A 137,556-nucleotide genomic window follows, 5' to 3' on the forward strand; every position below is an offset into this window, starting at 1 on the left:
TGACAGTGGCCCAAGTACTGTCATGGCTGGGGTGGGGAAACCGAGGCAGGAGGAGGGGAAGCAAGGGGACAGCTAGGACTTTCCTGAGGCTGCAGCGAGCCAGGCCCTGGAGACACTGCACTGAATTTGATCATGACCGTGGCCTGCAGCTCTGGTCACCCCGTTTTCCTGCTGGGAAGACTGAGGTCCAGCACAGTGAAGATGAGCTCCTGAGCCACATGAGGGAGTAGCTGGGATTCAGCCAGGTGTGTGTGACTGACTCCCTCCCGTGAAGGTCGAAGGAGAGATCAAAGGAGAGGCAGCAGAGACAGAGCTGAGGTTGTTGTGACAGTGGCGTCCCTGGACAGTGATGAGGGGAGCCCACCCCCCTGCCACAAGCACACACAAGCACACCTCACCTGGGCCTGAAACCCATCAATCAAGGATGCTGTGGGTACCACTGCCTGGTTCCCATAGCAACGCCTGGGTGGTGGGGGAGGGGAGAAGAATGGAAATGCAGAGACACCCCATAAAAAAACAACGGCAAAACCAAGCAGCGGGAGGGACTGCCCTGGACGGCCAGCCAGGCCCAGTGGGGAGAGGGGAGCCGCCACCTCTGCCCCATCACCACGCACGTGCACATGCAGGGCCCAGGCACAGGGCCTGGGGCAGCCCCACAGCCACCGGTGTGTAGGGAGCCACGCACCCGTGCTGGCCATTCCTCTGGGCGGTGGTGCTGAGGCCAGCCGGGCTGTCCCCACAGACCCCGTCTGACCTGTGCAGCAGTCCCACGCCCGCCCCAGAAGCAGACAGTTTCATTTCCCCTTGTTACTGATGAGAAAACCAAGGCACACGGTCAGGAGGAGGAGGAAGGGCCACAGCCCAGGCGGGCCGTGAGGTCTGATGACACGGGGGACGGGGAAGATTAGTCCAGGCTCAGAGAAGGCCCAAGGGGCCACCTCACATCCCTACCGCGGCCCTAGCCGTGGCCACACTTGCAGCCGGAGCAGTGCACACCCCCATCTCACAGCTCAGTGGGTCAGAACTACGGCTGGGGCCTCCCTGGGCTGGTGTAGAGGGGCAGCCAGGCTGTGTCCCTGTGGGAGGCCTGGGGACAGCCTCCTGCTGCTGTGGGCCCCCCCTCCATTCTCACAGCCGGCGCAGCCGTGGGTCCCTCTCGTGGGGACCGTGCTGGCCTTGCACCTTCACCATGTCTCTCTGCCCCTGACTCTCCCTGGCATTTTTTGGACTCTTGTGCCAGCACTGGGCCCGCCTGGGTAATCTGAGATGACCTCCTCATCTCAAGGCCGGCCGAGGAGGAGCTGTAACTGCCCCTGCCAGGTAACCTCACATCACGACGTCACCTCACATGAGGGCGATAGGTGGGATGAGGGGGCTTCACCAGGAGGAGGACAGGCACAGCAGGTGACCGACACCCTCCTGGGGGACTGGGGGGACTGGGGGTGGGTATGTGCAGTGCCCAGAGGGGTAGGAGGTGCCCTCAGTGGGGAGACTTGCAGAGATCAGAGCCTGGCTACAAGCAGGTAATGGGTCCAGGGCTGACTTATTTGCTAGGACTCACCTGGATGGGAGCAGGCATCATGGGGGCTTCCTGGAGGAGGCAGCTCATGTTCCAGCTGCAGATGGTGGAGGATTGGAGATGGGAGCGGAGAGGTTGGCCAGAGGAAGGTGTGGCTGGGGAGCATGTTGGGGTCCTGAGTGAGGGCCTTGCCTACTGGAGGAAGAGTGGCCCTAGGCTGTCCATGGGGGTGGTGATGGGCTAGGCAGAGGGAAGGCAAGGGAGACTTGCGGACAGGGGAGTCAGCAGATACCAGACAACCTCATGAGTCAGATTTGAGGGAGACATGGAAGGCTGGGGGCCAAGAACTGGTGTCCTGGGTGGGTTTCAGCCCCAGTTGTGACAGCTGCCACTGCTAGGTGACCTCAGGCAGGTCACCTCCCCTCTCTGGCTGAGAAGCCTGCCTCACCCCAGGTGCCCCCTTCCCACAGGTGCCTACCTCCAGCACAAGGAAGGACTTGGAACCCAGCCCATGCACATGGCAGCGGGTTTCCCTGCAGATGCTGAAAGGAGCAAATACTGGTCAAGAGGTCAAGGTCTTTTCACGGGCTGTGGGGAGCAGCAGGAACGCACAGGTTTCCTTCTTACCATGGACAGGGCTCCAGGACAGGCCGGGGACTGAGGGGACCACAAGTCTCTTGCTTGATCCCAGGACCAGAGACGAGCACAAGTGCTTCTGCTCCCTGAGGCCGGGAGCTGTTCTGAGGGCTGTGGGGGCACAAGGAGGCCCACAGTCTGAACCCCCAGCCACGCTCCTTCCCCAGTCCCCTTGGCTGGGAGGCGTCAGAACTGCCTGTGAGGCCCTCCTGGCCTCGGTTGAGTGGGGCCGTCTCCTGAAGTGGACAGAACAGAGCCCCCAGCCCTGGGGAGGGGGCGTGGGAATGGACGAGGCTCCCTGATCTCTGTCACCCCCCAGACCCCACTGTCAGGGCACGGACTCCCTCGTCACCAGTTACCCTGAGTGTAGAGACAGACTGACATTTTCCAGCAGGGCTGTACCAAGCACCAGGGCAAAACAGAGACAGGATAATTACAGGGGATAACAGAGGCTAAAAGCAGACCCCTTCACAGCCCAGACTCCTGGTGGGGAAGACGCCAGACGAGCCAACAGCAGGGGCAAGGAGCCCAGAGCGCTCCGAAGGCAAAGTCAGCTTGGTGAGCGCACTGGCCAGGGACGGGGAGAAGGGCTGACATGGGTTTGGGGGACTCTGTCCTCAGGGGCACCAGGAAAGTGTCAAGTCAGAGAGGCATAGGAGTGACACCAGGGGTGGGAGCAGGGTCTCCTCTGAGGAAGGGCAAGAGCAGGGCTTTGGAGGGTGAACAGGAGTTTCATGGGCAGCAGCCATTCCCTGCGGAAGGGGTGGACACGGGGATGTCGTGGACAGCTTCGTAGCTCCCAGGGGGACATCCAGGGATGCAGGCACAGCCTCAGGAGCCCCTGGCCTGACCTTTCAAGCTGAAGAAATGACTGAGAGCCAACCTGGCACTTGGCTGACCTCCTGGGTGCCCCAACAGTGCCTCAGAGCTGCCCCTGCGCAAGGCTTAGGGTGCTGTGGTCGGGGCTGCGGCTCAGAGGCAGGACAGTGGCTGCGGCCACCCCTGCGGAGCCCCAGCAGCCTCCGGGGCCCCTCCCGGCCTATCCCCTTCCGCTCAGGGTCAGAGCCAAGATGACATGGGAAAGGACTCAGGACCAGATGCTTGGGAGGGGGACACCCACCAGTCCTGGCCCTTTCAGGGCTGAGCTGAGGTTGGGGGTCAGAGAATGATCTTCACTTTTAAGGGATTCTGGAAGGATGGAGTGTCTGGAAGGATGGGGAGGGGCCCGCGGGGGCTGGAGAGAGGGAAAGGGAGAGGCAGGGAAGAGGGGACAACGGAAATCTGGAGGCTGACTGAGTGAGTGAAGGGCGACTGGCCCACCACCTGGGAGGAGGGGGTCTGCAGGAAGCAGAGACACGCAAAGTAGACGCTGTGGATGTGGGCCAGGGGCAGGGAGGTCAGCCACCGGGGAAGGCGATCAGCTGGGAGAGAGCGGCGAGGGGGTCCGGGTGGAGCAGAGCATCGTACAGGAGGCAAAGACTCTGCATGGATATTCCCAGTCACGGTCATTACATGCTGGATATTAATGTGGCAAAAATGGAGATCTGGCCTGTTGGGGAGAGGCAGGGAGGGACGGGCTGGTGTGGACGAGCCCAAAGCCTGCAGAATGGGTGGCTGCAGCATCCAGCTTGTCGCCACGGGGATCACAGAGGTAGGGGCGCTCGCTGTCCAGCTGGCATGGGTGGGGACAGGGCAGGACCCAGCGGCCCCGGGAGATGGGAAGGGAGGGTCAGGACCAGGGCCAGAGGGATGCTCTGGACAGCCAAGGTGGAGGTGCCTGGACGTCAGTGTGGCATCCAGGGGATGGTGGGCTTGTGGGTGCAGAGGAGAGCAGGGCCAGCGTGTGGAAAGGCCACTCTGCAGTGCCATGGCCTGACTTTCGTCCCCACTCACAGGCCGGGCTGCTGCCACCGAGTCCCCATGAGGAGGCCAGGGTCAGCACTGGGGTTTTCTGTGGCCATCTGGGTAGAGGGCGGGCTGGGGGCGGGTGAAAGAGAGCCTGCTAGTTTGGGTGGGTAGAGTGATGCCCACTCAGGGCTCCACAGGGCAGAGTGACAGAAGGGTTGTGAGGACAGAGGCTGAGGACGGGGCCTTGCTGCCCACTGCCCCTCTGTGGCCCAGCCCAGGGTGCACAGATGCGTGAGGGAGGCCGTCTGGTTCACCCCAGTAACTTATGCCTGTCTTGGGCATATGAGGAGTTGCCATTCCAGCTCTGAGGTTCCATCCCAGAGAGAAATGGTGGCCAAAGGCCAGAGAGCCTTCCTGCGGCTGCTCTCTACATCCGGACCCCCCAAAGCCAAGGCCGGGTGGGGACTGCCAGGTCCCCCTCCGGGCTGCCTATGAAAGTAGGACGCAAACTGGGTGTACCCCTCAGGCGATGTGGGTGCATCTGCAGGGGTCCTGGGGGGACAGGGGACCAGAAGAGAGAAATAAGCACAGGAGGGGCCCACAATCCTTACCCATCCGGATTTAGGGGTCAGCAGTGGGCCGGGCCAGACTGCCTCCGGGGGAGCCGTGCCTCGGCCCCGTTCAGAGCCTCAGCAGGGCCGTTGCTGCTCTGTGCTGCCAGACAGCAAGAGCCGTGCTTAGAAGGAGGCAGCCCAGATGGTGGGATAAATGTGGACTTGGTTTAGTGATGTCCATTCTGTGAAGTCATCACATCGAGCATCTTCTGGGCACCAGGAGGCAAGGGGGAGCCTAGCAGCTTCCACTACAATTGGGGGCTGCTCCCTGCCTCCCAAGCCTCAGTTTCCATATCCAAAAAATGGGGCAGCAGAAGGGAGGCCCACCGTAGAGGGAGCCTGGAGCCCATCATGGGGGAGCCCCAGCAAGTTCACACGTGTGTCTTGTCTCCTGGTAGGAGAGGTGGGCACCCCATCACAGTCTGGGCAGTGGCAGGAAATTGCATTGTCATTGAGGAAGGTGACTTCCTGGGGTCAGAGGGACAGTGGGTGCCCTGGGCCAGGACCAACCACATCGTGGAAGAGCCCAACCATGCCACGCACGCGTGCGCTGGGTGCCCAGCCAAGACCTCCCCACCTCCTACCTGCCAATCTTAGGTCAGCTTCCCAGGAAGCAGAGCCCAGGACAGGGCCTTATGTGGCATGCAGAGCAGCCTAGCAGGGGAACAGCGAGGGGTGGGGTCCAGACAAGGCGTGGGTCAGGTGGCCTGGGCCCCACAGGGGAGTCTCCCGATATGAACCCCACCTTGGAGTTGCCCTCACCTGGGAGCAGCGGGCCTTTTGAAACCCAAGGTAGTGAGCCCTGGGCCATGAACACCTCCCAAGCACCCGCAGTGTGTGTCAACCACCACCCGGGGTGGCGGGCAGCATGCAGGTCTGATTTCAGCAGGACCTTCGCTGATGGGCCACGGAAGCTGTCGGGTGTGTGGGCCTGCTCGGGGGCAGTGACCCCTCCTGACACCCCCACCCAATTCCTGGGTCAGGAGGACGGGGGCTGTATTCATCTGCGCAGTGACACGCTGAAGAGTCAGGCCTTGGCACCCACGTGCCGGGAGGAGGAGAGACAGGCAGAGAAGCAGGAAAGCCACGGGTTGGCTGGCACAGCCCATTGGTTTTTCGTGTTTTTTTCTTAATTGAGACATAATTGATTGTACCTATCAGTGGGGTACAGAGTTGAACATCAGTACCTGTGTACAGTGTGTGGTGATCAAATCAGGATAATTAGTATATTCATCAGTGCACAGTAAAGATAAGCAGGGGTTTTTTTGGCGGCTGGCTGTACGGGGATCCGGGTTTTGTCTGTGAGATCTGGGCTGTCCTTCCAGGCCCAGAGCAGGACGGAACCTGCCCATCCCGGAAGGCAGGCGTGGGGGAGGCGAGGATGCCTCTTCCAGGAGGGGATGGGGAGGGCCATGGTGCGCAGTGACCCTGGGAACACCGGTGGAGATGGAGCCAACGTCGTCCGGTGCCCAGTGACTGAGACAGAGCTCCCCGTCCTCGTGCCACCCAGGAGCAGGAGTGGGAGTGAAGCCTGGGCCGCGCTGAGCCCCTGAGGTCTGGGGGCTGCTTGTCACAGCAGCGTGGCCTCTGATCCTGACTGATATGCAGCTCCACGGCCATGCCTGCCTGTGTAGCCCAGCCCCAGGGCGAGCCTCCCCAGGAACCACCGCCGTGCCACGGCAGGAAAGGAGGCGCCCTTCCACCTCTTGGTGCCCAGCAATTCTCCCCTTCGACCTTCCCTTTCCTCTTTAAAAAATGCCCTCATCCACCTCATCTGCCCCTTCCCGCTCCCCCCAATACCACAGGAGTCTGAGCAACTCGGAGCCTGTCTCACCTCCTTCCCCCAGCTCTGCAGAGACAGAGACAGACAGAGGGACAGGGTCAGCGAGAAGCAGGGACGGGAAAGCGCGAACCCAGTTAGGAGTTTCATGCTGGTGTTATAAGAGGTTGCCGTTGCTTCTACTGGGCCAAATTCTCTTCAATGTTAAAATAATTTAAATGTGACCTATATACAATTTTTTGACAAAATAAAATATTTTGAGTTTGTCTTTTCAATTTCTGTGCTGATTTCAAATCTGGGGGTTAAAAGACCCTCACTAAGTAGAAAAAGAGTTGCCCCACCTATGAAGCTAGGAACAGTCCGCATGACCGCGCTCACTCCTGACACCGGCTGTAGAGTCTGGGGGTCCCCAAGATTTGATCATTCTCTGGAAGGACTCCCAGAACTCACTCGCTGTTATGCTCGTGGTTGTGGTTTATTACGGGAAAAGATGCAGATCAAAATCAGCCCAGGGAAGGGGCACTTGGGACAGAGTCCAGGAGGGTCCAAACACGGCTTCCAACCGTCGTCTCCCCAAGGGGTTGTGGGGTCATGGGTGGCGTCAATGCTCCTGGCAGCATTGTGTGTCAACACACATGGGGCAAGGCCAACCCAGAAGTGCCCTGAGCCTTGGTGTCCAGAATCTCTCCTCGGTGCTGTCACGTGGACCTGGCTGCCACCCTCGTGGCTGACTCAGTCTCCAGCCTCTCTGGAAGTACAGCTGACGTGACATGGCCCAAAGCCCCACCTGAGTCACGTTGCTAGACCATCTGGTGTGGCCCGAGTCCCCCAGGTAAACAAGGCTTAGAGATGACCTCCCAGGAGCCGGGGGCAGGACCAGACCCCTCTTAGGGCAGGTTAAATTCTTTGTCGTACATCGCCCTAAACAATTTTCAGTGTGGCCTTCTGTCTACTGGTGGCCCACCACGATTCTTCATTCCTCCTTCCTACCTGTACCGAGGCCCCATGCACTGGGCATGAGCTCAGACTATGCTCCCTGCATGGATGTCATGGCGGAGATGGGCCAACCCTGTGGGCTTGGCCTTGGGACATGGGTGGTGTGGCTGTCCCTCCCGGTCTCTTGCAGCTTCTAGTTGGCAGCTGCAGAGCTCAGCTTCCACCTGCAGACAAGACAGTGCCCTGGGGTGGCAGAGGGACTTGGAAGGTCCTAAATAAACAGTCAGAGCTTAGGCACCTGCTGCATGCTTTCCTGAGAGAAAAGAAACCACTTCGCTGTTGGGTCTCTTGGTTACAGCAGCCTGGACTCCCCTGACTAATCTGCTTTCCCAAGCACACTGCTTTTTTGGTTTTCTGCAGCTTCTTAGCTCTCAGAGGTAGTGGCCAGCACCCAACAGTGACCCTGACAGGATGTGGGAGACCTAATCTCGATGAGCCTTGGGGACAACAACAGTAACATCTCGAGCACCCCCAGGGCCCAGGCGCCAGCCCTCTCGCCCTTTCGCCCTCTCACAAAGGCTACCGCCAGCAGATGGCAGCCCTGGGAGGTGAGACCATGCCCACCTGATTCAGAAGCTCCCACCAATCTGGGTCTGCAGAGTGAGCTCCTCTGGGCACGCCTCTGCCCCCAGGGCCAAATCTGCTCCCCAACCTAAGGCAAGCAGGTCCCCTCTCTGTGCCTCAGTTTACCCACTCTACAGTGAAAAGATGAGACTGAGTGGCCTGTGATACCTGAAGAGGCAGGAACGGTGAGGAGTGGAGGGGCCCAGAGCGGGGAACATCCAGTCCTGGGACTCGGGCTCCGGGATTTGGGGTGTCCGGGCCGCCCACCCCTCACCACCCACCCCGTTCAGCCCTCCAGCCTCTTTTCTTGAGGACTCAAAGACACAGAGCTGCATGTCAAATGACTTGAGGTGTTCAGATGACCTAATTCACCATCTCCCAGTTACGAGGAGTAACTTTTTATTAAAAGGAAAAGCACGTCTGCGGCTCTCAGCTTTTCACGTGAGTGGTGGTATTTCTCCCTAGGAAATTACTGCCGCTCAGGCAGCGCCGCGGTGTCCCAGCCTCCTGTTCCTGCCAATTTCCTCTCCCCGTTCTCGTCGGCAGCTGCATTATTTAAAAGAAACAACAGGGAAGAACAGGTGGGGGCGGCTCTTTCATCCTGGAGGGCCGAGCTCAGGGCCGCCGCTACTCCACGCACGGGTGACGACATTTCCTGGCGGCAGGTGCTTCTCTCTGCTCCTTGCGTTTCCTGCCTTCCCAGTCCGCCTCTCCATGCCCGGCAGCTCCATCCTCTGCCGTGGCAGGAGCGGTGACAGGCGCCCCCGGGTGCGGCTCTGCCAGGCTGGGCTGGGCTGGCGCTGCCACGGCTGCCCTCACACCTTGGCCAGGACCCCGCCGTGCAGAACGAGCCCATCTGCCGGCGAGACCCTACCCTTGGTGGGCAGCTGGCTGGCCTGCAGATGACCACGTGGTTGCGACGGTCAGTCTGGCTACTCCCTCACTCAGACCCCACCTAGGTGTTGCTCTGAAGGCACCTGGACTTGAGACCAAAGCCACAGTCTATGGACTTTAAGGCAATACATCCTGACCACCTGGCTGGGCCTGATTCTGTCAGTGAAAGGCCGTAAGAGCGTAAGAGTGGGGCTGAGAGTCCCCATTGGCACCCCCACACCTGTGCATGCCACCTGCAGCCCCTGCCCCAGAGCTCCGGCCTGCCCTGTGGATTTTGGACTGGCCTGGTGAGCTCCTAGTCGAGTAAGATGGTTACTTGCGCTGAATCTCCCAGTGTCTGTCTCCTCTCGGTCTCCTCAACACTGACTGATACAGTGGCCCAAGCCCCTCCCAGCCACCTCTCCCTGCCCCTGCCCCTTGGGAATCTGGTGTCGTCCAGGAAGACAGGTGGGTCTACGTCCCACAGGACATCGAATTACCCTCAGCATTTATTTTTTTGGAAACATAATTGATTCTATATATTTGCAGGGTACAGATTTGAATATCAATACACATTTACAAACTGTGGTGATCAAATCAGGATAATCAGTATACTCATGTTTACAAAACGTAATACAAACCCACTGCCAGTATCACCCTGAACGGGGAAAAGTTGAAAGCCTTTCCCTTAAGAACAGGAAAAGGACAAGGATGCCACCATCACCACTCCTACTGAACAGAAACATAGTGTTGGAAGCCAGAGCAATCAGGCAAGAGAATGAAAGAAACGGCATCCAGACCGGAAACGATGAAGTCAAACTGTCCCTGTTTGCAGATGACACAGTCCTATATATAGATAAACCTAAAGGCTACCAAAAAACTCTTAGAGTTGATAAACAATTTCAGTAAAGTTGCAGGACACAAAATTAACTCGTAACAATCACTAGTGGTTTTATATTCCAATAATGAACTAGCAGAAAAAGAAATCAAGAAAGCAAGCCCGTTTGCAATAGTCACCCTCATTTCTGAGCTCCTGAGCCCACGCACGGACAGTACTGGGTTCACCTTGTTTTGCAGATGAATAGACTCTAAGGCTCAGAGAGACCGAGTTCATGATCCTGCAGCCAGGACTGGCCAGGGTCCCCTCCCAGCTGGCCCCAGGGCCTGAGAAGGCTGTGTGGCCAAACCCTGGTAGTAGAGTCTCCTGCACACCCCACCCCAGCGGGAAGACCTACAAGGCTCCCCAGGCAGCTCTCCCGTCACTGGCTACCTCAGGCCTGGGGGACGCAGGGGCTGGCCTCTGTGGGGGAGAAGCTCCTAATGCCCAGGACCCCGACTGAGGCTGCCTTACAGGCTGATGGGGCAGTGCTCCCCAGGCTGCAAGAGGCATCTCGCTGCATCCATGGGGGCTCCCTCTGCAGCATCCACGTTGGCTCCCTCTGCAGCTCCTCTCCAGCCCAGCCTAAGCCCATGGAGAAACAGCAACACAAACACTCCAAAATGTTTTATGTTATGTTTTATTAACAAAATCTTACAAAAGGAGTCTGTCTTCAGCGTAAGAAGGCAGGGGTATGCAGGGCCTGGCCGGACATTCAAGGCCTGATCTGGGGTAGGGGGGAGTGGCCACACCCTCTCGAGGTCCCTGGGGTCTCCTCAGGCCCAGGTCCTCTCTGCAGCCTGTGCCAGCCTATGAGTATGGGTTATGGCTTATGTGCAAAAATAAAATCTGTGGGGCTGGCAGGGGTGTGGAGTGGAGGATCTGTCAGAGCTGTCTGCAGAGCTGGCCTCCCAGAGTCTGGAAACTCCAGTGACCAAGGCAGAAGGAGGAATCTCCAACCGGGGCCTGCTCGGGCTGCAGACGCGAGAGGCCGCCAGCACCAGGGTGTTGGTGCTGGGGGATGGAGTGGGGCCAAGGCCTGGGCAATGGCAGGGTGAGACACAGTGCCTGGAACAGCCCCGGAGCAGGGGCTTGGGGATCTCCTGGGCTGGGCATGGGGCCACTACGCAGGGCAGGGGCTGTGGCCCCAGCTTCAGGGCTCATGAAAGGCTCTGGCAGGAGACCATGGCCACGCAGCAAGCGGGTCTCCTGTGTGGGGAGGGAGCACAGCTCAGAGTAGTCGACCCCTGACTGCAGCTGCAGTGGCTCTGGGGGCAGCTAGTGGGCGGCCAGCGGGGCGGGCATAGAGGCAGGCCCTGGCCCTCGGCTGGCCCGTCTTCACCACCAGCTCTCTGCTGTTGCCGCCTCCTCTCTGCAGCCCCCCTGGGCTGTCCCAGGACTTCTCCTGCGCAGGCAGCTTGGGAGTGGAGGGCGTGCCGGGCACAGCAGTGAAGACTTCGTGGGAGCCTTGAGACCTGGAAGAAAGAGGAGGGAACATGCCAGTCAGGGACAGTGCTGGGACAGCAGCCAGGGCTCCACAGGCAGGATCTGGGGATGGATAGACGACGGGCTGCTCTCCCAGGGCTGAAGCGCCCAGGATCCTGTTGGAGCCTCTCAGCTGGCCCAGAAGACTGGACCATTGCCGAGGGCCTAGGGGCCAGGGGAGGAGCTCACTCCCTGTCAGGTGGGCTGAGGGACGGGGCTTGGGTGGGAGGGATGAATCTCCTTACCTATTGTCACTCTCCTGGCTCTGAGGGTACCGGCTGCTGCCTCAGCCGGATTTAAGGACTCAGCCCCTCTGGGACCCTCCGCCTGCCACGGTGAGTCATCGAGCTGAGCTCTGATCCTTCTCCAGGCTGGCGTGAATCACTGGTGCTGGGGAGAGAGTGCGGGGTCCATGTGAGAGCTTGTTCAGCAAACTCCCCCAGCCCTGCCTCCCACTCCCCACAATGCCACCCCCACCACTTGCCTGCAGCTAACTTGCCAGGGACACCTCTGAGCCTTGGGAGCTCACCCGGAAAATGGAATCTGGGCCTTGGCCTTCCCTACTCTAGGATGCCCCCTCATGGGTGGTGCCACAGGGGCAGGGCTCACCTGAGGGGCCAGGAGGCACCAGGACGTCAGGTCTGCTGCTGCTGCTGCATTTAAGGCTTCGGTTCTCTCCTGGGAGGAGGGAATCCTGCTGCCCGAGGCTGGCCAGCAGCCCTAGGAGGCGGTGGGGTGCCAGCTGGCTCTGTGGTGACTGCCAGGAGAGGGCAGCATCCCCAGAAGTTGAGGTTCCCTTGGCACTGGTGCTGCCTTTGCTTCAGCTCTGGATGCCCCACCCCATGAGGCTGGTGCCAGTGGTCCATGCCATCTGGACATTTGGTTTTCTAAGTGCCCAGAGGGCCTGGACGTTGGAACAGAATGAGGAAGTTGGGGACTTTCTGTCACGGCCTGAAAGTGTGGAGGGTGGGGGTCCAGGGCCAGGGAAGACAGACAGAGGAGAGGGTGACAGGTAGGAGCCCTGCAGGAGAGAGGGGCTCCGGTGCTGTCCATGGTGTTGCCTACATCTGGATGGCACGTGTCTGTGTGAGTCAGGCCAGGAGGCCGAGTGGGATGCCCAGATGGACACGGGCTTCCCCCTGCAGGAGTTAGCCCCAGCTCAAAGTCCTGGTTGGCAAGGCCACAGACTGGTGTGGCAGACAGGCTGGGGGCTCCGGGCTGCCCTTTATTCGGGCGGGGTCCGGTCACTGGCTACAGACTCATTGGTGAGGGCGGGCGTGAGGGCCTCGGCCTCGTCCTCAGTGGGCGGTTGGGGACCAGCAGGCTCAGCTGCCTGCTCTAGGCCATCCTGCACCTCCATGCCCCTCTGGATGAGCTGCTCCAGGGTCTTGGGCAGCGGGTGGCGCAGAAAGCGCTTCAGCTTGGGCTGCAGGGTGCCTACCACGTACTGGATGATCTCCTCCTCGTCGGCATCCACATAGAGCGTCTGGTACAGGTCCCGCTTGCGCCACAGGAACTGGTCCAGCGGCTCGCCCTGCTTCTGCGGCAGGTCCAGCTCGCGCTGGATAGCCTCGCGGGACAGAGTGCCCTCGCTGTACTGCAGGAACTCCTTCTTGAACTCCACCCAGTTCCTCACTGAGCCCTGCTTGAACTCCCACCACTTCTTGGCCGGCCCGTTCATGTGGTTCTGGATCTGCGACAGCCAGTACTCCTCGGAGCCGCCCACCTGCCGCAGGTATTCTTCCAGGTGGCTCAGGAACTCCCGAGGGTCCTCGAAGATCTGCGTGTCCACGCCAGGGCTCGGCTGCCCGTCCTCACCCTGTGCCCATGGCTGGTACTGCTGGGCCTCATCCGGCTCCTGCCCGGGCAGCTCACCGGCCGCAGGTGGCGGGGTGATGGCATAGGGGCTGACCGTGTAGTCATAGCCATCAGCCTCCTGGCAGTAGCTCTCGGGACCCCCCACACCCACGGAGACGGTGTGGCGGGCCGGCTCACTGCCCACCGGGTACTTGCCGCCCATGGACTCCAGGCGGTCGGCCCACCTCTCCAGCCGGTAGAAGACCTCCCGCCACACGTGCATCTCGCGCTTGACCCAGCGCTCCAGGTTGGCGATGGTCTCCTGGCAGCGGCACAGGCAGGCTTTGATGGACCTCTTCCAGCGCTGCGAGTCCCCCGTGGGCACGTAGCCGTCCAGGTTGTTCTCCAGCTTGCCCACCGACCTGTGCAGCCCCTTCAGCTCGCGCTCCACCTGCTTGGACACCTCGGTCAGCAGGTGCCGGTGGGTCCTCCGCACGTGCTCCAGCATCTCGGCCCGGCACTTACCGATCTGCAGGATCACGTTGGGCTTGGCCACCGGCCCGCCCCGCGGCCCCGGGTAGGCGTGGAGGCCGCCGCTCGTCCTGTGGTCCAGCTCCATCGGCGCGCAGGTGGCCGGGCGCTCCGGGCGGGCTGCGAACCCCTCTTGGCCGGCGGAGGGAGAGCTGCTGGCGACGGCGCCGGGGTGGCCCGGGTCCGCGTGCCGAGCTGCGGGGCTTGGCGTCCACGGCGGGTCCCGCTCGCTGCTCGCTCGGCGGCCGCTGCAGAGGCAGGACGAGCGCCCGTGCTCTGCGCCCAGCGCCGCAGCCCGCTCTTTATGCAGCCAGCGCGCCCGTGGGCGGCCCCGCGCCGAGCCCCGGCGCTCATTGGCCCAGCCGCAGGCTCCCCGCCAGCGTCCCCGCCCGCGCCCCCGCCCCCTGCAGGCCCCGCCTCCCCCGCGCCCACTCGCGCGCGCCCCGCGCCGCCGGGGACGGCCCACCCTGCGCACATGGCCGGGCCGGGGTGACTCATGCGCCGCGCGCCCCCCGCCCGGGGCCGCTCGGCTCATCCAGCCTGCGGGGACGGGGGGACCACGCTGGGGACAGCGAGCCCCCCTCCACGCCAGCGCCGGGCGGGAGGCGCAGGTGTGTGCCAGGAGGGGGCCCAGGCAGGTGGTTTCTCCCCTCGCACCCCAGGGTCGCATGGAGGGGCTTCCTGCTCCACGCACCGCTCTCTTTCATAGGGGGCGGTGGCCCTGGACACTGCCCTCCCCGGTCCCACTGGCCCGGCCCCTGCCTGTGCCAGTCCGCTTTGCGGCATGTTCAGCCACCGGAGAGTCGTGGCGAGGACCCTCCCGCTTCAGGCTGAGGGGGTCACGGGGTTCGCACACACCCACCCCCAGGTGTGAGTCCTCGGGTGGGGCTTGGGGCCGGGTCCCGGGGGCGGGGGCGTCCGCCCTGCTCTGTGCATTGGTATGGTTGTGCGACACCCGCCCGTGTGGCAACGGCTGGACGGGGCTGCCCAGCGCCCCCACGCCCAGGGCTTTGGTGAGGCCCAAGATTTCTCCACTTACTGCCTCCGGGGAAATCTGGAAGCTGCTACCTGAGGTGGGGAGGGGAGGTGGAGAAGGGGAGGGTCCTGGGCCCCGAACCGCCCCCTCCAGCGGGAGCCTGGCCAGAAGCTCCAAGACTTCTGAGGACAGAAGAGGGAAAAGGGAGGAGGGACTGAGAGGAAAGAGAGAAGAGGGAGGGGAAGGAAGGGGGCGGGGCGGGGGAGGGGCGGCAGCGCTGTGCAGTCGCAGAGGCGGAGAAGCGCGGACACCATGTAAGGAGTGGGGCTCCGGAAGCCGAGATTCCCAGGGAGGGAGGCCCCTCCCGCCTCCCTGGCAAACGTGCTGGGTTCCTCCAATGCTGGCTGGATAGGTGTGGGTCTCCTCGGGTCCTCTGCTGTTACCTGGGCACAGATAACACACAGCAGTGCCCACAGCCAGAGGCACACGGACACAGAATCAACGCCAGTCAGGGTACCTGGTGCCCTGCCAATTTCCCTCTCCTTATTAGACACATACACACTGCATGCTCACACCCCAGTCATACCCCCCAAGGCACACTCATACCCCCCACTCATACCCCCACTGGCACACTCATACCCCCCACTCATACCCCCACCGGCACACTCATACCCCCCACTCATACCCCCACCGGCACACTCATACCCCCACCAGCACACTCATACCCCCCACTCATACCCCCACTGGCACACTCATACCCCCACTGGCACACTCATACCCCCCACTCATACCCCCACTGGCACACTCTCATACCCCCCACTCATACCCCCACCAGCACACTCATACCCCCACCGGCACACTCATACCCCCCACTCATACGCCCCACTCTAGTCCCCCCCAGTCCCTCTGTCTGTTCACACACTTGAGAGCACACACCTGTGTGCCCACACACTGGGATCCCCACTCCCTGCCCACCTCTTGGAGCCCCCTCGCTGTGTCCCCCCTCTCTCCGGGAGCCTCTGCCCCCTTCAGAGCCAGTCTGTCTCCTCCTTTCCCCTCTGGGCTTCCGCCCTTAGGGGAATGTCTTTTTGGCAAAAACTCCCCCAAAATGGCTCTCCTGGTATTTCTAATTAAAGGCAAGTGGGCGGACAGAGAAGGGCGGGCGGAGGGGCACCACTGAGCGGGGAGGGGGAGCCAGGCAGAGAAGCTGCGAGAACCAGGACCAACCTGGAGTCTTCCCCCTGAGGAATCCCAGGAGCCGGGTGTCTGTGCTGTGTGAGGTGCCCATGCAGCCCGCTGTGTGTTTGGCTGTTCACCGCAGGCCTGGAGTGTCTGGAGGCCCACGGGCATGGGCCTGTGCCCACAGGTGTCAGTCTGATAAGCCAGCTGGACACATGAGTGTGCGAGCCAGCACTAAAATGACCAGGGACCAGATGCCCCCCACACACAGTTCACAGGCCTGTGTGGTCCCTGAGGGCCTGGGCACAGTTCCGGGAGCCTCTGGCCTGCGCTGGCCTACAGCTTCCCAACCCACCCCCACCCCATGCAGCAGCAAACTGACAGGCCTTCCTGGAGCAGGGGGAGCCCAAGAGAAGGAGGTGGCACTGGGGGGATGAAAGAAAAGACAAGATGGTAGCAGGTGATGGCGTGAGCCCGGCACTGCCACACTGGGTCTGGGTAGGGCTGGGCTCGGGCCAGACCCCTTCATGAGGAATCCTGGTGCCCACTCAGATGCTGCAGCCCCACCCTCCACCCTCCCAGCCCCCCTCATCCCCGCTGCAAAGCAGGACGTAGATGGTCCAGGCAAGACCACATGGCTGTGAGAGAGCACAGGGACAGTTCAGGACAACACAGTGGAGATGGGGGGTGGGTCACACTAAGCCCCACCCTCCTCACCCAGGCAGGGACTGCACAGTGGCTGTGAACGCAGGGCCTGCGCAGTGACAGGTGACAGGCAACAGCCGCTGCTCCAGGAACACTAAATCACTTCTCAATTATCGCCCCAGAAGCCCGCGCCAAACCCCCGCACTGGAGCCTCGGGCTCCATTCTTCCGCCTCCGGAAAAGAGGCCAGGCAGGCTCCCTGCCACCAGCCGGGTGGGGGACTCTTATACAGGGGCCCACCCTGCCCTTCTGCTCCAGCACCCCCAGCCTGGTCCCGACAAGTGGGGGAGAAGGCGCTGAGTGCCCATCCCCAGTCCCCAGCCTCACCCAGAGCAGGACAGCCCAGGCTGCAGGTTGGGAAGGGGGCAGATGGAGAGGCCTGGGGGCTGGGCCTGTGCAAGACAGAGGGAGGGCCTGGGGGCCATCCCTCCCTCCGCGCTCTCAGAGCCCAGCCTTCGGCTGCTGCACAGGTCTGACAGCTTCTGAGGGCTCAGCTGCCTGAGGAGGACGGGGTCCTGCAGGGGAAGGAGGGCGGCCACAGGGGGTCTGCCCAGCGCTGAGGACTGGGGAGCCCCTGGTTCAAACAGTTCTCTGGAGTTCTGACCTTCTGCCCTACGACTCCAGGCTCCCAGACCCCAGGTTCTGCCTGTGCAATGTTGAGATGCCTGTTTCAAGACCCCTCCTGTGCCCCCTGCCAAATACACACTCTCAGGGACCTCCCTGCCAACCCCACCCAGATGTTAGCTCATTTCCTCCCTTCCTCAGGCTGCTCTGTGACAAAATCCTCTCCTTGCAGGGCTCACACCTGCCTCTGGGAACCCCTTAGTGCTGGCTGGGCCCCCAGATGTGTATGTTGTGCCTATTTAGCAAGGCGGGGCCCCCTGTCCCCTGAGCCTCAATCTCTGCTCTTTAGAGGGCCCCTCCCTGGTCCCCTTCTGGGCAGCTGCGGTCCTTGTCTGGCTCAGAGGGGAGCAATCCACTCACTCCCCTGTGGGCCCACAGGCCTGGGGCCCTGCCAGGCTGACACGCCAGCCCTGCGGCTTTCCAGGCTGCTGGCCTAGGAGCTTGCCCGCTCCCTCCCGACTGGCCCACTAATCTCCCAGGGAGGTCACAATTAGCACTAGTTTAGTGCCCAGGTTATGAGCACAAGCTCCTTCAGGGGCAGAGCTCACCCCACACCCCTCACACACACGCAGGCACACACAGGCACACGCTCACGTGCACGTAGACACACACACACCCTTGTTATTTGCCACACGCTCCAGGGCCCTGCTGTCCTGGTCTGGGCTGTGTGGCCCTGTCCTTGAAGAGCGAGAGCAAGATGCTGGCTGGGCAGCAGAGGGATGAAGTGGTGGTGGTCTGCTCTCATCTGCTCTGGGTCCCACCATCTTCTGGGGGTGGAGGGTGGACGGGGGACATGGCCTTCTGCCTCTGGTCAGCCGCCCGTGATCCAGGCGTTGGACCTCTGACCTCTGCAGGTGACCATCCAATCCTGCTGCCCTGCAGGGCCTTCCGGGGTCACGTGGCCTCATTCTGTCTGCCACCCACTGCCCACGGGGCTGGGAGAGAAGGGCCAGGCTGACCATAGGTCCCCGGGGAGCCCACTGCAGGGCCAGGCTCCCCACCTGCGGGACAGCCTACCGTTTATCCCCTTATGCCAAGTGCCCTTCCTGTCCCAGCTCAGGGGTCTGCGCACGGCAGGGTCTGCTGACCTTGGCTTGCTACTAGGGTCTCTCCTGGGCTCCTCTCCAGGTGTCCTTCCTTTTGAGCACAGGCAGGGCTCTTGCAGCTGCCCAGGCTGGGTGTGATTCCCTGCACCATCATGACCTGTTCTTGTGGGCATGTGTCTGAGAGCTCATGGCTGAATTGCCCAAGCAGGGCCTGGCCTGGAGCAGGCATTAGGCAGGGATTTGAGGAACAAAGGAAGGAATGGACCCTTCTCCATCTCTGTCTGGTCAGGAGGCGTTTGGCAGTTGTTCACCTGAGCCTCAACTTCCCATCTGTGAAATGGGGTGACAGTGCGGGGCCCAGTGTCCGGCGGGGCTGAGGGCTGTAAGGCCTAGTTCTCCTGCCCTGCCTGGTCTGGCCTGAGGTTTACCCCTGTCCATCCCACTGGGAGCCCCCTCATCAGAGGGTCACTTCCAGGGGGAGGTGGGGAGGTGGGGAGGTGAGGAGGTGGGCCCACCCTTGGCTCCCCAGGAGAGGGGCTCCGGGTGTCTCTTCTTTCCGTCCTCCTCTGCCTTCCAAAGCCCCAGCAGCACAGGCCCCGATGACACGTGGGTGAGCCGCTGACAGAAGGGCCAGAATCTGAGCCCCGGCAGCTGGAGGGACACCTGGACCCTCCCACTGGCCCTGCCACCGCCCCTGAGGGTCGCCCGCATGGCTGGGGGGTAAAGGTCTCAGACCCCACCCGAGGGGACGTGCAGTGGGGTGGGGCTGAGACTGGGGGATAAAAACCAAAGAAGGAAAAAGGACTGGGGGGGGCGGGTGGAGGAAAAGAAAGAGCAAGGAGCCAGGATGTGGCTGCGCCAGGTTAATTTCTCAAGGAGACATCCTCGCCCTGGTTTGCACAGAGGTCCTGAGAGGTGGGGGACCGGCTGCCGGGTGCTGAGCGGGCAGGTGACAAGCCACACCTGCCCAGTGGTCCCCCAGCCTCAACACTGCTGCAGCCAGAACAGTCCCTCCGAGGTTCCTGGAGGCCACAGAGGAACAGGGCAGGTGGCGGGGGGAGAGACCCTGAGGTGTGGAGTGGCCTGGGCACGGGGCACAGGAGCGCAGGTGCAGAGGACTGAAGTCGATGGTCTTGGAGGCCCGTGCGTGCTGAGACGCTGGGTGGGCGGAGGGGCACTTTGAGCTCCTGCTCCATCTCCAGCCTTCCCAGCCCCCGGAGCTGCGGGAACATTCTCCTTCTGGGCCCCCTCCTTCCCTCCTTCCTTCCTTCCTCTTCTCCCCTTGGCAGGCTGTGTGCCGCTGCCTCCCTGTCCCTGGAACAGGCAGCCTGTTCGTTCCGGGCCCCCACACACCAGACCCTCCTCCCTCCTCCCTGTTCCCTCCTCCCTGTTCCCTCCTGCCTCCCCATCCAGCCTCCAAGGAAACTTGTATTTTTCCAATGACCCTGGCACAGCCATCCGCTCCATGCACCCCTCAGGTATCCCCTCTGGTGCCAGGAGGCTCATCGGAGCCCAGACTCCACCGACTCCTGGTAGACAAGGGCACGGAGTGGTATGGAAGCCCGTGCTGAGGGGCATTCATTCCTTATCACCGCCACCCCCCACCTCTACACAGAAGTGGAAACCCAGGCCAGAGAGAGCCAGGGACTTGCCCGAGCCACATGGCGAGGAAGGCCACAGCCTGGGCTGGAAGTGTACAGGCGGCTGGGAAAGACCTCCAGACTCCCGGAGACATCTCATGGACACTTTCATGTCCTGTGTGACCGTCGGTAAGTCCCCTCAGCCCCAGCCCCTCCCTGGCCTTGGTTTCCTTACACATGGGGTGAGAAGTCATTCAGTCGACAAACGGTCCCCAAGCCAGAACTGGCAGGCACTGGGTCAGGCAGAGCATGGGAGGAGGCAGGGCACAGGGAGGTGTAGAGCCCCTTAACAGGGGGCATCACTGCGACATCCCCCCCACCAGGATCCTGGAGGACACTGGGCTGCGTGTGGCCCGTGGCTGTGCTGCCAGCTAGGCCTCAGCCCTTTGCAGCCCATCAGCACCAGCAAGTCCCCCCTGTTCAGAGTCCTGGAACTGTCCAAGGGACACCCCACAGGTGTTTCCTACTGGGTCATCTGGGCATTGTGGGTGCGGATTTGGGGCACACAAGTCAGGGGACAGGTGTGAGGACGGGATCACTGGATGGGGGCTCCCCGTGGATGCCCCTCACCTGGGAATTGTCCCCGTGGCACAGCAGGTGCCCCAGCCTGGTCTGAGCATCCAGAGAGCTCAGCGGCGGTGGGGGAAGCAGGCGCCTCTCGTCCTGCATCTCCTCGAGGTGCTGTGTGACCTCATGCACATCACTCAAGCCCTCTGGTCCCGGCGTCCTGGTTGCACAGCAGGCAGAGTGGACTAGTGGCAGCTGAGTCTCTCCTCGGCTTGGACGGCGTGGCGGAGATGAGGAGCAGCCAGCTGGACCTGTGACTGTGAGGTTCCCTCCACGGGAAATGCCCACGCACTCCGCCACTCGCCGCCTCTGTTCAGTTGACAAGGACGACCAGGCCAGCGCACAAAGACTCAGCTTCTCCTCGAGTGTCGTCTAAATCGGAGCCAGCGTCTCTGCCTCCAGGAAGGCTTCCTGGGTTCCCAGTGTCCTCCCCTGTGCACGCCCCCATCAGTGCCCCTGGGCACAAATTGTGCCTTCCCGCACAGGGGTGCCACTTTGGGACCGTGTGCGAGTGTGTGAGTGTGAGTGTGTGTGGGTGTGGCGCTCTGACCTCCTGATCAGCCCAGGCTTTCTCCCGCACACCAGTGCGTGCTGGCCCTGAGCTTGCTCTGGGCACGAGGAGTCTCCACCTGGTGGAGAGGCTCGGACCCCGCCATTGTGCTGGGGCCAGCAGCCCAGCCAAGAGGTGGGGAGGGATGGCAGGGTGGACAGGATGGCAAGGCAGGTCACAGGGAGCGGGTGGCCAGCTGGGTCCTGTCCCTGGGGCAGAGCCTGGAGGGCGGGGGAGAGGGGCAGGTCTGCAGGGCCTGCCTCGCCTTGGCCAGCACACCTCCCAGGGCCACTGTGACCACCCGGAGGAGGGAGGATGGTGGGGCAGAGGAGTGGCAGGCAGATGGGAGGTGCTTTGGGGTGATGTCCCAGCTGGGTATCTGCAGCTGTGGACCAGGGTCCCTGGTGTCTGGGCTGCCAGCACTCAGCTGGCGATCCCTATCAGAGTCGCGTGTGAGAGGAGCGTGAGGACTCCCGGGGCCCGCTGGGGGCCGTCCTAGCGGTCACAGCCTCCCCCACCTCCCTGCCCCACTGGCCCTCAGCTGGGCCGTGTGCCCACTCCCACCACCTCAGATGGTAGCCCAGATCATACTGCAGGAACCCGAGGGTGGCCGGCCCCTCAATCGGGACAGAGGGTTTGCTGCCAGCTGGCCCTGGAGGGACGCCCCCAGAGCGGGGGGTTCAGGACACCCATGCCAGGGAGGGGGGTGGAGTCCAGGACAGCCCACTGCCCCCGCCTGGCGGCTGTGCTTTCCTGCTGTTCTCTGCATCTCCATTTTAATCTCTCCCCTGTGCCAACTGGGCTGCCAGCACCCGCAGCTCACTTCCGGCGCCATAAAAGGAGAGAGGCTGAGAATAGCCTGGCGTGACGTGTGAGGAGCTTCCCCACGCAGGCAGGCTCTGCGCTTCCTTGCCCGCCCCAGCCTCAGCCCCACCAGAAATGGATGGCAGAGCCGGGCCTGGGAGGCCAGAGCCCCAGGTCACACCGGCCTGACGCTAGCATGCGGTGTGACCGTGGCAGGTCACCGGGCTCCCTGGACCTAGTATCCCATCTGCCCACTCCCCTCTCTCTGGGCCCCACGAGGGTCACTACACCTGCAGGAGGGGCAGGCAGGGGAGGGTTGGAGATATCCCCCCACAGAGCAGTCCCAGCCCTGCCCAGCAGCCCCCAGGTCTCCCACAAACTGCCAGGCACCCTTCCCAGGCTGAGGAAGCAGGCTCTGCACTGGGCATGCCCTGGCTGACAGTGGGGACAGTGGCAGCCTTTCACTCTTCACTGTGACCGCCCACTCGACACCATTGTCATATGAGGGAGGACACTGAGACCCAGAGAGGCAGAAGCTTGGTGAGCGCCCTACAGAGGATGAACCTATTCTCTGGAGACCGCGGAAGCCACAGAGCTCACCCCTCCTGGCCCCCGGCCCCCAGAGGCCTTCCACCCCAGCCACCCTCGTCTGGCTGGTGGCCCCTCCCCCTTTCCCTCAGCTGGCTCCTCCCTCACCTCCTGGGGACTGGGACCTGGACCGCCACCCTTCTCAGCTGCCTACCCCCACCAGGCTCTGGACTCCTGCACTGGGTGTTCTCTGGCTGCCAGCCCAGGACGACCTGCACAGCTACAGGCACCACAAATGCCCAGTTGGCCCCTTCCCCCACCTCCTCCCGCCCCCTGACATGGACACCTCCCTGTCCACTGCTGGCCTCCTAGGTGCCAGGTGTGAGCTGCGACTCTTGGCCTCACCAAGAAGGTGTCAGCCCCAGGCCCAGGGTCTGCTGGGCCAAAGCCCCCCTCAATCCAAAGTCTCAGCTTCATGTCTTTGTCCCACAGGGGTGCCTTAATGGGCATCTGTACCTGGGGCACTGTCAGCTCACTCCAGGCCCAGGTCTGTGTGTGAGGCTCGACACTGGCTGAGTGTGATGGGCTGCACGGGCAGGTGGCCTGGTGGCCACACGGGGCCCTGAGCTCAGAAGGGCAGGTGCTGGGTTCAATGCTCTTCTATGCAGCTCCTACTGATCTTTGAACGAGGGGCCTGTGTTCTCACGTTTTGTGCCAGACCCCACCAATTTTGCACGTGGCCCCACCTACCAGAGTCCCCTTGCTGTGGCTGAGAGGGAGGTGGTTCACCATTCCATGGTCTTTCTGGAAAAGAAGGTGAAAGCAGAGGCCACATGGGAGAAAGGAAGAGGCCCTGCTGCCTGCCAGGCACCATCCAGAACCTCAGAGCAGCCGGGAGGGCGCTCGCTGGCACCCTATGTCACAGGTGGGGTCCAGGCACACAGTGGGCAAGAGGCGTGCCATGGAGCCCAGCTGTGAGCGGACGGCCGGGCTTCCATTTCAGCCCAGACTCATGGGCTCTGGGGCCGCAGGTCCTCGCCCCACGTTCGCTGTAGGCCCCTCACAAGACTCAGAAACCCTCTGAGCCTGGGCTCCTGCAGCTGGTCATGGGGCTGCCTGCTGTGGAGGCTCAGCGTGGTCAAGGGCCCAGGGCGGTCTCACAGGCAGGACCAGGGCTGGCAGGGCTCACTCCTGGCCCACGTCTCCTCTCCTGCATTCTTGATCCTTGGGTCTGTCTGGTGGCAGACCTGGGGCTCTGGGAGGGGTGTGGCAGGCTCAGAGGCAGGGAGCCTCAGAGGCGGGGAGACAGCACCCATCTCTCTGACCCTCTCCTGTCCTGGAAGGGCTGGTGGCACGCCTCTGAGGAGCCTGCATCGTGGGGGGCCAGGGTGGGTGCTCTCAGCATCCCCGTTTGGCCAGGCAGGGCCTTCTCTCCCTTCCTCCCTCTCCCAACTGAGCTCTGAGGCCCCGAGGGGTCAGGAATTGCCAGATCCAGAGGGGTGTCCAGCCAGGAGGTGACACAGGATCCACACCATTCACGCCCTCGCCGGGGTCTGCGCTTCTCAAATTCCATGAATTCTGCTAGAATGCATTGGTTCCTTCCCTTGACCACACAGGACTGATGCTCAGGGCCCCGGATACAGGGGCCCCACCACAGGGGACAGAGGCCCCCTTAAGAGAGAGTCGAGGCACCAGAGGAGGCGGGGGCGGGCCCAGGCTGAGACGGAAGCGCTGGGTCAGTGTGCGGAGTGGGGAAGGAGCTGCTCCAGTCATGGCTGGCAAGCCTGGACCCCCAACCCAGGCCCCGGTCCCTGCCCGTGCCTGTCCCACGTGCAGGTGTCTTCCCCCCTTGCACGGGCTCTCCCACATCGGTCACTCTCCCAGACCCGCCTCTGGCCTCTGCCCTCCTCTGTTCTCCCTGCGTCCTCCTCTGTCCTCTGTGAGCAGACTTCTTCGGGGCCAGGCGCCACCTGCTGGTCGCATCCCCTGCCTTGCTCGGCCTCTGACATCCCCGCCTCCTTCTTCCCTGCCCTGTCTCTGTGCTGTCTCCCTGCCTGTGCTGTCTCCCTGTCTCTGGGCCGTCTCCCTGTCTCTCTGCCGTCTCCCTGCCTCTGTGCCGTCTCCCTGCCTCTGTGCCGTCTCCCTGCCTCTGTGCCGCCTCCCTGCCTCTGTGCCGTCTCCCTGCCTCTGTGCTGTCTCCCTGCCTTTGTGCCGTCTCTCTGTCTCTCTGCCGTCTCCCTGCCTCTGTGCCGTCTCTCTGTCTCTCTGCCGTCTCCCTGCCTCTGTGCCGCCTCCCTGCCTCTGTGCCGTCTCCCTGCCTGCGTGCCACCTCCCTGCCTCTGTGCCGTCTCCCTGTCTCTCTGCCGCCTCCCTGCCTCTGTGCCGTCTCCCTGCCTCTGTGCCGTCTCCCTGCCTCTGTGCCGTCTCCCTGCCTCTCTGCCGTCTCCCTGCCTGTGTGCCACCTCCCTGCCTCTGTGCCGTCTCCCTGTCTCTCTGCCGTCTCCCTGCCTGTGTGCCACCTCCCTGCCTCTGTTCCGTCTCCCTGCCTCTGTGCCGTCTCTCTGCCTCTGTGCCATCTCTCTGTCTCCCCTGCCTCCGTGTCTCTGCCACACTCCATTCTCTGTCCTGAGGATATTTTCCTGGGTCCAGCTGTCTCCAGGTCTGAAGCCCACTGGCTCTGGCCCTGCAGCCCTCCCTGCAGATCACAGTCTTGGTGGCCACTGGCCTTGCTCCGATCCAGTGGGAGGAGGGGTGGGCAGTCGGTCAGGCCTTCCAGCGTGTGCCAGGGGCTGAGATCAGGGGCACAGATTTGTGAACCGAGAGGAGAGAAGGAGCAGGTGAAGGGGAGGGTCCTTCCAGGGCAGCAGTCTCACCACACACGCTACCCCCAAACCCAGTGGTCAGGGTGAGGACACTGGGCTCCTGGGGGCTGCCCCACCTGCCCCTCACCACAAACATGCTCCCTCTGAGCTCCAGAAATGGGGGCCTTTCCACCGCACCCCCTCAGGCCCCGGACAGACCACTCCTGGCAGGCTGACCCCCTACCCGAGACACCCTCCTCTTTCATTTCCAGAACCTCCTGGGATGGAGACAAGGGGCTTCCTTCTGCCCTGCCCTTGCCTGGGGAGCTGAGGACTCTGACTCAATGTACCTGAGCTGCCGCCACTTCCAACCAGCCTCCCCTCCCCCCAGCCACAGTCCTCTGCCCTGAGGACCCCACCATGCCCTCCCCAGGTGCACACCCCTCCCAGAATCCTCAGGCTGTCCCCGTGGCCCGTTTGCTGCCCACAGATGGGGCTCAGGGGAGCCAGCAAGGGGTCTTGGCTGCCTCATATCTGGAGTGTCCCATTACTGGGCCTTGGCAGGACCGGGGGGTCCAGGGAGCCTCAGGGCAGAGGTCAGACACCCCCAGACACAGACCTTGGCTCTGCAGGATCAGGTTTTCCACACACAGCTGAGGCAGAGACCCAGAGACTGACAGAGAGAAGGGAGGAGGTGGGAAACTGGGGGCAGAGCAGGGCAGACAAGATGGCTCTCGGCACCCAGGCAGTGCCCATCCCCCAGAGCAGAGAGTGGGGACACTGAGGCCCCAGGGCCTTCCTCCCATCAGCCCAGCCTCAAGACCCTCCTGAGCCCATCCAGGCCAGACATGGGAGGCCTGAGCGGGGCCCACCACTGGTGCACCTTCATCAGCCACCCACCGCTCCCTTCGCATGAGCAGGGGCTGCTCTACAGGTCGTTAATCTCCTGGATGTCCCCACCTGCCAGCCGGGAGGGGGAAGTGGACAATGGGCCCTCGATAAATAAAGCCGAGCTCCTCACAATGGAACCATGTTCCCTAACTGAAGGGACAATGCATTTTTTCTGAACAAAAACAAAATGTCATCTCAAGAACCCAGGTGGATCTCTGTGTCTCCACTGGACAGATGAGGCTGAAACTGAAGAAGGGAAGAAGACGTGATCACCACCATGGCCTCCCACTGTCATCACCATCACCATGACCTCCCACTGTCATCACCGTCACCATCACCATGACCTCCCACTGTCATCACTGTCACCATCACCATGACCTCCCACTGTCATCACCATCACCATGACCTCCCACTGTCATCACCGTCACCATCACCATGACCTCCCACTGTCATCACCGTCACCATCACCATGACCTCCCACTGTCATCACTGTCACCATCACCATGACCTCCCACTGTCATCACCGTCACCATCACCATGGCGTCCCCACTGTCATCACCGTCACCATCACCATGGCATCCCCACTGTCATCACCATAACCATCACCATGGCCTCCCACTGTCATCACCACCACCATCACCATGGCCTCCCCACTGTCATCACCACCACCATCAGCATCACCATCACCATGGCCTCCCACTGTCATCACCACCACCATCACCATCACCATCACCATGGCCTCCCACTGTCATCACCACCACCATCACCATGGCATCCTCACTTTCATCACCATCACCATCATCATGGCCTCCCACTGTCATCACCACCACCATCACCATGGCGTCCTCACTGTCATCACTATCACCATCACCATGGCCTCCCCACTGTCATCACCATCACCATCACCATCACCATGGCCTCCCACTGTCATCACCATCACCATCACCATCACCATGGCCTCCAACTGTCACCACCACCACCATCACCATGGCATCCTCACTGTCATCACCACCACCATCACCATGGCATCCTCACTGTCATCACCATCACCATGGCCTCCCCACTGTCACCACCATCACCATCACCATCACCATGGCCTCCCCTCTGTCATCACCATCACCATCACCATCACCATGGCCTCCCACTGTCATCACCATCACCATGGCCTCCCCACTGTCATCACCATCACCATCACCATGGCCTCCCACTGTCATCACCGTCACCATCACCATGGCCTCCCACTGTCATCACCGTCACCATCACCATGGCATCCTCACTGTCATCACCACCACCATCACCATGGCATCCCCACTGTCATCACCATCACCATCACCATGGCCTCCCCACTATCATCACCATCACCATCACCATGGCCTCCCCACAGTCATCACCACCACCATCACCATGGGGTCCTCACTGTCATCACCATCACCATCACCATGGCCTCCCCACTATCATCACCATCACCATCACCATGGCCTCCCACTGTCATCACCACCACCATCACCATGGCCTCCTCACTGTCATCACCATCACCATCACCATGGCCTCCCACTGTCATCACCACCACCATCACCATGGCCTCCTCACTGTCATCACCATCACCATGGCCTCCCCACTGTTATCACCATCACCATCACCATCACCATCACCATTGCCTCCCACTGTCATCACCACCACCATCACCATCACCATCACTATGGCCTCCCACTGTCATCACCACCACCATCACCATGGCATCCTCACTGTCATCACCATCACCATCACCATGGCCTCCCACTGTCATCACCACCACCATCACCATGATGTCCTCACTGTCATCACCATCACCATGGCCTCCCCACTGTCATCACCATCACCATCACCATCACCATGGCCTCCCACTGTCATCACCACCACAATCACCATGACGTCCTCACTGTCATCACCATCACCATGGCCTCCCCACTGTCATCACCATCACCATCACCATGGCCTCCCCACTGTCATCACCATCACCATCACCATCACCATGGCCTCCCACTGTCATCACCATCACCATTGCCTCCCACTGTCATCACCACCATCATCACCATCACCATCACTATGGCCTCCCACTGTCATCACCACCACCATCACCATGGCATCCTCACTGTCATCACCATCACCATCACCATGGCCTCCCACTGTCATCACCACCACCATCACCATGATGTCCTCACTGTCATCACCATCACCATGGCCTCCCCACTGTCATCACCATCACCATCACCATGGCCTCCCACTGTCATCACCACCACAATCACAATGACGTCCTCACTGTCATCACCATCACCATGGCCTCCCCACTGTCATCACCATCATCATCACCATCACCATGGCCTCCCCACTGTCATCACCATCAGCATCACCATCACCATGGCCTCCCACTGTCATCCCCACCACCATCACCATGGCATCCTCACTGTCATCACCGTCACCATCACCATGGCTTCCTCACTGTCATCACCACCACCATCACCATGGCCTCCCCACTGTCATCACCACCACCATCACCATCACCATGGCCTCCCCACTGTCATCACCATCACCATCACCATCACCATGGCCTCCCACTGTCATCCCCACCACCATCACCATGGCATCCTCACTGTCATCACCATCACCATCACCATGGTCTCCCACTGTCATCACCACCACCATCACCATGGCGTCCTCACTATCATCACCATCACCATGGTCTCCCCACTGTCATCACCATCACCATCACCATCACCATGGCCTCCCACTGTCATCACCATCACCATCACCATGGCCTCCCCACTGTCATCACCATCACCATCACCATGGCCTCCCACTGTCATCACCGTCACCATGACCATGGCGTCCCACTGTCATCACCGTCACCATCACCATGGCATCCTCACTGTCATCACCATCACCATCACCATGGCCTCCCACTGTCATCACCACCACAATCACCATGGCGTCCTCACTGTCATCACCATCACCATGGCCTCCCCACTGTCATCACCATCACCATCACCATCACCATGGCCTCCCCATTGTCATCACCATCACCATCACCATGGCATCCCCACTGTCATCACCATCACCATCACCATGGTCTCCCACTGTCATCACCGTCACCATGACCATGGCGTCCCACTGTCATCACCACCACCATCACCATGGCATCCTCACTGTCATCACCACCACCATCACCATGGCCTCCCCACTGTCATCACCACCACCATCACCATCACCATCACCATGGCCTCCCCACTGTCATCACCATCACCATCACCATCACCATGGCCTCCCACTGTCATCACCACCACCATCACCATGGCATCCTCACTGTCATCACCACCACCATCACCATGGCGTCCTCACTGTCATCACCATCACCATCACCATGGCCTCCCCACTGTCATCCCCACCACCATCACCATCACCATCACCATGGCCTCCCCACTGTCATCACCATCACCATCACCATCACCATGGCCTCCCACTGTCATCACCACCACCATCACCATCACCATCACTATGGCCTCCCACTGTCATCACCACCACCATCACCATGGCATCCCCACTGTCATCACCATCACCATCACCATCACCATGGCCTCCCCACTGTCATCACCATCACCATCACCATCACCATGGCCTCCCACTGTCATCACCATCACCATCACCATGGCCTCCCCACTGTCATCACCATCACCATCACCATCACCATGGCCTCCCACTGTCATCACCACCACCATCACCATGGCCTCCCCACTGTCATCACCATCACCATCACCATGGCCTCCCCACTGTCATCACCATCACCATCACCATCACCATCACCATGGCATCCTCACTGTCATCACCACGACCATCACCATGGCGTCCTCACTGTCATCACCATCACCATCACCATGGCCTCCCACTGTCATCACCACCACCATCACCATCACCATCACCATCACCATGGCCTCCTACTGTCATCACCACCACCATCACCATCACCATCACCATGGCCTCCCACTGTCATCACCACCACCATCACCATCACCATCACCATGGCCTCCCACTGTCATCACCACCACCATCACCATCACCATCACCATGGCCTCCCACTGTCATCACCACCACCATCACCATCACCATCACCATGGCCTCCCACTGTCATCACCACCACCATCACCATGGCCTCCCACTCTCATCACCACCACCATGGCATCCCACTCTCATCACCACCACCATGGCCTCCCACTCTCATCACCATCACTGTGGCCTCCCAAACTTTCCTCACCATCACCATGGTGTCCCCACTGTCATCATCATCTGCACCACCACTGTCAACACTATCACTGTTACCACCACTCACCATCAGTCCCATCATCAATGTCTTCCTTATCACTGTGAAACCACAGTCATGACCACCTTTATTATCGCCATGGTCACCTCAATTTCAGGTTGCTTTGTGGCTGGCCATGTATTTTACCAATGAAAGACAAGGGCTTTGAGGGAGATAGTTCTGGGTTGACATCTCAGACATGCTCATTACTGTCTATGTTAACCTTGGGCATGTTTTGGCATTTGCTTTTCTAATTAGTGAGGAGGAGAGGTGCTCCAGTCCATACCTCTGTTTCCTGTGACATGACAACTTTCAAAATGGCATACTGGCTGCCTGACCCTCTGGAGGTTGTGGGCTAGGCTGGCTGTCCTGTGGCTCCATCCCCTCATTTGAGCCACACAGAGGGACTCCTGGGAGCACGTGAATCACGGGATGAGAGCTTGGCTGATCCAGTGTCTAGGATGATACCCTGTCACCAAGTCTCCAAAAGATTCCACTTGTTTCAAAGATCAGATGAAACCACAGCTGGGAGCAGCTCCTGAGCAGGGCTGGCATGGGGGCACCGGCGCTCTTGGAATGGCTGTGGAAGCTCACCCTCGGGGGAGCACAGCTTCTAGCCCATGTTTCCACACACAGGCTGGGAAGACCCTTCTGCCACTAAGAGGAAAGTTTCTCTCTCCATGAGTACCAGAGCTAAGGGGGTCTGGTGAGTTTTGAGGCATTTGCTGAAATGCCCATTGTGTGCTCTGACATCTGACCAGTAAGAGCGAACCTGTCAGTGCTGCAAGCTCCTAACAGTGGTGACTGGCACCCCTGAGAGGAGGGTGGAGAGGATTAAATCAGGCCGTGCCTGGCCTGTGAAGTGTTAGCCGCCTCAGCTGTTATTACAGTGATTATCATTGGACTGCATTTGCGCTGGCTTTGGCTTGAGTCTCCTACTGAAAAAACTCCACGGCCATCAAGCCTCTCCCAGCCTGAGGCAGGCACATGGCACTGGCAGACTGGCAGGAGAGTGTAGGGGGCAATGAGGGGCATTTGAGGGAGCAATGAACCATGCCCATTCCTGAGGGCCCTCCTCCTGTCCTTCGAGGTCTGGTTCTGGGTCCCCTTGTGCAGGACACCTTCTGACTCCAAGAGATGTTCTCTGCCCTGGGCTCCCACAGACCCTGGCACCCCCTGAACATTTATCATGCTGTGAACTCATTGTCTGTCCAGCCTGGCAGCACCGTGAGGGCAGAGACTGTGACCTGCTCATGCCTAAGTGACACACCTGGCACAGCCCTCATGGTGGATAGCCACCATGGCCTCCTTCAGAGGCGGTTGTGGTGTCATCACAGCCTCCTGCCTCCATCCAGGGGTTCGGACAGCAGACACCCCTCTCAGGCTGCTTCGCTCAGCTTTGTGCACAGCAGGGGCCCCAGAACCACCTGGCCCGAGTCTGAAACTCAGACCTGGGATCTGCCCAACCTCCTGACTGGGCCCAGCTTCCAGGATGGTGAGGGATCCCGAGGTGCCAAGGCAGCAGGCGGGCAGCAGCAGCTCAGCAAGTGAAACCCACGCCTGTCAAGCCTCCCAAGGACAATGTGGTTTTGTCCTTCTTGTTTCTAATTAAAAAGAATTAGTCAGCGGAGTGACACGTTTATGGCGAGTGCCAAATGACATTACTGCCCCGCTGCATGAATAAAACGAGAGGAGAGCAGATTCCCACACGGCGGGGGACTGGCGTGGAATCTCGTTCTCAGAGAATAATGGTGTGGAAGCCCAGGCTACTTCCCAAATTAACTAATTACTCACTAGACATTTTTTCTGGCTCCCATCCCTCCCCCTCCTTCTCGCCCACCCTCCTTTTTCCATCTTTGGCTGGGCCAGACAAAAAAGAAATGGCACCATGTGTCAGCACTGTGTAGGATGCTCCTCGGTCCCCTCCCCCATCACAGGAAAGGCCACTGAGGGTGAGGTATGGGAGGGGCCCCTAGAGAGGAGAGGACAGAACTGGGCCCAGGACCCAGCAGTGTGACTCCCCAGCCAGGGGAGGGTCTGCCACACAAGGAGGCTTTGGGCTCAGCCTGGTCACTTCTCCTCTGGTGTTGGTTTTCTTCAGTGGACAGTGGGAGCGTTAAGCCAACGTGTCTTTCTTATTCGGCTGTCACCTGCCTCGGGTAAACAGGACAAGTGAGACATCCAGGAATGGGGCTGAAGCCCCCTCCAACCTGCTCTGGAGTGAAAGCAACAGCACATTCTCTCTTGCAAGCGCCTACAGGGGACCAAAGAGAAAAGACAACTGAGTGCAGCAGCAGAGGGTCATGCTGGCCCCTTGGCCTTTGTGTCTCTTTCTGGGCAGATGGAGAGGGGCCTGGGGCCACGCTACGGCCTCCATGGAGGACAGTCTTTAAGAGACTGAAGGTAATTTCTTCTTCCAGCCTATACCTGGAGCAGGGGCTTGGCAGAAAGGCAGGGCCTGAATCCACAGTCAGCTGAGCCAGTTTCATAACAAGTTCCCAGTCCACTCAGGGCCTCAGAGCCTGACGGTCATCATCACCATCGTGACACCCATCTGGCCAACATCCTCATCACTTCCACCAAAATCAAATCTTGCCATTGCCAATTCCAGCACTGACACAAATGGCCTCATCACCATCGTCAACCCCATCACCTTTGACACCACCATGATGATTATCAGTCATCACCCTCATCATCACCATTGTCATTACCATTATCATCCCATCATCACCATCACCATCATCATCATCCCATCATTATCATCATCACCATCACCATCTTCTGTGGATTGAATTGTGTCCCCCATAGTTGAATATATTAGAAACTTAATCCCCACTGTGGCAGTGTTAAAAGGGTGGGAAATCCTATTATGGTAATTGAAAGGTGGGGACTTGAGGAGGTGATTGGATTGTGAAGACTGTACCTTTGTGAATGGATTGATCCATTCTTGGCATAATGGGAGTAGTTCTGGTGGTTTTAAAAGGAAAGTGAATGAGGAGGTTAGTCTCTCTCTCTGCTCTGCCTTTCTCACCATGTGACACCCTGTGTTGCCGTAAAGCCACCAACAAAGAAGACACTCACTAGATGTGTTCTCTGGACTTTGGACTTCCCAGTCTCTGAAACTGTAAGCAATAGATATAGTTCCATTACAAATTACCCAGTTTCAGATATTTCTATTATAAGCAACAGAAACAGACTAGTACATCATCATCTTCACCACCATCACCATCATCATCATCATCGTCACTATCATCATCACCATCACCATCATCATCACCATCACCATCATCACCACCATCATCACCATCATCACTATCGTCATCACCATCACCATCATCATCATCATCACCACCATCATCATCATCCCCATCATCATCCCCATCATCATCACCACCATCACCATCACCACCACCACCATCATCACCACAATCACCACTATCACCATCACCATCATCATCATCACCATCACCACCATCACCATCATCACCATCACCACCATCACCACCACCATCATCACCACCACCACCACCATCACCATCACCACCACCATCACCACCATCACCATCACCATTATCACCACCATCACCACCATCACCACCACCACCATCACCACCATCACCACCATCACCATCACCACCACCATCACCACCATCAGCATCATCATCACCATCATCACCATTTTCAGCAACAGCATCACCGTCCTCACCACCATCATTGCCATCACTATTGTCATCATCACCATCACAGTCATCGTCATCACCATGCTCTCCATCACCTTCAAAAACACTGTCATGATTGTCACCATTATCATCACCACCATCATGCCCATTACCATCATTATAATATCACCATCACCATCATCACTATCATTGATGCCACCTCCACATCATCACACCATCATGGTCGTCATTGTCATCATCATCATCATCATCATCATCACTACTATCATGGCCACCTTTTCCACCATCATCTTCATCAAGATCATCCTCATTGCCACCACTCTTATCTTTATTGTCACCATCAACATTATTATTGTCACCATCAACATCATTATTGTCACAACTACTACCCTCATCACTTGCATCACCAATATTCTTGACACCCAACACCCCTCCCCATCATGGCTATACTCATGATCTGTGTTCCTCCTCCCATCCATCCATCTTGTCTGCCCCTAACTTTCTACTCTCCATCCAGCAATCCATCCCTCAGTCTCTGCCCCGCTTGCCCATCCACCCTTTGATGTCCAAGGGTGGATGAGATCGAACTGCAGTCCTCACAGAGCCCAACATGTGTGGACCTCTGACACACCACCCTCCAGGAGCTCTAAAAGTGTGCACGGGGTCTCGGGGGCCATCAGGAGAAACGCTGGTACTGCTGGGCTTTGGGGACAAGCCTGAGCAGCTACTGAGGCGTGGGTGGATGGTGAGTGTGGCCAGGCAGTGGGCAGCTGTGTGAGCTTGGGAGACTGTCCCACAGAGCCTTTCCCGTCTGTCAGTGGGCCCAGCAAGAAGGCAGCCCTGGGATCAGAAATGGGAAGATGTTGGAGGCCTGAGGTCCCTGGGAGTAGAAGCGCGTCTGCCGTGTCCTCAGTCACAGGGTCAGGTTCTTTGCTGCATTCCTCATTTGCTTGTCAAAGGACCCTCCCATTGATTTGTGCTTTTCAGATTCAACACCTTATGAGTGACTTCGTTTGGTGACAGCAGGTGTTGGGGAAGTCCAGAAGTGATTGATAACATCTCTGCCCTTAAGGAGCTCCCGGTTTGTTCATGGGTAGCTCTTACCCAGGGCAGGCAGTGCTGAGAGCGGCAGAGTGTGCCATGTTCCATTCATCAGAAGTCTAGCTCACACTCACACTCAGCAAGAGACAGTTCAGCTCCTCCTTGAGTTCGACGCACCTAAGAACTTACGAACATTTAAGACAACCACAAACAGCATCCACTAAAGGTGCTCTCCGAGATCTCCCCCCAGGCCAAGCCCAGCCCCCTGCTCTAACCCCTCATTGCCCACTCTTGAAAGGGAAATGGAACAGGAAATACCTAACCCCAGATGCCACACTAGGTCTGCAGACCTGGGGCGCCAGCCTGGATGCCGTCCTCAGCCCTCTGGGTGCCAGCAGCAGTGGTGATGGCTGGATTGAGGTGACAGGTGGAGAGGACAGGGGGCTGGTCCTCCTTGCAAAGCTCCCTCCCTTGCATCTGGAAGGTCAGAACCTTGAGAGCTCCTGAGAGCTGGGACAAGTTCCGCAGAGCCCAGACCTCCAAGCCAGCCCAAGGGAGGAAATGGCCAGTGGCCAGCAGCTTCGTGCTGCACCCACAGGTGGGGGTGGTCCCCCTTTCCTTCCTTCTCCTTGAATTCCCCTGCGCAGGTCTGAATGGATGTGAGCTTTGCCCCTCTGTGAGCCTCCCTGTGTCTGGGGGCCTCCTGCCTGGGGGAGAGTGTGGAGAGGAGAGGAGGCACTCAGAGGAGGACCTTGTTCCTGGAAGGCAGTGAGGGAGGCTTGTGCAGAGGCCTGGCCTCGCAGCCGCCTCTGTGTAACATGGAGCAGCCACGTCACTCCCTGGGCTTCGGCCTCCTCCTCTGCTCCTGGGAAAGGAAACTCTGAGGTCCCAGGATGGAGATGAGGGGACAGGGTCTGGGACAGAGTGGGGGTGGGGTGAGAATAAACCCACCACCTCCCATGTTCTTGTTCCAGCATGTTCCGTGTGATTGACCCTCCAGGGTCAGGGCCAGGCCCTGAGAACTGTCCAGAGAAGAGGCCAGAACTGAGACCCCTGGAGGGACGGGTGGACCCCTGTCTGAGGTCAAACAGAACACCCACGATGGGGCCAGGCCAGGGCACCCTAGGGAGAGAGGACGGGGTCCTGTCCCTGATCATGTGTACACATGTGGGCTCATGCACAACATGCAGATGTGCACACACTCCAGCCCCCCAGCTGGGCTTAGACCCACAAGTCCTCTCTGTCCCTCCCTGTCCCTTTCAGGGACATCAGTGACACAGCAGAACCACCCGAGAAGCCCTCCTGCAGCACTTTGGACAGGGCGGCTGCAGCTTGGGCTGTGCCAGAAGCGATGGACCATGTTCCCCTAACCAGGTGGCTAGCACCAAAGGAGGCACCTGCAGGGGTGCTGGAGCTCGCAGGGGGGCAAACAGTGACCTTGCTCTGTGTGGGCAAGGTCAGGGGGCAGGTCTGCAAGTGGGATCTCTCTCTCCTTGTGGCCCCAAGGCAAACGCACAAGGAGCCCTGAGTAAAAGTGCAGAGGGGGAGGAAGAGAGCTACCTGGTACTGCACTGGGAGGACCCAGGGTCATCTCTGCCCCTGGCCCCCTCAGGGTCCTCATCTGGAAAATGAGAGGGATGCTGTCTCCCCCTGAGGGGGTTGTTGGGGGTAAGGTCGGGGCATGGGCCACCCTGCGACTGTCTCCCACCCCTGTGAGGTCCACACCATACAGCCCAGATCTGCCCTCTCCCTGCCCCTGCGCTTGCAGCCAGGGGGCAGCGGCCAGTGTCTGGAGGCCAGAGCTCCCTCGCCAGAGCAGTGCCTGGGCTGAACAAGGGCGAGGGTTCTCGCTCTTCACACGTCTGACCACCCTGCCCCACACCCCCTTGAGCCATCAGAGGTTCACGATTGCTGTCAGGATAAAGCCGAAGGGCCACGGCCAGGGCCATAGCGAAGCAGAGCAAGCCCCACCCGAGGCCCATGCCCTCCAGGACGCAGCCCCACTCCTCCTGGACCATGGCCCCACCCCCTCTGGCCCTTGTTCTCCAGGGTCTCTTCTGCCCTCTCCTCCCCCAGCTCCAATGTCCCCTCTGGGAAGGCCTTTGCCTGTTCTCTGCGTCCCCCAGCCCCTGTGCTCAGCCAGCGTGTGTCTGCAGGGCCCCTTGAGGAGGGGGCTGTGTCCTGTGAGCACAGGCACAGACAGGAACTCCTGCTCCTGAGCTGAGGGCCGCCCCAGCGGGGCTCTCTGTGATCACCCCCACTCTGGGCCCTCCCCATCCTACTTCACCACATCAAGAGAACCTCCTGACCCCTGCACTAAAGAGACCACTGGTCCCAGCTGGTGACTGGGAGAAGCCAAAGCCCAGGACTCCATGGTCTCTGAGGGGGGAGCCTGGAGTGGAGGGATCTTGGCTCTGGTCCCCTGGGTGCTCTGCCCACCCTAGGAGAAAGCAGCAGCCCTGGGTTTTCTCCCAGGAGCCACCTGGACAGGCTGGGGGTTCAAACGTGGGACCCGAGGTGTGACACTCACACCCACCCCCGACAACACAGTGAGTCAGCTGCACGGTCACCGTCCACCCCCGGGACTGCTGAGTGTCACCCAGAGGGCCTGGAACTGCACTCAGTGTGGAGTTGTGGTGGGGGCGAGAGGAGGGGGATGTGCCCAGGGATAGTACTGAGTCACACGTGGGGGAGGAGACAGGAGGAGGCTTTTTGCTTCTCTAGGTTAAGAGCAAAACACACACATGGGGGCTCCCAGCTCCATGGGCATGGTCAGGACTCAGCATGTGACCAGAATCAGGGCTCAGCTTGTGACCAGGATCAGGACTCAGTGTGTGTCTGGGTTGGAGCCCAGTCAGGGGCCAGGCTAGATCTGATCCTCCTGTCCTTACCACAGGAAGAAGTGTTATTGTGCACAGCTCTGGCCTCGGTCCTCTATTGGCCATACCTGTCCATACCCACAATAGCTGTGGGACCTCGAGCGTGCCTTCCCTGAATCCCCTCCTGTGGCCGTGACCTCCGTATATTCTGCCCAGCACTATAGAGCACATTCCCACCCTGTGCTGGGCCTGCCAGGCACCCAGATGGATTAGCCTGGCCTAAGCCCAAGCTCTGAGACCTCTCCAGACACACCGTGGGGTCAGTACCCAGGTGCTGTGGTTTCCTGGGGTGGGAAGACTGGAGGATGGAGTATTCTGGGTGATGCCAAGGACCTGGACGACCATGGGAGGGACAGCATGGGTGGGAGGAGAGGCAGGAGTGGTCTGAGCTGTCCCCACCTCCAGGGACAGTGAAAGGAGCAGAGGGCAGAAGGCAGCCTCTGTGAGACCCTCGGGGGCTGAAGGGGCTTCGCTCCCCTGAGACCCTGCCGCAGTCTCCCCATCCACCCAGCCCCAGTCCTGCATGGTGCAGCCTCTGACCCCTGCCCTTCCCTGCATGCTCTGAGTCTGCTGCCCTGGGCTCCCCCAGAGAACCCACCTACCCCAAGAGCTGGACCCAGGCCCTGCAGCCCCCAGCAAGGGTTCTGCGTCAGGCCACCTGCATGCCCTCACGTGCCCAGCAGAGGGCGCTGTGTGGCCCTAGCGAGAAAACAAAGAAATCCCCTGGTCTGAGAGGGGTGGGGGCGGGCGTGACAGCCCTCAGCAGTTTCTGCACCCAGCAGCACACCCTGTCCCCAGGCTGGGTGACTGTCCTCAGAGAGGGTGACTGAGGTGAACAACCCAATGGCAGTCTGGCCTCCGCCCGGGGAGCGGCCAGAGAAACCCAGGCACCCGAGCCACCCTGTAGCTTCCCCCTGCTGTGCCTCCACCTTGGCTCGCTGGCCGCCACCAGGCTGGCCCACAGCAGGAAGGCGGGACTCCTGCCAGCGGGACTGCATTCCCCGCCCCCAGTCCCTGCTCTGCCCTGGGAGGTGTGGGCCACATCTGCTCCCTGAGGGTGGGGGCCGGGCAGGGGACCTGGCCCTGGGCCCAGGAGGCAATGGGGCAGGAGGAGACAGATGAGGCTTCAAAAGAGGAGGGAGGGAGGGCATGAGGAATGCTCGAGCCTAAAGCCCAGCTCCTGGCTGAACCTCCATAATCCCAGGCAGACAGGATGGGCTTTTGCACCTGCTGATGCTGTCAGGGAGGAGTTGGGGTCTCCAGCTTGACCTGTGGCAGGTCAGGGCAGGGCCAGGCTGGGGACACTCCTGGGCTGCAGCCTGCCGTGCCTGGTTTGTGCATCGGATGGACACCAGCCAGAGTTGAGGGCTAGGGCCCTGCCCAGCAGTCCCTCCCTGCCCAAGCTCCAGAGAGGTGGAGGCACTGGCCCAACGTAACACAGCATGAAGCCAGTGGTCCCAAGAGGGCCCCTGGGACTCCACAGCCAGAGTCCCCTTGCCCTCCCTGTGAAATGGGGCTGTGGTGGGGGCACTCCATACATCTACCTGCCTGGGCTCACCTTCCCACCTCTGCTGATATAAATGTGTACCCTCCAATGTGGTGGTATTGAGAGGTGGGGCAGCACAAAGGGATGAGGCCCTGAGGCGCCTCCCTCATTAATGGGACCAAGGCCCTCACAGGGAGGCCGCACGCCCGCGGCAATTGGCTAGCTCACCTTGTCACATGAGGACGTAGCAGGAAGGCCCTCCCCAGACCAGAGACAGCGCCTTGATCTTGGACTTCCAGCCTCCAGAACTCTGGGAAATAGATTTCTGCTCTTTATTATAAAGTATCCACTTTCACGTGAGCACAGGATCTGCACGTCTGGAACCCAGAGCTGAGAGCTTCAGCCAGTGGAGGCCCAGGCCTGCTCTGGTGCCACATGGCCTCTCCGGGCCTCAGTCTCCCTGGGTGAGTAGTGGGTAGACAGAACAACTCTGCTCCTCCATGGCAGGCAAGGAGGTCTGACTTGGTCCCCAGTGAGGCTCCAAACCCACAGGGCTGGGACCAGTGCTGTGTGACCATGGGCAAGGCCCTGTTCCTCTCTGTTTCTAGGGGAAAGTAACCACCTGCCACCCTGGATTGGGGTGTGGAGGGGGCCACTGATGGGAGGGGAGGTCTAGAGGGGCTAGTTAGCATGGGGGGAGGCAGGAGGCAGCAGGAGGACTGGGGGGACATGTGGCCAGAACCCAGCCCAGGGCAGACCCTCAAACCCATCCCTTCACCCATGTCTGGGCTCCATTTATCTGAGGCCTGTGGGGCACACCCACCCATACACACACCAAGTCACCCGCTTGCCAGGGCCCTGGCCCCCCATTCCACCCTGCAGTTGAGGAGCCTGTGACTGGGGGCTGGGTGGCACGCCCCCATCTCTCCCTGTCCCCCACTCACTGCCGGCTCCTCTCCCATGCTGGCAGGTGACACAGGCACGGTTACTCACTACCACAACTGACTCACCTCCTGGGTGCTGGGGGCTCCTCTCCAGCGGGAAGAGTCCTTTGTGTCTCAGAGTCTCGCGCGTCAGCTGCCCGGCATGGTGGCAGCGCCCCTGACGCGGCCTGTCAGTCGTAGGAGGCATCCTCGTGGAGCCCTTGCCAGGTGGGGGACAAGAGAGCCTCACCCCTTCTCACCTCCCCTCTGCAAGCCCCCACATCCCCCTTCGAGCCTCGTCCTCCGTTTCCCCTGGAGCATTTTAGAGCAAACCTACACATCCTGTCACTTCACCTGCGAATACCTTGTTAGGCGTCTCTGTGGAATACAGGCTTTGGGAAAATACAACCAAGCACCACTGTTACCCCCGTCAAATGAGCACAAAGCCTCTGGCAGGACCTAAGGCTCACCCAGGCTTAGTTTTCCCTAATGGACTACAAATTGTCCTTTTACAGTCATTTCGTTCCTGCGATGCCTTGGGTCGGTTCCGGTGGGTCCCAGGGGATTCTGCGGCCTTCTGTGCAGGCCCAGCCACCAGCGCTCCTCCCGGGGACACCCACATGCACCACAGAGCCCTGCCACGGCGGGAGGCGCCACCTGCAAGCACACTGGAGTGACGCAGCAGCCCAGCCAGGGGTGGGGTATCCAGCGAAGCCTCTGAGGAGGGGACCTCTGTGCTGAGCCTGAAGGGTGACAAGGAGCCGGCCACCTGAAGGGCACAGGGGGCCTCTCCTGGGCTGAGGGAAAGGCATGTGCAAAGGCCTGGGGCAGGGCGGCTTGCCACGTGCAAGGAGCCAGGCAAAGAGCTCTGGACACGAGCCTCTGGGTCTGGACAAGGACGCTGTCTCTCATCAGTGGGGGTGGCCACTAGGCCAGGCCATGGGGACATGGCTCAGCCACCTCCTCAGGGCCAGTGTGACCTCAGGTGACCAGATGGCCAGATGGATGATTGGCTGAATATTGACCCTCAGCACAGTGGGGCCTTCATCCTGGTCCATGGAAGGACAGTGCCCACCTCTCAGTGCCATCGAGGAGAAGCAAGGACCGGAGATGCAGGAGCTCACTCATGGCTGGCAGCTTCCCTGGCCCCCCAGAAGGATCAGGCCCTCCTTGTGGCCCCCAGCCTGGCACTGACCATGGCCATGGCTCTAACTGCAGCCTGGGCCACTCTCTGGCCACAGCACTACCTTGGTTTCTCATCGCCCCCTTAGCCAGGAGCCCCTGGAGGGGGAGGGCTTGGCTGGTGACCTCTGAGGGTCGACACAGCAGGTGCTCAGTCAACCTGTCCGCCTCTGAGGATGAGAGGGCCAGACATGCAGAGGGGGCAGCCGTGCGAAGGCCTGGGTGTGGGGAGCCCCAAAGGAGGCACAGTGGTGTGCGGGCCAGAGACAGGGGGCAGTCAGGCCGGCGGTGCAACTCCCGATGAAGGGGCAGGACTCGTTTCTATTTCCAGGCCCTCCCATGGCTGAGACCCCTGGACAAGGTTGGGGACGCTGCCGAGACCCTGCCCCTGCTCCCTCCAAGGGGGACAAGGTCGCTCTGGGTAGGGAAGTCAGGTCCTCCTGCTCCACTTGCTCACATGAGCGCCTGCAGCGTCTGGCCTGCGGACCCATGGTGCAGGCTGGGCGGCCCAGGACAAGAGGGGCTGGCAGGAACCCGGGTACTGCTTCCTCCAAGGTGGCAGCACCTGGGTGGCTCCTGGGGTGCAGGTGCTCCTGGGACTGCAGGGGTAGCAGGAGTCCTCCAGCCTGTCTGCCCTGTGCCCAGAGCTGTCGCAGGCCCTGAAGCCAACACAGTATGAGTCCCTCCTCGGCGGCCTTTCCGCTCATCACGCCCCTGCCCCCTGGTCCCTCCCCTGGGTACACTCAGCAAGTCCGTTCCTTCTCCCTGTGTGGGCTGCTCTTGAGTGGTGACCTAGGCAGGGGCGGACGCAGGGCTGGGCTGTGGGGAGGCACAGGGGAGGCAGGCCCACCTGCAAAGCCGGCCTGCATGTCCCTTCGGTTTAGAGGTCCAGCCTCCTCACTGTCTTGGTCTCAGGGTCTCCATAAACAACATGCGAGAAACTCCTCAGCCTGGACCCTAAATAATGCCAAGAAGAGTGTGACTGGTGGCCGCGTGGTCTGGCGCAGGCTGGGGCACTCCTGGCTGCCTGCGTCACTCCTCAGAGACTGTCCCCACCCTGAGCATGGTCCAGCGTGGCTGAAGAGCCCACACCCAGGCAAAGGGCCCTGAGCCTCCTGGTTCCCACTAACAGGAATCAAGCGGGTTCCAGGAGGCTCAGCCTGCCCTGCCCCAGCCCCCACCCAGGGACTGGAGCATCCCCACGTTGGCCAAACCGGAAATGGGGGTGGCAGCAGATCAGCAGGCTGGGAAGCGAGGCAGGGGGAGGCCTGATCCTTGAAGATGGCGGGCAGGGAGGTGGCGTCACCATCACTTGCTGAACACACACGACCACCCTGGAGCCGCACCCGTAGCAGTGACAGAGGGGACCAAACACCTGTCCTTGGTCAGGGGCAGACAGCAGGTAAGGGCGTGCCGGGCACTCTGGAGAGAAGACACCTGGAGCCGTGGAGGGGTGGGAGCAGGAGGCGGTGCTGTGGCCGCTGTCGAGGGAGTCACCCTGGAGGGGGACTGCAAGGCGTAATTCTACGTGTCCACTTGACTGGGCCACAGGGTGCCCAGACTGCTGGTCAACGTGGTTCTGGGTGTGTGTGAGGGTATCCTGACGAATCTGTGGGTGAGGGCAGCAGAGTCCCCCCGGGGCAGGTGGTCCTTGTCCCATCAGGTGAAGGCCTGAGCAGGGAGCACCTCCAGCCTGTTCCCACCTGCAGCCTGGAACGGAACCTGGGTCCCTCTGGGGTGGCAGGTCTGTGGCTCTCAGGCTCAGCGGGGCCTCCAGCGTGCAGCGCCCACACCCTCTGTCTCTCTACACACACACACACACACACACACACACACACACACACACACACACACACACACACACACACACACACACACACACACACACACACACACACGGGTACTTCAAAAAGTTTATGGAAAGATTCATATTATTTTTAATTCTTTTTTTTTTTTTAAAGATGATTCATAAGGGGATCTTAACCCTTGATTTGGTGTTGTCAGCACCACGCTCTTCCAAGTGAGCCAATCAGCCATCCCTATATAGGGATCCAAACCTGTGGCCTTGGTGTTATCAGCACCACACTCTCCCAAGTGAGCCATGGGCCAACCCTATATTATTTATCTTTAATTCTATTTTTCTACAAACTTTGCGTGTATGTGCACGTGAGTGTGTGTATGGTGTGTGTGTGCATGCATGTGTGTGTGCCCCTGTGTCTGCATGTGTGAGTGTGGGTGCACATGCTTGTAGGTGCATGTGTATCTCTATGTGTGTCTGTGTGTGTATGTGCTTGCCTGTGCATGCATGTGTGTATGCGTGTGTGCATGCACGTGTGCATGTGTGCGTGCGTGTGTAACTCGAGCATGCAGTGCTCCTGGGTGGGGTGGAGACTTTCTGTTCAGGTGGTGCAAAGAGGGGCAGCAGGAGGCCTGGGCGCTGTCAGAGCCCCGAGTGAGGGAAGCCCGGTGGGTTGGGGCCCTGAGCTATTTACTGCCTTGCTCAAGGTCACACTGGTTGCTGTGCTGTGGGGTAGATGCAGGGAGGGCAGCCAGGTGACTGCTGCAGGGCTGGAGCAGGAGATGGGGGGACTGTGATGCAGGGCTCACAGGATTGGCCAACAGGCTGGACATGGGGTGGGAAAGAAAGATGGGATCAAGCAGATCTCAGGTTAGGGGCACCAGGAGCTGGTGTTGGGAGCATTTCATCAGAGAGTCAGTCCCCTTAGGGATCCCTGGGGCGAGGGTCCTGAGCTCGGGGAGAGGCCGGGCTGGAGATGGACATGGGGAAGCTGTCGGCATGTGGTGGAATTAGAGCCACACGGCCTGGTGGGGTCCCTGGGGTGGGGAGGGCAGAGAGGAGAGCTGAGGGTTCAGAGTGGGGAGAGAGCAAGGAGATGCTGGAGTCGTCCCCGGTCCTGGAGCCGGGTAGAATGCCTCCCAGGGGAGCCCTCCTGGGGCCTCTCAGCCTGCCCTGCAGGACCCCCAGTGCCCCGTCCTCCTCCCACCTTCCTCTGTCATACATCACCTCTGCCCGAGCTTCCCCCACCAGGAGTGGCCGTCCCTCCCATCTGGGGCTAATGGCCCCATGCGAGTTCCCCTGCCGTGCACTGGGATTTGTTGCTTCCCCCCCATCCCCCATCACCCCCTTTAGATCATGGGCTCCTTGAGGGTTCCCAATGCCCAGGCCAGGGCCTGGCACACAGTATGTCCTCAATAAATGAAGCTGACAGAGGATGGAAGTGGAGGGAAAGAACACAGACGAGGGGCACCAGGCGCCCAGGGAGGTCTCGGCAGGGGAGGACCAGAGAGCCAGGCCACAGGGCAGCGGCCCAAGGGGCTGTGCTGACCCAGGCCCAGGCTGCTGGAGCCATGGCCACCTGCCCCCAAACTGTGGTGACTCAGGGTAGTAGAGCGACAGGAACTCCCCAGAGGCCATCGTAGTCCCAGGCACCACCTCTGCACTGTGAAATCCCAGGACTCCAGGGACGAGGATGGAGCTGGGTCTCGGGCAGCTGTGGCCAGACGGGGACTGGCCCTTTATCCCTCACCCACTGCAGTGCCCCCAAAATGTCACGTTCTCTCTGCCATGGCACCAAGCCCATCCCAGGGCTGCGGGCCACGGGCGGGTGTTTTTCATCTCCCACCTGTGCCTGGGGCCAAGCTGGCCAAATCCAGGGAGCTGACTTGACTCTCAAAAACACAAACTCAGTCACTTGAGCAGCAGTAGGCGTGGGGACACCAGGAGGAGAAGCCAGATTCCAAAACTTCTGGCCCATCTCAGGAAGTGAACTGCTCTACAGAAGTAGCTTGGCAGTGGCCATGACCCCACATGCCCACATGGCAGAGGCCCTGGGCGGTTTCATTACCAAGAGAACCCAAATCCACCCCCAGGGCCACAGCCTTCCATCCATCTCCAAGACCTCCTGGGGCTCAGTCTTCTGGTGGCCACGGTGACTTTTGAGGAGAGTAGGTAGGCCATGGGCAAGACTCAGGGGCTGAGGGCCTGCCCACATCCCCACTGGTGCGGGGAACCCGGCTCCTCCAAGCTTCAGGCCCCCCATCTGAGAAATGGGAGGAGAAAACGCTCACTCATAGAAAGCAACAGGCTGGGCGGGGGAGACCCTGGGAGCAGAGTTGCAGTTCAGACGAGTCGAAGAGAGAGGCTCGGGGCGGTCAAGAAGGAAGCCAGCATCTCAGCCATGCTGTCTCCTCAGCCAGTTGTGCAGCCCCCTGCAACTTGCCTTCCCTCTCTGGGCCTCTGTCCACCATTGCTAAGGTCGGACCACCAGGCAAGGAGACCGGGAAGTCAGGGGGTGACTCACAAGGAGCACACCATGGACTCTGACTCTAACTATGGAACAGCATGGCCCCAGCTGTCCCAGGAGTGAGGGAAACCCGATCCAGTAAGCCCCGGGAGGGAGTGAAATCACAGCAGGCTATTCAGTGAGGGTGAGAATGTCATGTCAGGTGGATGGACAGATGGACAGATGGACAGATGGATAGCAGGATGCGTGGGTGGGCGGATAGATGGATGGTGGATGAATGGATGGATGGATGAAAGGAAGGATGGGAGGATGGATGGATGGATGGATAGGTGGATGGACAGAAGGACAGATGAGCAGACAAGTGGGTGGGGTGTGGTGAGCGGCTGGGTGGGTGAGCAGATGGGCAGGTGGATGGAAGGGCGGGAGGGTTGACAGAAGAGTGAGTGAGGGAGGGAGGGAGGGGGTGGCCACGTGCCGAGCCCTGCTGAGTAACGGCTGTGTGGCAGACGTGCTTTTCCACGTAAGCTCACAGATTCCTATCTTCTTGGAGGAAGGCAGGACTCGGTCATGGGATGCCCTGTCCAAAGTCACATATGTGGCGGAGCTGAGACTGATCCAGATCTCTGACTGGAAGGCTGTGCTCTTACCTGCCTGGCAGAGGCCTCGTGAACACGCAGACAGAAGCCTGAGAAAGCAGACGGAGACCGAGGCCATCTCTATCGCCGGCCAGCTGCCAGGTGCCCCGTCCCCGTCCCCACTGCTGGCTCATGCATCTCTGTGAGCTTCCATGGAGCTCACAGACCCCGGGCTCATGGCCAGAGTGCGGTGAGTGGTTCAGGCCTCTCTCTTCATCTGTCTCCTCTGGCCTGAGAGCCCTGAGCCGCAGGGGCCTGTTCTCGTTCACATTGGTTTCCCCAGGGTCTGCACATAGTAGGTGCTCAACAAATGTCACAAAAGGGACGAAAGAGGGAGCAGTTGACCCTGGCTGGTGAGGTCATTGGTGGACGTGGCCTCTATGGCTTCCTGGAGCTTGGGGCTGCACACCAGGCTCACCCCACCCACCAAGTCACTGCTGGGCCGAGGATATGGGCCTGGGGGCTCTGCACCCCGCCCCTCACAGAGCCCCATCCTGCTCCACCTGGGATTTGACCCCTGGCTCCTCCCTGGCCTTTCCAGGCCTGAATTCACCCCACGGACTAGGCATCAGCATTTGGCAGGGCCTGGTCCACAGCGGGTAGGCAGCAAACATTTGCTGACAGGATAACTGAGCGACGGACGCCCAGTGTGCCCCCTGCCCCAGCCCCACCTGCCCCCACCGATCATTCCTGCACTGCTCGACCATGGAGCGCAGCCTCTGCCTTTCCAGACTCCTGTCCACTGGGCTCTGGCCGGCCGGGCGGCCACAGGGAGATGGGGGAGGCGGGGACGGGAGGGGTGGGCTGGGTATATCCCCTCCACCCCCACCACATGGTGTGGTTTCTCGGGCTGCGGTTCCAGCTTCCACGGGGACCCAGCCCTGGGCTCCAGTGACCCTGCCTCCTGTGCCCCTGGCAACAGTGTCTCCCCTGAGGCAGCCACCATCCTCATCCCAGAGCCACCAGGCCCCACTCACCATCCCTTGAGTTTGCTTTTTAAAGCTACTTTTATTTTACTTTATGTAAAACACACGTAACAGAAAATACACCTCTTCAGCCATGTTAGGCACACGAGTCGGCGGCTTGTCACACTCACAGCACTGTGCGGCGTCACCTCTGCCCATGTCTAGGACAGAACCGCGTCCCGGGACACAGGAGGAGTTGGACGCACCTCTCTCTGCCTTCAGCGGTTTCACCTATTCCAGGTGGCATTTCGTGGGTGTGGAACCGCACGATTTGCCCTTTGGTGCCTGGCTCCTCTCACGGAGTGCCCCTAGGCTGTCAGTTCTCAAATGGCCCATGGATTTCTTCCTATAGCTTCAGCGCTGGCCCTGCCCAGGGCTCCTGGGGGAGGAGTGGATAACTGCGGATCAGGGGCAGGATCAGGAGCAGGAGCAGGAGCAGGAGCAGGAACAAGGGCAGGAGCAGGAGCAGGAGCAGGAGCAGGAGCAAGGGCAGGAGCAGGAGCAGGAGCAGGGGCAGGAGCAGGAGCAGGGGCAGGAGCAGGAGCAGGAGCAGGGGCAGGGGCAGGAGCAGGAGCAGGGGCAGGAGCAGGAGCAGGAGCAAGGGCAGGAGCAGGAGCAAGAGCAGGAGCAGGAGCAGGAGCAAGGGCAGGAGCAGGAGCAGGGACAGGAGCAGGAGCAGGAGCAGGAGCAGAAGCAGGGGCAGGGGAAAGAGCAGGGGCAGGGGCAGGAGCAGGAGCAGAAGCAGGGGCAGGGGCAAGAGCAGGGGCAGGAGCAGGAGCAGGGGCAGGGGAAGGAGCAAGGGCAGGAGCAGGAGCAGGGACAGGAGCAGGAGCAGGAGCAGGAGCAGAAGCAGGGGCAGGGGCAAGAGCAGGGGCAGGGGCAGGAGCAGGAGCAGAAGCAGGGGCAGGGGCAAGAGCAGGGGCAGGAGCAGGAGCAGGAGCAGGAGCAGGAGCAAGGGCAGGGGCAGGAGCAGGAGCAGGGGCAGGAGCAGGAGCAGGAGCAGGGGCAGGAGAAGGAGCAGGAGCAGGAGCAGGGGCAGGAGCAGGAGCAGGAGCAGGAGCAGGAGCAGGGGCAGGAGCAGGGGCAGGAGCAGGATCAGGAGCAGGGGAAGGAGCAGGGACAGGAGCAGGAGCAGGAGCAAGAGCAGGAGCAGGAGCAGGGGCAGGGGCAGGATCAAGGGCAGGAGCAGGAGCAGGGGCAAGGGCAGGAGCAGGGACAGGAGCAGAGGCAAGGGCAGGAGCAGGAGCAAGGGCAGGGGCAGGAGCAGAAGCAGGGGCAGGAGCAGGATCAGGAGCTGGAGCAGGAGCAGGAGCAGGAGCAGGGGCAGGAGCAGCGGCAGGAGCAGGAGCAGGGGCAGGGGCAGGGGCAGGAGCAGGAGCAGGAGCAGGAGCAGGGGCAGGGGCAGGAACAGGATCAGGAGCAGGGGCAGGTGCAGGGGCAGGGGCAGGAACAGGATCAGGAGCAGGAGCAGGGGCAACGGCAGGGGCAGGATCAGGAGCAGGAGCAGGAGCAGGGGCAGGGGCAGGGGCAGGAACAGGATCAGGAGCAGGAACAGGATCAGGAGCAGGAGCAGGAGCAGGGGCAGGGGCAGGGGCAGGAGCAGGAGCAGGAGCAGGAGCAGGGGCAGGGGCAGGAACAGGAGCTGGGGCAGGGGCAGGGGCAGGAGCAGGGGCAGTAGCAGGAGCAGGGACAGGGGCAGGAGCAGGAGCATGGGCAGGGGCAGGGGCAGGGGCAGGAGCAGGAGCAGGAGCAGGAGCAGGGACAGGAGCAGGAGCAGGAGCAGGAGCAGGAGCAGGGACAGGGGCAGGAGCAGGAGCAGGGGCAGGGGCAGGGGCAGGGGCAGGAGCTGGAGCAGGAGCAGGAGCAGGGACAGGGGCAGGAGCAGGAGCATGGGCAGGGGCAGGGGCAGGGGCAGGAGCAGGAGCAGGAGCAGGAGCAGGGACAGGAGCAGGAGCAGGAGCAGGAGCAGGGGCAGGGGCAGGGGCAGGGGCAGGAGCAGGAGCAGGAGCAGGGGCAGGGGCAGGGGCAGTAGCAGGAACAGGGACAGGAGCAGGAGCAAGGGCAGGATCAAGGGCAGGAGCAGGAGCAGGATCAGGAGCAGGAGCAGGAGCAGGGGCAAGAGCAGGGGCAGGAGCAGGATCAGGAGCTGGAGCAGGAGCAGGAGCAGGTGCAGGGGCAGGAGCAGGGGCAAGAGCAGGAGCACGGGCAGGGACAGGGGCAGGAACAGGATCAGGAGCAGGAGCAGGAGCAGGAGCAGGGGCAGTAGCAGGAGCAGGAGCAAGGGCAGGAGCAGGAGCAAGAGCAGCAGCAGGAGGAGGAGCAAGGGCAGGAGCAGGAGCAGGGACAGGAGCAGGAGCAGGAGCAGGAGCAGAAGCAAGGGCAGGGGCAAGAGCAGGGGCAGGGGCAGGAGCAGGAGCAGAAGCAGGGGCAGGGGCAAGAGCAGGGGCAGGAGCAGGAGCAGGGGCAGGGGAAGGAGCAAGGGCAGGAGCAGGAGCAGGGACAGGAGCAGGAGCAGGAGCAGGAGCAGAAGCAGGGGCAGGGGCAAGAGCAGGGGCAGGGGCAGGAGCAGGAGCAGAAGCAGGGGCAGGGGCAAGAGCAGGGGCAGGAGCAGGAGAAGGAGCAGGAGCAGGAGCAGGAGCAGGAGCAAGGGCAGGGGCAGGAGCAGGAGCAGGGGCAGGGGCAGGAGCAGGAGCAGGGGCAGGAGAAGGAGCAGGAGCAGGAGCAGGGGCAGGAGCAGGAGCAGGAGCAGGAGCAGGGGCAGGAGCAGGGGCAGCAGCAGGATCAGGAGCAGGGGAAGGAGCAGGGACAGGAGCAGGAGCAGGAGCAAGAGCAGGAGCAGGAGCAGGGGCAGGGGCAGGATCAAGGGCAGGAGCAGGAGCAGGGGCAGGGGCAGGAGCAGGTACAGGAGCAGAGGCAGGGGCAGGAGCAGGAGCAAGAGCAGGGGCAGGAGCAGGAGCAGGGGAAGGGGCAGGAGCAGGAGCAGGGGCAGGAGAAGGAGCAGGAGCAGGAGCAGGGGCAGGAGCAGGAGCAGGAGCAGGGGCAGGAGCAGGGGCAGCAGCAGGATCAGGAGCAGGGGAAGGAGCAGGGACAGGAGCAGGAGCAGGAGAAAGAGCAGGAGGAGGAGCAGGGACAGGAGCAGGAGCAGGAGCAGGAGCAGGGGTAGGGGCAGGATCAAGGGCAGGAGCAGGAGCAGGAGCAGGGGCAGGGGCAGGAGCAGGAGCAGGGGCAGGAGAAGGAGCAGGAGCAGGAGCAGGGGCAGGAGCAAGGGCAGGAACAAGAGCAGGAGCAGGGGCAGGAGCAGGAGCAGGAGCAGGAGCAGGGGCATGGGCAGGAGCAGGAGCAGGAGCAGGGGCAAGGGCAGGAGCAGGATCAAGGGCAAGAGCAGGAGCAGGAGCAAGAGCAGGAGCAGGAACAGGGGCAGGGGCAGGATCAAGGGCAGGAGCAGAGGCAGGAGCAGGAGCAGGGGCAGGAGCAGGGACAGGAACAGGAGCAGGGGCAGGAGCAGGAGCAGGGGTAGGAGCAGGTGCAGGATCAAGGGCAGGCGCATGAGCAGGGGCAGGATCAAGGACAGGAGCAGGCACAGGAGCAGGGGCAGGGGCAGGAGCAGGGGCAGGAGAAGGAGCAGGAGCAGGAGCAGGGGCAGGAACAGGAGCAGGGGCAGGAGCAGGATCAGGAGCAAGAGCAAGAGCAGAAGCAGGAGCAGGAGCAAGGGCAGGAGCAAGAGCAGGAGCAGGGGCAGGAGCAGGATCAAGGGCTGGAGCAGGAACAGGAGCAGGAGCAGGGACAGGAGCAGGAGCAGGAGCAGGAGCAGGGGAAGGAGCAGGATCAGGAGCAGGAGCAGGAGCAGGAGCAGGAGCAGGGACAGGAGCAGGAGCAGGAGCAGGAGCAGGGGCAGGGGCAGGGGCAGGGGCAGGAGCAGGAGCAGGGGCAAGGGCAGTAGCAGGAAGAGGGACAGGAGCAGGAGCAAGGACAGGAGCAGGAGCAGGGGCAGGGGCAGGGGCAGAGGAAGGAGCAGGAGCAGGGGCAAGGGCAGTAGCAGGAACAGGGATAGGAGCAGGAGCAGGGGCAGGATCAAGGGCAGGAGCAGGAACACGAGCAGGAGCAGCGGGAGGAGCAGGAGCAAGAGCAGAAGCAGGGTCAGGAGCAGGGGCAGGAGCAGGATCAGGAGCTGGAGCAGGAGCAGGAGCAGGAGCAGGGGCAGGAGCAGGGGCAGGAACAGGATCAGGCGCAGGAGCAGGAGCAGGGGCAGGGGCAGGAACAGGAGCAGGGGCAGGGGCAGGGGCAGGGGCAGGAGCAGGAGCAGGGGCAGGGGCAGGGGCAGGAGCAGGAGCAGGAGCAGGAGCAGGGGCAGGGGCAGGAGCAGGAGCATGGGCAGGGGCAGGGGCAGGAGCAGGAGCAGGGGCAGGAACAGGAGCTGGGGCAGGGGCAGGGGCAGGATCAGGATCAGGAGCAGGAGCAGGAGCAGGGACAGGAGGAGGAACAGGAGCAGGAGCAGGGGCAGGGGCAGGGGCAGGAGCAGGAGCAGGGGCAAGGGCAGTGGCAGGAACAGGGACAGGAGCAGGAGCAGGGGCAGGATCAAGGGCAGGAGCAGGAGCAGGAGCAGGAGCAGGGGCAGGAGCAGGAGCAGGAGCAGGAGCAGGAGCAGGAGCAGGAGCAGGGGCAGGGGCAGGATCAGGAGCAGGGGCAGGAGCAGGATCAGGAGCTGGGGCAGGAGCAGCGGCAGGAGCAGCGGCAGGAGCAGGAGCAGGAGCAGGGGCAGGGGCAGGAACAGGATCAGGAGCAGGGGCAGGGGCAGGGGCCGGAACAGGATCAGGAGCAGAAGCAGGGGCAGGGGCAGGGGCAGGATCAGGAGCAGGAGCAGGAGCAGGGGCAAGGGCAGGGGCAGGGGCAGGAACAGGATCAGGAGCAGGAACAGGATCAGGAGCAGGAGCAGGAGCATGGGCAGGGGCCGGGGCAGGAGCAGGAGCTGTAGCAGGAGCAGGGGCAGGGGCAGGAGCAGGAGCATAGGCAGGGGCAGGGGCAGGGGCAGGGGCAGGAGCAGGAGCAGGGGCAGGGGCAGGGGCAAGAGCAGGGGCAGGGGCCGGGGCAGGAGCAGGGGCAGGGGCAGGGACAGGAGCAGGAGCAGGTGCAGGATAAAGGGCAGGAGCAGGACCAGGAGCAGGAGCAGGAGCAGGGACAGGAGCAGGAGCAGGAGCAGGAGCAGGGGCAGGGGCAGGGGCAGGGGCAAGAGCAGGAGCAGGGGCAAGGGCAGTCGCAGGAACAGGGACAGGAGCAGGAGCAGGGACAGGATCAAGGGCAGGAGCAGGAGCAGGAGCAGGAGCAGGAGCAGGAGCAGGGGCAGGAGCAGGGGCAGGAGCAGGAGCACGGGCAGGGGCCGGGGCAGGGTCAGGAGCAGGAGCAGGAGCAGGGGCAGGGGCAGGAACAGGATCAGGAGCAGGGGCAGTGACAGGGGCAGGAACAGGATCAGGAGCAGGAGCAGGGGCTACGGCAGGGGCAGGATCAGGAGCAGGAGCAGGAGCAGGGGCAGGGGCAGGGGCAGGAACAGGATCAGGAGCAGGAACAGGATCAGGAGCAGGAGCTGGAGCAGGGGCAGGGGCAGGGGCAGGAGCAGGAGCAGGAGCAGGAGCAGTGGCAGGGGCAGGAACAGGAGCATGGGCAGGGGCAGGGGCAGGGGCAGGAGCAGGAGCAGGGCCAGGGGCAGGGGCAGGAGCAGGAGCAGGAGCAGGAGCAGGGACAGGGGCAGGGGCAGGAGCAGGAGCAGGAGCAGGGGAAGGGGCAGGAACAGGAGCAGGGGCAGGGGCAGGGGCAGGGGCAGGAGCAGGAGCAGGGGCAGGGGCAGGGGCAGGAGCAGGAGCAGGAGCACGAGCAGGGGCAGGGGCAGGAGCAGGAGCATGGGCAGGGGCAGGGGCAGGAGCAGGAGCAGGGGCAGGAACAGGAGCTGGGGCAGGGGCAGGGGCAGGATCAGGAGCAGGAGCAGGAGCAGGAGCAGGGACAGGAGGAGGAACAGGAGCAGGAGCAGGGGCAGGGGCAGGGGCAGGAGCAGGAGCAGGGGCAAGGGCAGTGGCAGGAACAGGGACAGGAGCAGGAGCAGGGGCAGGATCAAGGGCAGGAGCAGGAGCAGGAGCAGGAGCAGGGGCAGGAGCAGGAGCAGGAGCAGGAGCAGGAGCAGGAGCAGGGGCAGGAGCAGGATCAGGAGCAGGGGCAGGAGCAGGATCAGGAGCTGGGGCAGGAGCAGCGGCAGGAGCAGCGGCAGGAGCAGTGGCAGGAGCAGGAGCAGGAGCAGGGGCAGGGGCAGGAACAGGATCAGGAGCAGGGGCAGGGGCAGGGGCCGGAACAGGATCAGGAGCAGAAGCAGGGGCAGGGGCAGGGGCAGGATCAGGAGCAGGAGCAGGAGCAGGGGCAAGGGCAGGGGCAGGGGCAGGAACAGGATCAGGAGCAGGAACAGGATCAGGAGCAGGAGCAGGAGCATGGGCAGGGGCCGGGGCAGGAGCAGGAGCTGTAGCAGGAGCAGGGCAGGGGCAGGAGCAGGAGCATAGGCAGGGGCAGGGGCAGGGGCTGGAGCAGGAGCAGGGGCAGGGGCAGGGGCAAGAGCAGGGGCAGGGGCCGGGGCAGGAGCAGGGGCAGGGGCAGGGACAGGAGCAGGAGCAGGTGCAGGATAAAGGGCAGGAGCAGGACCAGGAGCAGGAGCAGGAGCAGGGACAGGAGCAGGAGCAGGAGCAGGAGCAGGGGCAGGGGCAGGGGCAGGGGCAGGAGCAGGAGCAGGGGCAAGGGCAGTCGCAGGAACAGGGACAGGAGCAGGAGCAGGGACAGGATCAAGGGCAGGAGCAGGAGCAGGAGCAGGAGCAGGGGCAGGAGCAGGGGCAGGAGCAGGAGCACGGGCAGGGGCCGGGGCAGGGTCAGGAGCAGGAGCAGGAGCAGGGGCAGGGGCAGGAACAGGATCAGGAGCAGGGGCAGTGGCAGGGGCAGGAACAGGATCAGGAGCAGGAGCAGGGGCAACGGCAGGGGCAGGATCAGGAGCAGGAGCAGGAGCAGGGGCAGGGGCAGGGGCAGGAACAGGATCAGGAGCAGGAACAGGATCAGGAGCAGGAGCTGGAGCAGGGGCAGGGGCAGGGGCAGGAGCAGGAGCAGGAGCAGGAGCAGGGGCAGGGGCAGGAACAGGAGCATGGGCAGGGGCAGGGGCAGGGGCAGGAGCAGGAGCAGGGCCAGGGGCAGGGGCAGGAGCAGGAGCAGGAGCAGGAGCAGGGACAGGGGCAGGAGCAGGAGCATGGGCAGGGGCAGGGGCAGGGGCAGGAGCAGGAGCAGGAGCACGGGCAGAAGCAGGAGCAGGGGCAGGAACAGGAGCTGGGGCATGGGCAGGGTAAGGAACAGGAGCAGGAGCAGGAGCAGGAGCAGGGACTGGAGCAGGAGCAGGAGCAGGAGCAGGGGCAGGGGCAGGGGCAGGGGCAGGAGCAGGAGCAGGAGCAGGGGCAGGGGCAGGGGCAGTAGCAGGAACAGGGACAGGAGCAGGAGCAAGGGCAGGAGCAAGAGCAGGAGCAGGAGCAGGATCAGGATCAGGAGCAGGAGCAGGGGCAGGAGCAGGGGCAGGAGAAGGATCAGTAGCTGGAGCAGGAGCAGGAGCAGGTGCAGGGGCAGGAGCAGGCGCAGGAGCAGGAGCACGGGCAGGGGCAGGGGCAGGAACAGGATCAGGAGCAGGAGCAGGAGCAGGAGCAGGGGCAGGAGCAGGAGCAGGAGCAAGGGCAGGAGCAGGAGCAAGAGCAGCAGCAGGAGGAGGAGCAAGGGCAGGAGCAGGAGCAGGGACAGGAGCAGGAGCAGGAGCAGGAGTAGAAGCAGGGGCAGGGGCAAGAGCAGGGGCAGGGGCAGGAGCAGGAGCAGAAGAAGGGGCAGGGGCAAGAGCAGGGGCAGGGGCAGGAGCAGGAGCAGAAGCAGGGGCAGGGGCAAGAGCAGGGGCAGGAGCAGGAGCAGGAGCAGGAGCAGGAGCAAGGGCAGGGGCAGGAGCAGGAGCAGGGGCAGGGGCAGGAGCAGGAGCAGGGGCAGGAGAAGGAGCAGGAGCAGGAGCAGGGGCAGGAGCAGGAGCAGGCGCAGGAGCAGGAGCAGGGACAGGAGCAGGGGCAGTAGCAGGATCAGGAGCAGGGGAAGGAGCAGGGACAGGAGCTGGAGCAGGAGCAAGAGCAGGAGCAGGAGCAGGGGCAGGGGCAGGATCAAGGGCAGGAGCAGGAGCGGGGCAGGGGCAGGAGCAGGGACAGGGGCAGAGGCAGGGGCAGGAGCAGGAGCAAGGGCAGGGGAAGGGGCAGGAGCAGGATCAGAAGCTGGAGCAGGAGCAGGAGCAGGTGCAGGGGCAGGAGCAGGGGCAGGAGCAGGAGCACGGGCAGGGGCAGGGGCAGGAACAGGATCAGGAGCAGGAGCAGGAGCAGGAGCAGTGGCAGGAGCAGGAGCAGGAGCAAGGGCAGGAGCAGGAGCAGGATCAGGAGCAGGAGCAGGAGCAGGGGCAGGAGCAGGGGCAGGAGCAGGATCAGGAGCTGGAGCAGGAGCAGGAGCAGGTGCAGGGGCAGGAGCAGGGGCAGGAACAGAATCAGGAGCAGGAGCTGGAGCAGGAGCAGGGGCAGGAGCAGGAGCAGGAGCAAGGGCAGGAGCAGGAGCAAGAACAGCAGCAGGAGGAGGAGCAGGGGCAGGAGCAGGAGCAGGGACAGGAGCAGGAGCAGGAGCAGGAGCAGAAGCAGGGGCAGGGGCAAGAGCAGGGGCAGGGGCAGGAGCAGGAGCAGAAGCAAGGGCAGGGGAAAGAGCAGGGGCAGGAGCAGGAGCAGGGGCAGGAGCAGGAGCAGGGGCAGGGGAAGGAGCAAGGGCGGGAGCAGGAGCAGGGACAGGAGCAGGAGCAGGAGCAGGAGCAGAAGCAGGGGCAGGGGCAAGAGCAGGGGCAGGGGCAGGAGCAGGGACAGGAGCAGGGGCAGGGGCAGGAGCAGGAGCAGGGGCAGGAGAAGGAGCAGGATCAAGGACAGGAGCAGGGACAGGAGCAGGGGCAGGGGCAGGAGCAGGGGCAGGAGAAGGAGCAGGAGCAGGAGCAGGGGCAGGAACAGGAGCAGGGGCAGGAGCAGGATCAGGAGCAAGAGCAGGAGCAGAAGCAGGAGCAGGAGCAAAGGCAGGACCACGAGCAGGAGCAGGGACAGGAGCAGGGACAGGAGCAGGAGCAGGGGCAGGGGCAGGATCAAGGGCAGGATCAGGATCAGGAGCAGGAACAGGAGCAGGGCCAGGGGGAGGAGCAGGAGCAGGAGCAGGAGCAGGGGCAGGAGCAGGATCAAGGGCAGGAGCAGGCGCAGGACCAGGGACATGAACAGGAGCAGGAGCAGGAGCAGGAGCAGGATCAGGAGCAGGAGCAGGAGCAGGAGCACGGGCAGGGGCAGGAACAGGAGCAGGGGCAGGCGCAGGGGAAGGGGAAGGAGCAGGAGCAGGGGCAGGGGCAGGGGCAGGAGCAGGAGCAGGAGCAGGAGCACGGGCAGGGGCAGGAGCAGGAGCATGGGCAGGGGCAGGGGCAGGGGCAGGAGCAGGAGCAGGGGCAGGAACAGGAGCTGGGGCAGGGGCAGGGGCAGGATCAGGAGCAGGAGCAGGAGCAGGAGCAGGGACAGGAGCAGGAACAGGAGCAGGAGCAGGGGCAGGGGCAGGGGCAGGAGCAGGAGCAGGGGCAAGGGCAGTGGCAGGAACGGGGACAGGAGCAGGAGCAGGGGCAGGATCAAGGGCAGGAGCAGGAGCAGGAGCAGGAGCAGGGGCAGGAGCAGGAGCAGGAGCAGGAGCAGGATCTGGAGCAGGGGCAGGAGCAGGATCAGGAGCTGGAGCAGGAGCAGGAGCAGGAGCAGGGGCAGGAGCAGCGGCAAGAGCAGGAGCACGGGCAGGGGCAGGGGCAGGGGCAGGAGCAGGAGCAGGAGCAGGAGCTGGGGCAGGGGCAGGAACAGGATCAGGAGCAGGGGCAGGGGCAGGGGCAGGGGCAGGAACAGAATCAGGAGCAGGAGCAGGGGCAACGGCAGGGGCAGGATCAGGAGCAGGAGCAGGAGCAGGGGCAGGGGCAGGGGCAGGAACAGGATCAGGAGCAGGAACAGGATCAGGAGCAGGAGCAGGGGCAGGGGCAGGGGCAGGAGCAGGAGCAGGAGCAGGGGCAGGAGCAGGGGCAGCAGCAGGATCAGGAGCAGGGGAAGGAGCAGGGACAGGAGCAGGAGCAGGAGAAAGAGCAGGAGGAGGAGCAGGGACAGGAGCAGGAGCAGGAGCAGGAGCAGGGGTAGGGGCAGGATCAAGGGCAGGAGCAGGAGCAGGAGCAGGGGCAGGGGCAGGAGCAGGAGCAGGGGCAGGAGCAGGAGCAGGAGCAGGAGCAGGGGCATGGGCAGGAGCAGGAGCAGGAGCAGGGGCAGGGGCAGGGGCAGGGGCATTAGCAGGAACAGGGACAGGAGCAGGAGCAAGGGCAGGATCAAGGGCAGGAGCAGGAGCAGGATCAGGAGCAGGAGCAGGAGCAGGGGCAGGGGCAGGGTCAGGAGCAGGATCAGGAGCTGGAGCAGGAGCAGGAGCAGGTGCAGGGGCAGGACCAGGGGCAGGAGCAGGAGCACGGGCAGGGGCAGGGGCAGGAACAGGATCAGGAGCAGGAGCAGGAGCAGGAGCAGGGGCAGGAGCAGGAGCAGGAGCAGGGCCAGGAGCAGGAGCAGGAGCAAGGGCAGGAGCAGGAGCAAGAGCAGCAGCAGGAGGAGGAGCAAGGGCAGGAGCAGGAGCAGGGACAGGGGCAGGAGCAGGAGCAGAAGCAGGGGCAGGGGCAAGAGCAGGGGCAGGAGCAGGAGCAGGAGCAGGAGCAGGAGCAAGGGCAGGGGCAGGAGCAGGAACAGGGGCAGGGGCAGGAGCAGGAGCAGGGGCAGGAGAAGGAGCAGGAGCAGGAGCAGGGGCAGGAGCAGGAGCAGGAGCAGGAGCAGGAGCAGGGGCAGGAGCAGGGGCAGCAGCAGGATCAGGAGCAGGGGAAGGAGCAGGGACAGGAGCAGGAGCAGCGGCAAGAGCAGGAGCAGGAGCAGGGGCAGGGGCAGGATCAAGGCCAGGAGCAGGAGCAGGGGCAGGGGCAGGAGCAGGGACAGGAGCAGAGGCAGGGGCAGGAGCAGGAGCAAGGGCAGGGGCAGGGGCAGGAGCAGGATCAGGAGCTGGAGCAGGAGCAGGAGCAGGTACAGGGGCAGGAGCAGGGGCAGGAGCAGGAGCACGGGCAGGGGCAGGGGCAGGAACAGGATCAGGAGCAGGAGCAGGAGCAGGAGCAGGGGCAGGAGCAGGAGCAGGAGCAAGGGCAGGATTAGGAGCAGGATCAGGAGCAGGAGCAGGAGCAGGGACAGGAGCAGGGGCAGGAGCAGGAGCAGGAGCTGGAGCAGGAGCAGGAGCAGGTGCAGGGGCAGGAGCAGGAGCACGGGCAGGGGCAGGGGAAGGAACAGAATCAGGAGCAGAAGCAGGAGCAGGATCAGGGGCAGGAGCAGGAGCAGGAGCAAGGGCAGGAGCAGGAGCAAGAGCAGTAGCAGGAGGAGGAGCAGGGGCAGGAGCAGGAGCAGGGACAGGAGCAGGAGCAGGAGCAGGAGCAGGAGCAGGGGCAGGGGCAGGAGCAGGAGCAGGGGCAGGAGCAGGAGCAGGGGCAGGGGAAGGAGCAAGGGCGGGAGCAGGAGCAGGGACAGGAGCAGGAGCAGGAGCAGGAGCAGAAGCAGGGGCAGGGGCAAGAGCAGGGGCAGGGGCAGGAGCAGGGACAGGAGCAGGGGCAGGGGCAGGAGCAGGAGCAGGGGCAGGAGCAGGAGCAGGAGCAGGGGTAGGGGCAGGATCAAGGGCAGGAGCAGGAGCAGGAGCAGGGGCAGGGGCAGGAGCAGGAGCAGGGGCAGGAGAAGGAGCAGGAGCAGGAGCAGGGGCAGGAGCAAGGGCAGGAACAGGAGTAGGAGCAGGGGCAGGAGCAGGAGCAGGAGCAGGAGCAGGGGCATGGGCAGGAGCAGGAGCAGGAGCAGGGGCAGGGGCAGGAGCAGGATCAAGGGCAGGAGCAGGAGCAGGAGCAGGGGCAGGAGCAAGGGCAGGAATAGGAGTAGGAGCAGGGGCAGGAGCAGGAGCAGGAGCAGGAGCAGGGGCATGGGCAGGAGCAGGAGCAGGAGCAGGGGCAGGGGCACGAGCAGGAGAAAGAGCAGGAGGAGGAGCAGGGACAGGAGCAGGAGCAGGAGCAGGAGCAGGGGTAGGGGCAGGATCAAGGGCAGGAGCAGGAGCAGGAGCAGGGGCAGGGGCAGGAGCAGGAGCAGGGGCAGGAGAAGGAGCAGGAGCAGGAGCAGGGGCAGGAGCAAGGGCAGGAACAGGAGTAGGAGCAGGGGCAGGAGCAGGAGCAGGAGCAGGAGCAGGGGCATGGGCAGGAGCAGGAGCAGGAGCAGGGGCAGGGGCAGGAGCAGGATCAAGGGCAGGAGCAGGAGCAGGAGCAAGAGCAGGATCAGGAGCAGGGACAGGAGCAGGAGCAGGAGCAGGAGCAGCGGCAGGGGCAGGAGCAGGGGCAGGAGCAGGAGCAGGAGCAGGAGCAGGGGCAGGAGCAGGGACAGGAACAGGAGCAGGGGCAGGAACAGGAGCAGGGGCAGGAGCAGGAGCAGGGGCAGGAGCAGGGGCAGGATCAAGGGCAGGAGCAGGAGCAGGGGCAGGATCAAGGACAGGAGCAGGGACAGGAGCAGGGGCAGGGGCAGGAGCAGGGGCAGGAGACGGAGGAGGAGCAGGAGCAGGGGCAGGAACAGGAGCAGAGGCAGGAGCAGGATCAGGAGCAAGAGCAGGAGCAAGAGCAGGAGCAGGGGCAGGAGCAGGATCAAGGGCTGGAGCAGGAGCAGAAGCAGGAGCAGGGACAGGAGCAGGAGCAGGAGCAGGAGCAGGAGCAGGGGAAGGAGCAGGATCAGGAGCAGGAGCAGGAGCAGGAGCAGGAGCAGGGACAGGAGCAGGAGCAGGAGCAGGAGCAGGGGCAGGGGCAGGGGTAGGTGCAGGAGCAGGGGCACGGGCAGGAGCAGGGGCAGGAGCAGGATCAGGAGCAAGAGCAGGTGCAGGAGCAGGGACAGGAGCAGGAGCAGGAGCAGGGGCAGGGGCAGGATCAAGGGCAGGATCACGAGCAGGAGCAGGAGCAGGAGCAGGGCCAGGGGGAGGAGCAGGAGCAGGAGCAGTAGCAGGGGCAGGAGCAGGATCAAGGGCAGGAGCAGGCGCAGGACCAGGGACAGGAACAGGAGCAGGAGCAGGAGCAGGAGCAGGGGCAGGCGCAGGATCAGGAGCAGGGGCACGGGCAGGATCAGGAGCAGGGGCAGGGGCAGGGGTAGGAGCAGGGGCAGGATCAGGAGTAGGAGCAGGAGCAGGAGCAGGGACAGGAGCAGGAGCAGGAGCAGGAGCAGGGGCAGGGGCAGGGGCAGGGGCAGGGGCAGGGGCAGGAGCAGGAGCAGGGGCAGGGGCAGGGGCAGGGGCAGTAGCAGCAACAGGGACAGGAGCAGGAGCAAGGGCAGGATCAAGGGCAGGAGCAGGAGCAGGATCAGGAGCAGGAGCAGGAGCAGGGGCAGGAGCAGGGGCAGGAGCAGGATCAGGAGCTGGAGCAGGAGCAGGGACAGGAGCAGGGACAGGAGCAGGATCAGGAGCAAGAGCAGCAGCAGGAGCAGGGACAGGAGCAGGAGCAGGAGCAGGGGCAGGGGCAGGATCAAGGGCAGGATCAGGAGCAGGAGCAGGAGCAGGAGCAGGGCCAGGGGGAGGAGCAGGAGCAGGAGCAGGAGCAGGGGCAGGAGCAGGATCAAGGGCCGGAGCAGGCGCAGGACCAAGGACAGGAACAGGAGCAGGACCAGGAGCAGGAGCAGGAGCAGGATCATGAGCAGGAGCAGGAGCAGGGGCAGGCGCAGGATCAGGATCAGGGGCACGGGCAGGATCAGGAGCAGGGGCAGGGGCAGGGGCAGGAGCAGGAGCAGGATCAGGAGCAGGAGCAGGAGCAGGAGCAGGGGCAGGAGCTGGATCAGGGGCAGGAGCAGGAGCATGGGCAGGGGCAGGGGCAGGGGCAGGGGCAGGAGCAGGAGCAGGAGCAGGGGCAGGGGCAGGAGCAGGGGCAGGGGCCGGGGCAGGCGCAGGTGCAGGGGCAGGGGCAGGAGCAGGAGCAGGGGCAAGGGCAGTAGCAGGAACAGGGACAGGAGCAGGAGCAGGGACAGGAGCATGAGCAGGAGCAGGAGCAGGGGCAGGGGTAGGGGCAGGAGCAGGAGCAGGGGCAAGGGCAGTAGCAGGAACAGGGACAGGAGCAGGAGCAGTGGCAGGATCAAGGGCAGGAGCAGGAACAGGGACAGGAGCAGGAGCAGGGACAGGAGCATGAGCAGGAGCAGGAGCAGGGGCAGGGGTAGGGGCAGGAGCAGGAGCAGGGGCAAGGGCAGTAGCAGGAACAGGGACAGGAGCAGGAGCAGTGGCAGGATCAAGGGCAGGAGCAGGAGCAGGGGCAGGAGCAGGAGCAGGAGCAGGAGCAGGGTCAGGAGCAGGGGCAGGAGCAGGATCAGGAGCTGGAGCAGGAGCAGGAGCAGGAGCAGTAGCAGGAACAGGGACAGGAGCAGGAGCAGGGACAGGAGCATGAGCAGGGACAGGAGCATGAGCAGGAGCAGGAGCAGGGGCAGGGGCAGGGGCAGGAGCAGGAGCAGGGGCAAGGGCAGTAGCAGGAACAGGGACAGGAGCAGGAGCAGTGGCAGGATCAAGGGCAGGAGCAGGAGCAGGAGCAGGAGCAGGAGCAGAGGCAGGAGCAGGAGCAGGAGCAGGAGCAGGGTCAGGAGCAGGGGCAGGAGCAGGATCAGGAGCTGGAGCAGGAGCAGGAGCAGGAGCAGGGGCAGGAGCAGGGGCAGGAGCAGGAGCACGGGCAGGGGCAGGGGCAGGGGCAGGAGCAGGAGCAAGAGCAGGAGCAGGGGCAGGGGCAGGAACAGGATCAGGAGCAGGGGCAGGGGCAGGGGCAGGGGCAGGAACAGGATCAGGAGCAGGAGCAGGGGCAGGGGCAGGGGCAGGATCAGCAGCAGGAGCAGGAGCTGGAGCAGGAGCAGGGGCAGGGGCAGGGGAAGGAACAGGATCAGGAGCAGGAACAGGATCAGGAGCAGGAGCAGGAGCAGGGGCAGGGGCCGGGGCAGGAGCAGGAGCAGTAGCACGGGCAGGGGCAGGGGCAGGAGCAGGAGCATGGGCAGGAGCAGGGGCAGCGGCAGGAGCAGGAGCAGGAGCAGGGGCAGGGGCAGGAGCAGGGGCAGGGGCACGGGCAGGGGCAGGGGCAGCAGCAGGAGCAGGGGCAAGGGCAGTAGAAGGAAGAGGGACAGGAGCAGGAGCAGGGACAGGAGCAGGAGCAGGAGCAGGGGCAGGGGCAGGAGCAGGAGCAGGGGCAGGGGCAGGGGCAGGAGCAGGGGCAGGAGCAGGGGCAGGAGCAGGAGCAGGGGCAGGAACAGGAGCTGGGGCAGGGGCAGGGGCAGGATCAGGAGCAGGAGCAGGAGCAGGAGCAGGGACAGGGGCAGGAGCAGGAGCAGGGGCAAGGGCAGTAGCAGGAACAGGGACAGGAGCAGGAGTAGGGGCAGGATCAAGGGCAGCATCAGGAGCTGGAGCAGGAGCAGGAGCAGGTACAGGGGCAGGAGCAGGGGCAGGAGCAGGAGCACGGGCAGGGGCAGGGGCAGGAACAGGATCAGGAGCAGGAGCAGGAGCAGGAGCAGGGGCAGCAGCAGGAGCAGGAGCAAGGGCAGGATTAGGAGCAGGATCAGGAGCAGGAGCAGGAGCAGGGACAGGAGCAGGGGCAGGAGCAGGAGCAGGGGCAGGAACAGGAGCAGGGGCAGGAGCAGGAGCAGGGGCAGGAGCAGGGGCAGGATCAAGTGCAGGAGCAGGAGCAGGGGCAGGATCAAGGGCAGGATCAGGAGCTGGAGCAGGAGCAGGAGCAGGTACAGGGGCAGGAGAAGGGGCAGGAGCAGGAGCACGGGCAGGGGCAGGGGCAGGAACAGGATCAGGAGCAGGAGCAGGAGCAGGAGCAGGGGCAGGAGCAGGAGCAGGAGCAAGGGCAGGATTAGGAGCAGGATCAGGAGCAGGAGCAGGAGCAGGAGCAGGTGCAGGGGCAGGAGCAGGCGCAGGAGCAGGAGCACGGGCAGGGGCAGGGGCAGGAACAGGATCAGGAGCAGGAGCAGGAGCAGGAGCAGGGGCAGGAGCAGGAGCAGGAGCAAGGGCAGGAGCAGGAGCAAGAGCAGCAGCAGGAGGAGGAGCAAGGGCAGGAGCAGGAGCAGGGACAGGAGCAGGAGCAGGAGCAGGAGTAGAAGCAGGGGCAGGGGCAAGAGCAGGGGCAGGGGCAGGAGCAGGAGCAGAAGAAGGGGCAGGGGCAAGAGCAGGGGCAGGGGCAGGAGCAGGAGCAGAAGCAGGGGCAGGGGCAAGAGCAGGGGCAGGAGCAGGAGCAGGAGCAGGAGCAGGAGCAAGGGCAGGGGCAGGAGCAGGAGCAGGGGCAGGGGCAGGAGCAGGAGCAGGGGCAGGAGAAGGAGCAGGAGCAGGAGCAGGGGCAGGAGCAGGAGCAGGCGCAGGAGCAGGAGCAGGGACAGGAGCAGGGGCAGTAGCAGGATCAGGAGCAGGGGAAGGAGCAGGGACAGGAGCTGGAGCAGGAGCAAGAGCAGGAGCAGGAGCAGGGGCAGGGGCAGGATCAAGGGCAGGAGCAGGAGCGGGGCAGGGGCAGGAGCAGGGACAGGGGCAGAGGCAGGGGCAGGAGCAGGAGCAGGAGCAGGGGCAGGGGCAGGAGCAGGATCAGGAGCTGGAGCAGGAGCAGGAGCAGGTGCAGGGGCAGGAGCAGGGGCAGGAGCAGGAGCACGGGCAGGGGCAGGGGCAGGAACAGGATCAGGAGCAGGAGCAGGAGCAGGAGCAGTGGCAGGAGCAGGAGCAGGAGCAAGGGCAGGAGCAGGAGCAGGATCAGGAGCAGGAGCAGGAGCAGGGGCAGGAGCAGGGGCAGGAGCAGGATCAGGAGCTGGAGCAGGAGCAGGAGCAGGTGCAGGGGCAGGAGCAGGGGCAGGAACAGAATCAGGAGCAGGAGCTGGAGCAGGAGCAGGGGCAGGAGCAGGAGCAGGAGCAAGGGCAGGAGCAGGAGCAAGAACAGCAGCAGGAGGAGGAGCAGGGGCAGGAGCAGGAGCAGGGACAGGAGCAGGAGCAGGAGCAGGAGCAGAAGCAGGGGCAGGGGCAAGAGCAGGGGCAGGGGCAGGAGCAGGAGCAGAAGCAAGGGCAGGGGAAAGAGCAGGGGCAGGAGCAGGAGCAGGGGCAGGAGCAGGAGCAGGGGCAGGGGAAGGAGCAAGGGCGGGAGCAGGAGCAGGGACAGGAGCAGGAGCAGGAGCAGGAGCAGAAGCAGGGGCAGGGGCAAGAGCAGGGGCAGGGGCAGGAGCAGGGACAGGAGCAGGGGCAGGGGCAGGAGCAGGAGCAGGGGCAGGAGAAGGAGCAGGATCAAGGACAGGAGCAGGGACAGGAGCAGGGGCAGGGGCAGGAGCAGGGGCAGGAGAAGGAGCAGGAGCAGGAGCAGGGGCAGGAACAGGAGCAGGGGCAGGAGCAGGATCAGGAGCAAGAGCAGGAGCAGAAGCAGGAGCAGGAGCAAAGGCAGGACCACGAGCAGGAGCAGGGACAGGAGCAGGGACAGGAGCAGGAGCAGGGGCAGGGGCAGGATCAAGGGCAGGATCAGGATCAGGAGCAGGAACAGGAGCAGGGCCAGGGGGAGGAGCAGGAGCAGGAGCAGGAGCAGGGGCAGGAGCAGGATCAAGGGCAGGAGCAGGCGCAGGACCAGGGACATGAACAGGAGCAGGAGCAGGAGCAGGAGCAGGATCAGGAGCAGGAGCAGGAGCAGGAGCACGGGCAGGGGCAGGAACAGGAGCAGGGGCAGGCGCAGGGGAAGGGGAAGGAGCAGGAGCAGGGGCAGGGGCAGGGGCAGGAGCAGGAGCAGGAGCAGGAGCACGGGCAGGGGCAGGAGCAGGAGCATGGGCAGGGGCAGGGGCAGGGGCAGGAGCAGGAGCAGGGGCAGGAACAGGAGCTGGGGCAGGGGCAGGGGCAGGATCAGGAGCAGGAGCAGGAGCAGGAGCAGGGACAGGAGCAGGAACAGGAGCAGGAGCAGGGGCAGGGTCAGGGGCAGGAGCAGGAGCAGGGGCAAGGGCAGTGGCAGGAACAGGGACAGGAGCAGGAGCAGGGGCAGGATCAAGGGCAGGAGCAGGAGCAGGAGCAGGAGCAGGGGCAGGAGCAGGAGCAGGAGCAGGAGCAGGATCTGGAGCAGGGGCAGGAGCAGGATCAGGAGCTGGAGCAGGAGCAGGAGCAGGAGCAGGGGCAGGAGCAGCGGCAAGAGCAGGAGCACGGGCAGGGGCAGGGGCAGGGGCAGGAGCAGGAGCAGGAGCAGGAGCTGGGGCAGGGGCAGGAACAGGATCAGGAGCAGGGGCAGGGGCAGGGGCAGGGGCAGGAACAGAATCAGGAGCAGGAGCAGGGGCAACGGCAGGGGCAGGATCAGGAGCAGGAGCAGGAGCAGGGGCAGGGGCAGGGGCAGGAACAGGATCAGGAGCAGGAACAGGATCAGGAGCAGGAGCAGGGGCAGGGGCAGGGGCAGGAGCAGGAGCAGGAGCAGGGGCAGGAGCAGGGGCAGCAGCAGGATCAGGAGCAGGGGAAGGAGCAGGGACAGGAGCAGGAGCAGGAGAAAGAGCAGGAGGAGGAGCAGGGACAGGAGCAGGAGCAGGAGCAGGAGCAGGGGTAGGGGCAGGATCAAGGGCAGGAGCAGGAGCAGGAGCAGGGGCAGGGGCAGGAGCAGGAGCAGGGGCAGGAGCAGGAGCAGGAGCAGGAGCAGGGGCATGGGCAGGAGCAGGAGCAGGAGCAGGGGCAGGGGCAGGGGCAGGGGCATTAGCAGGAACAGGGACAGGAGCAGGATCAAGGGCAGGAGCAGGAGCAGGATCAGGAGCAGGAGCAGGAGCAGGGGCAGGGGCAGGGTCAGGAGCAGGATCAGGAGCTGGAGCAGGAGCAGGAGCAGGTGCAGGGGCAGGACCAGGGGCAGGAGCAGGAGCACGGGCAGGGGCAGGGGCAGGAACAGGATCAGGAGCAGGAGCAGGAGCAGGAGCAGGAGCAGGGCCAGGAGCAGGAGCAGGAGCAAGGGCAGGAGCAGGAGCAAGAGCAGCAGCAGGAGGAGGAGCAAGGGCAGGAGCAGGAGCAGGGACAGGGGCAGGAGCAGGAGCAGAAGCAGGGGCAGGGGCAAGAGCAGGGGCAGGAGCAGGAGCAGGAGCAGGAGCAGGAGCAAGGGCAGGGGCAGGAGCAGGAACAGGGGCAGGGGCAGGAGCAGGAGCAGGGGCAGGAGAAGGAGCAGGAGCAGGAGCAGGGGCAGGAGCAGGAGCAGGAGCAGGAGCAGGAGCAGGGGCAGGAGCAGGGGCAGCAGCAGGATCAGGAGCAGGGGAAGGAGCAGGGACAGGAGCAGGAGCAGCAGCAAGAGCAGGAGCAGGAGCAGGGGCAGGGGCAGGATCAAGGCCAGGAGCAGGAGCAGGGGCAGGGGCAGGAGCAGGGACAGGAGCAGAGGCAGGGGCAGGAGCAGGAGCAAGGGCAGGGGCAGGGGCAGGAGCAGGATCAGGAGCTGGAGCAGGAGCAGGAGCAGGTACAGGGGCAGGAGCAGGGGCAGGAGCAGGAGCACGGGCAGGGGCAGGGGCAGGAACAGGATTAGGAGCAGGAGCAGGAGCAGGAGCAGGGGCAGGAGCAGGAGCAGGAGCAAGGGCAGGATTAGGAGCAGGATCAGGAGCAGGAGCAGGAGCAGGGACAGGAGCAGGGGCAGGAGCAGGAGCAGGAGCTGGAGCAGGAGCAGGAGCAGGTGCAGGGGCAGGAGCAGGAGCACGGGCAGGGGCAGGGGTAGGAACAGAATCAGGAGCAGAAGCAGGAGCAGGATCAGGGGCAGGAGCAGGAGCAGGAGCAAGGGCAGGAGCAGGAGCAAGAGCAGTAGCAGGAGGAGGAGCAGGGGCAGGAGCAGGAGCAGGGACAGGAGCAGGAGCAGGAGCAGGAGCAGGAGCAGGGGCAGGGGCAGGAGCAGGAGCAGGGGCAGGAGCAGGAGCAGGGGCAGGGGAAGGAGCAAGGGCGGGAGCAGGAGCAGGGACAGGAGCAGGAGCAGGAGCAGGAGCAGAAGCAGGGGCAGGGGCAAGAGCAGGGGCAGGGGCAGGAGCAGGGACAGGAGCAGGGGCAGGGGCAGGAGCAGGAGCAGGGGCAGGAGCAGGAGCAGGAGCAGGGGTAGGGGCAGGATCAAGGGCAGGAGCAGGAGCAGGAGCAGGGGCAGGGGCAGGAGCAGGAGCAGGGGCAGGAGAAGGAGCAGGAGCAGGAGCAGGGGCAGGAGCAAGGGCAGGAACAGGAGTAGGAGCAGGGGCAGGAGCAGGAGCAGGAGCAGGAGCAGGGGCATGGGCAGGAGCAGGAGCAGGAGCAGGGGCAGGGGCAGGAGCAGGATCAAGGGCAGGAGCAGGAGCAGGAGCAGGGGCAGGAGCAAGGGCAGGAATAGGAGTAGGAGCAGGGGCAGGAGCAGGAGCAGGAGCAGGAGCAGGGGCATGGGCAGGAGCAGGAGCAGGAGCAGGGGCAGGGGCACGAGCAGGAGAAAGAGCAGGAGGAGGAGCAGGGACAGGAGCAGGAGCAGGAGCAGGAGCAGGGGTAGGGGCAGGATCAAGGGCAGGAGCAGGAGCAGGAGCAGGGGCAGGGGCAGGAGCAGGAGCAGGGGCAGGAGAAGGAGCAGGAGCAGGAGCAGGGGCAGGAGCAAGGGCAGGAACAGGAGTAGGAGCAGGGGCAGGAGCAGGAGCAGGAGCAGGAGCAGGGGCATGGGCAGGAGCAGGAGCAGGAGCAGGGGCAGGGGCAGGAGCAGGATCAAGGGCAGGAGCAGCAGCAGGAGCAAGAGCAGGATCAGGAGCAGGGACAGGAGCAGGAGCAGGAGCAGGAGCAGCGGCAGGGGCAGGAGCAGGGGCAGGAGCAGGAGCAGGAGCAGGAGCAGGGGCAGGAGCAGGGACAGGAACAGGAGCAGGGGCAGGAACAGGAGCAGGGGCAGGAGCAGGAGCAGGGGCAGGAGCAGGGGCAGGATCAAGGGCAGGAGCAGGAGCAGGGGCAGGATCAAGGACAGGAGCAGGGACAGGAGCAGGGGCAGGGGCAGGAGCAGGGGCAGGAGACGGAGCAGGAGCAGGAGCAGGGGCAGGAACAGGAGCAGAGGCAGGAGCAGGATCAGGAGCAAGAGCAGGAGCAAGAGCAGGAGCAGGGGCAGGAGCAGGATCAAGGGCTGGAGCAGGAGCAGAAGCAGGAGCAGGGACAGGAGCAGGAGCAGGAGCAGGAGCAGGAGCAGGGGAAGGAGCAGGATCAGGAGCAGGAGCAGGAGCAGGAGCAGGAGCAGGGACAGGAGCAGGAGCAGGAGCAGGAGCAGGGGCAGGGGCAGGGGTAGGTGCAGGAGCAGGGGCAGGGGCAGGAGCAGGGGCAGGAGCAGGATCAGGAGCAAGAGCAGGTGCAGGAGCAGGGACAGGAGCAGGAGCAGGAGCAGGGGCAGGGGCAGGATCAAGGGCAGGATCACGAGCAGGAGCAGGAGCAGGAGCAGGGCCAGGGGGAGGAGCAGGAGCAGGAGCAGTAGCAGGGGCAGGAGCAGGATCAAGGGCAGGAGCAGGCGCAGGACCAGGGACAGGAACAGGAGCAGGAGCAGGAGCAGGAGCAGGGGCAGGCGCAGGATCAGGAGCAGGGGCACGGGCAGGATCAGGAGCAGGGGCAGGGGCAGGGGTAGGAGCAGGGGCAGGATCAGGAGTAGGAGCAGGAGCAGGAGCAGGGACAGGAGCAGGAGCAGGAGCAGGAGCAGGGGCAGGGGCAGGGGCAGAGGCAGGGGCAGGAGCAGGAGCAGGGGCAGGGGCAGGGGCAGGGGCAGTAGCAGCAACAGGGACAGGAGCAGGAGCAAGGGCAGGATCAAGGGCAGGAGCAGGAGCAGGATCAGGAGCAGGAGCAGGAGCAGGGGCAGGAGCAGGGGCAGGAGCAGGATCAGGAGCTGGAGCAGGAGCAGGGACAGGAGCAGGGACAGGAGCAGGATCAGGAGCAAGAGCAGCAGCAGGAGCAGGGACAGGAGCAGGAGCAGGAACAGGGGCAGGGGCAGGATCAAGGGCAGGATCAGGAGCAGGAGCAGGAGCAGGAGCAGGGCCAGGGGGAGGAGCAGGAGCAGGAGCAGGAGCAGGGGCAGGAGCAGGATCAAGGGCCGGAGCAGGCGCAGGACCAAGGACAGGAACAGGAGCAGGACCAGGAGCAGGAGCAGGAGCAGGATCATGAGCAGGAGCAGGAGCAGGGGCAGGCGCAGGATCAGGATCAGGGGCACGGGCAGGATCAGGAGCAGGGGCAGGGGCAGGGGCAGGAGCAGGAGCAGGATCAGGAGCAGGAGCAGGAGCAGGAGCAGGGGCAGGAGCTGGATCAGGGGCAGGAGCAGGAGCATGGGCAGGGGCAGGGGCAGGGGCAGGGGCAGGAGCAGGAGCAGGAGCAGGGGCAGGGGCAGGAGCAGGGGCAGGGGCCAGGGCAGGCGCAGGGGCAGGGGCAGGGGCAGGAGCAGGAGCAGGGGCAAGGGCAGTAGCAGGAACAGGGACAGGAGCAGGAGCAGGGACAGGAGCATGAGCAGGAGCAGGAGCAGGGGCAGGGGTAGGGGCAGGAGCAGGAGCAGGGGCAAGGGCAGTAGCAGGAACAGGGACAGGAGCAGGAGCAGTGGCAGGATCAAGGGCAGGAGCAGGAACAGGGACAGGAGCAGGAGCAGGGACAGGAGCATGAGCAGGAGCAGGAGCAGGGGCAGGGGTAGGGGCAGGAGCAGGAGCAGGGGCAAGGGCAGTAGCAGGAACAGGGACAGGAGCAGGAGCAGTGGCAGGATCAAGGGCAGGAGCAGGAGCAGGGGCAGGAGCAGGAGCAGGAGCAGGAGCAGGGTCAGGAGCAGGGGCAGGAGCAGGATCAGGAGCTGGAGCAGGAGCAGGAGCAGGAGCAGTAGCAGGAACAGGGACAGGAGCAGGAGCAGGGACAGGAGCATGAGCAGGGACAGGAGCATGAGCAGGAGCAGGAGCAGGGGCAGGGGCAGGGGCAGGAGCAGGAGCAGGGGCAAGGGCAGTAGCAGGAACAGGGACAGAAGCAGGAGCAGTGGCAGGATCAAGGGCAGGAGCAGGAGCAGGAGCAGGAGCAGGAGCAGAGGCAGGAGCAGGAGCAGGAGCAGGAGCAGGGTCAGGAGCAGGGGCAGGAGCAGGATCAGGAGCTGGAGCAGGAGCAGGAGCAGGAGCAGGGGCAGGAGCAGGGGCAGGAGCAGGAGCACGGGCAGGGGCAGGGGCAGGGGCAGGAGCAGGAGCAAGAGCAGGAGCAGGGGCAGGGGCAGGAACAGGATCAGGAGCAGGGGCAGGGGCAGGGGCAGGGGCAGGAACAGGATCAGGAGCAGGAGCAGGGGCAGGGGCAGGGGCAGGATCAGCAGCAGGAGCAGGAGCTGGAGTAGGAGCAGGGGCAGGGGCAGGGGAAGGAACAGGATCAGGAGCAGGAACAGGATCAGGAGCAGGAGCAGGAGCAGGGGCAGGGGCCGGGGAAGGAGCAGGAGCAGTAGCACGGGCAGGGGCAGGGGCAGGAGCAGGAGCATGGGCAGGAGCAGGGGCAGCGGCAGGAGCAGGAGCAGGAGCAGGGGCAGGGGCAGGAGCAGGGGCAGGGGCAGGGGCAGGGGCAGCAGCAGGAGCAGGGGCAAGGGCAGTAGAAGGAAGAGGGACAGGAGCAGGAGCAGGGACAGGAGCAGGAGCAGGAGCAGGGGCAAGGGCAGGAGCAGGAGCAGGGGCAGGGGCAGGGGCAGGAGCAGGGGCAGGAGCAGGGGCAGGAGCAGGAGCAGGGGCAGGAACAGGAGCTGGGGCAGGGGCAGGGGCAGGATCAGGAGCAGGAGCAGGAGCAGGAGCAGGGACAGGGGCAGGAGCAGGAGCAGGGGCAAGGGCAGTAGCAGGAACAGGGACAGGAGCAGGAGTAGGGGCAGGATCAAGGGCAGCATCAGGAGCTGGAGCAGGAGCAGGAGCAGGTACAGGGGCAGGAGCAGGGGCAGGAGCAGGAGCACGGGCAGGGGCAGGGGCAGGAACAGGATCAGGAGCAGGAGCAGGAGCAGGAGCAGGGGCAGGATTAGGAGCAGGATCAGGAGCAGGAGCAGGAGCAGGGACAGGAGCAGGGGCAGGAGCAGGAGCAGGGGCAGGAACAGGAGCAGGGGCAGGAGCAGGAGCAGGGGCAGGAGCAGGGGCAGGATCAAGTGCAGGAGCAGGAGCAGGGGCAGGATCAAGGGCAGGATCAGGAGCTGGAGCAGGAGCAGGAGCAGGTACAGGGGCAGGAGAAGGGGCAGGAGCAGGAGCACGGGCAGGGGCAGGGGCAGGAACAGGATCAGGAGCAGGAGCAGGAGCAGGAGCAGGGGCAGGAGCAGGAGCAGGAGCAAGGGCAGGATTAGGAGCAGGATCAGGAGCAGGAGCAGGAGCAGGGACAGGAGCAGGGGCAGGAGCAGGAGCAGGAGCTGGAGCAGGAGCAGGAGCAGGTGCAGGGGCAGGAGCAGGGGCAGGAGCAGGAGCACAGGCAGGGGCAGGGGCAGGAACAGAATCAGGAGCAGAAGCAGGAGCAGGGGCAGGGGCAGGAGCAGGAGCAGGAGCAAGGGCAGGAGCAGGAGCAAGAGCAGTAGCAGGAGGAGGAGCAGGGGCAGGAGCAGGAGCAGGGACAGGAGCAGGAGCAGGAGCAGGAGCAGGGGCAGGGGCAAGAGCAGGGGCAGGGGCAGGAGCAGGGGCAGCAGCAGGATCAGGAGCAGGGGAAGGAGCAGGGACAGGAGCAGGAGCAGGAGAAAGAGCAGGAGGAGGAGCAGGGACAGGAGCAGGAGCAGGAGCAGGAGCAGGGGTAAGGGCAGGATCAAGGGCAGGAGCAGGAGCAGGAGCAGGGGCAGGGGCAGGAGCAGGAGCAGGGGCAGGAGAAGGAGCAGGAGCAGGAGCAGGGGCAGGAGCAAGGGCAGGAACAGGAGTAGGAGCAGGGGCAGGAGCAGGAGCAGGAGCAGGAGCAGGGGCATGGGCAGGAGCAGGATCAAGGGCAGGAGCAGGAGCAGGAGCAAGAGCAGGAGCAGGAGCAGGGACAGGAGCAGGAGCAGGAGCAGGAGCAGGGGCAGGGGCAGGATCAAGGGCAGGAGCAGGACCAGGAGCAGGAGCAGGAGCAGGGGCAGGGGCAGGATCAAGGGCAGGAGCAGGACCAGGAGCAGGAGCAGGAGCAGGGGCAGGGGCAGGAGCAGGATCAAGGGCAGGAGCAGGAGCAGGAGCAAGAGCAGGAGCAGGAGCAGGGACAGGAGCAGGAGCAGGAGCAGGAGCAGGGGCAGGGGCAGGATCAAGGGCAGGAGCAGGACCAGGAGCAGGAGCAGGGGCAGGAGCAGGGACAGGAACAGGAGCAGGGACAGGAACAGGAGCAGGGGCAGGAGCAGGAGCAGGGGCAGTAGCAGGGGCAGGATCAAGGGCAGGAGCAGGAGCAGGGGCAGGATCAAGGACAGGAGCAGGGACAGGAGCAGGGGCAGGGGCAGGAGCAGGGGCAGGAGAAGGAGCAGGAGCAGGAGCAGGGGCAGGAACAGGAGCAGAGGCAGGAGCAGGATCAGGAGCAAGAGCAGGAGCAGAAGCAGGAGCAGGAGCAAGGGCAGGAGCAAGAGCAGGAGCAGGGGCAGGAGCAGGATCAAGGGCTGGAGCAGGAGCAGAAGCAGGAGCAGGGACAGGAGCAGGAGCAGGAGCAGGAGCAGGAGCAGGGGAAGGAGCAGGATCAGGAGCAGGAGCAGGAGCAGGAGCAGGAGCTGGGACAGGAGCAGGAGCAGGAGCAGGAGCAGGGGCAGGGGCAGGGGTAGGTGCAGGAGCAGGGGCAGGGGCAGGAGCAGGGGCAGGAGCAGGATCAGGAGCAAGAGCAGGTGCAAGAGCAGGGACAGGAGCAGGAGCAGGAGCAGGGGCAGGGGCAGGATCGAGGGCAGGATCAGGAGCAGGAGCAGGAGCAGGAGCAGGGCCAGGGGGAGGAGCAGGAGCAGGAGCAGTAGCAGGGGCAGGAGCAGGATCAAGGGCAGGAGCAGGCGCAGGACCAGGGACAGGAACAGGAGCAGGAGCAGGAGCAGGAGCAGGGGCAGGCGCAGGATCAGGAGCAGGGGCACGGGCAGGATCAGGAGCAGGGGCAGGGGCAGGGGCAGGAGCAGGGACAGGATCAGGAGTAGGAGCAGGAGCAGGAGCAGGGACAGGAGCAGGAGCAGGAGCAGGAGCAGGGGCAGGGGCAGGGGCAGGGGCAGGAGCAGGAGCAGGAGCAGGGGCAGGGGCAGGGGCAGGGGCAGTAGCAGCAACAGGGACAGGAGCAGGAGCAAGGGCAGGATCAAGGGCAGGAGCAGGAGCAGGATCAGGAGCAGGAGCAGGAGCAGGGGCAGGAGCAGGGGCAGGAGCAGGATCAGGAGCTGGAGCAGGAGCAGGGACAGGAGCAGGGACAGGAGCAGGATCAGGAGCAAGAGCAGGAGCAGGAGCAGGGACAGGAGCAGGAGCAGGAGCAGGGGCAGGGGCAGGATCAAGGGCAGGATCAGGAGCAGGAGCAGGAGCAGGAGCAGGGCCAGGGGGAGGAGCAGGAGCAGGAGCAGGAGCAGGGGCAGGAGCAGGATCAAGGGCAGGAGCAGGCGCAGGACCAAGGACAGGAACAGGAGCAGGAGCAGGAGCAGGAGCAGGAGCAGGATCATGAGCAGGAGCAGGAGCAGGGGCAGGCGCAGGATCAGGATCAGGGGCACGGGCAGTATCAGGAGCAGGGGCAGGGGCAGGGGCAGGAGCAGGAGCAGGATCAGGAGCAGGAGCAGGAGCAGGAGCAGGGGCAGGAGCTGGATCATGGGCAGGAGCAGGAGCATGGGCAGGCGCAGGGGCAGGGGCAGGGGCAGGAGCAGGAGCAGGAGCAGGGGCAGGGGCAGGAGCAGGGGCAGGGGCCGGGGCAGGCGCAGGGGCAGGGGCAGGGGCAGGAGCAGGAGCAGGGGCAAGGGCAGTAGCAGGAACAGGGACAGGAGCAGGAGCAGGGACAGGAGCATGAGCAGGAGCAGGAGCAGGGGCAGGGGCAGGGGCAGGAGCAGGAGCAGGGGCAAGGGCAGTAGCAGGAACAGGGACAGGAGCAGGAGCAGTGGCAGGATCAAGGGCAGGAGCAGGAGCAGGAGCAGGAGCAGGAGCAGGGGCAGGAGCAGGAGCAGGAGCAGGAGCAGGGTCAGGAGCAGGGGCAGGAGCAGGATCAGGAGCTGGAGCAGGAGCAGGAGCAGGAGCAGTAGCAGGAACAGGGACAGGAGCAGGAGCAGGGGCAGGGGCAGGGGCAGGATCAGGATCAGGAGCAGGAGCAGGGGCAGGGGCAGGGGCAGGAACAGGATCAGGAGCAGGAACAGGATCAGGAGCAGGAGCAGGATCAGGGGCAGGGGTAGGGGCAGGAGCAGGAGCAGGAGCAGGAGCAGGGACAGGGGCAGGAACAGGAGCATGGGCAGGGGCAGGGGCAGGGGCAGGAGCAGGAGCAGGGGCAGGGGCAGGGGCAGGAGCCGGAGCAGGAACAGGAGCAGGGGCAGGGGCAGGAGCAGGAGCAGGGGCAGGGGCAGGGGCAGGGGCAGGAGCAGGGGCAGGAGCAGGGGCAGGAGCAGGAGCAGGGGCAGGAACAGGAGCTGGGGCAGGGGCAGGGGCAGGATCAGGAGCAGGAGCAGGAGCAGGAGCAGGGACAGGGGCAGGAGCAGGAGCAGGGGCAAGGGCAGTAGCAGGAACAGGGACAGGACCAGGAGCAGGGGCAGGATCAAGGGCAGGATCAGGAGCTGGAGCAGGAGCAGGAGCAGGTACAGGGGCAGGAGCAGGGGCAGGAGCAGGAGCACGGGCAGGGGCAGGGGCAGGAACAGGATCAGGAGCAGGAGCAGGAGCAGGAGCAGGGGCAGGAGCAGGAGCAGGAGCAAGGGCAGGATTAGGAGCAGGATCAGGAGCAGGAGCAGGAGCAGGGACAGGAGCAGGGGCAGGAGCAGGAGCAGGAGCTGGAGCAGGAGCAGGAGCAGGTGCAGGGGCAGGGGCAGGAGCAGGAGCACGTGCAGGGGCAGGGGCAGGAACAGAATCAGGAGCAGAAGCAGGAGCAGGAGCAGGGGCAGGAGCAGGAGCAGGAGCAAGGGCAGGAGCAGGAGCAAGAGCAGTAGCAGGAGGAGGAGCAGGGGCAGGAGCAGGAGCAGGGACAGGAGCAGGAGCAGGAGCAGGAGCAGGAGCAGGGGCAGGGGCAAGAGCAGGGGCAAGAGCAGCGGCAGGAGCAGGAGCAGGGGCAGGAGCAGGAGCAGGGGCAGGGGAAGGAGCAAGGGCAGGGGCAGGAGCAGGGACAGGAGCAGGGGCAGGGGCAGGAGCAGGAGCAGGGGCAGGAGAAGGAGCAGGAGCAGGAGCAGGGGCAGGAGCAGGAGCAGGGGCAGGAGCAGGGGCAGGGGCAGGAGCAGGGACAGGAGCAGGGGCAGGGGCAGGAGCAGGAGCAGGGGCAGGAGAAGGAGCAGGAGCAGGAGCAGGGGCAGGAGCAGGAGCAGGGGCAGGAGCAGGGGCAGCAGCAGGATCAGGAGCAGGGGAAGGAGCAGGGACAGGAGCAGGAGCAGGAGAAAGAGCAGGAGGAGGAGCAGGGACAGGAGCAGGAGCAGGAGCAGGGGCAGGAGCAGGGACAGGAGCAGGAGCAGGAGCAGGGGAAGGAGCAGGATCAGGAGCAGGAGCAGGAGCAGGAGCAGGAGCAGGAGCAGGGGCATGGGCAGGAGCAGGAGCAGGAGCAGGAGCAGGGGCAGGGGCAGGATCAAGGGCAGGAGCAGGAGCAGGAGCAGGAGCAGGGGCAGGAGCAGGGGCAGGATCAAGGGCAGGAGCAGGAGCAGGAGCAGGAGCAGGGGCAGGAGCAGGGACAGGAACAGGAGCAGGGGCAGGAACAGGAGCAGGGGCAGGAGCAGGAGCAGGGGCAGGAGCAGGGGCAGGATCAAGGGCAGGAGCAGGAGCAGGGGCAGGATCAAGGACAGGAGCAGGGACAGGAGCAGGGGCAGGGGCAGGAGCAGGGGCAGGAGAAGGAGCAGGAGCAGGGGCAGGAACAGGAGCAGAGGCAGGAGCAGGATCAGGAGCAAGAGCAGGAGCAGAAGCAGGAGCAGGAGCAAGGGCAGGAGCAAGAGCAGGAGCAGGGGCAGGAGCAGGATCAAGGGCTGGAGCAGGAGCAGAAGCAGGAGCAGGGACAGGAGCAGGAGCAGGAGCAGGGGAAGGAGCAGGATCAGGAGCAGGAGCAGGAGCAGGAGCAGGAGCAGGGACAGGAGCAGGAGCAGGAGCAGGAGCAGGGGCAGGGGCAGGGGTAGGTGCAGGAGCAGGGGCAGGGGCAGGAGCAGGGGCAGGAGCAGGATCAGGAGCAAGAGCAGGTGCAGGAGCAGGGACAGGAGCAGGAGCAGGAGCAGGGGCAGGGGCAGGATCAAGGGCAGGATCAGGAGCAGGAGCAGGAGCAGGAGCAGGGCCAGGGGGAGGAGCAGGAGCAGGAGCAGTAGCAGGGGCAGGAGCAGGATCAAGGGCAGGAGCAGGCGCAGGACCAGGGACAGGAACAGGAGCAGGAGCAGGAGCAGGAGCAGGGGCAGGCGCAGGATCAGGAACAGGGGCACGGGCAGGATCAGGAGCAGGGGCAGGGGCAGGGGCAGGAGCAGGGGCAGGATCAGGAGTAGGAGCAGGAGCAGGAGCAGGGACAGGAGCAGGAGCAGGAGCAGGAGCAGGGGCAGGGGCAGGGGCAGGGGCAGGAGCAGGAGCAGGAGCAGGGGCAGGGGCAGGGGCAGTAGCAGCAACAGGGACAGGAGCAGGAGCAAGGGCAGGATCAAGGGCAGGAGCAGGAGCAGGATCAGGAGCAGGAGCAGGGGCAGGGGCAGGAGCAGGGGCAGGAGCAGGATCAGGAGCTGGAGCAGGAGCAGGGACAGGAGCAGGGACAGGAGCAGGATCAGGAGCAAGAGCAGGAGCAGGAGCAGGGACAGGAGCAGGAGCAGGAGCAGGGGCAGGGGCAGGATCAAGGGCAGGATCAGGAGCAGGAGCAGGAGCAGGAGCAGGGCCAGGGGGAGGAGCAGGAGCAGGAGCAGGAGCAGGGGCAGGAGCAGGATCAAGGGCAGGAGCAGGCGCAGGACCAAGGACAGGAACAGGAGCAGGAGCAGGAGCAGGAGCAGGATCATGAGCAGGAGCAGGAGCAGGGGCAGGCGCAGGATCAGGATCAGGGGCACGGGCAGGATCAGGAGCAGGGGCAGGGGCAGGGGCAGGAGCAGTAGCAGGATCAGGAGCAGGAGCAGGAGCAGGAGCAGGGGCAGGAGCTGGAGCAGGGGCAGGAGCAGGAGCATGGGCAGGGGCAGGGGCAGGGGCAGGGGCAGGAGCAGGAGCAGGAGCAGGGGCAGGGGCAGGAGCAGGGGCAGGGGCCGGGGCAGGCGCAGGGGCAGGGGCAGGGGCAGGGGCAGGAGCAGGGGCAAGGGCAGTAGCAGGAACAGGGACAGGAGCAGGAGCAGGGACAGGAGCATGAGCAGGAGCAGGAGCAGGGGCAGGGGCAGGGGCAGGAGCAGGAGCAGGGGCAAGGGCAGTAGCAGGAACAGGGACAGGAGCAGGAGCAGTGGCAGGATCAAGGGCAAGAGCAGGAGCAGGAGCAGGATCAGGAGCTGGAGCAGGAGCAGGAGCAGGAGCAGTAGCAGGAACAGGGACAGGAGCAGGAGCAGGGACAGGAGCAGGAGCAGGGACAGGAGCATGAGCAGGAGCAGGAGCAGTGGCAGAGGCAGGGGCAGGAGCAGGAGCAGGGGCAAGGGCAGGAGCAGGAGCAGGAGCAGGGGCAGGGGCAGGAGCAGGGGCAGGGGCCGGGGCAGGCGCAGGGGCAGGGGCAGGGGCAGGGGCAGGAGCAGGGGCAAGGGCAGTAGCAGGAACAGGGACAGGAGCAGGAGCAGGGACAGGAGCATGAGCAGGAGCAGGAGCAGGAGCAGGAGCAGGGTCAGGAGCAGGGGCAGGAGCAGGATCAGGAGCTGGAGCAGGAGCAGGAGCAGGAGCAGTAGCAGGAACAGGGACAGGAGCAGGAGCAGGGACAGGAGCAGGAGCAGGGACAGGAGCATGAGCAGGAGCAGGAGCAGGGGCAGAGGCAGGGGCAGGAGCAGGAGCAGGGGCAAGGGCAGTAGCAGGAACAGGGACAGGAGCAGGAGCAGTGGCAGGATCAAGGGCAGGAGCAGGAGCAGGAGCAGGAGCAGGAGCAGGGGCAGGAGCAGGAGCAGGAGCAGGAGCAGGGTCAGGAGCAGGGGCAGGAGCAGGAGCACGGGCAGGGGCAGGGGCAGGGGCAGGAGCAGGAGCAAGAGCAGGAGCAGGGGCAGGGGCAGGAACAGGATCAGGAGCAGGGGCAGGGGCAGGGGCAGGGGCAGGAACAGGATCAGGAGCAGGAGCAGGGGCACGGGCAGGGGCAGGATCAGGAGCAGGAGCAGGAGCTGGAGCAGGAGCAGGGGCAGGGGCAGGGGAAGGAACAGGATCAGGAGCAGGAACAGGATCAGGAGCAGGAACAGGAGCAGGGGCAGGGGCCGGTGCAGGAGCAGGAGCAGTAGCAGGGGCAGGGGCAGGGGCAGGAGCAGGAGCATGGGCAGGAGCAGGGGCAGGGTCAGGAGCAGGAGCAGGAGCAGGGGCAGGGGCAGGAGCAGGGGCAGGGGCAGGGGCAGGGGCAGGAGCAGGAGCAGGGGCAAGGGCAGTAGCAGGAAGAGGGACAGGAGCAGGAGCAGGGACAGGAGCAGGAGCAGGAGCAGGAGCAGGGGCAGGGGCAGGGGCAGGGGCAGGAGCAGGAGCAGGGGCAAGGGCAGTAGCAGGAACAGGGATAGGAGCAGGAGCAGGGGCAGGGGCAGGGGCAGGATCAGGATCAGGAGCAGGAGCAGGGGCAGGGGCAGGGGCAGGGGCAGGAACAGGATCAGGAGCAGGAACAGGATCAGGAGCAGGAGCAGGATCAGGGGCAGGGGTAGGGGCAGGAGCAGGAGCAGGAGCAGGAGCAGGGGCAGGGGCAGGAACAGGAGCATGGGCAGGGGCAGGGGCAGGGGCAGGAGCAGGAGCAGGGGCAGGGGCAGGGGCAGGAGCCGGAACAGGAGCAGGGGCAGGGGCAGGAGCAGGAGCATGGGCAGGGGCAGGGGCAGGGGCAGGAGCAGGGGCAGGAGCAGGGGCAGGAGCAGGAGCAGGGGCAGGAACAGGAGCTGGGGCAGGGGCAGGGGCAGGATCAGGAGCAGGAGCAGGAGCAGGAGCAGGGACAGGGGCAGGAGCAGGAGCAGGGGCAAGGGCAGTAGCAGGAACAGGGACAGGAGCAGGAGCAGTGGCAGGATCAAGGGCAGGAGCAGGACCAGGAGCAGGAGCAGGAGCAGGGGCAGGAGCAGGAGCAGGAGCAGGAGCAGGATCAGGAGCAGGGGCAGGAGCCGGATCAGGAGCTGGAGCAGGAGCAGGAGCAGGAGCAGGGGCAGGAGCAGGGGCAGGAGCAGGAGCACGGGCAGGGGCAGGGGCAGGGGCAGGAGCAGGAGCAGGAGCAGGAGCAGGGGCAGGGGCAGGATCAGGAGCAGGAGCAGGAGCAGGGGCAGGGGCAGGGGCAGGGGCAGGATCAAGGGCAGGAACAGGAGCAAGAGCAGGAGCAGGAGCAGGAGCAGGAGCAGGAGCTGGGGCTGGAGCAGGAGCAGGAGCAGGAGCAGGAGCAGGGGCAGGAGCAGGGGCAGGAGCAGGAGCAGGAGCAGGAGCCGGGTCAGGAGCAGGGTCAGGAGCAGGAGCAGGAGCAGGAGCAGGAGCAGGAGCAGGAGCTGGAGCAGGAGCAGGAGCAGGAGCAGGGGCAGGGGCAGGTGCAGGAGCAGGAGCACGGGCAGGAGCAGGAGCAGGAGCAGGGGCAAGGGCAGGAGCAGGAACAGGGTCAGGGGCAGGGGCAGGAGCAGGAGGAGGAGCAGGGGCAGGAGCAGGATCAGGAGCCAGAGCAGGAGCAGGAGCAGGGACAGGAGCAGGAGCAGGCGCAGGGGCAGGGTTAGGATCAAGGGCGGGAGCAGGAGCAGGGACAGGAACAGGAGCAGGAGCAGGAGCAGGAGCAGGATCAGGATCAGGAGCAGGAGCAGGGGCAGGAGCAGGATCAGGAGCAGGGGCAGGGGCAGGATCAGGAGCAGGGGCAGGGACAGGGGCAGGGGCAGGGGCAGGATCAGGAGTAGGAGCAGGAGCAGGAGCAGGGGCAGGAGCAGGATCAGGGGCAGGACCAGGAGCATGGGCAGGGGCAGGGGCAAGGGCAGTAGCAGGAACAGGGACAGGAGCAAGTGCAGGGACAGGAGCAGGAGCAGGAGCGGGAGCAGGGGCAGGGGCAGGAGCAGGAGCAGGGGCAAGGGCAGGGGCAGGAACAGGAGCAGGAGCAGGAACAGGATCAGGAGCAGGAGCAGGTGCAGGGGCAGGGGCCGGGGCAGGAGCAGGAGCAGTAGCAGGAGCAGGGGCAGGGGCAGGGGCAGGAGCAGGAGCAGGGGCAGGGGCCGGGGCAGGAGCAGGGGCAGGGGCAGGGGCAGGAGCAGGAGCAGGGGCAAGGGCAGTAGCAGGAACAGGGACAGGAGCAGGAGGAGGGGAAGGATCAAGGGCAGGAGCAGGAGCACGAGCAGGAGCAGGGGCAGGAGCAGGAGCAGGAGCAGAAGCAGGGTCAGGAGCAGGGGCAGGAGCAGGATCAGGAGCTGGAGCAGGAGCAGGAGCAGGAGCAGGGGCAGGAGCAGGGGCAGGAGCAGGAGCACGGGCAGGGGCAGCGCCAGGGGCAGGAGCAGGAGCAGGAGCAGGAGCAGGGGCAGGGGCAGGAACAGGATGAGGAGCAGGGGCAGGGGCAGGGGCAGGGGCAGGAACAGGATCAGGAGCAGGAGCAGGGGCAGGGGCAGGGGCAGGATCAGGAGCAGGAGCAGGAACAGGATCAGGAGCAGGAGCAGGAGCAGGGGCAGGGTCAGGGGCAGGAGCAGGAGCAGGAGCAGGAGCAGGGGCAGGGGCAGGAACAGGAGCATGGGCAGGGGCAGGGGCAGGGGCAGGAGCAGGAGCAGGGGCAGGGGCAGGGGCAGGAGCAGGAGCAGGAGCAGGAGCAGGGACAGGGGCAGGAGCAGGAGCATGGGCAGGGGCAGGGGCAGGGGCAGGAGCAGGAGCAGTAGCAGGGGCAGGAGCAGGAGCAGGGGCAGGAACAGGAGCTGGGGCAGGAGCAGGAGCAGGAGCAGGAGCAGGGGCAGGGGCAGGAGCAGGAGCATGGGCCGGGGCAGGGGCAGGGGCAGGGGCAGGGGCAGGAGCAGGTGCAGGGGCAGGGGCAGGGGCAGGAGCAGGGGCAGGGGCCGGGGCAGGAGCAGGGGCAGGGGCAGGGGCAGGAGCAGGAGCAGGGGCAAGGGCAGTAGCAGGAACAGGGACAGGAGCAGGAGCAGGGACAGGAGCAGGAGCAGGAGCAGGAGCAGGGGCAGGGGCAGGGGCAGGAGCAGGAGCAGGGGCAAGGGCAGTAGCAGGAACAGGGACAGGAGCAGGAGCAGGGGCAGGATCAAGGGCAGGAGCAGGAGCAGGAGCAGGAGCAGGAGCAGGGGCAGGAGCAGGAGCAGGAGCAGGAGCAGAGTCAGGAGCAGGGGCAATAGCAGGATCAGGAGCTGGAGCAGGAGCAGGAGCAGGAGCAGGGGCTTGAGCAGGGGCAGGAGCAGGAGCACGGGCAGGGGCCAGGGGAGGGGCAGGAGCAGGAGCAGGAGCAGGGGCAGGGGCAGGAACAGGATCAGGAGCCGGGGCAGGGGCAGGGGCAGGGGCAGGAACAGGATCAGGAGCAGGAGCAGGGGCAAGGGCAGGGGCAGGATCAGGAGCAGGAGCAGGAGCAGGGGCAGGGGCCGGCCCAGGAACAGGATCAGGAGCAGGAACAGGATCAGGAGCAGGAGCAGGAGCAGGGGCAGGGGCAGGGGCAGGAGCAGGATCAGGAGCAGGGGCACGGGCAGGATCAGGTGCAGGGGCAGGGACAGGGGCAGGGGCAGGGGCAGGATCAGGAGTAGGAGCAGGAGCAGGGGCAGGGGCAGGAGCAGGGGCAGGGGCAGGAGCAGGAGCATGGGCAGGGGCAGGGGCAGGGGCAGGGGCAGGAGCAGGAGCAGGAGCAGGAGCAGGGGCAGGGGCAGGAGCAGGGGCAGGGGCTGGGGCAGGAGCAGGGGCAGGGGCAGGAGCAGGTGCAGGGGCAAGGGCAGTAGCAGGAACAGGGACAGGAGCAGGAGCAGGGACAGGAGCAGGAGCAGGAGCAGGGGCAGGGGCAGGGGCAGGAGCATGGGCAAGGGCAGTAGCAGGAACAGGGACAGGAGCAGGAGCAGGGACAGGAGCAGGAGCAGGAGCAGGAGCAGGGGCAGGGGCAGGGGCAGGGGCAGGAGCAGGAGCAGGGGCAAGGGCAGTGGCAGGAACAGGGACAGGAGCAGGAGCAGGGGCAGGATCAAGGGCAGGAGCAGGAGCAGGAGCAGGAGCAGGAGCAGGGGCAGGAGCAGGAGCAGGAGCAGGGTCAGGAGCAGGGGCAGGAGCAGGATCAGGAGCTGGAGCAGGAGCAGGAGCAGGAGCAGGGGCAGGAGCAGGGGCAGGAGCAGGGGCAGGAGCAGGATCAGGAGCTGGAGCAGGAGCAGGAGCAGGTGCAGGGGCAGGGGCAGGAACAGGATCAGGAGCAGGGGCAGGGGCAGTGGCAAGGGCAGGAACAGGATCAGGAGCAGGAGCAGGGGCAGGGGCAGGGGCAGGATCAGGAGCAGGAACAGGAGCAGGGGCAGGGGCAGGATCAGGAGCAGGAGCAGGAGCAGGGGCAGGGGCAGGGGCAGGAGCAGGAGCAGGAGCAGGAGCAGGGGCAGGGGCAGGAACAGGAGCATGGGCAGGGGCAGGGGCAGGGGCAGGAGCAGGGGCAGGGGCAGGGGCAGGAGCAGGAGCAGGAGCAGGGGCAGGGGCAGGGGCAGGAGCAGGAGCATGGGCAGGGGCAGGGGCAGGGGCAGGAGCAGGAGCAGGAGCAGGGGCAGGGGCAGGAGCACGGGCAGGGGCAGGGGCAGGAGCAGGAGCAGGAGCAGCAGCAGTGGCAGGGGCAGGAGCAGGAGCATGGGCAGGTGCAGGGGCAGGGGCAGGAGCAGGAGCAGGAGCAGGGGCAGGGGCAGGAGCAGGGGAGGGGCAGGGGCAGGGGCAGGATCAGGATCAGGAGCAGGAGCAGGAGCAGGGACAGGAGCAGGAGCAGGAGCAGGAGCAGGTGCAGGGGCAGTAGCAGGAACAGGGACAGGAGCAGGAGCAGGGGCAGGATGAAGGGTAGGAGCAGGAGCAGGATCAGGAGCAGGAGCAGGAGCAGGGGCAGGAGCAGGGGCAGGAGCCGGATCAGGAGCTGGAGTAGGAGCAGGAGCAGGTGCAGGGGCAGGAGCAGGGGCAGGAGCAGGAGCAGGGGCAGGAGCAGGGGCAGGAGCAGGAGCACGGGCAGGGGCAGGGGCAGGAACAGGATCAGGAGCAGGAGCAGGAGGAGGGGCAGGGGCAGGGGCAGGATCACGGGCAGGAGCAGGAGCAAGAGCAGGAGCAGGAGCAGGTGCAGGAGCAGGAGCTGGGGCTGGAGCAGGAGCAGGAGCAGGAGCAGGAGCAGGGGTAGGAGCAGGGGCAGGAGCAGGAGCAGGAGCAGGAGCAGGGGCAGGAGCAGGGGCAGGAGCAGGGTCAGGAGCAGGAGCAGGAGCAGGAGCAGGAGCAGGAGCTGGAGCAGGAGCAGGAGCAGGAGCAGGGGCAGGGGCAGGGGCAGGAGCAGGAGCAGGGGCAGGAGCAGGAGCAGGAGCAGGGGCAAGAGCAGGAGCAGGAACAGGGTCAGGGGCAGGGGCAGGAGCAGGAGCAGGAGCAGGGGCAGGAGCAGGAGCAGGGGCAGGAGCAGGAGCAAGAGCAGGAGCAGGAGCAGGTGCAGGAGCAGGAGCTGGGGCTGGAGCAGGAGCAGGAGCAGGAGCAGGAGCAGTGGCAGGAGCAGGAGCAGGGGCAGGATCAAGGGCAGGAGCAGGAGCAGGAGCAGGGGCAGGAGCAGGAGCAGGAGCAGGGGCAGGAGCATGGAGGAGGTGATGGCGAACAGTGGCCCCAAGAGACCGCGGCAGCTGGCGCGGTTAAAAACTAGACTGGGGCCACATAATTATGCCTTTTAAAGCTTTTAAAGGAATCACAATGACATTTTTTTTTTTTTTTTTTTTTTTTTTTTAAGATGACCTGTAAGGGGATCTTAACCCTTGACTTGATGTGGTCAGCACCACGCTCACCCAGTGAGCGAACCGGCCATCCGTATATGGGATCCGAACCCGGGGCCTTGGTGTTATCAGCACCGCACTCTCCCGAGTGAGCCACGGGCCGGCCCCACAATGACATTTTGATCCCATTTATAGACTGGGAAGCCAGGCCCGCCAACCCACAGCACCATTTAATAGCAGCAAATAAAATTCTATCAATAAGAAAACCCTATAAGTCCTTTATCACAGCGCGGGTGGGGAGGGCCTGGCCTTCTCTGTCATGAGAGGAGACACTTAGCCACTGTGAACGGCGGCTCAGCGGCTGGTGGCTGAGTGGCAGTGAGGAGCCTGGCACACGGCCTGGCACACCGTGCCAGGGGACAGCAGCTAGGGTGGTGGGCGCCCAGGCATCCAGGACTATTTACTGGGTGTCCACTGCGGATGGGACCAAGGCCAAGGGTCTCCCAGGCTGGGGTGGAGCCAACTGTTCACTCTGCCACTCGGGGCCACGTGGAGGGCTTGGACTGCCCAGGCTTTGGGAGGGAGCACCTGGGCTTCTGAGGTTTGCTCCTGTCATTTCAACGAGGACAAAGAAAAGGAGCCAGCAGGGTTTAAGCTCCCCCTTCAGCAGAGCGCACGTTCATTCACTCTTGTAGCTCTGCAGGAAACAGCCCTGGGTTGTTCCTGGAGGAGATTGAGGCAGGCAGCTGCAGATAGTCCCGGCTGGTGGTGCTGGCCAGGCAGGAGAGGCTGTCCTCCAGCCTCCTGGCACACACGTGTGCACATATGCACAGCCACAGTGCACATAGGTGCCCACACACACGAGCAACAGCACACATACAGGGGCCTGCGGAGGGGCCACTCACAGCAATGCATGTGCCCCCACATGCTCAGAAAGCAGAGCTCCCTCTCCCATCACTGGTAAGGGGGTCCCTGCCCACCACTCCAGGTGCCACGCGGGCCACCCAAACCTTCACTGGCTTCAGGCTCTGCACAGAGGTGGTTGTGTGTGGCTCAAGCCAGGGAGAAGCCTCCCATGGCATCCGTCCCCGCAGCTCTGCCACCGTCCCCCTCTCCATTCGAGCACCACCTGCTCCCAGGCGCCTGTGGGGCTGGTGCCCCATTAAGCATCTCCAAGCATAGTCCTGGAGAAGAACCAGCCCCAGGCCTCACTGTGCCCAGCCTCCAAAGGAGCCTTGAAATTAAGGGACGCATCTGTCCCCAAACAGCAGTACAGAGACCCCAACTCAGTACTTCTGAGCTGCCCCCCACCCCCTTTTAGTCCTGGCTCAGGGAATCACCCAAGGTTGCCTTGAAGACTTTGAAAGCAAGGGACATGAAACACAGACACCAGTGAGAGAGGGGCTGTCACGCATTTATCACCGGGCAGACGGCATGCTGGAGAAAGCAGTTCAATGAATGGCCCGTGTTCGTGAGTTCCGTAACACAAAGGCCGCTTATCCACCAATTGTTCTGGCTACAGTGAAGTGATTCCATCCTCTGTGAGCTGAGGACATGGCACTACTCTTGCCCAGGCAGCTGCCGTCGGGGGCCTTCAGGGTGGACAAGGCCTTCTGTGACAGGGACAGGGCTTCATGGTTGTGCCCATAGACCCCACTACAGACAGAAAGCCCGTGCCTCGGTGGGGGCTCTCGGGGCACAAGAGGGGCACTGGAGGTTGGGGCCCTACACCAGCGAGGAGTGGCCTCTTTCTGCTTTCAAGAATAACTGAGACGAGGCTGCCGGCCGGGGTGATGGGAGAAGCCTCTGACACCCCTGGCATGCTCCCGCCGTGCACAAGAACGGGCCATACCTCCCGGCTCGGGGGTCCTTCCTCCAAGAAGCTGCCACCACTTTGGTCTGTCTCCCCTAAACCTGAGCCCCAAGCCCTCCTCTCTGTTGTTTAAATAACGTCTGCTATTTAGTTGCTCCTCTCCACCCCAGACTCGGGAGGAGCCGGTACAGGGGGCCCATGCCTGATGCCGCCCCGCCCAGGCCCCCCACTGAGCCCTAGCTGCCCCACGGTTCTCAGCCTCAGGGATGCGACCCGCTGCAGGTGACAGTGCGGCACTGCCCTCCTCTGTGATGCTGAGGATGCCTCGCAGCCTGGGGCCTCCCCTGCAGAGAGCTGCCCTTCTGGAGAAAGGCCCACCCCTGGGAGGGGCTCTTCTCTAAGGCCTGCCCGGAGGCAGCTTTGGGAGGTCCCCATGGGCTTCCCCCACCACAGCTGAGGCCGTGGGGTTGCCCCCAGGTGCTCACCTCCAGACTCAACACCCCCCAGGCGATGGGTCTCTGCCTTTGTACATCTCCTTGAAATAGGTTACTCCCAGCAACGGCTGCTCCAGGGTCACCACCCATGCCATCCCCACTGGCACAGGGGGGCACTGAAGACCCTGGGGCTCGTCCTGAGTTGGGAGATGGCACCCTCAAATGTCCTCTGATGGGGACCTGAAGCGCTGCACCCTTCCTGCCCTCCAGGCTGTGAACGGAGCTGGCCCCACAGCAACAGTACACACAGGAGGCACTGCATGAAGGAGCTCACTGTTTAAACCCAGTCTCTCTTGAGAGTGAAGAGGGTGTCATTAGTGATTGTACCAGGACAGGTGCCACCAGGACTGCCTAGGATAAAGGGTCACCCAGGGGCATCCAGCACAGCAGTGGGCCTGGGCAGATGCAGCCGAGCCAGGTGCCTCTGGATGCTGGGCACAGAGCGGGAGTCCTGGGCCAATGGGAAGGGACAGGGCTGAGGTGAGCTTCAGCTCCAGGCCCACCTGACAGCTGTGGACAGAGCCACGCCTGGGACAGGAAAGGCCTGTCTGCCCAAACAAGTGACTTGGCCACAGCCTCATGACAGACTACAGTGGAACGGAACAGAGCAGACAGCCCCTCGCTGCTCCCCTACCCCCACCATTCCTGTCCACACTGGAAGGGGTCTGGCAGGCCCCCGACCCCCTCTTATTTCCAGCAAAGAAGCTGGAGGCCGGACGAGGCCATAGATGCCCAGGTCCGACAGCTCCCATGGTAGAGCAGGCGTTGAGCCCGCTGACCCCTGGCTGGGGCTCCTGCCCAGACCGCTGGCCCCCACAAAGGCCCTGCCAAAGGCAGGCAGGGATGAGGTCACCAAAGGCCTGGCCACAGCCCGGCAGCAGAGGGCTGTACGTCCCCTTGGGCTCGCTGAGGTCTGAGCTGTGCTGGGAACGCCATGGCTGTCCACCTGAGCTGTGCTCCAGTCCGCAGGACCAGGGCACCAGGACATCCAGAATATTCCTGAGATCCTGCCTCTTCAAGGGTTCCTGGTTTAGAACCGTCATTGTCACTACTTAAGCAGGTGGAAAAGAGATGTCACCAGCGCCTGGATGAGGAGAGAGAGCTGCAGCAGCTCAGCAGAGGGACAGTGGCAGTGAACGAGGCAGCCAGAGACCCCCCTCATGTTACCATTGTCCGCCTGCCCCTTCCCCGGCTCCAGGGTCTCTCCACACACTCTTGTGTCTGCTCACAAGGCCCCATCTGTCCTGATTCCCAGCAGGGACTCCTGTGCATCCTCCCAGGCCCAGCTCCAAGCTCAGCCCCTCCACGAAGCCCTCCAGTTCCCCAGGCTGCTCCAGACAGCTGCCCAGCAGCCCCACCCCCTGCTGGGTCACTTGAGGGTCACCTGTCTCTGGCTGCACTGAGACTTCCCTAAGAGCCAAGACCTCGTCCTGGACACCTTCATCCCACTAGCCAGGCAGCGTGCAGCACCCAAAGGCCTCATTAAATGCCTGATAGATGGATAAGTGACCCCATGTCCACAGCCACAGGCTCCAAATGGTGCTGGGGGGGGCACCATTCTGTTCGGGCACATGGGGCTGTCCTGAGCTCCTACTGGATCCAAAGTCTGTGTGGGCTCAGGCACAGTGACGCTGCACCTGCTCTGACTAGCACTAACTCCCCAGGGCCTTAACTTCCTTCTGCTCTGTCACTCTCCCTCGATGTCTGCATCCAGGGCTGGCTCCTAGGACATGAAGCCCCCCCCCCCCCGCCCCCGGCCATTCTGTGGCCTCACCCACAGAAGCAGGGCACTGGGCTTCGGTAGATGTTTTTTTGTTGTAAAAACTGCTGCTCCTACCCTTGCCTTCATGCATGCTCCTCTGTGCCTGCAGGGAGCAAGACCCAGGCGCCTGCAAAGAGGCCGTCCTGACTCCCCAGGGTGCCCAGTCTGGATGGTGGTCAGGCGTAGACACCGAGGGCCTGGGGAGGGGGTAGCAGCATAGGTTGGGGAAGGAGACAACTCTACCTTTCCTGGAGACCTGGAGCTCTGTGGAGCCCCCCCACATCCCCTGCCTTGCCCCTGGTAGAACGAGGTCCTCCCACCTCTCAAGGTCTCTTAGGGGGATCTCCTCAGGATCAGGGGCCACAACCTCTCACCCTGCTCTCACTGCCCAACCACAGCTGGTCTGGAGACTCGGGAACCTACTGGTGTGGTGCCGTGCTCTGGGGGCGGTTAGGGGACCAGTCCCTCCTACACAGCGTAATACAGGGTCCTAGGAGCCCCAATGCCTTTCTGGGTGCCCCCCGGTAGAGAGGGCTGCCCTTTGTGGACGCCCATGGGAGTAGCCTGTTTCATTCCAACACAGGAAATGTGTTTAGTACCAAAAATATACTAGTTTTCCTAAGGCAAGATCACTGAGAAATAAGAAATCTAAATAAAAGTGCCCAACAGTCCTGAACAGTCTAAAACCACAGCTGCAAACAGGGACATCCACAGAAGGGTGACAGCGGGTGGCCTCCGAGACCCGCAGTGCCCGCTGCCCTCCCCGGCTCCCCTGGTCAACTTCAGGCACTTGCCGGCAGCCAGAAGGTAGCAGACGCTATGAGGTTAAGAAAACGTTAAAGGAGCAAAAACTCAGACTTGAGACGATCACTCTACCCCCGAATTTAATGGGATGGCAGGGGTGGGGGTCTTGGGTCAGCCTGACAAGGCACAGCTCCAAGGCCAGCAGGATGCAGGCATCGGGTCGGCAGAGTCCAACTGTCTGGAGGTTAGTTTCTGCAGGCGGGATCCAGGGGTTCTGTGGGATGCGAGGCATTAGACTGTGGAACAAAACATCTCAGGGACCCTGAGCTCTGTGCCCCTGAACGTTCCCTGCCCTTCCTGAGCCTGGCCTGCCTCCCTGTAACCAACTGGGATAATGTTAGATGAAATCCCGCCAAGGAGCACCTGCCGGGGCATGGACAGCACGGGCCCCACGCAGCATTTCCTGAGTGTCTCCTGCCTTCGTGGTTCCTATTCCTCCTCTGCTGCTTTTACACTAAGTATCTCCTAACGTAGCATTTTAATGTCGTCAATGATTTTTTTTTACTATATTTTAAAAATTACTTCCTTAGCGGTTGTTCTAGGGCTCACCATTTGCATTGGGTTTATACCACATAATCCCAGTGAGACAGAAGCACGCTGCTCCTCCACAGCTCTATCCCTCTGCCCCTTGGTGGAAACTGTCATACACATTACATCTCCAAATGTTACAACCCAACAGCACATTGCTATTATTTATGCAATGTTGTGTCTTTTTTAAAAGCTGGGCAATAAAAGAAGAGCAAGTGTGTATTTATAGCTCTTGCTGTATTAACTTTCTTATTTATCATTTTTGGTTCTGTTTTTGTGGATCTGAGTTACCATCTGGCTCACTTCCTTAGCCCAGTATCTCAGCTCCCACCCCGTCTCCATCATGCTATTACTGGCAAATACGTTACATTTCTATACATTATAGGCCCAACAATGCATTATATCCATATCATTTCATGCAATTACTTTTTTAAATCAGTTAAGACGAAAGAAGAAATATGCAGTTATACTGTTTCATACAATGACATAATTACCTTTGCCAATATTTTGGGTTTTTTTCATGTGGATCCAAATTACCATCTGAGGTCATTTGTCTTCAGCCTGAAAGACTCCCTTCAGCATTTCCTGCTAGCTACAAATTCTGCTTTTGTACATCTAGGATCATCTCTAATTTGCTTTTGTTTTCTAAAGCTAACTTTGCTGGGTATAGGCTTCTCAGTTGAGTTTTCCTTTGAGCACTCTGAGGATGTCACCCCACTACCTTCCAGCCTCTGTTGTTTCTGATGAGAAGCCAGCTGCTGAACTTATTGGGGTTCCTTTGTAAGGGATGGGTCATTTCCCAGTTTTCAAGATTTTCTCATTGGCTTCCAGCAATTTTACAATGATGTGTCTATTTGTGGATCGAGCCTCCTGGATTTGTAGATTAATATTTTTCAATGTTCAGGAATTTCTTGGCCATTATTTCTTTAAACACTCTGCTCCTCTCTCTCTCTCTCCCCTCTCCTCTGGGAATCCCATTAAGTGTGTTGGCGTACTGAGTGGTACCCGATGTTTCTCTGAGACTCTATTTTTCTTCAATCTTTTTACTCTCTGGTCTTTGGATTGCATAATTTCTACCTATCTATCTTCAAGTTCACTAATTCTTCCTTCTGCCAGTTCAAATCCACTGCTGAGCTCCTCTAATGAATTTTTCATTTCAGTCATTGTATGAGGGTACTTCAAAAAGCTCATGGGAAAAATAGAATCAAAAGATATTATGAATCTTTCCATGAACTTTTTGAAGTACTCTTGTACTTTTCAACTCCAGAACTTTCATTTTTTTTATAAATACTTTTTGTCTTCTCACTGATATTCTCCATTTGATGCCACATTCTCATACCTTCCTTTATTCCCCTGTATGTCTTTAATAGTGGTGTCCTTTAGTTCTTTGATGTGTTTATAATGGCCACCTTGAAGTCTGTTTCTGTTAAATCCAACATCCTGCTCTAACATGCTCTTTTCCTGTTCGTATGTCTCATAAATTTTTTTGTTGGAAAGTGGGCATTTTAGATAATATATTGTAGTAATTCTGGGTCCTGGCCATCCCAACCTGGGACTCATTATTTTTGTTGACTTTGTTTAGTGGCTGGCTGGATTACTTTAGTGGTGTCTATTTCCCCCTCCCCGTGTAGCCTCTGGCTGAGCCTCAGATGTCACTCCTCAGGGGCACAGCCTTGGGTATGGCCAGTCACCCTGGGTGACAGAGGTGGAAAGGGTGTTAGCAGGCTCTCGTTGACTGTGCTTTTCCCAGACCATGCCAACCTGTTAAGCTCCACTAATTGTCAGCTGATTTCTCTACTGCTTTAAACAATGCCTGGGGCAAAAACTGCTCCACGCATGAATCCAATCAAATCTGGGCTCCTCTGACAGTTCCTGAGTTCAGTAGTTTAACTTTTTTCTGACCCCTAGCCAGACTACAGTTCAGCTTGTATCTCCAATAACTCTATCTTCTCCACCACTTCCACTGTTTTTGAGAGCACCCCTAGGCTTGAACTTCTCCACACCTGTTGCAAATAAGCCAGTCCTGCAGAGAAAAATCTAGAGCTCACTGTTCTACAGCCTGCTTCTCTGAGCCACAGCTCTAGAGTTGGAGGTGGGAACAATGTCACATCTCTGAGTGACACTCCTACTTTGCAATCTGAGCATGAGGGGCAGCAATCCCAGGTCTCCTGGGCTTGTGTCTCATTGTGGAACCCCCACCCCACAAGCTGAGGCCACTAAATGTTATCTGCCTCCAACCCCCACACCCTGAGCTCTCCTCGTAAATGTGCCCCAAGTACCCAGCAATGGGGGGCTGGGACCCAAGAACATGGCTGCTGGAGAGGGTGTGAAGGCAGGGGACCTGCCCAGCTTTCACTGCTACCTGAGTCCTGTGTGCTCCCGCATCCTCTACAACCATGCTGCTCAGCCACCCTCACAGAGCGGTGCAGACATGACTGAGACCAGGCCCAAAGGACAGGAGCAACAGTGATGTGTGCACTCCAGGAGAACCCTCAAAGCCAGCAGTGTGCTTCCCGCTTCCTGCAGGCCAGAAGCAGACACAGTGGTGGGGGCTCGGGCAGCTGTCTTGAAGCCTGCAGCTGCTGTCACGAGACACGCATGGCAGAAGGCACTTGGCTCTGCCAACTGTCATGCTGCTTCACCAGTCTGGATCACCCTGCCTGACTTGCACGTGTGCAGGAACCAAACCATCACCATGTGTAGACAACTCTATCTAGGGTCCCTCTGCTAAAGCCACTGCAACCGAGCCCTGGTCATGAGGTGCTCTGTATTTTTCTTCTCTGCCTGGCTCATGGTGGGCTGTGTGAGTCTGCCCCCCCCCACCAAAGACCAGGTGAGCTTAAGGACATTGGCATGTCTCCCTCATCCTGAGTCCCCCAAGATACCTGGCCCATGGCTGGCACTAGGGCTTGGGGGCAACGGCAGAGCTGGCTGGGTCTGAAGCAGGCTGGAACCTCTGTTCTCCCTACTGCCTTAGTGCAGGACACCGTAACAAAATGCCACAGACTATACGACTCAGACCAAAGAAGCTGATTTCTTACAGTTCCAGAGGCTGAAAACCCAGCATTAAGGACTGGCAGATCTGGGGTCTGCTAAGGCTCTTCCTGGTTTGCTGACCGTTGTCTTCTCGTTTGTCCACACATGGCAGAGAGAGCAAGCCCTATCTCTGTCTCTCATAAGGACACTAATCTCATCACGACATTATCTAAACCTTATCACCTCCCAACGGCCCCACCTCCTACTACCATCTTGTTGGGGGTTAGGGTTTTAACGTAAGAATTTTGGGGGGACACAAACATGCAGTTCATTTCACTGTTGTCATGGGGATGGAGGCCATGGACCTAACACTGCCCCTCCCCCGACCCGTGATGGCTCTGGTGGGGACAGAGGGGCCCTACCCAGTGCTGCATGTGGCAAAAGGCCTCCAACATCACATCTCTGTAGGGCCTCTGCACAGGGCCCTGGACCCATCCTGTGGTGGGGGCATGCTACGTCCTCACAGCCCCATCTCCTGAAACAGGGCTTCGCTGCTTTGTGGGTGAGCAGACTGTGTGTGTGCGTTGTGGGTGTGGGGTGTGACTGTGTCCTTCCCTCTCTCAGGGAGAACGGAGGTGGGGGAGCGGAACTCCCAGCACATTTCTTCTCCCCAGAACTTTCAAGGCATTGAGGGCCGGTGGTACAGAAAGAGGCTGGCCTGAGTGCTCCTTCCGCTGAGCATCACGGCAGCCTGAGTTCAAGCCTTCCTTCCACCTGCCTCTGGAATAGGGAAACCAAGGCCCCAAGACAGGAAGCATGCCCAGTGACCTGCCTTGGCTTGTGGTGGGTCTGAGCCCAGGGCAGAATTCCTGCCAAAGCAGACTGTGCTCTGACGCTGGGCAAAGCACTTCCCGCAGAGTCCAGAGAGGTGACAACTGCAGATACAGGGCAGGCGTGTGGCAGTGCCTGCTGGGGAGGAGGGGAGGAGCATGGGTACACCGCGCTCAGGACAGACTGCACTGAGGGTCCTTCCACTGGGATAGGGTACAGGAGCACCCCCCAGGTCCCGAGCACTCAGGAGGTGCCACCCTGAAGGCAAGTGCAGTAGCAGACGGAGGTCCTACAAGTAGCAGTGGGGGGAGAAGCTGCTGAAGTGCTCAGTGAGACCCTCAGTACGCCACACCCCCCACCCCCTCGCCAGTGAGGAACTGGGGCTGCTGTGAGAAGATGGGGGACTCAGCCGGGTATGCACAGGCAAAGAGGGAGAGAGAAGGCATTTAAATGGAACCAAAAGTTTTCAGCTCTGCTCTGGAGAGCTCCAGGGCTTTGCAAGGGCCTCAGCAGCTGCACAGCTCTGCTTTAACACTGGTACAGAGGCATTCCACCTAAGACTGGGAAGAAAAATTCTGAGACTAAAACATTTGACCACTTGCACTTCTAAGAAACTGGTCAGCAACAGAGAACAAAGTGAGTTCAGAGACACAGCCGGTCTCTACGAGGAGCCCTGGGGGGCAGGACAGAGGCAAGAGGTGCTCACCGGGCAGTGGGCCCAGCAGCCTGGAGACGAGCAAGCTGGCAATGGGACCCCCCAGAGCCCCTGGACCCGATGCTCCACATAAGAAACCTCTCTCCGAGGGAGACCCCCAGCAGCAGGCTCAGCAGAGAGCAAGGCAGAAAAGGCAGGACTCGTCCTGCTTCTCAAAAAAGCCGTCCCCTGAGCAGTAGGAGGAATCCCAGCCAAAGGGGGCTGTGCCTGCGGTCAGGCTCAGGGAGGCCTCGCTGCAGCGGGCTCTGAAGGAGGGGCACTCTGAGGACAGGCATCACCCAGCCACAGTTGACAAGCGTTTATTGATCAGCCACAACAGTGAGAACAGGAGCAGGTTGCGAGGGGCAAGAGAAGGGTCCTGGTCCTGGGGACATACCATCCGCGGGGTGCTGAGGAGGGCCAGCCAAGAACCGCACCTGCCCCGTCTGCTCCCTCCCCTGGCTCTGCCCATGCAGCAAGTCCTGCTGCTGCGGAACCCTAGGGAGACATCCTCTCCACACGTCTGCCTTTCAATGCTGCCACCAACGAGCGACTCCCCACATCTAATCTCCTGTGACACCTCAAGCAGCTGTAACTCAGTCTGTTACGAGGCTCAGCCATGGGAGACATACACGAGCCCAGAAATGGCACAAAGTACACGGATACGCAGACGCTACCCAGACACATGAAGGAAATGGCATGACAGCAACTTGACCCGAAGCAATGGAGCCCCAAGAACCCGCAACAAATCCTTTCAACACTATCTAGTTTTATAAACTTCACATGTGCATTTAAAGCAAGACACGCACACTTGCATGATGCAGGGCTACGCCACCAGTGACAATCGCCTCAGTGTTTGCGGAGAAGTAGACATACCAGAGAGACAACGGCAAACCAAACCTCTCCCTTGAGTTCTTGCAGCTCTCAGGGTGTCGTGGGAACAAAGGCCTCTTGGTGGATAAACAGCAAACATGGAATGAAAACTATGTGCTGACTCAGCTGTTGTGATGGGAATTCAAGAAGGGAAGAGAACTCAAGGGTAAAGCAACGAAAAGAGCACAGATAAACACTATCCTGTCTGTCCTCAAAGGAGCCTGAGCACTGCGCACAGCGGTCTTGCAGAATTACGGCCACAGGCAGTGACACACAGCAGGCTAGTGAAACGGACAGCCGCACATCAGCTGCACAATCCAGGAAAACAATCATGTCCTCCTACAACCAGCCTCTGTAAAAACAGCCAGTACAGACAACCCTTCCCAAAAGGGCTACTAACGTGTTACTGGGAATAAAAGCTCAAATATTGCTAGAAGTCTAAGCAGCCTGTTTTGCTGTTTTCAGTGACTTATGTGCAAACCTAAGACTATTTTCTGAACACCTGATCAAGATTTATTCACATAAAGGCCGTCAATGTGAAATTCTGGGGAACGTGGTATACTGGACTGTGTATTGGACTCTGAGCCAAACACTAAGAACACCACGTGGTGCCCATGGTCCTCTATCCGGGTGCTGAACAGGACCTGTTTGGACAGTCCCTCTTCCTTTACAGGAAGCAACTCCCTAATGACCACTCAAGATGGGGCTCACCCACACCCTCGGGTCAGAGCACGCAAGATGAGATCAGCCGGCAACAGGGGCACGTCCATTCCAGGATCACATCTGCTCCAGAGTTACACTGCTGAGTGAGGTCATGACCAATTGGAGACATGTAAACAGGGCAGGATGCATTTCCTGTACAGCCACAAGCGAGGGCTACACTCATGCACTCACGAACCGGGTCCCAGCCCCTGCAACCTGCCCTCAGGCACCATGTTTGGAGTCTAGCCCAGCAGACCAAGCCTCCCAAGGGGCAGGAGAGCTGGCCTTGGAAAACGTGGTGTCTGATGGCAGCACAGGTACTGCCACCCCTCAGCCAGCAGAATCGCTTCTCGCCTCTAGGACAGACAATGTCTGTACCCTCTGACATAGCGAGGCTCAGCCAGCTAACATGAGACCCAGAATCAGCCCAGCCTGGACCCAGTTCCAGCTAGGGAGGAGCTCTGGTATGTATTAGGTAAAAATGGACTCATCCAGAATATTTCCTCTCATTCAGATGACAAGTGAGAACATAAGACCCCAATTAGCAGGGAGGATGGGCCAATCTGAATAACTGAGACTCCACTCTGGCAGTGCCCATGCTCCCAGGAGAGCTCGCAAGGGTCTGAGCATGCTCTCCAGCCTCAGGCCGACAGTATAGGCAGGATGACCACATGGCACTGTGGAACAAAGAGCTGATAGCCACGGGTGACAGCTATCAGTTCTCATCTGCCATGGACGAACAGGGCAAAGGAGAGTGGGCCGAGGCTGTGCAAACGCCAGGACGCTCCTGAAGGGCTTCGACTTTGACCATGGCCCTGAGAGCTGCGCGCTGCCGCCTCACCTGGTGGTGCCTCCTGAACACGGAGTGCAGCGCACGCAGCTGCCCCACCTCCTGCAGGGAGAAGCAAGGCTGCCTCTCTGCAAAGCAGATAAGCGCAGCAAAGGATGCGGCTGCCTGCTCCCAGGCCGCCTCGGTGCCCTCCCCCACGTCTCCTCCCACGCTGTCTTGGCTGGCTTCCTTCTTCGCCTTTTCTGGGTTCCAAATGGCCCCCGCTGGTGATGCGGCAGCCAAGGGACGCACCTCTTCCACCTCTCTTTCCATTGCACCCCACTCTGGGACCGCGCTTTTATGAAACCTGTTGCTTGGGCATGAGGGACCCTCTTTCACAAGCTCAAGGATGTGAGCAAAAGTCTTATCGTGAGGCTTGGCTCTGAAGCGTTCCGCCTCCTCCTCTTCCTCCTCCTCCTCCGAAGAGCCTTCGGCAAACGTGACCACAGGCCACAGCTTCCGCCAGGCCCGCCTGAAGACATGGCTGGGCACCGCGTTCCAGGCACAGGCCACGTTGAATATGGCGTCATTCACGTTGTAGCGGGTGTGGAAGCCCTGCAGGGTGATGGGCGGGTTGATGAAGTGCCTCATGAAGTCTCTCCGGATGCCCTGCTCCATGGGCTGAATTAACGAGGTAACACTGGAGGGCAGGAAGATGGTAAAAATGTTATCAGAAACTAGCTCAGACTCCCGCGGGTGGGCCCGGGAGCTGTCCAGCAGGAGAATGGCCTTGCTGTCTTCAGGCAGACCTATGGTTCTGAAGTGCTCTCTCACCGAGGGAGCAAAGATGTGATGGAACCAGTCAGAAAAAATCTCCTTGTCCACCCAAGCGTTACCTTGGGCCTTATAGGCGACGGGCAGGTGCTGGATGCCTTTAAAAGCCCTGGGGCCGCTGCATTTCCCAATCGCCAAGGGTTTGATTCTATGGGAGCCTGTGGCATTGGCGCACATAAGAACAGTCAGCCTGTCCTTGCTCTGCTTGAGACCAGGCACAGTCCCACCTTCCGGGCTGGGATTTGGCAAGCACCGCCAGAAAAGGCCAGTCTCATCGGCATTGTAGACCTGCTCAGGGGACAGACCGTGCTCAGCAGTCAAGCTCTTGAAAAACCCACAGAACTGCTCAGCTGCTTGGTGGTCTGCCACCTGCTTCTCACTGGCCGCATCTAGCTTCTTAATGCCATGTCTGGCTTTGAAGCGCCACAGCCAGCCTCCAGAGAACACACAGGGCTCGGTCAACTGCATCTGCTCGTAGAAGTCCTTGGCCTTCTCGATGAGCATGGGGCCGGACACAGGGACTCCCTCGGAGCGCTTCACCAGGAACCACTCATATAGGACCCGGTCAAGGTGCTCCAGCTTGGGCGTGTGCAGGGTGCGCCGCTGCTCCAATGCCTTGTTGGAGTCGGAGTTGGCGAAGAACCGGAGCAGCTGGGCCTTATGGGCCTTGATGTCATACAGGGTGGACATGCCCACATTGTACTCCTGCATCAGCGCCTTCCGGCTCTCACCCTTCTCCAGGCGCGTGCAGATGTCAATCTTCTCCTTCAGGGTCAGCACCACCCTCTTCCGCTTCTCCCCTCTGCTCTTCCCGGCAGCCTGAGTGGAGGCCATGGGGAGGGGTGGCTCGTCTGGGAGTTTGCAGGCCTCACACCAGGCCTGGGCTGCTGCCTCTCCTTCCCCTTTCCTCCCGCTCCCCTCTCGTGCCTCAGTCTCTCCTCCTCCACTCTGCCTACCCTGCTCTGCAGATCCTGAGCCACACCCCAGGACCTCCTGGGCTCCTCCCTCCACTTGCAGCAACCTCTTGCCACAGCTTCCTGTCGTCTTCCGGGCTCAGCACACTCAGAATTCGGCTCCTAGCAACGTGGTCAGACTGGCCGCTCTGCACAGCAGGAACCTCGGCCTTGCAGGGACGGCGGCAGCAGCTCCCCTCAAACACTGGCCAGCTTTCAGGTTAGTTGATGTTTTACTGCATGACCTGCAGAGGCCTCTCACGGGGCCCACGATGGTGTCTCACACACGCACCACTTCAGGAACTGGAAAGCAGAAGGGGAAAGACATGTTATGGAGAGCAGCAGACATCCCAGAGTACAGCATCATTCCTTTAGACTCATCAGGAAGCTTCACCTGAAACAAAATGCCATAGAGATGACCAACACATGGGCGGGCTGGCAAGAGCCGTGATGAAGCTGCCCAGCTCTGCCCAGCACACTAATGTGCTGCCACACTGGCCCTTCCCAGCTTCTACCAAACAACCTCGGAGCCACTTGGTATGGCCGGTAAGTAGACATGGTTCCCACCAGCACAACCTAGCCTTTCCTGGGGAAAGAGCTAAGGGACAGGCCATCAAATGAAGCCAGGAAGTCAGAGACACCGGGTTGCCCCAAGGGCAAACTTCCCACCTGCCCAGATCGAGTTTCTTGCTATAATTGCTCACCAGGCTGCCTGACCTAACCACTTTCTCAAATCTATTATTCCTTCTGGAACAGCAGAGGCAGGGGATGGAGATGTGCAGGGAACAGGAATTCCTCAAAACCTTCAAGGGCTGAGGTTCTCACAACCCTGTTCCGAAACAATGCCCCTTAAACCCTGTGTGGAACAGGTCTCCGAAAATCCTCTCTTCAACACAAGGCCCCAAACTGCTTCTAGAAAACTAGGCCTTGGACATTTCTCTAGAACAGTGGACCTCAAACTCCTCTAAAAGCTAGGAGGTGCCGCCAAAGTTTCTCAACAACCCTCTGAGCTCCACAACTACATGTGCTCACGTCTCTCAGGGGAGTCACAGTACCTGGATAGCATGTGACTGTTCCAGGCCATTTTATACACATGGCCTTCAAGCTCAGCTCGGGTTGCCCCTCCCCCAGGCAGCCACGCTGAGCCCGCTGGTCTTTGAAATTCCAGGGCCCTACTTGTCTATCAAGTGTGGTCCTCCCTGCCGAGCTGTCTGACCACCTGGGCTCTACAACCAAGGCAGAACCACAGACCCTGCTAGATACACACTCTCTCACTCATGTGCATGCATACAACACACACACACCCTCCCTCACTCACACATGCACACAAAGCACTCAGATGACACAGGGAAGGGCCATGCCCGAGCAGGCGCTTGCCAAGTATTTGCTAACGTAGGATGCTCTATGAATAAATTAATTCATGTCAGAAGCAAAATACCAGAATTGTCTTATGGCACCAGTGGGAGCAGGGTATTCTTCCTAAATGTATCTTTTTTAAGAGATAAATTTAAGTTTACATATACAGCTTTGATCAAAGTCAGTAAAATAAAGGAAAGTGACTTACATAAACTTCACGGCTCTAATCAAATGTATTTTTCTGTTGGAGTTTTTAATTATTTTCTCATCCTTCATCTATATAAAGAGAATCTGGCTCATTATGGTCCTTTCCAGGTGGACAATTCCATCCTTTCATAACAATTTCCCCAAACATCCCACATCCCTCTCTGTGCCACTGAGCAGACTAGCAGGGCACAGAGGGTGCATCCCTGCTAGCCCAGGGCAGCCTGTGTAAATCACGGGCCAGGACATGCTTCGCCTAGTGAGACACGAATGTCCTGCAGCCTGAGGACTGAAAAGCTGTCCCCCGAATGCATAGCCCAGTGCGTCTGCCCAGTAAGCTGTGTTTGCTATGGACTGTCCCATCTTCTCCCCTCACTTCCTTCATGGCTCAGCTTTAAGACCTCTCCACTCCACCCTCGTCCAGAGGGACTGTGGACCACCTAGGTAGCACACCAGCAAGCTTCCTGCCATCAATCACCTTCCGTCGTGACAAGGCAGGCAGTACTCACAAGTGGACTTCTACTAGTTCCTACTTGCCCCGCCTTCTGCCCAAACCTTCATCTGGGCTGCTGCTTTCAACTTCGTGCAGTTGATGAGGCCAGAAGGCTAGGCAGTCCTTTGAGACCACAACTCAAGAGAAACGAGAAGTTTATTCAAATGCAGCAAGACAAACTCTAGGCCTGTCATCAGCCAATTGTGGGCAAGTCCTTTCCCCTCTCTGGGTCAGTTTCCTGGTCTGCAAAATGCAGGTGCTGGTCCCTTAGGACCTCACATTCAATTCATTGAGTGTGACTGTGTGATATGGATATCTCTCTGTGGGGAATAGAAGCAAGTCAAGGCCATAATCCACCCTCAAGGAGATCTTTAACATGAAAGCACGTAGGAAAATGGCAGGAGATGTGAATCCCACAGTAACTTATGAGAGAAATGACTCAGGGCTGGGATGCCCAGAAAAGCTTCCTGGAGAACGGGCCGGCCCGTGGCTCACTCCGGAGAGTGTGGTGCTGATAACACCAAGGCCATGGATTCGGATCCCATATAGGGATGGCCGGTTAGCTCATTGGGTGAGCGTGGTGCTGACAACACCAAGTCAAGGATTAAGAACCCCTTACCGATCATCTTTTTAAAAGAAGCTTTCTTGGAGAAGGCTCAGCACCAGAAATGGGCTCATTCTGGTCGTTTGTTGATGCTTTCCATGCAGACGTGGCAGGGTAACACACGGTAGCTGAAAACACTGTTGTCTGGCTTGCAAGACAAAACACTTGTTTTAAAAACGAAATTTAGGTATTACTCTTGAAACAATTTCTTAAGCAAAAGAGTAACTTGGCATGGCATGAGAAATTAAGCTGGTTACTAGCCATGCAACTTTACAGGAAGTAATAATATACCCTGAGGCCACATGAAAGTGGAAATAAACACATTATTCTCCCAGCCCAAGGGCTAGGCAAAAAACTGGGAGGAGGGAGGGCTGAGGGACAGAGTTGGGGCAGAGGGCGGCACACATCCACATTTAGACCCCCTTTCTGTGTGACGGGAATCCCGTTAGAAAAGACCTTGAGAAATTTAAGGGAAGGAGATAGGAACAACCTTTTCAGGGCCACGGCGGTAATGTGTAGGGGGAGGGGGAACGTCAGGGAGAAATACTCAGAAATCAAGTGTTCGGGAGTCTGGGTTAGAGATGAACTCGAGAGTCTTCGGGAGGAGAGGGTGGTGGCGTCCTTTTCAGGGGACAGAAGCAGCGGGGCGTGCACTGTGCAGGGAGCGCGCCTGGGTGCGAGCAGGGTCGTCGGGGTCACACACAGCGGGGCGGCCGGCGGGACAGCTCGCGGCGTTACTGGAGGGTCTTGTTTAGAAAGCGTTTCTATCCCAGGGACCACGTTCGGGGGCAGAAACTCAGTTCTGAGTAAGGGCAAATGCAAAAGCCAGGAAAGAGAGACAAAAAGTAAAGTCTCAGTCTGGTTTCTTCGGGGGCCAGCGTACCGCGTGACCGACCCCTCCGAACGCGGCAGCCCGGGCCGAGGCTGGGCCGGGGCGTGGAGGCCAGGCTCGCCGGCGAGCGAGTCACCCCGACTGCGGGGAGCTGCGGGCAGGGGCTCCGGGGCCGCACGCTCGGACACGGGGCCCGCGGGCGCGGCGGGCGGGGAGCACCGGGGCGGCTCCCGGGAGGGGGCGCTGCCGCCCGCGGCCCGGCCCGGCCCCGCCGCCCGCCCCGCCCAGGCCGCGGCTCCCGCGCGCGCCCAGGAGGGACCGCGCAGCGGCCTCCCCCGCCGCCCGCGCGCCCGCCCGGTGCCGCCGCCCCGCTCCTCAGGCCCGAACCCCACTCACCCTGCAAACCCCGAGTCGCCGTCGCCGCTGCCGCCGGCCGGAAGTGCCGGCCGCTCTGCCCTCCGCCAGTGCGCGCCCCGCGCCTTCCTCCGGCCACTTCCGGGGCGCTCTAGGCAGGTTGGAGGACTCGGCCTCTCGCTGGCATCTGGGAGCCAGACCTGGGGCTTCCTGAGAAGCCGGGCGCCAGGGGACAAACCGGGGCCAGGGGACGGGCCGGGCGGTGGCTCAGCGCCTTCCCGCAGCCGCGTCCCGTTGCCAAAGGTCGGTTCACCTCCTACTTAGCGAGAACCGCCTCCTACCTAATTTAGATGACTTCGATGATAAGATTTGAGGCTTTTGAACTGTGGAGACTCAGAGGAGATTTGGACTTGACTTTCATAAGAGAAGACTTGGGGGGACCTTGAGACGGACGAATGCATTTTGCATGTGGGACGTATGTGAATCTTTGGGAACCGGAGGGTGGACCGTGGTGGGCTGAATCATGGTCCCCCAAGGATGTCCACACCCCAGTCCCCCGAACCTGTTTGTTACCTTGCTTGACAAAAGCGACTTTGCAGATGGGATCACGTCAGGTTCTCCAGAAAGGAAGATGATTCTGATTAGCCGGGTGGGTCCAGTGTAATTACAAAGGTCCTGATAAAAGAGAGGAGTGAGGAAAAGACACTGTGGTCATAAAAACAGAGGAAAGGAGACGGAACGACAGAGGCAGAGGTTGGAGCGATGTGCTTTGAGGATGGAGGAAGGGCCCCCACACCAAGGAACGCCGGTGCTTCCAGAAGCCGGGAAAGGCCAGGGGACGGATTCTCTCCTGGAGCCTCCAGAAGGAACGCAGCCCTGCCGGCCGACACCTTGATTTTAAGTCCATGCGACTCGTTTCAGACTTCCGGCCTCTATAACTGCAGGATAATAAATCTGTGTAGTTTTAGGCCACCAAGTTTGTGGAATTTGTTGCAGCAGCAATAGGAAACGAATACAGATTTTGGTAACTCCACTCCTTAATTCGCAGTCCCCCCGGCTCCCAGGACCTCCACCCCTGGCTGTGCCTCCTCACCCTCGCTTGCAGATCCCTGCTGGACAGGCTCCTCCTTGGCTCTCTTCTCTAGCCACACCCACGCCCGGGGTGAAATCCCCCAGTGTCAAGGCTTCAAATACCATCGAAGGCTGGCAAATCCCAAATTCATGTCTCCTGCCAGGACCCTCTCCCGAAATCCGGACTCCTATCTCCTACCCAGCATCCCTGCACAGCTTTCTGCCAGGCACCAACATGGTGTTCCTGACCCTGAACTCTCGCTCCTCCTGCCCAGCCCTGCTGCAGCCACTGTACTCCGCGTCGCAGTAAGTGGCAACCCCCTCTCCACTCACTCAGGCCAAGAAATGCGGGGTCCTCCTTGACTCTTCTTTCCCTAAAACCCCACGTCCAACTGACCAGGAGCTCTGGTTGGCTCCACCCTCAAAATCCAGCCGACCTCTGACCTCTCCTCCCTCCCTCCCCCTGCCCTCCCCCGTCTGAGCCTCTCTGGTCTTGGTGTTGCCTCCTCCCTTCTCTTTGTTTCTGTCCTCACCCCCATATCCACTATTGACTCCTGCACAACGAGCTGCCCCAAAGCTTAGTGGCTTGAGACAGCGACCATTTCATTGCACATGATTCTGTGGGTCAGAAATTCGGGCATGCTAGGGTTAGATGTGTTTGACAGGGAGGAAGCCGAGTCACGGATCATACCAGGCACGTGCTGGGACTGGAACCCAGGACAACTGGACTGGCGCGCCCTTAACAAGGTCTCCTGGGACAGCGACGCCCTCCAGGATGGCCAGCTCTATCCCTGTGTGGGACACTTGCTGCCACAGGATCTCATGCTCCTCCTAGGACCTGCATGGTGTGGCGGAGGTGGGGCTTGGCACGGAACTGAGGCCTGACCCCCAAGATGCATGGGGCTCCCCCAGGTGCTCCTACCATTACTCTGGGACCCTGGGGCCTTGTCTGAAGGACCAAGTCCACTGTGGCAGTGGGGAGGGGTCAGAAAGAGAGGAAGACAAGGAAGAAAATGCACCGGTGTCTCCTGGTGCTGACATTGACGGCTCCCCGCCCCCCAGTCATCCCCCCAGTTCCCAGGGTTGAGCCCCCAGACCACGTCTGTGTCGGGCTTTAAAAACTAATGCCACCTTAAGTGACATTACAAGTGGATCAAGGTGGCAGCCTAAGATGGCACCAGGAGGAAGTAGGGTGGCAGTGTCTGCGGGAACCTTGCCTTAGCCCTTAATTGGCCGCACTCGTGAACACTGCGTGATTGCAATAGACAGGCATTGAGACAGGACCCTTAAGCTGATGGGAGGATGTAAAAAACCTCCCTTCCCCATTTGCCTTTAAAAGCAAGTGCTTGTGTGATAATAAACGGAACTGCTCGACAGAACCCCTGCCGTGTCTGAGTGTCCTTTAACCGGGCTGTTTTGGGGGCCGGTGGTGTGCTCACCTCTCTTCACGGCGCTCTTCCCCGTCTCCTTCCAAAGGGGACAGGAGGGAAAGAGGAATCCCGGGCCATTTGTTCGCCCACCGAAAGCAACGAGGCTAGGGCTGTTCGGGTCGGCCGCTGCGGACCCGACAGAGTGGTGGCCCATGTGAGGCGTTTTTAAAACTCGTGGGTGAAAGGCGAGCGAGTGAGGCCCCCGGCTGCTCGGTCCTCAAAGAAGGTCGACGAAGGGTGATCAACCAGCGGAGTGGCCCCCGCAACCGCGGTAGTCGCCGTGAAGTAATCTGCCTGCGTGTCAGGGTGAGTACCATAACGGGGAAGTCCCTGCCCTTCTATGCCCTGTGCTCCCTTTGTCCCTTCCCCACGGGGCAACATGGGAGGTGTGTGTGTGGAAAGAGTGACGAGACAGCCTGCAAGGCTCTAAAGTACATGTTAAAAAGCAGAGGCCTATAAATACCTGACTCCATGGCCACCAATGCCTGGCGTCATGTGGTGCAGGTAGCCCCTTGAGCACCTTCGTCCAACTTGTTCTCGTATGAGACTTGGGACCGGGTTCAGACCCTGGCCAGAAAGAACGAGATTAGTCACGGGCTAGACCCCCCCTTAGGGTTCTACCCAACCATCTCTGCACAAAAGCTTTGCTTCCGTCCCGAGCATCAGGAAGGGGCAGAAAGGGATTGGGCACAGTTCGATGAGGAGAGAAAAAAGGAAACAAAGCTGCCAATGCAAGGCCCTGAGCCACTGAGTGATGCCTATGCCCCTACCCTGTACCCTCCTCTCCCGGCATACTCACCCCGCTAAAGTTTAGCCGAAGGAGAGAAAGCGGCACCTGAAGAAGTGGAGGAGGCTAGCCCACCTTTAAAAACACCCCCGGCACAGCCGCAGGCTTTTCCTGTCATGGCTCGCTGGGAACCCCTAGCCATCCGCAGCCCGTGGGGGAAAGCGGCCCCTCAGGCCTATCCGGTCAACGTTGTAAAAGAACTAAAAAAGGCTGTTGCCGAGGCCAGGACTTTATCCTCAGCCTTGCAGGCTCAGACACAAAACTTAACCGAAGCCTTCAAGGCGTTTACCGCCCTGATCCCCTCAGGAAACAATACTTCCCCACCCTTCAAGGGACAATGTTTTGGTTGCGGAAGACAAGGTCATTTTAAAAGCCAATGTCCCAAGGCTAAAGGCAAAAAAAAACCCTACCACCCCATGCCCCCCCCCCCATGTAAAAAAGGATTACATTGGGAAAAGGACCCTTGGGAAGCTCATGACCTTAAAGAGCTGAAAAAGGCTGTCGCAGAGGATGGGCCCAATTCCCCATGGGCAGAAACCATCCTCCAGGGCTTAGCTCACCAACCCTGCACGACCCAAGATTGGAAAATGCTCTGTAAGGCTGTCCTCCCCCCAAACTTGTTTATCAAGTTCTGTGCCTTCTTTAAAGAAGAGTGCCATGTGCAGGCAGAGATAAACCAAGCAGCCAACCCACCCATCCCTATCAGCTTCGGCATGCTGTCTGGAACAGCAGATCAATTTAGTATTGGAATCCAACAGGCTGCTATCCCAGGCCCCTACCAGGACCAGGTTAGGGCAACAGCGTTAGCCGCATGGAAAAAGTTGGCTGAAGGGCCCAGTGAGCCCACAATGGCCGGGGTCACCCAGCAACCCTCCGAGGACCTGCCCTCTTTCATGGTTCGGGTGCAACAGAGCATACAGAGAAAGTTTCCCCCAGGTCCTCTCCGGGACCAGTTTGTAAAAATGCTAGCGTGGGACGGCATGACTGCCGACCACAAGCGTGCCTGTGCCAGGCTCAAAGATCGTTCTATGGAAAAGTGGGTCATTGCCAGTAGAGACGTTGGAAGCTACCAACAACAAACCAGGGCCTTAACTTCCACTCTACAAGCTCAAGCGGAAACCCTTGCAGGTGCTATGACCCAGGCTCTTAGTGTCAGGATCCCTAAGGAGAGCCCCAGCCAACCCTCCCATAGGGGTCAATGTTATGGCTGTGGGGAACAAGGTCATTTCAAAAGGGACTGTCCCAACTGGAAAAATAAAAACCTTCCTTCAAAGCCGTGCCCTAGGTGCAGTAAGGGACTTCATTGGAAGCGTGAGTGCAGGTCTAAACTAGAGGAGGGGCAATCCCCAGCCCCGTCACTCCAAGGGGATGCAAAGCCAGCGCCTCCATGCCCTACCAGGCGGCCAGTACCCCAGGCTCATTGGACTATACCTATAGTTCCTGGTTTAAGACCAAAAATGAATCTTAAAATTCAAGGCAAAGAGCTTCGATGCCTTGTTGACACGGGGGTGGATCGAACAGTCCTTAGCCACTATGGCAACAATAAATGGGTCTCCGCCTTCAAAGACAAGCCATTGTTGAATGGCATCACCAATGCCTAAAAAATTAATTATTAAAACAAAAAGGGGGAGTCACCAGCCCTCATAACTATGGGTCGAGGGTTTGGTTGTGTCTTCCCCCTCAGTGAGTCAACCCCTATATGGGTCCCAGCCAAAAATCTTAAGTTCTTGCCAGACACCCAGGGTACTGAGGACCCTGAGGAGTTTATTGTTTGTATGTTTCAGACTGCATTATGAACCCTTTGTGGATGCTCCAAGTGGCCGCCCTCCTCAGGTCAACAAGGACAAGGGCCTCTGCCACCGGGGGAGGTCCCCACGAGCCAGCCAACCAAACCTGGGAGGTCATACAAGCTGTTACAGAACCGACGCGGATTGGATCTGCTATTTCTCCCTAGCTAAGCTTAGAGAAGGGCTAGAAAAGCGCCAAAAAAAAAAAAAGCGAGAAGCCAATAGTAATTGGTTCCAAAGCTGGCTTTCAAGTCCCCCGTGGCTCACCACCCTGCTGTCCTCCCTGGCGGGCCCCCTAGCATCTTGGGGCCTTAGGCCATTCACCAGGTTGTGTCCCTTATAAGGCGCAACACCACTTCTCTCGTAATGCTCACCCAGCTGGTAGAGGAGGTGCCCCACAATGAAAGCCCTGACAGCCCTTGGGTTGATATGGCCCTTCCAGAAATCAACGCCAATCTGTAAGGCTCCACCCCGCCCCGGCTTGGCTGGATAGTCAATGACAGGTAAGATTTCCAGAGGGAAACAACCTAAGACAGGCACAGCCACCAGAGGGAATGGAGGCGAGGCTGGGAAGGTTAGCCGCCTCCAGCTGCCTTATTAAAAGAGAAAGGGGGAGATGTCGGGCCTTAAAAACTAACGCCACCTTAAGGGACATTACAAGTGGATCATCCTGGCAGCCTACGATGGCACCAGGAGGAAGTTGGGTGGCAGTGTCTGCGGGAACCTTGCCTTAGCCCTTAATTGGCTGCACTTGTGAACACTGCGTGATTGCAATAGATAGGCATTGAGACAGGACCCTTAAGCTGATGGGAGGATGTAAAAAACCTCCCTTCCCCATTTGCCTTTAAAAGCAAGTGCTTGTGTGATAATAAACGGAGCTGCTCGACAGAACCCCCGCCGCGTCTGAGTGTCCTTTAACCGGGCTGTTTTGGGGGCCAGCGGTGTGCTCACCTCTCTTCACGGCTCTCTTCCCCCATCTCCTTCCAAAGGGGACAGGAGGGAAAGAGGAATCCCGGGCCATTTGTTCGCCCACCGAAAGCAACGGGGCTAGGGCTGTTCGGGTCGGCCGGCGGCAGACCCGACACGTCTGTACCACTGCAGCGGCTCCTTCCCGACTGGCCTCCCCATCCCCACTTACAGCCAGAGTGGCCTATGAGAAGTTCCATCTGAGCCAACCACTCCCCTCCCTGAATAAAGCCCAGCTCCTCACTGGGCCATGAGGCCACACTCAATGTGGCCTCTCTCTGTCCTCTTGAAAGCCATGGGAGTCCCTGCCCTGTGTGCTGCTCCCTTTGCCTGGAGGCAGCCTGAACTCTGGCAGTGCCCTTCCTCAGGTTCTGGAGGCCCCAGGTGGGGGGAATCACCAGCCAGTCCTCCTTCCAGGAGGGTCTCAGGGTGACAAGTCTCTTACAGCAGGGAGGAGGGGTTTCGGCTCCCTGGCTGAGGGTGCTTGTGAAGCCCCTGCCAGCCGCGAAGAAGGGGACTGACCTGGGTGAGTCTGGGGTCTCCTAGGCTCACTGACTCCACTCCAGGAGGGAGGGGTGGGCATGAGAAAAAGGGTACAGAGAGGTGAGGACAGCTCTGAGAGGCACTAGAGGCAGAGGGGCCTGGCCAACGGGGCTGGGGATTGTGGGGCCAGGGTGGGGGTGGGAGTGGTGCCCATCACAGCCTTAGTGCCCGGGAGCAGGTTTGGAGCAGGGCCACTGATGGTACCTTTGTGAGAACCAGGAAAAGGGGGCTTCTCTGGGGATGCCAGGGGCCCTTGGGGGAATTAGAGGTGGAGGCTGGATCCCAGGACAGTAGTGGGGCCTGTGGGCACTCGGCCAGGACAGGCTGAGGTGGGAAACAGACTTTGAGGGGCCCAAGGCTGCCTAGCCCACTGCCCAGGGTGCTCTCATGGGACTCAGTGCCCCCAACACACACACACTCACATGTGACACACACGTGCACACACGCCTGCTCATATACAGTTTACACGTACAAATATGCCCACACATTCACATATCACACACACAGAGCTTGCAAGTCATGACCTTAATTTCCAGAACCCAAAATGGGGGCCTGGCACTGAGGGTGCCCCCCAGCTACCCAGTGATCTGACCATGCATGGGTTACCCTCCTGATCCTCATTTTTACTAAAGAAAAGATCTACAGCGGTGAAACCTGAAACAGTGGTGGTTTTGCGATTGACGTGCTATCTCTATTTTAAAAAACTGACTCTACATGAAATAAAAAGTTCTTGCAAAAACGATGTGCATTCAAGCACAGGCTGTGTGGTGGCCCTGGAGACCTGTCAGCAAGGAGTCCCTGCAAGGTGGGGTCTGCTCCCGCAAAACCCCAGCACTGGCCTGGCAGCTCCCACCCCGGCTTCCTATCCTGGCAAGAATCAGGGCAACTCTTGTACGATGTAAAGGGCAGGGTTTCCAGGGAATCCAACTGGTTTGAGCCCTGGCAGTCAGGTGAGCCAAGAGAGAACAGGAAAATCTGGAGTCCCAGGAAGTGATCAGCAGGGCAGATGAAGGAGGCTATGGGTGAGCCATGTCAAAGCCACACCCAGGCCCTGTCCACTATGCAGAGGGACTGCAGGGAGCCGTGCCCCTTTGTGACAGAACTTTCCAGAAAGCAGGACCACCAGAGGATACAGGTTTAGCTTACACTCAGGGCTGCATTCAGTGTGTGCCCAAAGTATGAATGACAGGGGACAAGGATCAATCAGTTTGTGAGCAGGATCAGGGCTCAGTGTGTGACCAGTCAGGGCTTAGGGTATGACTAGACTCAGGATTCAGGGTGTGACCATAATCAGGGCTTATTTGGTGACCAGGATCAGGGTTCAGACTGACCATAATAAGGGCTCAGTTTTGGGCTGGGGTCAGGGCTCAACCCGTGGTCAGGGGTGCGGCTCTAGTGACATCACGGCCCCGGTGTTCGATATTTGAGCTGTTGCCATTAGGCCATCCTTAGATCAGAGTCTCACCCTCAGCACTGCTGACATTCAGGGCTGGATGATTCTGTGGTGGGGGCTGACTTGCACCCTGCAGGACACTGAGCAGATCATTGGCCTGGACCCACCAGATGCTGGTGGCAACCCCCAGTTGGGACAACCAAAATGTCTCCAGGAATTGCCAAATGTGTCCCAGGGAAGGGGTCAGAGTCGCCCCTGTTTGAGAAGCACAGCTTTAGAGTAATCACTCATATCAAATCAGATCGACAAACATTTACACCCCTGTAAATATTTGAGGAGCGAATGTTCCAGGCTGGTGCCGGGTGCCAGTGCCCTGAATACAGAGACAGATAAGAATGCTCCTGTCCAGGGCAGCCAGAGTCCCAGGGAGCTGGGCAGGTGGTGTGGGGAGGGTGGGCAGACAAGAAGCCAACTGCACACGAAAACAGTGGGGTCACGCACATTTTAATTACAGTGCGAGGCACCTGTCCTGAGTGAGAAAGTTCCCAGTGGGCAGAGTGGGCAGGGAAGATGTCCTGGGAGGTGGCCACACCCGCCTCAGGTGACTTTGAGCAAGTTCCTCCCCCTCTCTGGGCCCCAGGCTGCTCACTGGCCAAAGGAGAGACAATTCCATGGAAAAGAGCCCAACCCAGTAGCGTGAGGGAGCTGGGCGGGGGTGTCCTCAGAGGGACAGAGCTGGCCTGGGGCCCCAGGTGGGGAGCACACAGGCCACTTGTCGGTGATGCTGCCCCAGGAGGTCTGGGTCTCACTCATCCCTCATGCCCAGTGTGTCACTGGGACCCAGGACTCAGGGTGGGAAGGTGGGACCTGCTGTCCCCCAGCACCTGCATGCAACTGCCCCTTAGCCTCCCTGGACTGTCCACGTGCAGTGGGAGATGGGGCTGATTTCCCCATGTCCTCTCTTCCTACAACATCCTCATCTACCCCTAAAATGCCACAGGGCCCTTTTCAGGGGGGGAAAATCCGGGAGGGAGAAGTTAGAATAAAGGTCAGATGTGCTGTGCTGTCAGCAGAGACAGGAGCGTGTCAGGGAGGGAAGGTTTCTTCCCTGGAGCAGGAGGCCTGTTGCCCCTCCAGACACAGCCAGTGATTCTGTCCACCAGTGTCCAGGGGCACTGGAGAGAGCTGAGCATAGGCACCATATACCAAGGCAAGGGTCCAGTTGAGAGAGATGACAGGGACCGTGTCAATCGACCTCCGTCCCTTCCCACCCTCCAGTTCCCTGCCAGCAGAAGCTGGATCGGCCTCCCAGGACTCAGAGCAGGGTGGAGGGTGGGCCTGGGGCCGAGGGAAAATGTGCAATGGTGTCCAGGCTTGTGCCACCTCCTGCTACCACAGAGACTGCAAGATGCTGCTTTTCCAACTCCCTTGCAGCTAAATGTCCAAGTTGTGCAAATTAAATAAGGTCCTGAGGGGAAAGCCCTTATCCCAGGGCCCAGCGCATACTAACTGCTCCATAAATGTGAGCCTGTAGCTGTCTTAGTCCCCCATCCAGGTCCCCTCCCCAGGGAAGGCATCACCCAGAACAGCCCCCACCCATGTCACCCACTCTGCAGCCCACCCTTCTTCTGTGCAGCAGGCATGCCCATCTGTCTGTGATGCTTTGATCAAGGCCTGTCACCCGTGGGGACCACGGGCCCCAGGAGGGCAGCGCTGCTTCTTCAGGGAGTGCAGGGGCCTGAGGGAGACACCCCTCACAGTAGGCTGAAAGATTAAGGAGGGGACAGGTCTCCAGAGAGGGATCTCCCTTGTCTGGCCCCTCTCTGTGAGGTGGGGGAGGTGCGGTCTGGGGGCCCAGAGGTGGCTGAGAAATGCCCTGGGCAGGCTCTGCCCTCCCAGCGGCAGAAGGAAGGACAAAGGCAGCGGGAGGGTGCAGCCTGGGGTCAGCCTCAGCCCGAGACTGGGATCTGCCCAGCCCTCGCGCCCTCACTGGCTCCAGGGAGCCCGTCGGTGTTGACCGTGGGAGGCACAGCCTCCCTGCAGCTGAAGCCATATAAAGCCACCATGAGGCCCGCTCCACTGCTGCCCACCTGCGACCATGAAGGCTGTCCTCCTGACCCTGCTGGCCTCTGTCTTGGCCCTGCAGCCAGGTGAGTCTCCACCATCCAGGGGCAGGGCTGGGGGCAGGGTGAGTGAGGGAGGCCTGAAGGGGACCCACAGGGGCAAATGGGGGGTGGGCAGCAGCAGGAAGGAGGGGCTCCCGTCCAGGGCAGCTCTCCGCATGCCCAGGGTATGGTGATTTGTTCCCTGCATCTCTCCCCTGAGGGGCGGGCTCGAAGGGGCAGCACAGGCTACTGTCCTTCGCTGCCAAGGGGCAGGGCCCCGCTCCTGCAGGGGCACTCAGACAGATGGACAGATGGACAGAGAAGCTGACAAACAGCCAGGAGGCACAGAGCAAAAAGCCTTGATCTAAGAAGCACCCAGAGGGAAGGAGGGAAAAACAGAACAAGGGAGGGGGTCCTGAGAGCACCCGAGGGCCTACTCCGCTGGCCAAGCCCTGGTTTCTGCTGCCTCCAGCAAGAGTCCCTTGCGGGGCAGGGGTTGCTGCTCATGCTGCTCTGTTCTGGCTGGGTCCCTCTTGGCCGAGGGTCCCTGGGTCAGTCACTAAAGCTCTCACAAAGAGGGGATCACGCAAACTGCCCCAAAGGTCACTGGGGAACTAAACAGGGCAATGTTCTGGGGACATAAAGGGCGGGGTTGGGAGTGCATACTGAAGACAGGCCCTGGGGTCAGGGGAGTAACTTGGATCCCAGCTTTACTCTCATTTTGAGGGAGGAAATATAATCGTCATGACAACCCAGCAGCTGGACCCACCATCCCCAGAGAGAACAGAACCCCACCCCGGGGCCCACCCGTGGCCACACGGTTCCCAGGAGGCCTGAGCAGGTCAGAGAGGCCAGGCTGAGCTTGGACAGGCTGCCGAGGGACAAAGCCAGTGGGCCTCAATGCCCAATGGCATGGGGAAGTCAGGAAAGGGTGTCATCTACCTCCGTGGTTCCTGGGGCCAGTCACCCCTTCCCTCTCAGGAGCAGGTGCTTTCTAACAAAGCATTAAAACCCTAAGCGGTATGCTGGGGTGCAGAGGGCAGACTTTAGGTGCCAGGACGGGAAGGGTGCAGAGAAGCTTTTCCTGGGTGGACTTCCCGTGAAGGGGTGCCCTGCCCCTTGGCATGCTCCCGTCCTCTCCACGCTCCCTCTGGCCAAGGAGCAAGTGAGGCTGGTGGGCCTCCTGCTGGCAGCTCCCTGCCCACGGGAGGGTGGGCTGGGCAGCCTCTGAGCCCCGATCCCCCCTCCCCACAGGCGCGGCCCTGCAGTGCTACTCCTGCAAGACCCAGGTGAGCAACACGCACTGCCGGCACGTGCAGAACTGCACCCAGAACGAGACCCAGTGCTGGACCGAGCGCATCCGTGAGTGCCCGCTGCCCCCGCGCCACCCTCCCCCACTGGAAGAGATGAGACACCCCAGGTGTAGGCCTCTGCCACTGAGCTGGCCATGCTTCTGCCCCTCTGCCCACTAGTCCACTCATCCACACCTACGCATTCCGCTTTCCAACCACCACCCTCCACCGCCTCTACCTCCGTGTCCCCCACCCGTCACCCATCAGACATGCCCTATCCCCCCACCTCTACCCTCCTCCATCCATCCATCCATCTGTCCGCCCATCCCTGAAATTTACTCACTCATTAGTCATTTCTGGTGCTCAGCAGGAGGGCCAGCTGCCCTGGGCATTTGCACGTAAGAGACACCGGGTCCCTGCCCTCACACTGCCCTTGTTTTGAGGCCAGCCAGGGTCACTCTAGAGCTGTCGAGTGGGCACAGGAGGGGGCCTGGGGCATGGCCAGGTGGGTGGGCATCTGGACCTGGCCCTAGCCCAGCGGACCCCATGCCCCACCAGGTGCTATTGGCTTCCTGACCATCATCAGCAAGGGCTGCAGCTCGCACTGCGTGGAAGACTGGCAGGACTACTACCTGGGCAAGAAGAACATCACGTGCTGCTCCACGGACCTGTGCAACGCCAGCGGGGCGCATGCCCTGCAGCCAGCCATAGCCACCCTCGTGCTGCTCGTCGCACTTGGTGGCCTGCTGCTTTGGGGCCCAGATCAGTTGTCGCCTCCAGGAGGGCCCCGCTGCCGCCCAAACCAGGCAATGGTGCCCAGGTCCCTGGACCACTCCTCACACGCCCGGCCCAGATGGGGTCCCTCCTGGTCCCTGAGGGTGTGTCCTAATACAGGTCTGGCCATGCTGCACTGCCCATATGGTCCTCCCCTGGCTCCCTCAAGAAGTCCTGTCTAGCTCCTGCGTGCCTGGAAGGCTGGGCTCTAGTGACACGGAACAGCTTGCAGACTGACCCTTCAACACCCAGGCCTCAAGCTGCTGCTGTTTCCACCGCCCAATATTCAGACCCAGCCCTAACCCTCTGCTCAGGCATCTCTTCCTCCAGGAAGCCTTCCCTCCCCGCCCCTCCATGAGCTGAGCCAGATGTGGTCCCTGATGCCCCCATTCCCAGCAGGGGCAAGCCCTCAGGGGGGCCCAGCCCCCGTGCTCATGGGGGTCCCTTAGCAGCAGCCTCAGCATATAGTAGGCCTTTAATAAATGCCCATTGGGTAAGCTGGAGAGGGCCTCTGTCCTCGCATGCCACTGGGTCCAGGTCGGGGTCGGGGCCCAGGGCTGTGGCTGTGGCTGTGGACGTGCCCTTGACTACGTGGGCTGGAGCTCTGGCCTCAGCAGGAGCAAATGTAGGGCACCTGGAAGGGAAAACGTCCTCACAGAAGGAGGATTGGCCTCCCCCAGGACTCCCAGAACTTGCTGTGCAGCCTTGAGCACATTACCGAACCTCTCTGAGCCTTAGGTGCTCATCTGTGACCACCGCTGCTATGAGGATGAGCTCAGAAGATTCACAGGAAAGGGAGGGTTCGGGTGGTAGGGGCTGCTGCCATCTGAGCTCCCCACCCCTCCCTTCAGCTTGATGTAGCCCCTCTACTTTTCAAAAATGATTTGTTTGTTGCAAGAGCTACATGCCCACAGTAAAACATTCAACTGCCATGAAAGGGTCCCCAGTGACAGGCCAGCCTCCCCTCACCCCAACCCCTCTCCAGGGTGCCCCATCACACCTCCTGGGGCTCCTTCTGGGGCAATTCTATGCCCATGTCAGCATCCTGTGCATGTGGAGCTCAGGGGCCTACGGGAGCGTGCTGCCCACCTTACTTCTCTCATTCCTGGAAAAGCCCTTCTGACAACAGCCTGCCTCACCGCTCTAGGCTAGGGGGACTTCCAAGAGCTTTGGGGAGGGGCACAGAGGCTCTTTCAGAGAGGACACAGAGGCTCAGAGAAGGGAAGGGGCCTGTTGTAGCCCACATCATGTACTGATCCAGGATTAGAACCCAGGCCCTGAAGCTCTGGGTGGCTGTGGGCATACATCAGAGGGCAGGGGGTGTGCTGAGAACGAGCCAGGCCAGGAGCTCTTGGGATCTCAACCAAGCCAGCAGCCCACATGTGTGTGAACAGGGTGGCCCAAGTTGGTGATGTCAGGAGGGTAGAGCTTCCCCAGGCTGGTATCTGATTGGCCTCAAGCGCTGCGGCCCCTTCCCCTCCTCACCTCCAGGGCTGGCCCAGCCTGTGGGGCTGCCACAGGGGAGCTCTGGGCTCCAGCTTCCTCCACGCCTGCCCCCTCTGGGGCCCAAGGCACATTCAGCACACAAACCTGGCTTGGCCCAGCACCCAGGTCCAGGGCTCAAGGCTGGGTTTTTGTTTGGGGGAAGGGTGCTGCAGACCTGGGGACCCCCGGGCAGGACTTTGGACCGACCCATCAGAGCTCTGGGCAGGACCTGGGCCCTGAGGCTAGAGTGTGGGCCAACAGTGGCCAGAGGACTGGTGGGTGCTCAGGACCGTGCTTCTGGTAGCGCTGTGTCTCCCGGAGCTGCCGGCCCAGGCTTGCTGACCTGCCCCGGTGAGCCTCTAGAACCCTGGCTGTGGCTGCTGGTGCCCGCCTCCCTCCATGCAGCACATAGTTATGTTCCAAGTGCTGTTCCGGGCACTCTATATACACCGATCACCCAGGCCTCCTGGACACCCTACAGCCATCCCAGTTCACAGAGCCTACAGGATAGTGGAATCAGATGAACAGGATAAATATATATAATGTGTAGCTTGTTAGTGATAAGAACTTGCGGAAAAAATAAAGCAAGGCGACCTGGAAGTCCAGAGGGGAATCAGGGGGTCAGGAGAATGGCCGTCTTCACTGAGCAAGACTCAGAGCCCACGAAGGTGCCCACGCATCAGCTGCACCACAGTGAGAGAGGGTGCTTCTCCCTGGGACTGAGGTTCAGAGACCCAAGGCAATGTGTCCCATGGCTGGAGCCCACTGGGGTCCTGCAGGCTGGGGGTGCCTGGGGCAGAGCAGGCAGTGTCCCCACATGCTTCCCCGGGACGTCCTTGCATTTGAATTACTTGGGCCAGGATGACAGAGGGAGGGCAGGCAGGCCCTGACAGGTGGGAGGCCTGGCCGGGTTCTCCATGCCAGGGCCAAGTCTGTGACCCAGGCCTCCTTTGACCTCCTGAGTCATCCCCAAGGTCACAAAGCCTCCAAGCTGAGGACCTAAGAGATTGGCCAGCCCTGTCCCCTCCCTCATCCCACAACAGAGGGGCAGGGCCTGCTCCAGCCACACAGAACATCAAGGACAGATGTCCTCCCTGCCCTGCTGCCTCCTTGCAGGACAGGGCTGCTGGGGACTCCACCTCACCAAGGGTGGGGACCAGCCAGGGGACGCCACCTGCGGAAACAGCTCAGGTCCCGACCCTGGTACGCCGGGTTCCAGAGGTCCTCTACTTGCCCAGGGACCCTCAGCCGACCCTCTCTTCCCACATCATCTCATCTTTAGAAACTACAGGAAGGCGAGAAAGAAAAAGAAAGGCCAGAACCCACATCCCCAAGCCCTAGGATAATGTCTGTCAACATTTTGCTAGCTTTTGTAATGCAAATATCTGCAGACACACACTCTGGATGCACACCTCTGGACCATGATGCACACTCTCTTTGGTAAACTGTTTTTTTGACTTGTGATCTTTCCATATAAAGAAATAGAGACCCCCGTCGTCATAACTGATGGCTGTGATGTGCTCTTGGAAGGATGGATGTTTTTAATGTTTAAGATGCCATCTCCTGAACCTTTACCATGTGAGAGACACTGGGCTGATCCTTCTGCATCCATAATAATAATAACAGGTGGTAACAGTAGCAAATGTTGATGCGGCACTAGCCACCTTCCCAGCACTGAGCTATGGACTTTCCACGTGGTCATTCATCCCTCACTACGACACTATGAGGTAAGGCTGTACAGAGAAGGAAACTGGGGCACAGAGAGGTGAAGTCAGTTGCCCAGGGTCACAGTTAATTGGTAAAAGGTGAGGCTGGAGATTCCCACCCAGGTTGCAACAGGCTCAGAGAAGTGAAGGAACTGACCCAAGGTCACACAGCTGCTCCTAGCCACCCTCTGCTGAGTGCCCATCCATGCCAAACCAGGCCTCAAGGGGTATCATGGAGTGGACACCTCCAGCCCTGGCCCTGGCTCTTGGCCCCACACCCAGCCCTGAGCTGGGGTTGGTAGGATGCTGTCCTTTGCCTGAGGACTCCGGCTTAGCTGGAACATGAGTCCCCAGACCTGTTGTCCAGCCCCTCAAGGGCTGGGATCAATGGGCTCCCCGTAGGTCAGTAACTAGTCCATCTCCCTAGGAAGGTCCCCACCCCGAAGCACTCAGGCACCTCTGGAGCTCCCTGCCCACTCAGCTGCCTGACAGCACTGGGTGGACCGTCACAATGGGTCGCCTCCTCGTCCTGATCATCACCTGCCTGGGGCCCCCCTTCTGAAAGGATGTGGGGGGGTGTAGAGAGGAAGGGCTGCTAGAGTGGGGCGGGTCAGTTCCCTCAGGGGTGACATGATCAGACCCTCTAGCTGCTGCAAGGGCCGAGGGTGGGTAGGAGGTGGGGGAGGGGGACAGTCTGGAGAGTCCATCTTTCTCCATCCCCTTCCCATCTCCCACTTTCCCTGCCTCTTCCTCCATGTATGCCTCCCCCAGCCCCCAATCTCTCCCTGGCTTCCCTCTTGCCGGCTCCCAAACCCCTCCCTGGGGTGGGATCATGCAAGGTGTAGCTCCCCTCCTACCTCTCCTCAGCCAAGCCACAGTGGACCTGGCTATAGCAAGGAGTCAAGCTAGACAGGAAGGAGTTCTGGAGCTCAGAGTGGGGGAGTCATCCTGGGAGACACCCCAAGGACCCCCTTCATGAACCTGGTAAACCCTGGCTCTGTTGCTCTGCTACACGTACTCCTGGTCCAGAGACGTGGCCTGCTGCCTGATGTCACACCCTGCCCAGGGGCACAGGGCCTGCCTCACCTCGGTGGACTCTGGGAAGGACACCTGCTCCCAGCCCTGGCCGGAGCAGACACACACCCAGAAAAGAGCCCCGGGGGTGGGTAACACCTCCCGGAACAATCAGCTCAGCCTCTCCCAGAGTGCATCTGGGGAAACTGAGGCACCGCAGGGTTCCGCTCCTGAGCTATGGCAGAGCTCCCACCCGTTAGGGCGACTGCCCCCTTGTCATGGGCCTGAGGCTCATGGGCCGGCCTCCCAGCTGGGAAGGAAGGCACAGGGACCTGAGCAGCTCGCCCGGCGGGAGGGGCAGGGCGGGGCCGGGCTGGGTCCTCCGCCCGCTGCGTTCCGCGAGCGGCACCCTGAGCCCGCGCGCCCCCTGGGCGTCGGCCCGGATCAGGCAGTGGCCACCAGAACTTAGGTCGTGGGCCGGCTTCTGGCGGTGACGCCCGGCGCTACCCGCACACCCGGGAAGCCTTGAGGAACCAAGGGGCCCAGGAGTACCCCGCCCTGAAGCGCCTCCCCCGCAACGGGGCGGGCTCCAGGTCCGGTGCCCAGGAGTCCTCACCGACCGGCTCCTTGCAGTCCCCCCATACACTGCCGGTGGCCCACCCCCAGATGCCCGTGTCCATTGTGTGGGACCGATGAGGCACGGTGGGGGCGGGGAAAGCGCGGGTCCCTCCGCATTCGCCGGTGTTGGACTCCACCGAGTGCCAGGCATGGCGCTGGCCCTGGGATGCCGCGATCAACGGGGCAGACCGTGTCCTGGCCTCCCGGCCTCGGGGTCCAGCGGGGAGACAGGCATTTCCTGCTTGTCATCGCACCTGCGCGAGACTGCGGCAAGGTCAGTGCGCCCTGCAGCAGAGTTTCCCGGTGCCAGTTCCCTGGAGATATTGCTTGAGTGTGGGGGTGGGCAGCCTGGGTAACAAGAGCGCAGAATGACGCAGGGTGGCGGAGGCAGAGGAAGCCGGGGGGGGGGGGGGGGGGATGCGGGCCCTTCCCCTGGCGGGATGGGACATAGTGGGCAAAGTGGGTGAGCGGGAGGGAGGCTGCCCTCTCTGAGAAGTGGCCAAGGGGCTCATGTGCTCAGAATATTCATCCTCAGGAGCCGCTGCCCTCCTGGGGCTCAGATCCGAGCCAGGATGGGGCGGGGGGGGGGGGCACTACAGGGATAAGTGTAAGCAGGGCGTGGGGAAGGCCCTTCTTATGGCCAGGACTTCCTAGGGCAGCTGCAGCTGCCCTGACAAGCGACGAGCTCCCCGTCCCCGGGGGCATCAAGCAGGTGCACGGACCCAGGAAAACCCAGATCTCACCCTGCAGGTGTTGGCCCCAGAAGCACAGCTGGAAAAGCAAAGAACTCAGCCTCTGCCCTTCACGGTGACCAAGGCAGGCGCGGCTGCCCGGCCCCAGCTGGGACTGAGGAGCGGGCTGCCCAAGCCGTCTGGTGGCGGTGCCCCAGGGCGCCCCTCTGAGGACAGTCAGGGACCCTGCAACCCGAGCCCAGGCGCAGCGCGTGCGGGGCTGCCGGATGCGTTCTCAGAGCCTCTCGGACCGCAGCGTGACGCGGGAGCTCATCAGGCCCAGCGACTCCTGGACCCCAACGCAGGCCTAAGAAGGCAGCATCGCGAGTTACTGGTGAAAGGTGTCATCTGAGAGCGCTGGGGGCCGGCGGGGAGCGCTGGCCGGGCCTCCTCGGGCCGCCTTCCCTCCCCAGCCTAGCGGGGAAGAGGGACGTGACGAGCGCGTGCGACAGCCCGCTGAGCCAGCGTCCCAAGTGTCCAAGGCAAGATACCTCTGAACACGGTGCTGAGTCATTTCCACTTACCCCGTCCCTCCCCCTCTATCCAGGACGTTATTTGCTCCGGCTGCAAAAGGGGCGAAGGGTGGGAATGCTCGAGAATGAGCTTGGGGTTATCAGGATCTTGGGGAGGAGGCGTGTGAGTGATGAGACTAAATGCTGGGACTGAAAATGCGCATCCAGGCCGTATCATGACTCTCCCCGAACCTCCGCGAACGCCCTCGCCCTGCGGGGCTGGGGAGGTCCTGGAGCAGTTCTGCAGCCTGAGGGTCGGTTCCGGCAGTCTCGCAGCAGTGCCGCTGGGGAGCAGGCTGTGTCCCAGTTTCCTTGCAAGGTCCCGCAGACTGAGCCAGGGAACTGCTGGCTCCTTTAGCTCTGCTCAGAGAGCCGAATGTCCCCTGCCGGCCAGCGTCTTCAGGTGCGAGCGGGACACGCTCGCGGGGCCTGCGCGCCTGGCGAGGGTCGGGACTGCGCAGACGCCCCCGACGCCCTCGCGCCTGCAGCGCCCGGCGCGGCCGCCTGATGCCGCTGTGGCGCTCTGCGCACCGCCCCTCCCGGGGAAAGCCGAAGCTGCGCGGGCGGGGGGGGGGGAGGAACGGACCACTGAGGACGCGGGGGGGGGCCTGGGAGCTGCGCCTGGACTCGGCCCGCGGCGCCCGCAGCCTCCGGCGCGCCTCCCCCTCAGCCGGCCTGGCGAGGTGGTTCGCTCCGGCCGCGCCGCGCTCGCAGGTTCCCCGCCGGCCGGCAGGGAGGCGGGCGTCGGCGCAGCGGCATCTGCCGGCTAGAGCGCAGCGGACCTCGCTGCCGCCGCTGCCACGATGCTGGGGCTCCTGGTGGCGTTGCTGGCCCTGGCGCTCGCCTTCTTCGCGCTGCTGGACGGCTGGTACCTGGTGCGCGTGCCGTGCGCCGTGCTGCGCGCGCGCCTGCTGCAGCCGCGCGTCCGCGACCTGCTGGCCGAGCAGAGCTTCCCGGGCCGCGTGCTGCCCTCGGACTTGGACCTGCTGCTGCACATGAACAACGCGCGCTACCTGCGTGAGGCCGACGTGGCGCGCGCCGCGCACCTGACCCGCTGCGGGGTGCTCGGGGCGCTGCGCGAGTTGGGGGCGCGCGCCGTGCTGGCCGCCTCGTGCGCGCGCTACCGCCGCTCGCTGCGCCTGTTGGAGCCCTTCGAGGTGCGCACCCGCCTGCTGGGCTGGGACGACCGCGCCTTCTACCTGGAGGCGCGCTTCGTTAGCCTGCGCGACGGCTTCGTGTGCGCGCTGCTGCGCTCCCGGCAGCACGTGCTGGGCACCTCGCCCGACCGCGTGGTGCAGCACCTGTGCAAGCGCAGGGTGAGCGGCCCCGCCCCCGCCCCGTGCCCGGTCCCCGGACCCCTCCCCCTGGGGGAGTCCTTTCGCCTCTTTGGAGGGGCCCTGTCCCGCCTCCTGCCGCTCCCGCCCTTAACTCTGGACCCAGAGTCTCTCCTTCACTGACGCCCTTATTGGGGGTCCCAGGATCCCTGAATCAACTCTTTACAGACGGGTTTAGCGTGGTCCCTTCCCCTCTTCCAAAACAGAGCAGCCAGCCCAGGCCTCTCCCACGAGTGGAGGTCCTGTTGCTGCTGTGTGGCCTGTAGTGCGGGGCCACACTGGTCCTTGGTTCTGAACATAGGATGGAAGGCCCGGGCAATCGGAGGAGGGTCCTGGGAGCTCCTGAGTACCCAGGACCTCCTTTCACAGCTTTGAGTCCTGGTCACCTGAGTTTGAGGTTAGGACTGAGCCTGAGTTACCAGGTAGAGAGAGGACGGCCACGCGGCTGCCTGGGGCTCAAGGCCCGTCCCCAGGGCCTGCTCCTCCCAGCACAGAGCTTGCTACTGCAGCGTGGCAACCGGGCCCTGGGGACAGCCAGGGCTGTGCTGGTGGCTAGGAGGCCCCTTCGTGGGCAGGTTCCTAAAGCCTCCCTGCAGGCAGCCAGTGCCTGCCCCGCCCCTGGTGTGCCCTCAGGGGGGTCGCTGCGCTCTGGCCTCAGATAGGCACCTCCGGAGTAGAGAAAGGTCTCACCACAGTCGTGAGGGGACGTACCAGGGCTGGGGAGACTGAGGCTCAGAGAGGCGATGGCAACGGCCCCAACCTGTGCAGCGGGCCACAGGCACAGCTCCCCAGCGTTCTATCTTTGTTGAGTCAGGAAAGCTCCCAAGGGCCTGGGTCTCCTTCTGTCCCTTCATGTGTCAGGAGACCAGGAGAGGGCAGCCACCATGGCACTAAGCCAATGGGCTGAGAGTGGGGGCTTGGAGGTGGAGAAGAGGGGGAGTCCAGAAGCTTTTCTGTGAGGGAGGGCGTGATGTGGTCAAGTGTGGGCTGGTAGTGAGATCCCCGTGAGGTGAGGGGCCAGGACCACGGCACAGCTAGGACGGTGTTGATGAGGTGGGACTTACAGCTGAGGATGCCCAGCATGGTCAGAGGGCCAGGAGTATCCAGGAGTCACCTGTGTTTCTAGCCTGATGCACTGGGTGGGGAAGGTCCCAGGCCAAGTTCCGGATGTGTTTGGGGGCAAGCTGACTCAGGATCCAGGGGTCCTGAATGCTGAGAGGCTGGCCTGGGACACCGTGGCCTGGCAGGGAGAGCTTGTCTAGAGCCAAGCCCTGGGTCTGGCCATTGAAATTGCGCAGGTAAGGAGTGGTCCTGAGAGCCTGAGCGCGACATCAGGGCAGAGCCAGGCCCACCTGTGCCTGGACTTGCTGTGGGAGCGGCCAGTTCCCCCGCCTTGCTCCCGCCCCATCCACAGGCCCTGGCTCTATGCTCCTCTGTGGCCGCTCTCCCTGAGGTGGGGTGGGCCTTTGCCTGGCCTCTCCCCTCTTCCTGGGCCTGTCTGCAAGGCCCCGCTCCCCTCGGACCTGGCCCAGAATCCTGTTCCCATCACATGAGTGTGGCTGCATGTGCAGTGGGGACAGTTGGGAATGGAGTGGTCAGGCCCAGAGCTTACCTGGGAGGTCAGGTCCAGTCCTGTTGGTACACGTGAGGAAGAGCAGGGCTCTCAGCAGGCCCCCATCCAGTGCTTTCCTGGGAGAGCAGCTCCCATGGTCTCTGCCCCTGCATACTGCTGCGACTTCCTGAGGCCTCTGGCTCTTCTGAGCCTCTTGTCAGCCCTCTCCAACCTGCCAGCCACAGAGGCTGGTGCCTGGGGGACACAGGGTGTTCCAGCATGGCATTGCCGGGAAGACAGGCCTGGCCTGGTGTGGAGACAGTTACAGAAAACGAAGTACAAGCACAGGGGGCTTGAGAGGTGCCTGGCGCAGCTAGGCGGGCATCAGGAGGAGCTACTGGAAGGTCCCTGGGGCTGGGGACCAGATTCCAGGCAGAGGGAACAGCGTGGGCAGGGCCCAGAGGTAGGAAGGCATCAATTTGGCTGGATCGCCCCTTCCTGTGCCCTTGTGGGGAGTGGCCTCACGGGCGCCTCACCCTCCTGTCCCCTCACAGGTGGAGCCCCCCGAGCTGCCGGAAGACCTACGGCACTGGATCACCTACAACGAGGCCAGCAGCCAGCTGCTCCGTGCTGAGAGTGGGCTCAGTGATGTCGTCAAAGACCAGTGACCACTGCCTCCACGTCCTGCCCACTCTGCCCACTGTCCTCGGCCTGGGGGCGGTGCTCACCAGCAGAATGTGCAGCTGGAGTGGCCTCCTGACCAGCCCAGCCCCCCTCAGCTGCTTGGCCCCACAACTGTTGATACTCTCTCTGCTAGGCACGGGGTGAGGGTGACATCGGTGCCCTGACCCAGCTCTGTCCCCAGGGTGGGATGAACAGGCAGCAGTGGCTTGCTGTGCAGGCTGCAGGAGCCCTGGCCTGGTCCTGCAGTGACGCCAAGCTTCTGTGGGGCTAGGCCAGGCAGGAGAGCGCCTGGATCAGAGGGACCAGTGCGAGCCACCCTGAGCACAGCCTGAGCTGTCATGGGGGTGTGCAGCAGGGGTAAGGCCAGAGCAGTCCTAGGTACAGGCTCCAGGGCTTGGGCCTGATTTGGGGACAGCAGGGACCTCTGAAGGGTCAGAGCAGCATTTGCAAGGCCGCACCCTCTGGGTTCAGGTGAGGTCTGGGAGGTCGGAGGCCAGGGCCAGGCATGGGGGCAGGCAGACATTTAGAGGGAGGATTGGCCAGGGTCTGCAAGCAGAGGACAGGGCCACCCAAGCTCCCTGGAGGCATTCAGCTCCTGCCATTCAGGCTAGGTGGGAGAGCAGGGCTGGTAGCTGGGACTCTGGCTGGGAGGGGGTCAGATGGCACAGGGCCTCCTGCAGAGGCAGTGGGCTTTTCCTGTTGGAGATGTCCTAGTTGGGGAGAGAACGCAGTAGGGAGCAGGATTCTGCATGGGTGCCCTCACTGACCTCACCTCTCTGTGCCCACCAGGGCTATGCTGTGTGACCTTGGGCTTGGCCCTGCCCTCTCTGGATCTACAGCACCTCAGGCCTCTGTACCCCTCTTAGAGCTGTCCCTGTCTGACACCCTGCCCTTCTCTGAGGCTGGGCTGCCTCCCTAGCATGATGCCAAAGCAGGGGCTGGTCCCCAGCCTGAGGCTCTAGCTGATACATTTTGCTCCCAGAGCGGGTGTCCTCTAGCTGGGGCACTGAGGCCAGGGACCCTGGGTGTAGGGTCACTGCTTGCCTGACCAAGGCCATGTGCCCCCCACACCCCAGCCCAGGGCGCAGGCAACAGCTGGAAACCGCCTCCCTGTTGCCCCTCCAGGAACCGTACCTGGAGCTGCCATCAGGCGGGCCCCGCCACCTCCCCGCGCTTCCCACCCTACACACATTCTTCTCTTACAGCCACCATGGGAAAGCTTCAGTCTTGTAGTTTTATTTAAAGAAAGTGCAAGATTAAAGGGTTTTGAAAGTAAGTGTGCTGGGGAAGGTCATTTTTGAAGCCCTGGCCCCTAGCAGGGGCAGGGGGCTGTCCAGGCTTGTCCAGCTGCTGTGAAGGAAGGGACCAGGCTGGCAAGGCAGGACTTGTCCTCGTCACACAGAACATGGGACTGAGGCCAGGAAGAGGCTGCCCAAAGCCCCCTGGCTGGCCCTGCCTGCTCCTGGCCCTCTCTGTGCCCCCAGCCCTTGAGCCTTGGGGTGCCTGGCCCAGATTTCCAGTTTCCTTCCTTCGAGTCCCAGGGTAACCCCGGGGGCCTGGTAGGTGGTGTCCCAGACTCTGGTGCCTCAGGCTCCTGGAGTCACAGGGCAGGGTGGGGGGTGGCGGTTGGGGGCAGAGGGCAATGGGCCTTGATGGTCGGGGGGGGATGAGACGCCCCCCAGCATGAGGGAGACAAGTGAGGGGGGATGTGGGCCACATCCTAGCTCTGACCACCTGCCCAGGAGAGTCCAGAAAGCTCCAAAGGCCTGAGACAGAGTAGGTAGTCAGAGACAGTGGGTTTGGAACAGGCATTCAGCAGTGGGGGCAGACCTGAAGGGAAGAGGCCTTGCTAAGGCTGCTCAGAGTTGGTTTGCAGCCTGGACAGTTGCCAGAGCCTCCACTCTTCCTGGCCTGCCTGAGGCCTGGGGCCGGCCAGCCAGTGCCTTGCACCCGCCCTGACCTGTGGCTGCATGAAATGTGCTCTTCACGTAAGAGGCTTCGTGCAGGGGCTGGCGTACCCCTTTCAGGAGGAAGGGGAAGCAGGGGACATGGCTTGGTGGGTCAAGGCAGGTGTCTGAGCTGAGTAATGTCAGACAAGAAATTTCCCATGGGACTCCAGACAGGAAACAGTGGGCATACTGGTGGCCCAGGTCCGGGCTGGTCCAGCTAGTGGTCCTGAATGGCTGGCTGGGGCCTGGGAGCAGGGTGGTGGCTGGGGAGGCTGCAGGGTGGGGCCCCTGGGCCTTGCTCGGCACCACGTGGAGATGTGCTGGGGTCCCTGGCTCCGCAGCTGCCACCTTGTGGAGGTGCACATCGGCCAGGAGGTGGAGTTCTGGTCTCAGTGACTGTCCACATGTGCCGCCTCATATCCCTCCTGTTCCCCCCGCCCCAGTCTGCAGGAATGTCACCTCCAGTTGCCCCCCTCCCCCATCTCATGGTGTCTGGTGCCAGGCCCAGGAGGCCCTTGGTGGATGCTGGCAAAGCAGTGAGGGGGTCGGGGTACAGGAGTGTATCTGAGGTCCTGAGGAGGTGGCCAGGTGGGGCTGGGGTGGGATGGAGAGGAGGATTCCAGCGAGTGACTCAGGGGCCCTGGCTGGTGGGGGCTCAGGATTCCTAGAGGTGCAGGATGGGTGGGGTGGCCATTGCTGAGATGGGGGCATCACCTGGGCCAGTGCTGGGGACCGTCATCCTGGGGGAAGGGTCATCGTGCCCTCTGAGGGTTGGGTGGACATAGCCTGGGGCCACCTTGGTGGGGGTCTAGGAAGCAGCCTGATGTCACCAGGCACAAGCCGGGGGTGTTGGAGTGGCTGCCCCTTGCATCCTGGCTGGGGCAGTTGCCTCTGAGTCTCTGCCTTCCGGGCTCAGTGCTGTGTCCCCCTTAGGGGCCAGGGATGCAGACCCCCACTTCCAAGCTTTGCTGAGTGCAGCTCTGCGTGGCGTCCTGCTAAAGCTCCTTCTTGGAATCTCAGACAACGGGACAAGTCACTCACCTCACTGGCAGGAAACAGGTTAGGGCAGGGAGTTCCCAGCCCGGCCCCAGTGGCTCAGCGAGACTGACCAGAGGAAGTGACGCGTCCCAGGGCAAGACTTCCTTTTTGGGGAGGCTGAGGCTCCTAAGGGTCGGGGGAGGGCAGTGTCCCAGCGACTCACAGTCCCCGCTCTCGTCTGTTTACTGACTTCCTAAAGCAATAGAAGAGTAATGCTCGCTCCTTTTACCTTTCCAGACAGTTGGAGGGGGTGAGAACAGCCTCTCTCCTGCCCCCGCCCAGGAGGGCCACGTAACCCGTGGTGGGCTCCCCTCCCCTCCGCCGCATTTCTTTGCAGCTCAGCTTTCCTGGCAGCCTCCCCCAAATCCTCCTAAGGCCCCGGGAGCCTCTCAGGTGGTGAGAGCTTGGTCCCCAGGCCCTTCGGCGCCGCCCCCGTGGGCGGGCTGCCCGAGCTCCCACCAGTGACCCGCCCCAGCTTCCGCGGGTCGCGTTGCCGGGAGGGTCATGGGGACAAGTGAGACAGGTGGGCGTCCTCGAGGCTAAGCAACGGGGGAAGGGCTTTCCGAGCTCCCTGCTGCCCCTCTGGGGCTTTGGGCCCCGCAGTCCCCTTGGGGTCAGACTTAACGGAGCTCACGGTGGAAGTTGCGGACCGGGGAGGCGCCGTGTCGCCGGGGTCCCCGCCTGCCCGCCGTGCGCGCACCGGGGAGGGGTCCTGGTGGCGCTGGCTCCTCGGGCTTGCGCGCGCGCCCTCTTCTGGCCGCGCGGAGGACCCGCAGGTGCCGCCGCCGCCTACCCGCCTTCCCAGGCTGGGGACGGCGCGCCAATGCTCTCCCCGCCCCCACCTCCTCTGGCCCCCGAAGACCCCGGGGGCATTATCCCCATTGCTCCGCTGGTGAAGCTGAGGCCGCGAGAAGCCGTGACATCCTGCTCAGTGCTCGTGGTTAGGCCGTGGTTCCGGCCCCTTGACTCCAAATCCAGGGCCCAGTGGGGCTCTCTGGAAGTCTGGCCACAATGCAGGGGAATGGCTCTAATGGGGGAACTGCCGGCAGGGTGTTGGCTCGCTGGAGGGTCCCAGGAGGATGCCTTAAAAGAGGCCCATGTGGCAGCTCCCTCTGGTTGGGGGCTGCTCCAGAGGAGGCGGGAGAGTAGGAGGTGGGCGCTGACCTTTGGGCCCTTCAGAGACAAGAGATGGGCTCTCATAGGGGCCCTGAGGGACCCTTTCCACCATCCTGGTTACTCCTCCCACTCCCCTGGGGTCTGCCAGACTGGCCATACTGCCTGCTGCGCCATCACTCACACCCCAGCTGCAGGTCCCCAAGGTCATGGCCCGGTGACCTGCAGGGACTTAGAACCCAAAAGGCCTAGCTGGTAGAACTCGGAAAGTGCCCAGCCCAGAGGACGTTGATGGGAACTTGGGCCTGGAGATGGGCAGTAACGTCCGGGGATTGCACAGCCCACAGCTGTCGGGTGCCAGCCCCCCTGCCTGTGGTGGGCCAGAAGTGAAAGGGACCTTAGTCAGGAAATGGCCATCTTCGGGGTAACTAGGACCAAGCAGAAAATTTCAGTCAGTCATTAATTTCAGAACTGACACTTATCAATTCCTTGAGGTTAGCAGAGGAAATGAGAAACTGACCGTATGGCTGAACCTGCCTGGAGATGAAATCATGCCCCAAAAGGATCCTTCTCAAAGGTTTGTTTCTGTTTGTTTCCCATTACACCCTCTTATGCTGATTTACTTTAGATGTTGTGCATCTACAATTAAGGATTGAATCTAAATTTACTTGTTTTTCTTACCTCCCTAATGAACTGCAAACAGGAAATCCAAGAGAAAAGCAAGGCACTCTAGCTGATTATTAACTCACCCTCTTGCTTAAAGGAAAATTGCATCCACATTAGTTAAAGGTAGGAGTCAGGATTTTTATGTTCCGGTGATGCTTGGCTCAGGTTATTGTCTTTGAGCTCTCCTTAGGAGATAAGGACTCCAACCCCAAAATAATATCAAGGGCTTGAAGCTGACCAGTCCACCAACTGAAGACTCTATGACACCAAAGCACCCAGTCCATCAGGGGAGGGGACCCTGACATGTGACTCAGACCCTCTGCTGATCCTGTGACTAGCCTCCCTCTTTTCCTGCAGGACAAAACTCTTACCTCACCTGCCCATCTCTTCTCCTTTATAAATCCCAAAACAGGCATCAGAAGGCGGGATGATTTTAGCCTGGCCATCCCCCAGATGCTGGTCGTCTGAATAAACCTTCAACCCTTGCACCGACTTTTTGGACTTTCGAGTCATGTTTAATGAGAGAGGGCAAGCCAATCCTGGCTGCCAGTAACAAGAGCACTGTGACTTGGGACAGCTGGAGCCTGAAGGCAGGGTCTCCCTCATCTGGCAGACGGGGCTGTCCCCTAGGGATGGTGCCACTGGGAGTGGTGCAGGTCCAGTGTGGCGTGGGATCCAGCACCGGCCCTGAGGGGGCTGGGGCACCAGCCATGACTTCATCTCATCTCCTCAGTGGTCCCAAGGGGACAGGTGGGCCATTGTCAGAGGAGGTGACTGAGGAGGCACGTGGAACTGTGTGGTGCCATTAGGCCCAGATGCACTGTTGGGAAAAATAGGAAAATGTCAGGGTGCCTCAGATGTACAGAATCTTGCTGAACATTTGCTGTAAATGTCCTCAGGTGTTCCTTGTTACTACTTAACGTAAGTCATGCATGGGCACCCCGGGTGTCCAGGGTTGTTGACTTAAGTATAAAAGCCTAACAGCTCTGATACACAGTGCTTCTCAGAACTCTCAGAGAAGCCGCTAGGATAGTTGCTCCTAGATCTGATTAAAACCCATTCATTTTTCTGTACTCACGGCTCCCAGAACCTTTTTTACTATCACCTAGCTCACAGACCTGCATGGGGAGGGTTTGTAACCCAATCTGTGCAACAGACTCGAGGGGTCTCTAAGCCCTAGCTTTACAATTTGCATAGTGTAGGGATTGTAGAAACATATAAACTTTAGTATACACAGTTTTGTGACAAATGCTTGCTAATGACATTCTAAGTAAAGCAGCTTCTAAGGGGCTATTAAGCAGCTTTTAAGGGGCTTGGGCCGGCCCGTGGCTCACTTGGGAGAGTGCGGTGCTGATAACACCAAGGCCCCGGGTTCAGATCCCATATAGGGATGGCCAGTTAGCTGACTGAGTGAGCGTGGTGCTGACAACACCAAGTCAAGGGTTAAGATCCCCTTACCGGTCATCTTTTAAAAAAAAAAAAATAGGGGGCTATTGAGATGTAAAGCAGCTTCTAAGGGGCTATTAAGCAGCTTCTAAAGAGGCCATACACAAGGCAGGCGGGCTCAAGTATACTAAACATTCCGAGAAGGGAATGGCCCCCACCCGGTTCCAGGAACTGACTAGTACCTTATCTAAGAGCCTCCTAGCCAGGCCCCAGGGAAGATATAAGATTAAGAGAAGCGCCATTCCTTATCGGGGGTACCAGCCTGCTAAAGCCCACCTGTAAATCTAAAGGCACCACAGATCTAGATCTATTGGGGTGTCAGCCTGCTAAAGTCTGCCCATAAATCCAAGGGAACAACAGATAACCAACAACTCGTCCTTTCATAAAGATCTGTTCTGGAAAAACTGTATAAAAGGTGCTTGTATTGTAAACTGGGGGCTGCTTTTTGTCCTGGAGAGGAAGCGACCCCAGCATGCTGGAATAATAAAACCTCATGTTTATTGCAACGGTCTCTATCTCGTGGTCTTTGTGAGGTGAGCCATCCCAATGTGTAGGATTTGTGCATGGTGCACGGGTCTTACAATTTTGGGGGCTCGTCTGGTATCCAGCTCACTCTCTCCAGGACCAGAGACTAGAGAACGCTCGAGCAAGGTACCGCGGTTGTCACTGTCTGTCTGCTGTATCTGTCTTAGAGTCTTCTTTGTTGTTTACTATAATCTGGTTTCGGTGGTTCCAGGATGGAGTCATCAGTCTGGTTTCAGTGGCTCCAGGATGGAATCACTGGTCTGATTTTAGATTTTCTGAGGCTCCGAAGCGGAGCCATCTGTAGTGGCCAAGCAGCGGGTAGACGTACCGGCACGTCGCAGCCACAGGAATACTGGAGGACGCTCCAGATTCCTCTGTGGGAGTCAAACAAGTTCGGCTCCACGGGCGATCTCTAGGAAAGAGACCTCTCCCGAGTTCTCTGATAATCTGGTTGTGGCACCCGTGGCAGGGGCGTGTCAGTGTTTTGCTTTTTGTCTGTCTGGTTGCGTGTGTGTGGGGACTGACGATTTTCTGGGGCGACATGGGGCAGACTGTTTCAACCCCTTTAAGTCTGACTCTAAAATACTGGACTGATGTAAAGGACAGAGCTAATAATTTATCTGTGCAGGTTAGAAGGAATAAATGGGCCACACTGTGTTCTTTGGAGTGGCCAGCTTTGCAGCTTGGCTGGCCCGCCAAAGGCTCCTTCTCTCCGCCCTTGATTACAGCAGTAAAAAGGAAAACTTTCAGTTCTGAGAGTCACCCAGACCAGATACCTTATATCGTTGGCTGGGAAGATCTAGTCACAGATCCTCCTCCGTGGGTCCGTCCCTTTGTTCCCTTAACAGGTCCAAAGGCTGTATTTGCTCTCTGAGAAGTAAAAAAGAAACTGGAGGTCCTGCCGTCCACCGACCCGGACTGGCTTCTTTCTGATCCTCCTCCCCCTCCCCTTCCCCCTGCTCTCCGATCACAGGCAGCCCGGCCGTCAGCCCCGCCAGAGGACCCACCAGAAAATGAATCCGAGGGAGGGCCTGCTCAAGGGACACGCAGTAAACAAGTGGCCTCTCCGGAGGCAATCTATATCTTCTCCTTGCAGGCTTATGGCCCTCCTGATGAAGAGGGCAACCAGCCCTTACAGTACTGGCCTTTCTCCTCTTCTGATCTTTACAACTGGAAAACTCAAAACCCCCCTTTCTCTGAAAACCCCCAAAGTCTCACTAACCTTGTAGAATCCCTCCTCTTTACTCATCAGCCCACCTGGGATGACGGCCAGCAGCTTCTCCAGGTCCTGCTCACCACCGAGGAGAGACAATGGATCCTCCTGGAGGCTCGAAAGAATGTGCCAGGAGAGGATGGGTGACCTACCCTCCTCCCTGATGTTATAGATGCAGGGTTCCAGTTGATCAGACCAAACTGGGATTTCAACTCGGCAGAAGGTAGGGAGCACCTGAAGGCCTATCGCCAGGCTCTAATGGCAGGTCTCAGAGGGGCAGCAAAATGCCCCACCAATTTGACTAAGGTAAGGGAGGTGATCCAGGGGCCCAATGAGTCTCCATCAGCATTTCTGGAGAGACTCATGGAGGCATTCCGTCAGTTTGCCCCGTATGATCCTAGTAGTGAAGAGCATAAGGCTACAGTGACAGTTGCTTTTATTGACCAGTCTAGTAGAGACATCAGGAAGAAACTGCAGAAGCTTGAAGGGTTGCAAGATAAGTCATTGAGGGAATTAGTGCAGGTGGCTGAAAAGGTTTATCATAATAGAGAGTCAGAAGAAGAAAAAGAAATAAAAAGAGAAAAACGCCAAAAAAGAAATTTTCACAAAATTCTGGCCACTGTAGTTAGGGAAACTAAGGAGCCTAATAATACAGCACCAGGCAGCAAAAAGGAACCCCTGGCAAAGGATCAATGTGCGTAATGTAAGGAGAGAGGACACTGGGTTCGAAACTGCCCCAAGAAAAAGAAAGAGCCTCAGGTCCCCAAAGTCTTGGCCCTGCAGGAGGTCAGTGACTAGAGAGGACGGGATTCAGATCCCCTCCCCGAACCCAGGGTAACTCTCAAAGTGGAGGGGAAACCCACTCAGTTCGTGGTAGACACTGGAGCAGAAAACTCAGTATTACTAGGGGCAAATGGGACACTTCTCAAGAGGAAGTCATGGATACAGGGGGCTACAGGGTACAAACAGTACCCATGGACTACCCAAAGAACAGTGGACCTAGGCATAGGCTGGGTATCCCACTCATTCATGGTCATTCCTGAGTGCCCCTACCCACTGCTGGGAAGAGATCTCCTCACCAAAATGGGTGCTCAAATTCATTTTGACCCCGAGGGACCTCGGGTGCTATATCAGCAAGGAAAGCCTCTCCAGATACTAACTTTCAGGTTAGAAGATGAATACCAATTGTTTGAAAAGCAAGGGCAGGAGACTGGACAGATGGACTGGTGGTTAGAAAATTATCCCCAGGCGTGGGCAGAAACTGCAGGGATAAAGAAAGCTAAAAACCGGCCCCCTGTCCATGTAGAACTAAAGGCTCAAGCCAGTCCTATAGCTGTCTGACAATACCCAATGTCCCGAGAAGCACGTGAAGGCATCAGACCCCACATTGCCCATTTGCTTCAGCTGGGGATCCTAAGGAAGTGCCAATCAGCCTGGAACACGCCCTTTCTGCTGGTCCGAAAACCTGGGACTAATGACTACTGACCGGTCCAAGATCTCCGAGAGGTAAACAAACGTGTGGCCGACCTCTATGCCACCATCCCTAATCCCTATAATCTTTTAAGTTCTTTACCTCCAGACAGGACCTGGTATTCAGTACTGGATCTCAAAGATGCATTCTTCTGTTTGCCGCTAACTGCAAAAAGTCAAGATTACTTTGCTTTCGAGTGGAAAGATTCAGAGACTGGCCTAACGGGGCAACTTACATGGACACGCCTGTCTCAAGGATTCAAAAACTCGCCCACCATCTTTGATGAGGCCCTCCACCAGGACTTAGCCGTGTTCCAGGCCTCCAATCCCCAGGTAATTCTGTTGCAGTATGTAGATGACCTCCTCCTGGTGGCAGCCGACAAGGAACTATGTCTGGAAGGAACTAAGTGTCTCCTTACAGAGTTGGGAGAACTGGGCTATCGAGCCTCCGCCAAAAAGGCTCAAATCTGCAAGCGTCAAGTCAGTTACCTGGGTACCTTCTTAAAGATGGGAAAAGATTGTTGTCTGAGGCCAGAAAAGAGACAGTGTTTCACATTCCGCCACCCTCTAACCCAAGACAAGTCAGAGAACTTTTAGGTAATGCTGGGTTTTGCCGCCTGTAGATACCTGGTTTTGCTGAGATGGCAGCCCCATTATATCCTCTCACTAAGAACAGTCAGCCCTTCAAATGGGGAAAAGAGGAGCAACAGGCTTTTGACAACATTAAGATGGCCTTAATGTCTGCACCGGCTTTGGGGCTCCCCGACATACCTAAGCCCTTCCACCTGCATGTGGCAGAAAATAAGGGGGTTGTGAAGGGGGTCCTGACTCAAAGACTGGGGCCCTGGAAAAGGCCTGTAGCATATCTGTCTAAAAAACTAGACCCAGTAGCCTCGGGGTGGCCAGCTTGTCTAAGGTTCATAGCGGCAGTCGCAGTTCTGGTAAAAGATGCTGATAAATTGACTATGGGACAGAATTTAGTAATCTCAGCACCTCATGCCTTAGAGAGTGTTGTCTGCCAGCCCCCCGACCGCTGGCTCACAAATGCTCACATGACTCACTATCAGACTCTGTTACTGAATTCAGACCAGGTTACTTTTGCTCCGCCAGCGAGCTTGAATCCAGCCACGTTGCTACCAGACCCCGACCTTGACCCTCCATCCATAACTGCCAACAAGTGCTTGCTGAGGCACATGGGTGGCGAAAAGACTTGTCAGATCAGCCTCTGACAGATGCCAAAGCCACCTGGTTTACTGATGGCAGCAGTTTCCTGGAGAAAGGAGTACGAAAAGCAGGAGCTGCTATAGTAGATGGCCAGAATCTGATATGGGCACAGACTTTACCTGCCGGGACGTCCGCCCAGAAGGCAGAACTCATTGCCCTCACGAAAGCCCTTGAACTAGGAGAGGGCAAAAGAATCAACATCTATATGGACAGCAGGTATGCCTTTGCCACGGCCCATGTGCACAGTGCTATATCAACAGCGGGGTCTGCTAACTTCTGAAGGAAAAGAAATCAAAAACAAGGCAGAGATCATAGCCCTGTTGGAGGCCCTTCACAGACCGCTAAAAGTGAGTATTATACACTGCCCGGGCCACCAAAAACAGGATACCCTGACCGCCAGGGGAAACAACGTGGCCGATTCAGAGGCAAGGGCGGCAGCCCACGGGTCCTCATCTATTTTGTTAGTTGACATCCCCGAGCCAGAAAAGCCCAAATTTAAATACTCAGATGAGGACATAGCAGTGATCTCAAGAGACTCTAACAACCACTTTGATCAGGAAAAAGGGCATTGGCATGCAGCGTCAGGCAAGCCTATCTTGCCACAAGAACAAGCCTGCACCGTCATCAAACAAATGCACCAGTGGACTCATCTGGGAGTAAACAAACTGACCCAGACTGCCCTAAGGACAGAATATCATATCATAGGGCTAAGACAATTAGCAGAGCAGATAGTTAAAAGCTGTGTACCTTGTCAAAAAGTAAATGTTTGTAAAAATACAGCGGGACCTGGCAAGAGACTTAGGGGAGACAGACCAGGAGTAAATTGGGAAGTAGTCTTTATAGACACCTTCTCCGGATGGGTGGAAGCATTCCCAACAAAACAAGAAACGGCCACCTTCGTGGTCAAGAAAATCCTGGAAGAAATCTTCCCATGCTTCGGGGTGCCCAAGGTAATCGGGCCCAACAATGGACCCGCTTTTGTTGCCACGATAAGTCAGGGAATGGCCAGATATCTGGGGGTCAATTGGAAATTACATTGTATTTACAGACCCCAGAGTTCAAGACAAGTAGAAAGGATGAATAGAACTCTAAAAGAGACTCTGACTAAATGAACTATAGAGACTGGCTTGGACTGGGTAGTGCTCCTTCCCTTGGCCCTGTTTAGAGCTATGAACACTCCCTCCCAGTTTAACCTGACCCCCTTTGAAATTCTCTATGGTGCCCTTGCCCCCTGACTTTACTGGGGAACGCCTTTGAACCCACTTGCCACAGTAACAGTGACTTATATGCCAGGTTGAAGGGACTATGTAGAGAAAAGTATAATTCTAACCTGCACAATTTGCTTGTATAACTTTAACTTGCACAAACACTTGCTAACAATGGGAAAACATATCTAAAGGCATTTTAAGTAAAGCAGCTTCTAAGAGGTCAGGCAGAGGTCAAGGCAAACCCAGACACACGTTCTGGGAACCAGTCAGTCCCAAGAACTAACCAGCCCCCTTATCTTCAGGACACCTGGCAGAACCCAGGGAAGATAAACGATTAAAAAAATGTGCTGTCCCTTATCGGGGTGCTAGCCTGTTGAACCTGACCATAAGTCTTAAGGCACCTCAGCTAATTAACAGCTGGCCCTGTTATGAAAATCTGTCTAAAAAAACAGTATAAAAACCTTGATGTTAAAGAACTTGGGGCCGCTTATGTCCTGAAGACAAGGTGACCCAGCATGCTGAAATAAAACTCCTCTTGCTTAATTGCAGCGATCTCTTGTCTCGTGGTCTTTGTGAAGTGAGCCACTCCGGCGTGTGGGATTTGTGCTTGGTGCACGGGTCTTACATTTTTGGGGGCTCGTCCGGGATGAAGCTCGCTCTCTCCGGGACCAGAGACTAGAGAATGGAGGATTGCTCAAGCAGCAGGTACCACGGTTGTCTCTGTCTGTCTGACTGTGTCTGTTTCTTTTGTTGTCGGCTGTAAGCTGTCTGTTATAATCTGGTTTCGGTGGCTCCAGGATGGATTCACAGGTCTGATTTTAGATTTCCTGAGGCTCCAAAGTGGAGCCATCTGTAGTGGTCAAGCGGCGGGGCAGACGTGCTGGCATGCTGCAGCCACAGGAGTCCTGGAGGACGATCCAGATTCCTCTGTAGGAGACGAACAAGCTCGGCTCCACAGGAGATCTCTAGGAAAGAGACCCCTCCTGAGTTCTCTGATTGTGGCACTCATGGCAGGGGCGCATCTGTGTTTTGTTTTTTGTCTGTCTGGTTGTGTGTGTGTGGGGACTGATGATTTTCTGGGGCAACATGGGGCAGACTGTCTCTACCCCTTTAAATCTGACTCTGAAATACTGGACTGATGTGAAGGCCAGGGCTAATAATTTGTCTGTCTGTTTGTGTTTGAGTAACTAAGTTTGTGCCTTTTGGTCATTGAAGACCTGATGACTGAAAGAAATTATTTTTTTCTCAGTTTCTCCTGGCAAGATTGAAAAACCGAACACTGTAATTAGCTAAGTATCTGGAAAAAATTGGTCTATCTGTGCACAGAGTTCTGCAAGTGTTATAAAAAAACTCACTGTCTATGGCATTTCAGCCAAGATTTTAAAAAAGGGGGGGGGAAAAGGTTTTTTTTTTAAAAATCACACTGCTATGAGAAATGTTTTTGGAATTATCTGCTTGGGTTTACTGGTCAAACGGGTATATTTGTCTTTGATAGAGGTTTTAAAGTTAAAGTTATAGGATCAACCTCAAACAGAATGATCTTTGATCATGAAATTTTAAATAAATAAGGTTAATTTAGTATTGTTAAAAAAAATCAGTATGCAGGAAAAGAGGCAATATAAAGAAAGCTATGGACATAGAGATGTAGTTGTGATTAAGAGGAAACCTTCATCCTAGAGCAAAATGACTGGTTATTTAGAAAGTGGGAAGT

At 61.0% G+C, this 137,556-nt stretch overlaps 5 protein-coding genes across 7 annotated transcripts; 2 read left to right on the plus strand and 3 right to left on the minus strand.

Moving 5' to 3' along the window:
* Positions 1-12,417: 12,417 nt before the first annotated feature.
* ARC (activity regulated cytoskeleton associated protein) lies at positions 12,418-13,608 on the minus strand. Its single transcript, XM_063079384.1, has one exon. It carries the CDS (start codon positions 13,606-13,608, stop codon positions 12,418-12,420), a length of 1,191 nt encoding a protein of 396 aa, XP_062935454.1.
* Positions 13,609-42,486: 28,878 nt separating this feature from the next.
* Positions 42,487-87,683, minus strand: LOC134363735 (basic proline-rich protein-like). The gene is made up of 7 exons (XM_063079286.1): positions 87,384-87,683; positions 87,009-87,091; positions 85,854-85,989; positions 83,712-83,856; positions 75,527-76,251; positions 48,194-49,408; positions 42,487-42,960 (listed from the first exon to the last, which is right to left on the minus strand). Exons 1-7 carry the CDS (start codon positions 87,681-87,683, stop codon positions 42,487-42,489), a joined length of 3,078 nt encoding a protein of 1,025 aa, XP_062935356.1.
* A 6,858-nt stretch (positions 87,684-94,541) lies between these two features.
* On the minus strand, positions 94,542-102,307 carry JRK (Jrk helix-turn-helix protein). 2 transcript variants are annotated; one of them, XM_063080031.1, is made up of 3 exons: positions 102,252-102,268; positions 101,039-101,171; positions 94,542-98,669 (listed from the first exon to the last, which is right to left on the minus strand). In XM_063080031.1, exon 3 carries the CDS (start codon positions 98,245-98,247, stop codon positions 96,526-96,528), a length of 1,722 nt encoding a protein of 573 aa, XP_062936101.1. In that variant the 5' UTR covers positions 98,248-98,669; positions 101,039-101,171; positions 102,252-102,268; the 3' UTR covers positions 94,542-96,525. The 2 variants fall into 2 exon arrangements, with proteins under 2 accessions (XP_062936101.1, XP_062936100.1); XM_063080030.1 differs by lacking the exon at positions 101,039-101,171 and having other exon boundaries at positions 102,252-102,307.
* Positions 102,308-112,284: 9,977 nt separating this feature from the next.
* On the plus strand, positions 112,285-115,480 carry PSCA (prostate stem cell antigen). The gene is made up of 4 exons (XM_063079287.1): positions 112,285-112,336; positions 113,546-113,653; positions 114,142-114,389; positions 115,343-115,480. Exons 1-4 carry the CDS (start codon positions 112,285-112,287, stop codon positions 115,478-115,480), a joined length of 546 nt encoding a protein of 181 aa, XP_062935357.1.
* Positions 115,481-121,226: 5,746 nt separating this feature from the next.
* Positions 121,227-124,134, plus strand: THEM6 (thioesterase superfamily member 6). Of its 2 annotated transcripts, none has more exons than XM_063080059.1 (2): positions 121,227-121,739; positions 123,864-124,134. In XM_063080059.1, exons 1-2 carry the CDS (start codon positions 121,227-121,229, stop codon positions 123,975-123,977), a joined length of 627 nt encoding a protein of 208 aa, XP_062936129.1. In that variant the 3' UTR covers positions 123,978-124,134. The 2 variants fall into 2 exon arrangements, with proteins under 2 accessions (XP_062936129.1, XP_062936130.1); XM_063080060.1 differs by having other exon boundaries at positions 121,227-121,580.
* The last annotated feature ends 13,422 nt before the right edge of the window (positions 124,135-137,556 follow it).

This window comes from Cynocephalus volans, chromosome 15, assembly GCF_027409185.1.
Source record: "Cynocephalus volans isolate mCynVol1 chromosome 15, mCynVol1.pri, whole genome shotgun sequence".
NCBI classification, from domain to species: Eukaryota; Metazoa; Chordata; class Mammalia; order Dermoptera; family Cynocephalidae; genus Cynocephalus; species Cynocephalus volans.

Coding starts and splice junctions, on each gene's coding strand:
- ARC (XM_063079384.1), bottom strand. CDS start 13,608: ATGGAGCTGGACCACAGGACGAGCGGCGGCCTCCACGCCTACCCGGGG.
- LOC134363735 (XM_063079286.1), bottom strand. CDS start 87,683: ATGACGGTTCTAAACCAGGAACCCTTGAAGAGGCAGGATCTCAGGAAT. Junction 85,990..87,008: donor GCTGTGCTGGATGCCCCTGG/GTGACCCTTTAT, acceptor TTCTGTCTGTAG/TGGGGTCTATGGGCACAACC. Junction 42,961..48,193: donor CTGCTCCTGCTCCTGCCCCT/GCTCCTGCTCCT, acceptor CCTCACCCACAG/ATTCGTCAGGATACCCTCAC.
- JRK (XM_063080030.1), bottom strand. CDS start 98,247: ATGGCCTCCACTCAGGCTGCCGGGAAGAGCAGAGGGGAGAAGCGGAAG.
- PSCA (XM_063079287.1), top strand. CDS start 112,285: ATGAAGGCTGTCCTCCTGACCCTGCTGGCCTCTGTCTTGGCCCTGCAG. Junction 112,337..113,545: donor TGTCTTGGCCCTGCAGCCAG/GTGAGTCTCCAC, acceptor CCCTCCCCACAG/GCGCGGCCCTGCAGTGCTAC. Junction 113,654..114,141: donor GTGCTGGACCGAGCGCATCC/GTGAGTGCCCGC, acceptor ATGCCCCACCAG/GTGCTATTGGCTTCCTGACC.
- THEM6 (XM_063080059.1), top strand. CDS start 121,227: ATGCTGGGGCTCCTGGTGGCGTTGCTGGCCCTGGCGCTCGCCTTCTTC. Junction 121,740..123,863: donor AGCACCTGTGCAAGCGCAGG/GTGAGCGGCCCC, acceptor GTCCCCTCACAG/GTGGAGCCCCCCGAGCTGCC.